General features: G+C 38.2%; 53 non-coding genes and 9 pseudogenes across 53 annotated transcripts; all 62 read right to left on the bottom strand.

Annotated features, from left to right (window-relative positions):
* Window positions 1-32,266: 32,266 nt before the first annotated feature.
* On the bottom strand, window positions 32,267-32,340 carry LOC115802943 (small nucleolar RNA SNORD113/SNORD114 family). Its single transcript, XR_004023531.1, has one exon. It is a non-coding gene; the product is annotated as a small nucleolar RNA SNORD113/SNORD114 family (small nucleolar RNA).
* A 1,081-nt stretch (window positions 32,341-33,421) lies between these two features.
* On the bottom strand, window positions 33,422-33,567 carry LOC115802952 (small nucleolar RNA SNORA79). The gene has a single exon (XR_004023540.1). It is a non-coding gene; the product is annotated as a small nucleolar RNA SNORA79 (small nucleolar RNA).
* Window positions 33,568-35,531: 1,964 nt separating this feature from the next.
* On the bottom strand, window positions 35,532-35,606 carry LOC115802993 (small nucleolar RNA SNORD113/SNORD114 family). Its single transcript, XR_004023576.1, has one exon. It is a non-coding gene; the product is annotated as a small nucleolar RNA SNORD113/SNORD114 family (small nucleolar RNA).
* Window positions 35,607-36,132: 526 nt separating this feature from the next.
* Window positions 36,133-36,204, bottom strand: LOC115802965 (small nucleolar RNA SNORD113/SNORD114 family). Its single transcript, XR_004023551.1, has one exon. It is a non-coding gene; the product is annotated as a small nucleolar RNA SNORD113/SNORD114 family (small nucleolar RNA).
* Window positions 36,205-37,122: 918 nt separating this feature from the next.
* Window positions 37,123-37,195, bottom strand: LOC115802936 (small nucleolar RNA SNORD113/SNORD114 family). The gene has a single exon (XR_004023524.1). It is a non-coding gene; the product is annotated as a small nucleolar RNA SNORD113/SNORD114 family (small nucleolar RNA).
* Window positions 37,196-38,089: 894 nt separating this feature from the next.
* On the bottom strand, window positions 38,090-38,161 carry LOC115802927 (small nucleolar RNA SNORD113/SNORD114 family). The gene has a single exon (XR_004023516.1). It is a non-coding gene; the product is annotated as a small nucleolar RNA SNORD113/SNORD114 family (small nucleolar RNA).
* Window positions 38,162-38,928: 767 nt separating this feature from the next.
* LOC115802985 (small nucleolar RNA SNORD113/SNORD114 family) lies at window positions 38,929-38,997 on the bottom strand. Its single transcript, XR_004023570.1, has one exon. It is a non-coding gene; the product is annotated as a small nucleolar RNA SNORD113/SNORD114 family (small nucleolar RNA).
* Window positions 38,998-40,022: 1,025 nt separating this feature from the next.
* LOC115803000 (small nucleolar RNA SNORD113/SNORD114 family) lies at window positions 40,023-40,098 on the bottom strand (annotated as a pseudogene).
* Window positions 40,099-42,369: 2,271 nt separating this feature from the next.
* Window positions 42,370-42,442, bottom strand: LOC115802983 (small nucleolar RNA SNORD113/SNORD114 family). Its single transcript, XR_004023568.1, has one exon. It is a non-coding gene; the product is annotated as a small nucleolar RNA SNORD113/SNORD114 family (small nucleolar RNA).
* A 4,771-nt stretch (window positions 42,443-47,213) lies between these two features.
* Window positions 47,214-47,286, bottom strand: LOC115802938 (small nucleolar RNA SNORD113/SNORD114 family). Its single transcript, XR_004023526.1, has one exon. It is a non-coding gene; the product is annotated as a small nucleolar RNA SNORD113/SNORD114 family (small nucleolar RNA).
* Window positions 47,287-47,780: 494 nt separating this feature from the next.
* On the bottom strand, window positions 47,781-47,857 carry LOC115802991 (small nucleolar RNA SNORD113/SNORD114 family; annotated as a pseudogene).
* Window positions 47,858-48,702: 845 nt separating this feature from the next.
* LOC115802928 (small nucleolar RNA SNORD113/SNORD114 family) lies at window positions 48,703-48,774 on the bottom strand. The gene has a single exon (XR_004023517.2). It is a non-coding gene; the product is annotated as a small nucleolar RNA SNORD113/SNORD114 family (small nucleolar RNA).
* A 914-nt stretch (window positions 48,775-49,688) lies between these two features.
* On the bottom strand, window positions 49,689-49,760 carry LOC115802485 (small nucleolar RNA SNORD113/SNORD114 family). The gene has a single exon (XR_004022953.1). It is a non-coding gene; the product is annotated as a small nucleolar RNA SNORD113/SNORD114 family (small nucleolar RNA).
* A 225-nt stretch (window positions 49,761-49,985) lies between these two features.
* Window positions 49,986-50,057, bottom strand: LOC115802483 (small nucleolar RNA SNORD113/SNORD114 family). The gene has a single exon (XR_004022952.1). It is a non-coding gene; the product is annotated as a small nucleolar RNA SNORD113/SNORD114 family (small nucleolar RNA).
* Window positions 50,058-51,592: 1,535 nt separating this feature from the next.
* On the bottom strand, window positions 51,593-51,668 carry LOC115802484 (small nucleolar RNA SNORD113/SNORD114 family; annotated as a pseudogene).
* Window positions 51,669-52,553: 885 nt separating this feature from the next.
* On the bottom strand, window positions 52,554-52,652 carry LOC115802486 (small nucleolar RNA SNORD113/SNORD114 family; annotated as a pseudogene).
* Window positions 52,653-53,526: 874 nt separating this feature from the next.
* Window positions 53,527-53,598, bottom strand: LOC149750363 (small nucleolar RNA SNORD113/SNORD114 family). The gene has a single exon (XR_016392447.1). It is a non-coding gene; the product is annotated as a small nucleolar RNA SNORD113/SNORD114 family (small nucleolar RNA).
* Window positions 53,599-54,725: 1,127 nt separating this feature from the next.
* LOC115802977 (small nucleolar RNA SNORD113/SNORD114 family) lies at window positions 54,726-54,797 on the bottom strand. Its single transcript, XR_004023563.1, has one exon. It is a non-coding gene; the product is annotated as a small nucleolar RNA SNORD113/SNORD114 family (small nucleolar RNA).
* A 2,466-nt stretch (window positions 54,798-57,263) lies between these two features.
* On the bottom strand, window positions 57,264-57,338 carry LOC115802998 (small nucleolar RNA SNORD113/SNORD114 family). Its single transcript, XR_004023581.1, has one exon. It is a non-coding gene; the product is annotated as a small nucleolar RNA SNORD113/SNORD114 family (small nucleolar RNA).
* Window positions 57,339-58,178: 840 nt separating this feature from the next.
* On the bottom strand, window positions 58,179-58,250 carry LOC115802982 (small nucleolar RNA SNORD113/SNORD114 family). The gene has a single exon (XR_004023567.1). It is a non-coding gene; the product is annotated as a small nucleolar RNA SNORD113/SNORD114 family (small nucleolar RNA).
* Window positions 58,251-59,152: 902 nt separating this feature from the next.
* LOC115802919 (small nucleolar RNA SNORD113/SNORD114 family) lies at window positions 59,153-59,226 on the bottom strand. The gene has a single exon (XR_004023510.1). It is a non-coding gene; the product is annotated as a small nucleolar RNA SNORD113/SNORD114 family (small nucleolar RNA).
* Window positions 59,227-60,302: 1,076 nt separating this feature from the next.
* On the bottom strand, window positions 60,303-60,366 carry LOC115802920 (small nucleolar RNA SNORD113/SNORD114 family; annotated as a pseudogene).
* Window positions 60,367-61,903: 1,537 nt separating this feature from the next.
* Window positions 61,904-61,978, bottom strand: LOC115802972 (small nucleolar RNA SNORD113/SNORD114 family). The gene has a single exon (XR_004023558.1). It is a non-coding gene; the product is annotated as a small nucleolar RNA SNORD113/SNORD114 family (small nucleolar RNA).
* A 906-nt stretch (window positions 61,979-62,884) lies between these two features.
* On the bottom strand, window positions 62,885-62,961 carry LOC115802989 (small nucleolar RNA SNORD113/SNORD114 family; annotated as a pseudogene).
* Window positions 62,962-63,844: 883 nt separating this feature from the next.
* LOC115802926 (small nucleolar RNA SNORD113/SNORD114 family) lies at window positions 63,845-63,916 on the bottom strand. Its single transcript, XR_004023515.1, has one exon. It is a non-coding gene; the product is annotated as a small nucleolar RNA SNORD113/SNORD114 family (small nucleolar RNA).
* A 907-nt stretch (window positions 63,917-64,823) lies between these two features.
* Window positions 64,824-64,895, bottom strand: LOC115802978 (small nucleolar RNA SNORD113/SNORD114 family). Its single transcript, XR_004023564.1, has one exon. It is a non-coding gene; the product is annotated as a small nucleolar RNA SNORD113/SNORD114 family (small nucleolar RNA).
* Window positions 64,896-65,601: 706 nt separating this feature from the next.
* Window positions 65,602-65,673, bottom strand: LOC115802944 (small nucleolar RNA SNORD113/SNORD114 family). Its single transcript, XR_004023532.1, has one exon. It is a non-coding gene; the product is annotated as a small nucleolar RNA SNORD113/SNORD114 family (small nucleolar RNA).
* Window positions 65,674-70,078: 4,405 nt separating this feature from the next.
* On the bottom strand, window positions 70,079-70,150 carry LOC115802931 (small nucleolar RNA SNORD113/SNORD114 family). The gene has a single exon (XR_004023520.1). It is a non-coding gene; the product is annotated as a small nucleolar RNA SNORD113/SNORD114 family (small nucleolar RNA).
* A 1,358-nt stretch (window positions 70,151-71,508) lies between these two features.
* LOC115802937 (small nucleolar RNA SNORD113/SNORD114 family) lies at window positions 71,509-71,583 on the bottom strand. Its single transcript, XR_004023525.1, has one exon. It is a non-coding gene; the product is annotated as a small nucleolar RNA SNORD113/SNORD114 family (small nucleolar RNA).
* Window positions 71,584-73,069: 1,486 nt separating this feature from the next.
* LOC115802976 (small nucleolar RNA SNORD113/SNORD114 family) lies at window positions 73,070-73,141 on the bottom strand. Its single transcript, XR_004023562.1, has one exon. It is a non-coding gene; the product is annotated as a small nucleolar RNA SNORD113/SNORD114 family (small nucleolar RNA).
* A 2,887-nt stretch (window positions 73,142-76,028) lies between these two features.
* Window positions 76,029-76,103, bottom strand: LOC115802971 (small nucleolar RNA SNORD113/SNORD114 family). The gene has a single exon (XR_004023557.1). It is a non-coding gene; the product is annotated as a small nucleolar RNA SNORD113/SNORD114 family (small nucleolar RNA).
* An 873-nt stretch (window positions 76,104-76,976) lies between these two features.
* On the bottom strand, window positions 76,977-77,048 carry LOC115802975 (small nucleolar RNA SNORD113/SNORD114 family). Its single transcript, XR_004023561.1, has one exon. It is a non-coding gene; the product is annotated as a small nucleolar RNA SNORD113/SNORD114 family (small nucleolar RNA).
* A 1,579-nt stretch (window positions 77,049-78,627) lies between these two features.
* LOC115802999 (small nucleolar RNA SNORD113/SNORD114 family) lies at window positions 78,628-78,702 on the bottom strand. The gene has a single exon (XR_004023582.1). It is a non-coding gene; the product is annotated as a small nucleolar RNA SNORD113/SNORD114 family (small nucleolar RNA).
* Window positions 78,703-81,164: 2,462 nt separating this feature from the next.
* Window positions 81,165-81,238, bottom strand: LOC115802929 (small nucleolar RNA SNORD113/SNORD114 family). The gene has a single exon (XR_004023518.1). It is a non-coding gene; the product is annotated as a small nucleolar RNA SNORD113/SNORD114 family (small nucleolar RNA).
* Window positions 81,239-82,092: 854 nt separating this feature from the next.
* On the bottom strand, window positions 82,093-82,164 carry LOC115802932 (small nucleolar RNA SNORD113/SNORD114 family). Its single transcript, XR_004023521.1, has one exon. It is a non-coding gene; the product is annotated as a small nucleolar RNA SNORD113/SNORD114 family (small nucleolar RNA).
* A 1,135-nt stretch (window positions 82,165-83,299) lies between these two features.
* LOC115802994 (small nucleolar RNA SNORD113/SNORD114 family) lies at window positions 83,300-83,374 on the bottom strand. Its single transcript, XR_004023577.1, has one exon. It is a non-coding gene; the product is annotated as a small nucleolar RNA SNORD113/SNORD114 family (small nucleolar RNA).
* Window positions 83,375-84,269: 895 nt separating this feature from the next.
* LOC115802974 (small nucleolar RNA SNORD113/SNORD114 family) lies at window positions 84,270-84,340 on the bottom strand. Its single transcript, XR_004023560.1, has one exon. It is a non-coding gene; the product is annotated as a small nucleolar RNA SNORD113/SNORD114 family (small nucleolar RNA).
* Window positions 84,341-85,246: 906 nt separating this feature from the next.
* On the bottom strand, window positions 85,247-85,320 carry LOC115802939 (small nucleolar RNA SNORD113/SNORD114 family). Its single transcript, XR_004023527.1, has one exon. It is a non-coding gene; the product is annotated as a small nucleolar RNA SNORD113/SNORD114 family (small nucleolar RNA).
* Window positions 85,321-86,682: 1,362 nt separating this feature from the next.
* Window positions 86,683-86,755, bottom strand: LOC115802923 (small nucleolar RNA SNORD113/SNORD114 family). The gene has a single exon (XR_004023512.1). It is a non-coding gene; the product is annotated as a small nucleolar RNA SNORD113/SNORD114 family (small nucleolar RNA).
* A 688-nt stretch (window positions 86,756-87,443) lies between these two features.
* LOC115802942 (small nucleolar RNA SNORD113/SNORD114 family) lies at window positions 87,444-87,517 on the bottom strand. The gene has a single exon (XR_004023530.1). It is a non-coding gene; the product is annotated as a small nucleolar RNA SNORD113/SNORD114 family (small nucleolar RNA).
* A 704-nt stretch (window positions 87,518-88,221) lies between these two features.
* On the bottom strand, window positions 88,222-88,295 carry LOC115802996 (small nucleolar RNA SNORD113/SNORD114 family). The gene has a single exon (XR_004023579.1). It is a non-coding gene; the product is annotated as a small nucleolar RNA SNORD113/SNORD114 family (small nucleolar RNA).
* An 11,925-nt stretch (window positions 88,296-100,220) lies between these two features.
* On the bottom strand, window positions 100,221-100,292 carry LOC149750362 (small nucleolar RNA SNORD113/SNORD114 family). The gene has a single exon (XR_016392448.1). It is a non-coding gene; the product is annotated as a small nucleolar RNA SNORD113/SNORD114 family (small nucleolar RNA).
* Window positions 100,293-101,346: 1,054 nt separating this feature from the next.
* On the bottom strand, window positions 101,347-101,421 carry LOC115802990 (small nucleolar RNA SNORD113/SNORD114 family). The gene has a single exon (XR_004023574.1). It is a non-coding gene; the product is annotated as a small nucleolar RNA SNORD113/SNORD114 family (small nucleolar RNA).
* Window positions 101,422-102,602: 1,181 nt separating this feature from the next.
* Window positions 102,603-102,677, bottom strand: LOC115802986 (small nucleolar RNA SNORD113/SNORD114 family). The gene has a single exon (XR_004023571.1). It is a non-coding gene; the product is annotated as a small nucleolar RNA SNORD113/SNORD114 family (small nucleolar RNA).
* Window positions 102,678-103,544: 867 nt separating this feature from the next.
* Window positions 103,545-103,620, bottom strand: LOC115802979 (small nucleolar RNA SNORD113/SNORD114 family; annotated as a pseudogene).
* A 910-nt stretch (window positions 103,621-104,530) lies between these two features.
* On the bottom strand, window positions 104,531-104,605 carry LOC115802969 (small nucleolar RNA SNORD113/SNORD114 family). The gene has a single exon (XR_004023555.1). It is a non-coding gene; the product is annotated as a small nucleolar RNA SNORD113/SNORD114 family (small nucleolar RNA).
* Window positions 104,606-105,043: 438 nt separating this feature from the next.
* Window positions 105,044-105,118, bottom strand: LOC115802970 (small nucleolar RNA SNORD113/SNORD114 family). Its single transcript, XR_004023556.1, has one exon. It is a non-coding gene; the product is annotated as a small nucleolar RNA SNORD113/SNORD114 family (small nucleolar RNA).
* A 734-nt stretch (window positions 105,119-105,852) lies between these two features.
* LOC115802921 (small nucleolar RNA SNORD113/SNORD114 family) lies at window positions 105,853-105,928 on the bottom strand (annotated as a pseudogene).
* An 875-nt stretch (window positions 105,929-106,803) lies between these two features.
* LOC115802981 (small nucleolar RNA SNORD113/SNORD114 family) lies at window positions 106,804-106,876 on the bottom strand. Its single transcript, XR_004023566.1, has one exon. It is a non-coding gene; the product is annotated as a small nucleolar RNA SNORD113/SNORD114 family (small nucleolar RNA).
* Window positions 106,877-108,452: 1,576 nt separating this feature from the next.
* Window positions 108,453-108,527, bottom strand: LOC115802987 (small nucleolar RNA SNORD113/SNORD114 family). Its single transcript, XR_004023572.1, has one exon. It is a non-coding gene; the product is annotated as a small nucleolar RNA SNORD113/SNORD114 family (small nucleolar RNA).
* An 884-nt stretch (window positions 108,528-109,411) lies between these two features.
* On the bottom strand, window positions 109,412-109,486 carry LOC115802968 (small nucleolar RNA SNORD113/SNORD114 family). The gene has a single exon (XR_004023554.2). It is a non-coding gene; the product is annotated as a small nucleolar RNA SNORD113/SNORD114 family (small nucleolar RNA).
* Window positions 109,487-110,402: 916 nt separating this feature from the next.
* On the bottom strand, window positions 110,403-110,475 carry LOC115802988 (small nucleolar RNA SNORD113/SNORD114 family). Its single transcript, XR_004023573.1, has one exon. It is a non-coding gene; the product is annotated as a small nucleolar RNA SNORD113/SNORD114 family (small nucleolar RNA).
* A 652-nt stretch (window positions 110,476-111,127) lies between these two features.
* On the bottom strand, window positions 111,128-111,202 carry LOC115802966 (small nucleolar RNA SNORD113/SNORD114 family). The gene has a single exon (XR_004023552.1). It is a non-coding gene; the product is annotated as a small nucleolar RNA SNORD113/SNORD114 family (small nucleolar RNA).
* A 913-nt stretch (window positions 111,203-112,115) lies between these two features.
* On the bottom strand, window positions 112,116-112,187 carry LOC115802992 (small nucleolar RNA SNORD113/SNORD114 family). The gene has a single exon (XR_004023575.1). It is a non-coding gene; the product is annotated as a small nucleolar RNA SNORD113/SNORD114 family (small nucleolar RNA).
* A 688-nt stretch (window positions 112,188-112,875) lies between these two features.
* On the bottom strand, window positions 112,876-112,950 carry LOC115802967 (small nucleolar RNA SNORD113/SNORD114 family). Its single transcript, XR_004023553.1, has one exon. It is a non-coding gene; the product is annotated as a small nucleolar RNA SNORD113/SNORD114 family (small nucleolar RNA).
* A 1,380-nt stretch (window positions 112,951-114,330) lies between these two features.
* LOC115802980 (small nucleolar RNA SNORD113/SNORD114 family) lies at window positions 114,331-114,401 on the bottom strand. Its single transcript, XR_004023565.1, has one exon. It is a non-coding gene; the product is annotated as a small nucleolar RNA SNORD113/SNORD114 family (small nucleolar RNA).
* Window positions 114,402-116,244: 1,843 nt separating this feature from the next.
* LOC115802925 (small nucleolar RNA SNORD113/SNORD114 family) lies at window positions 116,245-116,317 on the bottom strand. The gene has a single exon (XR_004023514.1). It is a non-coding gene; the product is annotated as a small nucleolar RNA SNORD113/SNORD114 family (small nucleolar RNA).
* Window positions 116,318-118,047: 1,730 nt separating this feature from the next.
* LOC115802997 (small nucleolar RNA SNORD113/SNORD114 family) lies at window positions 118,048-118,121 on the bottom strand. Its single transcript, XR_004023580.1, has one exon. It is a non-coding gene; the product is annotated as a small nucleolar RNA SNORD113/SNORD114 family (small nucleolar RNA).
* Window positions 118,122-120,321: 2,200 nt separating this feature from the next.
* Window positions 120,322-120,396, bottom strand: LOC115802922 (small nucleolar RNA SNORD113/SNORD114 family). The gene has a single exon (XR_004023511.1). It is a non-coding gene; the product is annotated as a small nucleolar RNA SNORD113/SNORD114 family (small nucleolar RNA).
* Window positions 120,397-122,429: 2,033 nt separating this feature from the next.
* LOC115802940 (small nucleolar RNA SNORD113/SNORD114 family) lies at window positions 122,430-122,504 on the bottom strand. Its single transcript, XR_004023528.1, has one exon. It is a non-coding gene; the product is annotated as a small nucleolar RNA SNORD113/SNORD114 family (small nucleolar RNA).
* Window positions 122,505-123,801: 1,297 nt separating this feature from the next.
* Window positions 123,802-123,879, bottom strand: LOC115802934 (small nucleolar RNA SNORD113/SNORD114 family; annotated as a pseudogene).
* Window positions 123,880-125,878: 1,999 nt separating this feature from the next.
* Window positions 125,879-125,953, bottom strand: LOC115802933 (small nucleolar RNA SNORD113/SNORD114 family). Its single transcript, XR_004023522.1, has one exon. It is a non-coding gene; the product is annotated as a small nucleolar RNA SNORD113/SNORD114 family (small nucleolar RNA).
* Window positions 125,954-141,481: the final 15,528 nt, after the last annotated feature.

The raw sequence follows: 141,481 nt of genomic DNA, 5'->3' as shown, positions 1-141,481 counted from the left end.
GATCTTTAAATAGTTGTAGGAGCTTCAAGGCTCACATTATCATCACATCACAAGGCTGAAGGGAACATAGATGGTCTACTCTGGCAGCTCTCACAGGGAAGGGAAAGATAGTTCCTTTCCCAGAAGCCTCAGCAAACATCTTGCATCTCATTGACTCAGTGGAGTTAAGGGCCCATTTTTGAACCAATCACAGCATCAAAGGGGGAGGGATAAAGTGACTCACTAAGCCCTGGGCTGGTGTGTGTGTGTGTGTGTGTGTGTGTGTGTGTGTGTGTGTGTGTGTGTAGGGTGGTGGGGGAGGTTCAACCCAAGCCGAGCCACGTAGCAGACATGAGAGAAATCAGGGGACATTGGGGAAGGGAAAAGCCGCAGGGTAGCAAAAATCTTGACCACAGTCCACTACTAGCGCCCACATGCCTTGCCTGAAGTTGGCACCAGAACCAAGAAGTCTTTGAGGCAGAATTGGATACTGAAAAAGAAGTGCACCGCGAATGTTTCGTCACATATAAAGCGAAAAAGACACGGGCAACTTCTCCTTAAGTACCACAGGTCAGAATCGTCCAGCAGCTCTGCTTCGCGGTAGTGTCACTTCGGCGGACTTCCTGAGAGCAAGCGGGTCCTGCTAGCCCACCAGGCAACATGTCTTCATGAGACGGGTGCCAGAAGAGATGTTTCATGATCGTCAAAACACAGACGATGGCTCACGGACAACACTGCCTCAAAGTAAAGGGAATGACCCTGACTATTACCGTTGCTGACCGCCTCAGCTTGCGGAAGTGTTCCCACGGCAGACAGGACACTGGAGGTTAATGAGCTACGGACGAACAATGGAATGCACGTTTTTGGTGGCCCATGTGGACGACTGATCAACTGGCTCCACACCCTCTCCATAACCTCCTCGGGGGTGGCGTGTACCTCCCACCCCTTGCCTTTGGGCTTAGCCATGTGACTTGCTTTGGCCAATGAGACACGGACAGAGATGTGCCAGTTCCAAGTTTCAGCCTTAAGCAGCCTCTGGGTTTCCACTTACTTTCTGGTGCCCCTGCCATCACTGTGAGACCAATGCGCTGGCCAGCCCAAGAGAAGGGTGACAGATGTCGAGTCCCACCTTCATCCCCCAGAGTAGGCCTCATCTCCGGAAGTCGACCTAAGGATAGAAAGGATATCTAGGATTAGTGGACCAGGAGACACACATGCTAAGCTGAACGTATGTTCTCGAGTGAAACATCCATAGCCATACCCATTGATGGTGACTCCAAAACCCCTTCTCTGAAGTTGGTGTCACGTCCAGAATGCATCTTGAGCAGGATGTGACACTGAGGAGCAACCGGTCCATTTGGGTCCTCCTAAGTCAAGCAAAGCTGGACAACCGACACAGAGATGGGTGATGACAACAAAGCCTCCTTCCCCAAGTCATGATCATGGACTTGAACTCCGCCCAAGGAGAGGCTGGATTCTAGGCGATAACGACCCAGAAGGTCACATCAAAACCTCTCTGTGAGGACAGTCCCCCATCCACGCACTCACCAGTAGTGGTACAGACACCAATGGCCCTGCCTGGAATTGGGCTTCGCATCCAGGAAATCCTTCAGGGTGGAATCTACTACTGAAAAGAGATGAGCTGTGTGATATTCATCTTATACATGACAAGCTCACCAGGCAGCCTCTCTTCAGACCCCATAGAAGAGAGTTGACATCACAACCACAGACGCTCCCAACATTAGTACTATTGCACATAGACACACACACACACACACACACACACACACACACCATCCTGAGGACTGGAGCCCTGAAGCAGGTACTATACACATCCTGCATTCAACCTGTGCTGTGCGGTGGGCCTCCCCTGGTGCGGGCACTGACACCAAGGCCTCCTCCCTGACGTTTTCTGTGCAGGTTAACCGTCCTCCTGAGAAGGATTTGACTGAGAAGAGATTATTCATTGACAACTGCTTCTATTTATTTTTAAAAGGCGGGGGTGGGGGTTGGGGGGGGCCAAGAGGCAGCCCTTCTCTCAATACGGCAGATTCACACTGGCTCCAAGTTCTCCTACATCTTTTCCAAAGTCGCCATGTGCACCAAGATGTCATCCCACGGACGGACTGGGTGCTGATGGGTAGTCAAACGGGTGACCTACATCGTAAATGAAGTGCACGTCACCGGTCTACCATCCTTTCAGCTACCCTGGAGACCGGCTGGTGTGTCCAGAAAGCCATCCGAGCAGGACCTCACCCTGAAGAGCTACCACCCACCACCATGAGGCATCGAACAGGAGCAAAGCACAAGGAACAACCTCCCTCCACCACAGAAACACGGGCCCTTCTCCAAACTGGCTTCCCTTCCAGGAGCTGTCCTTGGAGGGCTGGGTCCTGCAGGCCACCCTCCACCCCACTCTGCAACACACAACCCACAATCCACCTTCCTCGTGCCTACTCAGAGCGCAGCCACGTCCCTTCCCTGAAGGCTGCATCAGGAGCAGGAAGTGCCTCCAGGGTGGGATTTGATACTAAAAAAGAGGTTTCCCGTGTATGTTTCATCATAAATAAAGAGAAGACAACACGGACAACCTCTCCTTCGAGTATCAAGGATTAGCACTGATCAAAGAAAACGAGAACAGAAACAAAAACAAAATTGCTGAATCTTCAGCGACGTTGGTGTCACCTCTGGGAAGTTTTCCCAAGTCTACATGGCCCTGGGTAGACCAGATGTCACGTGTCATATGCAAGTGGAGAGTCTGAATGGAGAGTCCTGGGTTGGTTTCTGGAGGTCAGCCAGGAAAACCTTTAAGACCTGATACTGAAAAGAGGTCACTTGTGAAATATTTTCCACCAGTACAGAGAACATTTATTTACACCACTCTCCAGGAATTGGAGCCTTCCTGATGGGGGAGCCATAGTCTCTTTCTGGAAGTCCATCAGGCCTCAGCAGGAAGTGCCCCAGCAATGGTCTGCATCCCAAGGTCAATGCGTCAGGAGAGAATTCACAAATAAATCCCGCATTTTGTGGTCAAGAGGCAGGTGATGTGGTCTGCAGTGGAGTGACACCCAGGCCCCTGCGTGGAATTGGCTATGGGTCCAAGTAATCTTCCAGGTGAGCTGTGGTTGGTTCTAAAAACAGATGCATGGTATCAGGTTAGTCGTAAGTCAAGTGAGCGCCAAGGTAGGGTAGGGACAGCTGGGAACAGGGCCAGGCCTCCATCCTCCAGATGAAACACTACTTAACACCTGCTGCTGCCTTCCACTTGGTTCAGTAGAATTAAGGGAGAAAAACAATTTTCATTTCTGGAAGTCAGTTCACCAAATGTTTGTGACAAATCTGGACTGGTTTTTCTGTTTGGCTGCAAAATGCCTTTGACCATAATTTTTTCACTGTAGGGGGAACACTGATCTCTTCAGACTCTTTATCATTTCCGTGGGGATGTAGGCCCACCCTAACAGGCATGGAGAGACAGGAGTCAAAAATCAAGGAAAAGAAAAGTCCAGGTTTTCTCTTACAAAGTTGTGCAATTGTGCCCTCCCTTGTCTCTGAAGCTGGCCTCTAGAACAGAGGACAGAGAGGGTCATGGGCCATGCAGCCTCCCTCCACCCCGACAGTCTGCCTTTGACCCCTGCCTAGCCACCAGAGTGCCCAGCCTGCAAGAATGTAGCAGCCACCTGCCCTGGATCCATCAGAGGTGATGGCACCTCACCACTGCCCCATTTCCTCATCTTTCTCTCTCTTTTCCCTCAGGGCTCTTTCCGGGTGGAAGGAATGAGGTTTGGGCATCATCTAAGAGGAAAGATTGGTTGTGCTGCATGTGAAAGATCACGGCTGCCACCGCAACTGTTGTGACCCTCATCAAACTAAGTGGGGTTGAAGTAGAAAGACCTGGGCCTTTTCAAGAACCCGGTGCCCCTTCCCCAAATGCCACGACAAAGCCCAGAACTGAGTCACGGCCTATTGCCATCAAAACAAATGCACTGCCAACAACCTACCTCTGTGCCCCCGCTTTAGAGCCGGCCAAGAACCACTTCCTTTCCCAGAGGTTGGCGTCGCCTCCATGAAGTCCTCCTGAAAAGGATGGGGTAAGAAGCATCAGTGTCAGACACACCATGCAGATCAAGGGAAGCAGACGTCTCAGCTCACTCACCCTGGACTGGAGCTGACAACTTCTGTCTCATTCAGGAAGTCTTCCAAGCTGGTATTTGATATTGAAGAGTGGTCGGTGGGAACGATCTGTCATAAAAGATCGAGTACGCCAAAGGAAACCTCTCCTTAGTACCGCAGAGAAGAACCACCTACAGACAGCTTCTTCCCTAACAGCAGCATCGCCTCCTAAGGATGAATTAGATACAATGGTAAGTGAACCAGGTGTGTCCCTGGTAAAGCACATGGCCTGTGGCCAGCTCTCTGCTTATTTCTCCTGACCCAGGGTTGATGATAAAGCCCTTTCCCCTAAACTGGCATAAATCAAGCATTCCTCCAGATTTAAAATAAGCCCACTCCAGAATTCCTGTTGGAAATAAACAGGTCCTACCACCGACCAATTCTAGAGACCCCCGAGGCTTCATCTTGATCTCAGAACTGGCTTTTCTCCCCAAAGGTGTCATTATGTCTAGGACATCTTTTCAGAATAAACCAGAGGCTGAGGGGCAGTGGTCCAGGCCACCTACGTTGTCCAGGGCATGCTCTCTGTGCCACAGGCATTCACCAACATGGGTTGGGCTAAGTCCAAGATAAATGCAGCCACAGATAACCTACCTGCATGTTCCAGGCATGGAGCTATCTTGGGGACCACAGTCTTCCTCCAGGTGGGCACCCCCTTGGGAAGTACTCCTGAGAATGGATAAGATATTGATGGTTAGTGGAAAAGATGATTAAAGTCAGAAACATGGGACAGGCTTTGTGGGCAACCATTAATTCGTGTCCACAGCGCCCCTTCCTGGAAGCTGAGATCTGTGCCAGAAGGCCTCTAAGGTGGGATCTGATACTGGAAAAAAGGTTAACCAGGTGTGTTTCATCCTCATCAAAGAAACAGAGACCTAGAAAACCTGTCCTCAGGTACCACCAATTACGCCGATACAATCGCCACTGGTTCTTCCCCAGACTTGACAGCCAGTCCTGGAAGCCCTGTTAATACGGATCGGACACGGGTGGTTAGTAGAACAGGCGACATGAGTCATAAATAGAAGGCACAGATTCTGTGGTCAACCACTTATTTCTGTCCACTGGGCGGAAGCTGACAGTAACATCTTTCCCTGAAGCTGAGGTCTGGACCAGAAGGACTTCAAGATGGGATCTGATACTGGAAAAGAGGTTAACCAGGTGTGTTTCATCCTCATTAAAGAAACAGAAACCCAGAAAACCTCTCTTCAGGTACCACGGATGAACACTGACCAGGACACCAGTGATCCTTCCCCAGGCTTGACATTCAATCCTGGACGTCCTGTTAGTATGGAATCGGATACCACAGTGGTTGAAGTGCTGGCATAAGCCACTGGATGAATGCATGCTGTCCGTGACCCACCCATCCGAGTACCCCAGTGGAGCAGACCCCGACGGCATCCTCAACATCCTGACATTGGCATCGTGGCCAGAGGGTGTTGAGGCTATAGAGACGCTGCTCATAAAAGCTGTCCCATTTTTGGCTCACCCCCCCACAGGGCAAACTTTTCTCAGTTATCATAGAGACACGGATGCCCCAAGCCAAGGCGGGCTCCTCCAAAGGTCCTTCCAAGGACTCCCTGGATATGGAGGTGTGGTGGCCCAAGTGACCTGGGTCATAAAGAAAGTGCACACACCCTGGCCAGTGGGTCACTTGAGTACTTTGGGGTGGTGCAGACAGCGTGCCCCTCCCCCTGAATTTGGATGGCCTCACACCTTGGAAGCCCTCCAAAGAAAGATCCTACTGAAAACAAGTCCAAGTTTGCAGTATCTGGCACGTGGGTAGCGAACGCCTTGAGGATGCTCTCTCTTCCAAATCTAGTGGAGCCCAGCTGGCCCTGCTTTATTGTCTCCTTCCCCAGAGTTGGCACTTCTTCCGGAAGTTCTCCAAGGGGGGATTAGATACTGAGGGTTAGTGGACCAGGTCACAAACGGCACAAATAAAGCGTGTGCTCTCTGGTCAACCATCTCATGTACCCAGGCACGTGTTGAGGCCACTCTGCTCGTCCACAAGTTAGCCCTGCCCTTGAAGCCGCCAAGCCAGCGTGGTCTGCTGGGAATAAGGCTGCCACCCGTGAGTTATCATCACACACAAGACAAACGCATCACAAACAAACCCTGCCGAGCTGCACGGAGCGCAGACCTAGTGTCCCCACCCCACCGTTGATGTTAGCTCCAGGAAAGCTTGCAAGGCGGGATTAGATACTGCAAAGAGGTCGACCGTGTAATGTGCGCCATAAATAAAGCGAACGCGCCACGGACCACCTCTCTCCAAGTACCAAGCAGCGGCAGTACTGACACCAGGGCAGTGGCTCTTCCTCAAAGCTGAGATCACCTCCTGGGAGTCTTCCAAGGCGAGATGTGATATTGAGAAGAAGTAGACCATGTGTCCTACGTCATAAATAAAGCGTACACACCATGGTCAACCGCGTCTTCAAATACCAGGAAGTGACGCCAACCCCGCCTCTCTTCCCTTCCTCTGGGATCACCTCCAGGGAGCCCTTGCAATCTGCATCATGAGGCGTCAGCCATCAGCAAGGGTGGCAACGACCACAAACCCATGCCCACCGCTGCTACCACCTCCAGGATGCCCTGTAAGGCTGGGATTGAGTGCTGAGTGTTGGCTGGGGGGATAAAGCACGTGATCTGCGCTGGATGGCGCCTACCACGCAGGCCCTGCTCCCCAGTCGGCATGGCCTCCAGGAAGTCCCCTCAGGCTGGCTGATGCTGAGAATTAGTGGATCATGGGACATACGCCATAAACATCACGTACGTTTTATGGTCGACCATCTCTCCACATACAGGGGAATGGAGCTGAAGCCAGACCAGTGCATCTCCCACGAAGTTGGCTTTGCCTCTGGGAAGCCCTCTGCGACTGAATTTGATATTGAGAAGACGTGGACCACATTACATACGACATAGAGACAGCGCATGTTCTATGGTCAACCATCTTTTCAGGTACCGTGGGAAGGGCTGATGTCGGACCCGGAATCTCTTTCCTCTCGTTAGCATCACCTTCCGGAAGCCCTCTGAGGCTAGATGCAGTATTGAGGAGAGGCCACCATGCAATGTTTGCTAGAGGCATGGTGGACGTGGCACAGAGAAACCCCTCAAGGACCCAGAGTGGAGATGACGCCAGGATGAGCACTATGCCTGATACTCAGCATTGCCTACAGGAAGCCCCCAAGGTGCAGTGGCTGTTATGAAAAGGTGGACCGAGTCACATGCGTTGTAAGTAAGACATATGAAGCGTGGTCAACTTCTAGTAGGTATCTCAAAGCGGTCCTGGTGCCAGAACCAGTACCTTGTCTCCAGAGGTTGACATGACCTCCCTGGAGACCTATGAGGCTGAATATCTGATACTGAAATGAAGCAGACCACATTACATACGCTGTTGATCAAACACATGCAGTGCGGTTGAACCCTTTCCAGGTACCGTGAGGTCGGCGCTGACGCCAGAACCAGGGCTCGGACTCTACTGTCAGACTGGCAGCATCTTCCACAAGCTCTCCAAGGCTGGGTTGGAGGGAGGGGAGGAAGCGGACCCACGGACCATACATCGTCTGTGAGCATATGTGGCCCATCAGATCTTCGTGGAGGAGCAATGTTGAGTCCAGAGCCAGGGCGTCTTCCCCGAGAAGACTAAACTTGATATGGAAAAAAGATAGACTGTACACGCACCGTCAGTGAAAAATACGGGTCAGTGTGTCTTCAAGTACCTGGTGTGGCATCGTCTCGCGGGCACCCATATCCACCTCTACACGGGCACTCGGTCCTGGAGCCATCTGAGGATAGCTTTGAGGCTGACGAGAGGCAGAACGTGGAACAACAGCCCTCCTTCGTGAACATTCGCGGTGCCAACCACCACTTCTTCAAGTACTATGGGGGGGGGGATGCACCAAGGTGGAAACAGGACACCTTCCTAGAGGTTATCATTGTCCTAGGGAAGCCCTTAGAGGCTGCATTTGACACTGAGGAGAAGGCTGTCGCAAGCATTAACAGATCAAGTACACATCTAACAGGCTACCATTCCACCAAGTACCATGGAGCAGGGAGGATGCTGGGATCAGTGTCGCTTCTCTAACTTCAGGCTCTCTTCAGGATGGTTTGGATGGCTGGGCTGGATACCAAGAAGCGGTTTACCGTCCCACATACATATTCAAAATGTATGTGGGACGGTAAACCATTTCTTCAAGTACCGCACGATGGCAGTGATGGCTGGAAGAAGGCTCGCGTCTGCAAAGTTGCCTCTGGGGACCTCTTCAAGGCTGTATTTGATGCTGAGAAGAAGCAGGTCATGGTGTCATACTAAACAAGAGTCGCGAAGTCAACCATGTCATTGAATGCCAGAGAGCAGCACTGATCCCAGAAAGAGAATCAAGATCTCCTCCCCAGAGATGGCGAGATTTCCCGAGGCAGAACTTGATATAAGGAGAGTGAGAGTATGCCATTTCGCACCATGCAGAAAAGAACATGCCATACAGAAAACCATCTCTTCGAGTGTCATGGAGAGGCCTGATGCTGGGTCCAGGGGCGCCTCCCTGAAGACGACGTCATTTCTGGGAGCCTCGAGGATGGATTTGATACTGAGGGTTAGTGGACCGTGTTACATACGTCACAGATAAAGCGTACGCTATACGGTCTACTATCTCTCCAAGTACCACACAGGGATGCCGAGGACAGAGGCTGAGGACACGTCCAGAAGGCCTTCCAGAGCTGGAGGGAATCAGAGGGCAGGTCGAGTACAACACATGCATCATGCGACAAGCACACACAGGCTAGGAGTCTTGTCTCCACTGTCAGGAGTTGACGCAGACGCTTGAACTGGTGGCTTATCCCCAAAGCTGGCAACTCCTCCAGGAAGCCCTCCAAGGCTGAAAGTCCCACTGAGCAGAAGTGGACGATGTTCTGGATTTCATCATTCCAGAAATACCAATCAACGTGCCTACTAGATGCCAGGCACCATGTTGGATCTGAGGGAACGGGTAGGTGGGCGTGGTGGGAGGGTGGGCATGGCATGTGACTAACAGGACGGTGTGGGGGATGGTGGAGAGCAAAATGAGAAATAGAAGATGGCGTGTGCACCACCAAAGAGAACACCTGTCTAGTTATCCTGAGCAGGCCAAGCAAATAGCCTCGGGGCACGTGAAGCCCAGGTCACGAGCGCTCGTTTTGAGCGTTAAAAAAAATAACTGTTGCCACAAGGAAACACTGACGGCCGTCTCTGCCTCAATTCCAGGGGCATTTCCAGGAGGTCCTCTCAGGCCAGATGGGATCTGAGCAGTAACCACCGTGCCATCTTCATAAACCAGGTGGATGTAGTTTTGGTCAATGGATTCCCTAAAGTCAGAACCTCCTTCTCATCCCCAGTCTTGGCACTGCCTCCAGAAAACCTCTGACACTGAATTTAATATTGATCAGAGGTGGGCCTTCGTACAAACATAGGAACTTCAACACAGGGGAATATCTCTTCAATACCACACAGTGTGATGGAGGCTGGGCTGGTGGGTCTCCCTGAAGGTGGTGTCGGTTCCATGAAGCCCTCCAAAGCTGGCCAGGCTACTGGGAAGTGGTGGGCCACGTCACACAAATCTTTCCTCGTGCATATGCCACACGGCAAGCCATCTCTTCAAGGACCATGGCTGAGGCTGGAACCGGTGTCTCTCCCCAAAGCTGCATCACCTCCAGAAAAGCCCCCAGGGGCTGCATTTAATAGGCCTTGTTGTAAGACTCAGACATCAAACACGGGCCCCAGGGGTTACCGTGGAGCAGGGCCGCAGCTAAACCCAGTGTCCTCTTCCCTCACGTTGGCAGCACCTCCGGGGTGCCTCCGAGGATGGATTGGATTCTGAGAGTTGGTGGACCATGTTACATAGGTCAAAAATCATAAAGCCTACGTTCCATAGTCTACCATCTCTGCAGGAACCATGGAGTGGTGCTGCCCCCAGAACCAGGGCTTGTCCCTGAAGTTGGTGTCGCTTCCAGGCTTCCAGAAAACTTTCTGAGGCCTGATTTGGCACTGGGAAGCAGGCACGTGATGAACATAAACTGCTCCCCTCAAGTCTGGGGTAGCATTTCTGATAGGGAACACGTGCTTCTACCCTGAAGCAGCATCTCCCCTAGGAAGGCCATGCCAACTTGGAAAGACCGAGAAGCAAACCATGCAATGTTGATCGTGCTTTGGCCATTACACGGTCAACTGTTTCTTAGTCACAGTGAAGGGCAGTGGTTTGCCCTGCATGGCAGAATGGGAAATTCTAAGAGCAGAGCTCATATGTGAAAGGGGGGCCTTGACTTCTGGGTAACAACCTGCCTGAGCTCACCCAAGCTCTGAAAGTCCTCGCCACATGCCACATGCCCTTGTAGACTCAAGCCACAGAGCTGAGTGGGCAGTGGGTGCTTCCAGATCCTGCTCAACACCTCCACTTCCTCCCAGAGGTCTTCCTTGGGTCTCTCCATCCCCTCTCATAGCCCAGCTGTCAATACCATCACCCCGCATGAATGGGAGGCACGGCCATGAGGTCAGTTAGTCTCCAAGGAAAGGGCAAGGGCAGGCTCCCGGGCAGCATGGTGGGGGGGCATGGCTATCCTCCGACATCTCGAAACCCACTGCATGGCACTCCCCTGCTCACAATCCATATGTTGAACAACAAACTCCATAGAACAGCATTCAAGGCTTCAGCCTTTGTCTCCGTCCTCTTCCCTGATCCCTGAGCTCTGACACTACCTTCCAGCTCCAAGCTTTGCATCCCCGATCTTCCACAGCACCCTGATCACGTCTCTCCCCCAGCTCCATCACACCTTCCATGTGGTGACTCAGAGAAATAAGCTCATATTTATAAAAAAAAAAAAACAAACCCATGAGGTGCTAGAGCTGTGAATAAAAATGGTCTCTGTCCTCCTGGAGCTTCTAGCCCTGCAGGGGAGACTCACATGGAAATAATTATTGCAGAGCATTGATTTCAAAATTAAAAGGGGCCAAAATGTTGTGAAGGAGCAGGGAGCATATAAGAAGAAGATCTGATGAATCAGGAGGAGTTTCTCAGAAGAAGTTTAAAATAAAAGATGAAGGATGAGGAAACTAAGCTAGGAAGAGAGGGGACAAGAGTGGACAGTGCAGGGTTGAAGCAGAGGAATGGATGGAGCACGGACCATAGAGATGGCTCATGGACCAGATGGAGCATGGACCAGATGAATGGCTCATAGACCAGATAGGTGGCTCATGGACCAGACAGGTAGAGCGTGAGCCAGATGGAACACAGAATGGATGGAGCATGGACCAGACAGATGGCTCATGGACCAGATGGAGCATGGACCAGATAAACGGCTCACAGACCAGACAGGTGGCTCAGGGACCAGACAGGTAGAGCGTGAGCCAGATGGAACACAGAATGGATGGAGCATGGACCAGACAGATGGCTCATGGACCAGATGGAGCATGGACCAGATAAATGGCTCATGGACCAGACAGGTGGCTCAGGGACCAGACAGGTGGAGCATGGTCTGGATGGAGCATGGTAAGCAAAAGAGCATCTATGTGAATGGTACATGGAGAGCCAGAAATGTGCCAGAAATGATGCCGAGGAGCTAGGTGGGGACTAGATCATTCAGAGCCTTACAGCAAAGGTTAATGATTACAGATTTTATCCTTAAGCCGAGGGAAAGCTCTTATTAGTTGGTAAGGGACTTGAGTTTTACATTTTTACATCTCTTGCTGATATGAAGAGAAAGTGCTGGGGGAAAAAGTGGAGGCAGGGAGAAAGAGTATAGGGTCTAAAAGAAGAGAGTGGCACCCTGGACAGGGTAGGAGTCATGGAAATGCAGGAAAGTGGGCATGTTTGGAAATAGTTAGAAGGAAGGGCATAGCAGACTTGGTAAGGTCCCAGATGTGGGTGAGGAATGTGGAGCAGTAAGACAACGTGAAGAATCTGTGCAAGTGTTTGGAACGGACGTCAGGAGGGGTGGCACCTGCCTCTGAGCTGGGGAGCATCTGATGAAGAATAAGCGTTGGTGGGGCAACGGAAGTTTAGTTCTGAGTGCTCTGCGTTCGAAGCACTGGTGAGAAATCCTAGCGGAGATGCTGAGTCAGCAATCAGATGGAGGTCGCTGGTGATCCTAATGAAAGCACTTCCAGGGGAAAGATAAGGTGAGAAGTCAAACGAAAATGAGATACAGAGACTCCACCAAGAGGGTGGTAGCTGGATGGAGGAGGTGGACTCCTGGGATTTTTCAGACTCAAAGGACAGCAGTGTGGTAGGGGCCAATGGGAAGGCTGCAGGGTTGGGGAGGGCTGTGTGAGACTCCTGAGAAGCTGGAGGGACGGAGCCCAAGCTCGGAGGGATGGGTGCTGCTGGCCCAGCAGCAGGTCACTTCCTCCCTGGTCCTAGGGAAAGAGAAGCCAGTGGGCGAGGAAGATGGTGGGAAGCTGCGGGGGTTCATTTGGATGGCTTTTATTTTCCCTGTGTCTGTGATGGGAGAGGAACTCAACCCCGCCGCTCCTTGGTATGGGAGCTCCTCTGATGCAGGAAGGGGTCACCGACCTTGGTTTTGCATCTCCAGTGCCCAGCACCAGATATTCCACAGAGTAGTGGGCAAGGAAAGAACAGACAACTCTGAATAGCAGAGGTGAACCCTGAAAGTATCCTCGTCCTCCTGGATAAAGTGACATGCATCCCTACTAGCCTCCTGGATCTCTAGAGGCGTGGGTGAGCTCACTTTCCCCACCCAGCCTCCCGACCCCAGATGGCTGGTGGCTGGTGGCCCTTCTCACTTCCCCAGGCATTGCTCCTCTCCCTCACCTGTCCACTGGTTTGGTCGCTCTTTCAACGGCACATCGATACACCCGTGCACTCCTCTGTCTCACAAACTCACCCCTTCAGGCACACATTTACTTCTCTGCTACTCATCCTTGCATTGACTCACCCACACATCCTTGCAGACACTCAACCTTAAGCACACATGTGCTGGCATCAGTCCCGTGTGGAGCCCGAGGCTGCCTGAGGGGCAACCTCAGTGTTCCTGCCTCCCAGGAGCTCACAGGATGGGAGAAGACAGACACGATCCACACACCAATACGTGATGATGGAGGTATGCCACGTGCTAGGGTTTCAGGCTTCCATGATCTCTAGTCCAGAAACGGTACGGAGTTTCAGCTACCGCAGAGGGGGGCTAGAGCACAGAAAGCAGATGGGTGATTTGTTCCTCCCAAAGATTAGGAGACAGGGGTGGAAAAGCTACGTAGAGGAGACGGTGATAAATCCCACTCATATCTTAGCATTTGGAAGGGGATACCCAGGAGGAAGGGGAAGAAACAGATACCTCCTCAGCTTAATAATTACAGAGGGCAGAGTGAGGACAATACTATTTCACTGCTTTACCACACAGGAATTTAGATGTAGGCATGTTTTATTTTGTTTTGTTTTAACTGAGGCATAAGCACTAACAGACTTAGAAACTGGTTGTGTACTTCCTAAATCAGCAAAAAAAAAATTTTAAGAGAAATGTAGTCTATATAATATACTAAAAGATAGCAGGGAAGAAAGAAAGGGTGAAAAAAAGAAATCAAGCATTAAGTGCAGTTTTTTAAAGTCCAAACAAGACAATCCAGAAAAAAATGTAAATGAGTTAAACACCCTTAAAAGAGGGAGTTTTCAAGTCAAAAATTCTCAAAGCCAACTATATGTTGTCTATTTGAAGCACACTTTCAATCAATTAACTCAAAAAGACTCAAATCCAAGGGATGGGCCTCAATTTTCGTGCATTTGCCTCTCTGGGAGCCCACACAATCACGCGTCGACATCTGAAAAAACTACGGAATTTATACAGCAACTGATGGCCACCAATCAACTCCCTATCAACGGCATCCCCAGTTTTGCATACACAGCAATTTGTTTCTGCAATTCCTTAAACATCTCGTTGCAGAGGCTTTCAAAGGGTATTCTTAGGGGTACCTGGGGCCCCCTGTCACTGGCAGGATGGTGCCCACAGCTCAAGGTCTCCACCCAGCTCCAAAGAGGGCAGCTTTGATTTGATCTATTTTACTTACTGAGCTTCTGGGTAATATTTGGTCTGAATAAAAGGCTTGGCTGCATTTGAAAACCAGCGTTTAATTACATTTTGCTCTTATTGTTTTATAAAGATAAGTGGGAAACGGAAAAATAAAATCGCTGATACCGGTGGTAAGAACATAGATCTCATATATACTTAAGAAATGAAGACAAAGATGGAGACCGTTAGGTGAACCTAATGTGGCCAGTCCTCAGCCTCAATAATTGAATTTAAGGCAGTCAACTACGTGTTTGGAAAGAACGAAATTAAAGAACATCCGTGGAATGCTAGAAATTGCCTGGGAAGGTACAGAATGTTGTGCTCTCGAAGAGCAGAATTCTTTGGAACATGCAAGTCTCTGGTTCAACTTTCAAACAACACTTTGCCTTGAATACAGACTTCCAGAAACAATTATATGAGAAAGCAGGGTTACCTAACTCGGGAACACACATGAAAATAAAGCAGAGGTGCTTCTGAATTTCAAGTACCCAAGAGCAAAGTCATTAAGCAGGTTGAAGAAAACCACCTCTCAGAGACAGAAGGTACCATCCACAGCAACGACATTCACAAACATTTACATTAGGAATAAAATAGCATCCAAAAATGGGGAAACAGAAACAGTGTCCAGAGCCCTCTCAGTCATAAAGACATCAAATAGGCAAAAAGTAAGTGAGAAACATACCTCAAATCGAAAGGCAAGTAACATTGTACTTAGGAAATGAGAAATAAAGATGCTTACTTCATCAATATTAGTATACACTGTCCTAAAAGCTCTAACCAATACAATAAAACAAAAAATAGGTAAATGTTATAAACTATTAGAATGACGTTTAAATTATGGCTATTTACAATTATTTAATTCTTTACTAAGAAAATCCAAAAGAATCAACTAAAAAGCTAGTAAAACTAAATGTCTTTACATCAAAATCTGTATGCTATAAACAAGATGTACACCTTACTTTTAAAGGCCCATGAAACATTCACAAAATTAATTAAAGAAAGCACAAAGAAGACATCCATAAGTTCCCCAAAGTAGAATTTGTGTGTCCACATTCTCTAAACGCAATGAAGTATGACCACAATTGAATAAAGACGTATAAGCAACAATACACAACCCAAATAAAGTAGAAACTAATTTAAAAAGTAAGCTCTACTTTTGCATATTTAATTCAGATAATCATTTCTTCTAAGAACTAGAAGAAATGAAAAGCATAATTACAAGAAGAAATGAAAAGCATAATTATAAAAATTTTTAAATATCGAAAAGACTACATATTAAAACTTATGACAGGCAGTCAAAATTGCAACCAGAGGCAAATTCATACTACGAAACGGTTTCACTATTAAAGAAGAATAACATAAGGGACATATGAACAGATCCATAAAACAAGGGAAGCAGAAGGAAGGGATCAATAAAGATAAAAGCAGATATTGGTGAATTTGAACACACACAAAAACAGTTGAATTGATAAACTATTCCCAAGAACTGATTCTTTGAAAAACCTCTAAAATATACACTCCTCTACCTCACCTAATAAAAAAAGAGATAAAGTACACATATACAAAATTAAGAATGAAAAAGATGATATAATCACAGAAATAGATACAATTTTATTATAAAAATACTATGTATAATTCTATGCTTAGAAATATTTAAATCTCAGAAAAATAGATTATTTTCTAGGATTAGCTTTAAAAGAATCATGGAGCACTAGCTATGTGCCAGACTCAGTTCAAGATACTTTATCTCTTTAATTCTCATAGTGGCCCTCTTAGCTATAGGCTCTCATTAACCATTTAACAAGCGAGGAAACTAAGAATTAGGGAGAAGACATAGTTTTCCCGAGGTCACATGAAAAATGACAGAGCAAGAATTTGAACCCAAGTTGTCTGATTCCAGGGCCTGCACATGTAAACGCTGAGCTATATTAGGAAAAGAAACAAACATTCTAAAGATTTAGAAAATCTAAAGAATCCAATAAATACAGAAGAAATAGGAAAAGTTGCCAGAATTATCCCAGGAGAGTTATATGGCTGAGTTCTTTCAAGCTTTCATGAAATCGATCATTTAAATGATGTATATATGGTACAGAATACAGAAAAAGGTGGATGGTTCCCTAATTCATTTTACAAAGCCAGCATAACTTTGAAATCAAATGAACAAAAAATTAATTTGAGATACTAGCGGACCAAATCATGTAGTATATTAAAAGGCCAGTATACCACAACCAGGTAGAATTTGATCCAAAAATATTTCTAAGTTATGAAACATTATTAAAATTCATTGCATCAACAGGTCAATGGAGAAAAACAACACCAATATCTCTATAGATATCAAAAAAGTATTTCATAAAATTCTAATCCATTCCTGATTTTAATCGTACATGAAATAGAAATAAATACTTAATTAGCATTATAAAAACATACAGCCTTAAAAAAGTATCTGTTATCATACTTAACATGAACCAGAAATGAGACAAAGTTTTCTGTTATCAACAATTTAATGTTTTGGAAGATCTAGCCAATACTATAAGACAAGGAAGAGAAATAGAAGAGATAAAATTTTTAAAAATTTGCTGTAATTGTATAGATATGAATGACTCTTTGCCTAGAAATTCCAAAACATTCAACTAAAAACTTGTAGAACATACGAGAGAATTCAATGAGATAGCCAAAACAATACATACATAATCTCTTCCCTACATACCAGTAACAACCAGTCAGAAAATATAAGAAAACATTCACAGTAGAAGCAGTACTTAATTCCTTGAAATAAACTTAATGACAAATTGTGAATTTGTCAAATTTGACAAATTGTGAATATATATATTAAACTGTAGAATATGTAAAGCCACAGTATCAAAAAATAGCAATTCTCTTTAATTTACAATTTTATAAAATTCCACAGAATATCTATAAAGCATGTTTTTAACTTCACCATATTACTAAAATTCACCTGGAAGAATAAACAAATGAGACTAAACAAGAAAATCTTGAAAAATAAGAATGAAGGAAGACTATTGCTATCAAATAATAATACATATTACAACTATACAATATATTATAACAAAGCAATACTAGGGTAAGAATAGACAGATTAATGGCATACTAGAAAGCCACAATGAGAAACAAAAACTATAAAAGTATCTAGCATGTGGTAAACGTGGAAATGAAGGATATAGTTGTTTCTCACAATATTTAAAGGATTAAAGATTCAATATAAAGAAGAAATCATGAAAGAACTAGGAAAAAATAAAAGTGACTAATTATATGAGCTTCTAAGCAAGAAGAAACTATAAGAACAAATTAGTGATAGATTTTTAGAACATAAAATTTTTTTAAATAAAAAAGTTGAAAGCTCCATGAACGAAATGGAATGGCAAATGAAAAATGGTGTGGGGGGGAAATGTTGGTAATATAGAATGGAAAAAGAGTTACTCTTCTTATTTTGAAAGGTATTATAAAATAAAAATAAAAGATACACCAGTAGAGAAAAATGGGAAAATGACTTTCAGTTCAATATGGTGAATTACATATAGATATTCACCTGCCCTCTCCCTTGAAACTGTGCTAAATGAAAGTGAAGGGATTTTCATTTGGAGCATGGGTACACAGGGAAGAGGACAAGAAGATAGGGGAGTGGTAACTGATTCAGAGCTGGGAACACTAGACTGGCAGTGAGGAAAGCTGAAATAAAGGCCAGGGTATGCCATGGAACCCACTGAAGTCTCAGGACTTGGCAGGACCAGGTGCCTCCAGGAACACCTGGGCCTAAATAAGATGGATTGGCTAAAAGTCTGTTACAGAAGAAGACAGAGCCCCATATCTTCACCCATTAGGCAAAGCCTTCCCTAACTGTGAGAGAAGACTGAAAAGGTATTACATGCAGAAAGCAAAGCAGAGGTGACTGGAGCAGAGATGCACCAGTTGAGGGCAAGAGTCCTAAAGTTTAAAAAGGCGGCCAAGCTTTGCAAGTTGGATGCTAAGACCACCCAGTCTTCCTCCACAAATCTCCCAGAGCACTGGCAGCTAGTAATACTCTAGACCAGAAACTGAAAAACTTTCTTTGGAGCATCTGAGCAATCTAAAAGAAAAAAAACATAAAAATGCTGAAACCTGGGTTCCCCAATAAAAAAGACCAGTTAGTTCACTCTACAGTAAAGCCCATAGTTTACAAGGCCCAGCCACATACTGAGGGCTTCCAAATAGCTCAGTAGTGTATTTGGATGCGTGCATTACAGATGTGTATCTATATCATCTATATCTATCTATCTATCTATATGACCAGAGAGTTGAGAAAAGCACCTAACATGGAAGTTAGAGACTCACTTGGAAGGAGGAAGAGATAAAAAAAAAAAAAAAAAGCTTGGAGACTCTGTAAGAGAAAGAAAATTTCAGAAAACCTATTATTAATATTTTCAGAAATATCAAAGAAGCAATTACATCCATGAAACAAAATGCTATAAAATACTGTTTAGGGTATAATAAAAAAAAACTGCGAATATCAGAGATTGCAGAAGTGAAAATAGGTTAAAATAAGAAGACAGAGAAATCTCTCAGGAAGAGAACAAAGAGGTGAAGAGATGAAAATCAGAGGAAAAATACATGAGTAGCAGAGAACCAGTCAAAGAGATCCAACATACAAACAATATAAGTTCAAGAAAGAGAAAAATGATAGGAGGACATTGTCCAAGGAATCGTTTAAGAAAAATTTTCACAACTGAAGGACACATATTTTCAGATCAAAAGGGCCTGGAAAAATGGATGAACGTAGATCCCCATCAAGACGCACACACATGAAATTCAAAGCACAAGAAGACAATAAGAAAACACTGCAAGTTCCAGAAAGGGAGGAGGAAAAAAAGATCACATACAAGGGATGAGGAATCAAAAAGTTTTCAGACTTCTGGTCAACAGCACTAGAAGCCAGAAAGCAATTATATATGCTTTCCAAATCTGAAGGGGAAAAAAGTTACTAACTAGAATTCTATTCCCAGACAAGCCATCAACATCAGTGTGGACTAGACATTTTCCTTTTCAGATGTGAAAGGTCTCCAAAAATTTACCTCCCATGAACCCTTTCTCAGGAAACTGCTAGAGGATGCACTCTAGCTAAACAAGGGAGTAAACCAAAAGAGAGGATAACACGGGATTTACAAAATCAGGGATCCAACCAAGGAGAGATGGTCAAGGGAAGCCCCGGGTAGAGAATGAGGAGGAGATCCCAAGATAAGGGCAGGAAGCCCAAAGATGAACCAATCCAGAAGAGAACAGGCAAGGAGGCTCCAGGAAGAGATTTCTTCAAAAAGATAAAACACATTAAATACAAACAAAAAATACTGATGTGTTTGAATGTCTTGAGAGGCTGGGGATAAATTTGTGATAAGTTCATTAAAAACTAACCAACCAATCAAAGAGAGAAGGAAAAAAAGAAAGAAACAAACAAAAACCAAGACAATTATTACCTCCAGAGAAAACAAGTTGTAAGGAGAAGTAAATAAACATCGTGCTGTTGTTCCGCTATCAAGAATATTTACACTGTTAAAATAATGTAAACACTGAATATCGATCAAACCAAAAATGTGAGCTAAATATATTGAAAGGATGAGACAGAGAGGTCTTCCTGTGTGTGGTGAGGCCAAGGGCGTTTGTGAAAGAGAGTTAAATCTTCATCTTCTGTGGTTGAAAGCCAAGATAATGCTTAAGCTAAAAAACTTTTTCTGAGAACTAGAAAAACCAGAATGTTACTTAGAAAAATGGTTGTAAATGTCAAGAGACTCAGTTAAAAGAGTTAAAAGCTGTTGCTTCTGTGGAGCAGGCTATGGGATTGGAGTGGAGAAGGCTGATGCTTCTACAAAATTTTGTAAAACTATTTGATGCTTAAAATGACGTATGTGCATGATTTCAACAAAAATAAAACTCAATGAAAAATGCAAAGAACCTGAAATGACAACTCAGGTACAAAGCGCCAATAAAGATATGGGAGGAAATGCTCTTATGTTTAAAAACTTTGATAATTCCCAGAAAAACGGTCACTTCTTAAACTAATTCTGAGAATGTAAGTAAGTTGGTACAAAGGAGGGCAATTTGGCCATAAAATGCTCACACCTTTTGACATGGCCACTCCACTTTCAGAGTGCACTGCAGGAAACTGAAAGATGAAAAAAACAAAGTTGTTCAGCCCAACTTACACCATCCAACTTTTAAAAATCATGTAAATATCTGACAAGAGCAGGTCAATTTAAATCAATTATGATATAGTCATGTGCTAGGATACTAGGTTAAAAAATCACAAGACAGGAAATTACTTAATGGCATGAGAAAATGTTCAGGATGTATAGTTAGGTGAAAAATTAGGATGACTGTGATGAACCCAATTTACAATATAGAGACATATGTGTGTACACGCACACACACACACACGCATACACACACACTTTTGCAATTTATAGGTGAAACCAAAAGACCAGTGGCTGGTCACCAAAATGCCGGCAGTGGTCATCTCTGAGCAGCGAGACTCTTGTTCTTTTTAGTATTTTACAAGTTTTCACAATAAACGTATTTCTTTTTTCTAGAATTATTACATGCAATAAAGTTTAGTTATCAGCTTAGTAACTTTTACGGGAAAAACTCACATGGCTCCCCCGTCTTCATTCTCCACGACAGAAATGAGAATGCATAATTTATAAGAGACTCAGCGGGGGACAGGGGTGTGAAGGTAACCCTGAGTCCCAGGCTCAAGCGGCCAACAAGGACTCTGGCGTCTGGTCAGCTGCAAAGTGACCACTTGGGTGGGACCAGAGATGAGGGCCAGGTGTCTGGGGTCGGGACCCTGCTGACCTCCCTTCTATGCTCGGGGTAGCTTCTGAGTGGCTTCATCCTTCACCCAGAGAAGCAGCTGCCAGAAACAGCCCAGCCTCTACCTGCCACTGCCCAGGTGGGCAGTGCGTGCATCTGGGCCCCTCGGAGGCCTTCACACATGCTAGTATCGCCTCTAGCCTTTACCTTTTCTAGACCAAGCCTGGCCCTTAGTCACGGGCACACAAGTCTCTTAGAGTGTAACCAGGAAAAGCACAACTCACCCAGCGAAGCAAGGGCTCCACCCATTGGAAGTGTCCTCAGGAAGCCTTGTGCTCAAGCAACCACACCTCCACGGGCTCCGTGCGAACAACCTTCCAAGACAAGAGGGCCGAGTCACAAAACCACGTCCAACTGTGTGAGCACGTGTCTGACCCCCAGGGTCCATCCCTGGAGGGGTGGCTGGTTAATGGTGAGGCCAGCCCTGGGGACGTGGGGCCAGAGCAGAGGCAGCTCCCCGACTCAGGATGCTCCTAACCCAACGTGAGATGAACGGGGCAGATCTGGGTCGGGGTGGTAGGAGGTGTGAATGGGGGAAGGACGAGAAACTCAGGCTGGAGCAGGGCGGAGGGGAGGAAGGAGAGGATGACCTCGGTTTCGGCCAGTTGGGACGTCTGTCAAGATAAAGAACACAGGGGCCTGTGGGACTGGCCTAGCCGATCAGCGCCCTCGGACCTGCACCCGTCGAGTTAGCGCTGTTGTTAGTATCACTGTCATTGTCTACTGTATCCAGGGATACACGGAATTGGACTGATGACAGTCTTCATCCCATGACACCAATCATCACTGGTCCACGAATGGCTCTTTTAGTTTATTCTTTTTAACTTTTTAAGGATTTAATGCTCATTCATAAACCCACCAGAGCTCCAACCCAGAGCTAGGACACTAAGTTGCATCCCCCAGGGCTGGGTGGCCATTCCGTAGAGCCCCGGGGTCATGGGGCTCCCCTCCAGCCCTGCCATTGGAGGCTGACACCCCCCGATGCTGGATTTGGGAGCCACGCCCCAGCTATTTACTCCCTGCTCCGATCCGTTCCAGCCACGCCATTCCTGACCTGGGAACTAACTAAGCGAGCCCAGGCTCTCGACACTGTGAAAGAAACGGGCTGGTCTCAGACAAAGCCCCAGCTGGAGCTCTCCCTGAGGTCACAGAAGCCAGGGTCTGGGGGCAAGTGGGCACCAAGTGGGCTCTGGGGCAGGGGGCAGTTTGGGCGGGCCAAGGGTGGCCCTACACCTGCTCCCCTGATGGTTGGAGTCTCGCGTTCAGTGTATTTTGAAACATGCTGTTTGGGGCAACACTCAGGAGCAGAAGAGCATTTTCCAGAAGGTTCCCTGCAGGGCTTTTATGAAAGGTCGCCACGCTCGCTGGTGGAGTCGGCCTGGAACATTTGTTCAGTTCTTTCATCCTGATGGGCAAACCATAAATCCGTGCTGCCCTCAGGACCTGACCCCTTGCACGAAAGGGGACACTGCCTCCGATCCCACAGGTGAGGACAGCAGACACCCAGGCTCTGCCCCCAGAGCACCCCTCCGGCTTCACTCTCTCCTACCCTACGACCCAGGGAGGTGACCAGTGCCGGGACTGCTGCGGGACCCAGGGGGGCGGCCCTGGGCTCAGGCACAGAGCTGGGTTCATCACACTCGTCTGAGCCTCGCTTTCCTTCTTTGCGAGGGGGAGCCAATGATGTGCCCCCTGTGGCACTGGGGGCTTCGGTGAGGTGCAAATGCAGCAGCACCCTCTGACTCAGCCAGCTCCCGGGGAGGGGCGGGGGGCAGGGAGGATGTGCAGAGGTGGGCTGTGGGTCCCCGAAGGGCCTCTCCCTCCCTTGTGTCTCCAACATCTGCCCAGCATTTTCTAGCTCATAAAACCCTTCCCTCTGTGTGCCCTGTCGCAGCCCAGAGAAGGGCTATCATATGGGGAGCCTCATCTTCCAGCCATCCCCACCCTCACGTCCCCCAGTCTCCCTCCAAACCGGGCACCAAGCGCAGTCCCTGGGAAGGCGTGGCAGGGAGAAAGAGTTGGGAGGAGAGGCTGGGAGACGTGCAAAGTGAAGGACTCAGACCGGAGGGTCCCAGTGGCCCTCTCACGCCCTGTCTTCTGCGAAGGGAATGAGTCTCCTTTGGTGACCTCCCCACTCTTCAAGCAGGGCTCCTTCGAAGTGTGACGAGCGCCCGCCAGCTGGATAAACAGCCGAGCGAGGAATGTAGGCTCACGGCTTGCCGGGGTACTGAATATCTGGATATGCGACCTGCAGATCAGCAGGGTTGTTTTGTGGGGAGGGAAGGGGGGCCAGGCAGAGGGTCTATATAGAGAGGAGGGGCATGAACAGGAGGAGGCATGGGACCAGAGATGCAGGGGGAGGCCAGGGGCGGAGGCAGCTGGACACATGGCCTTTGAGAAGTCTGAACGTGGGCCGGGCTTCCCCGGAGAGCCCCCCAGGAGGGGCCATCAGAAAATGAAGCCAGGATCCCGGCAGCACCGGGGGCGGGCAGTGCAGCAGAGGTGAGTGGACAGCTGAGGCTGCAGCGGGGACACCTGTGCCCAGGCCCACCTTCCTCCCCGCTGGGCAGCTGCCAGCAGCTCGGGCCGATACCAGGAACATCTGCCACAGACAGGGTCCAGCCCCCACCAAGCTAGCGGGACTGTCATCGTATCATGTGGAAAAACCACGTGCTGGGAGAAGCCTCAGATCTCAGGGAAAAGAAAATAAAACTGGGGACTTCCCTGGTGGTCCAGTGGGTAAGACTCCGCACTCCCAATGCAGGCCCAGGCTCGATTCCGGGTCAGGGAACTAGATGCCGCATGCATGCTGCAACTAAGAGTCCACGTGCTGCAACTGAGAAGCCCACATGCCGCAACTAAGACCCAGCAAGCCAAAATAAATAAATAAAATAATAAATAAATAAATAAATATTGAAAAAAAAAAAAAGAAAACTGGCCCCAAATCACAAGTGAGGCTCAAAGGCCTGGAAGGACAGAAGACAGCAGGGTCAGGACCACAGTGAAATAGGGAGACATCTTTTCTCTCTCCCCAGCAGGCAAGACATCACCCTTCTTCCAGGTCTGCAGATGGGGAAACTGAGGCCAGGCTGGGTGGCCACTGGCTCCAGCTCGAGTCTCAGATGCTGGAAGGAGGAAACATCACCCTCTGTGAGGGTCCCTGGGGGATACTGAGGTGCCCTGCGAGCCTGGGAGGCCAGTGGAGGGAAGACGTGAGGACGAAAAGGCAAGTGGGAGATTCCTCATGTGAGTGAGCACCTCTGAGGCTCCAGAAGGGCAGGGACAGGAGAAGAACCCATGGCACAGCACACGCGCCATAGGGGCGGAGCTGCATGCAGGGGTCACGAGCTCTGGTCAGTGCACAGCTCTTAGCACTTTCGAGATGTCTGCAGAATAAATGAATGAAATTTACTTCCCTTTTACAGATGACGGGCATGGGACTTGGAGGGGCCTGGTGACTTCTCCAAGGGCACTCTCTGCTATCTTTCATGGCAGAGAGAAGAACAAAGAAGTCAGAAGACAACGAGAGGCAACAGAATCACCTGTCCTTAGGGGCCAGTCCAGGGCCAGTGTCCACTCACCGAGGACAGCAGGGACAGGGGCCACGGGGCGTGAACACTGAGAACTGATCTCCAGGGCTGTGTAACCCTGTGCCCCACTGCCACCGCTTCTGTGATCCTGGAGCCCGGCCTCAGGCTTTGCTCTGTGTGTCGGGTGCCCACTGAGGAAAAGCCCAGGGAGAGCGCAGGGTGTGGAATCAGGACTGTCTGGCTGAACTGCGGCCCCGAGGGGACCCAGGGCACATCTCCACCCCTCCCCCCAGGCCCCAGTGTCCTTGTCTCCACAGTGAGGAATGAGTGTCACCCATCTCCAAGTGAGATGTGGACACTTTGGGCTGTGAGAGCAGACACACTATAACGTCATTATTCTTTCACCCCAATGTCAGGCCCACTGAGCTGCAGTGCACAGCCCCTCCGGGGCCTGCTCCCAAAGGGAAGGGGAGCCTCTGGTTGCCGCGGTCCCCCAAGTGGGGCTGGATGGTCCCCGAGCCTGCCCCTGAGCATCTCTCTCCTCCAGGCCTGGGCCAAAGCCCTGGTCCCTGTAGCGCTCACACACTTGTCCCATTGATTTCAGGACCAGCTCAAACTCCCCTCTGGCTTCGGGAGGGTTTGAGGCCTCCGCCGAAAGTTTGAAAGAAGAGCTGATGAGGGTGACCCAGCCCGCTCAAGTTTCATCAGAGAAGCAAAACCAAACCGCGGAATTCTGTCTTGCAAACCTTCAGCCTATTCGGTGACGGCTGAAGGTTTGTTTTCAATCTTCCCTTCCCTTCTTTGGGAGGAGGCCCCAGCGACCCTCACAAACCAGACTCGGCTCTGGCCAGTGGCCACGGGGTTTCAAATTCTGAAACGGACCTTTTGCAAAATGTTCAGTTTCAAGTCCTGGTCCGATTGCCCACATCCTGTCCAAACTTCCTGGGGGAGCGAGATTTATTTAAGAAAGGAATAAAATCCCCATGTTCAGGCCATTGAGTGAAAACACGCTCCATCACAGGCAATTTCAAGGATTAAGGTTACATATCTCTTAATGAGTCACAGGCAGAAAGCAAAGTGGAGTTGGCTGGAGGAGGAGGGCCGGCCTCGGTCCTGAGGAGGTGCTAGGCCTCAGCGCCAAGGACCCCGGTTCTCTGCCAGGGATATAATCTGCCCCCCAGCACGGCCTCACAACCATTCTTTTGTGCATTCATTCATTCTTTCACTCAACCCGTATTCTTACTGATGGATGAGCTACTCTGCACAGGTTCTGTACTGGAGAGTGGGGAGTCCGAGGCACCCAAGACCGAGCACCCCCAGTCGGGAAGCTCAAGGTGTGGTTGGGAAGAAGATGCCTAACCAGATCATGACCAAGCAACAGGACCGGTTTCCGCATGGAAGTCAAGTTCATGGCCATGGAACAGTTGTGAGTGTGGGGGCACTCATCCCATCTGGAGGGGCAGGACAAGCCCTCCGGTGATTGAGCACCGTGGGGAGAGGGCTAAAGGGTGAGCTTGTGCAAAAGGCACAGGGGCACAGATGCACGCAAACTCGGGGGTGGGGGGATGGTCTGCTGGGTGATGTACGAGGTCAGGGAGCTTGTGGTGGGAGGCGTGATGGGAGGCCAAGTCATGAGGATCCTTGAGCATGAAGCCAAGGAGCCTAGGCTTCACCCTGGGGCTTTGGGAACTCATGAGAGAGCTCTAAGGAGCAGAGGACTCTTTCTCAGTCATTCTAGAAGGATGCACATGGAGGAGAGCAAATTGGAGGAGAAGCAAGAAGACCAGTCGGAGGCGGATGACAGCCCAAGGAGCCTGGACCAACATGGGGGTGATGGTGATGAGAACCATAGACTCATGGGCTCCCTGGAGAGATGCTGAAGGGGGTGGACTGGAGTTGGAAGCAGAGGGAGGGAGGCATCAGGGATGGCGACTGAAACAACGTATGCCCATTTGCCGGGGGTGCTGTAGAACATTCTAGTAATGTTAGCGATAGCCAGTGTCCCAGGCAGCCATTTTGAGAAACTCAAAGAAATATGGTAGAGGGAAGCAAAAAGGTCAACATATATTCCATTCTACCCTCGGTTTGTCATTTGGCAACACATCTAAGAGAAATACTTGAAAGTTGACAGGGCAGATCAAACCCTGACACTCAACAGAACTTTCCTTAACAAGCACGGTGCTTGAGTGAATGTTGTGTTGGGCTGGCTGGTCACAACTGCCCAGGAAATGACCGGGCAGCAGCTGCACGAACTCCAAAGTACACTTGTCTCTCTTTCCTCCAAGGACGTCCAAAGACTCTGCTGACCTGACTGACCCCAGGGAGCCAAAGCCATCAAGCAGCTCCCACCAAGTCTATAGCTTTGTCCTCCTTTCAGTGGCCCCCCAAAACACAGGAAAGAAGCAGATTCAGCTTCTTATGAGGGTCAAGGCCAGTCCAGCTGGCAGGTTAACAAAGCCCCGGGCGCCTGGGCTTCACAGCACTGGTCACATATGTAATCAGGTAATTTTGCCATATGCATAGTTGTTTAGAATCTATCTCCCACTCAAGACTTGACGCTCCACCAGGATAGAGATGGGATGTGTCTTATTTCTTGCTATTTATCACCCAGCCTCTGGCACCACAGAAAGGGCCCAATATTTTTTGAGTAAATGAAAGAATGAATGATTAATTCGCCAAGCATTTCCAGATGCCCAGACCTTCTGCTGGGTGAGCATGACTCAAAAAGAAGACCCCGACTTCAAGAATTTCAGAGCCCTTTGGGAGAGACTGGTGGCTCATAATTTAACAACGTAATATGGGCTCTGTCTGTGGTACTGATGAAGGATGAATGAGTGAGGAAGGGCAAATTTGGACACAGGGATGTGGGAAGTCAAAGGAGGGGCAAGGGACTGTGGGAATGTGAGAGGCAGGTGACATCTGTGTTAGGCAGTGAGGGAAGCACACCTCGTTTACCCAGGAACTCTGGGGAAATGTGAGAAACTGATTCCCATATGTGTACACACTTGACAACCGAATCTTAGCCTCTGGCCCAAAGGCATCAACGCTGACCATGCTGCTCACCCTCAGCATGCGGAGGGCCCACCTGCTACCCACACGGTCTGAACGCCTCTCCGGAGGGACTGGAGTTTGCCCAGATGGGAGAGAGTTGACCCAGAAGACTCAAAATTAGAGGCCCAGATGCCCACAGTTAAAAAGGGGGATTCTACCTGATTCAGGTGAATGGTTTGAGTGGACATCAAATCCTTGAGAAGGAGATGGCTATATTCCAAGCCAGATGACCAAGTACCATCACCAAGTTCAAAGGAAGGATGCAAGACCAGGAGTGGGAGACGGAATCCAGGGTCAGGAGCTGGTCAAGACAAGAGAGGAAGAGTAGTGGTCAGTATTAGGTAAATAGTGGATACTGAATATGTAATTGCTGGGGGGAGGGAGGGAGGAATAGAAGGAGGGAGGGAAGGAGGACGGGAGGGAGGGAGAATCTTGGGCAAATGCCCCACACAGTGCAAAATTGTTGCCAACTCACATTTCTTGTTGTCTGTCCCTCGTAGAGGGTATGATATGATGCCTTAAATGTGCATGGTCTGGGCTGGCCTGTCCCATCCAAACTGGTATTCTTCCAAAACTTAGTTGAACTCTCTATTCTTCTGGGACAGGGGAATTTGGGTACCACATCCATTTGGGAGCTTTTAAATGAATGCAGTTGACACCATCAATTACAGCTCCTTCAGGTAATTTCTGAGGCATCTCTTTCCTCTCTGGTACCATACTATTATGTATAGGATAGGTATTACGCCAGATAAGGGCCTTATAATAAGCTCCTGTTAGACAAGGTTAATTCTCACAACAATCCAGCCAGGTAGGTATCGTTATTCTCATCTAATAGGTGACACTGAGGCTGGAGGTCTGGAGTGCTTCCTGTCTAACCCAAAGTCCCACAGCTAGAAGCAGGATGAAAGACAAGGAGTGGCCCCCCCCACTGGAGGCATGAAAACAAGACTGGGTTATTTTCAATCTCCTGTCTTGGCAGAGGCCGGGGCAGCTTTCGGGAAGACCCAGGGCTTCCATTCCACCAGTCCAAGCCAATGTTGCCCAAGGACGGGCCAAGGTCCAGGGCAGTCAGAACTGCCAGGATCCTGTCTCACTGTCTGGCACTGGCCACAGGAAGCTAGACTCAAGGGAGAACTTGCACTTCGGTAGGAGGATGCCACAGACCATCTGACACACAGCACACCTCCCTGCAGAAGAGTTCCCGGGCCGTTCTGAGAAGGGCCGTCCCGGTTCCACAAAAGCACATGTATTTTTAGCTATTCATTCATTCATTCAGCAGTAATTTACTGGGCGCCTCCTAGGCTCAGGCTGGGCAGGCCCTGGGGAGACAGAGAAGAATTTGACCCAGTTCTTGGCTCATGGAGCAGGTCAGTTTAATGGTGACATGTAAACAAATGCCCACGACGGAGTGGGATGGGTGTTCCGTGCGGTATTTAGAATGTGCTCTGAGGCTGGGGTGTGGCTGACTTTGGACTGGTCAGGGAAGGAAGCCCAGTGGGACCTCATCTACTCATTGCCTCACACACGGGTCACTGACTCATTCATTTACTGATTCGTTCACTTATTCACTCGTTCATTCATAGAGCACTCAATTTATTCTTGGATGACATATTCATTGACTCGTTGAATCACTCAATTATTATTCTTTTATTCAATGACTCTAAGATATTCATTCCTCCATCCATTTTCCTGTCCATTCCCTCATTAATTTGTCTCAGGCCTTGACTTACTTATCTAGTCATTAGTTAAATTATTCAACTTTGTCCTCTTTTCATTGACTTCTTTATTCCCACACTCCTTTTTTGACTTATTCCTCAATTAATTCATTTGGTTCCTCATTGACTCACTGGCTCACTCATTCTGTCCCTACCAATTAACTTTCACTAATCCATTTATTGATAAACTCATTCTGGAATCCACTTATTAATTCACCCATCTGGTTGCGTACTCATCTTTCTCTTATTGAGTCATTGAACAACTGGTCTTTCATTCATTCCCTCCTTCACTTACTCATTCATCACTCACCATCCACCTCTTGACATCTGTACCTACACATCGACTCATCCACTCATGAATTCATCATACACTCAAGTACTCATTGATTTAGTTACTCTACGCATTATCAATGTGTTCACTCATCTGTGTACTCCACATTTTCACTCCTTTTTTTTCCATTCCTTGTTTTACTCAAAGACTCATTCAGGGGCTTCCCTGGTGGCGCAATGATTTTGAATCCACCTGCCAATGCAGGGGACACGGGTTCAAGCTCTAGTCCAGGAAGATCCCACATGCCGCGGGGCAACTAAGCCTATGTGCCACAACTACTGAGCCTGCGCTCTAGAGCCTGCGAGCCACAGCTACTGAAGCCCGTGCATCTAGAGCCTGTGCTCCGCAACAAGAGAAGCCACCACGGTGAGAAGCCCTCACACTGCAACAAAGAGTAGCCCCCACTCGCCACAACTAGAGAAAGCCGGCAGGCAGCAACAAAGACCCAACACAGCCAAAATTAAAATAAATAAAATTAAATAAATAAATTTATTTTTAAAAAGACTCATTCATTCACTTACTCGCTGCTTCATTCATTCATTATTTCATTCACCTTTTATTCAATGACTCATTCAACAAATGTATTACATGTGCTCTTTGTACAGTGCATAGGAGGAGTGTGAGTCCTAATGCCCTGGACCTTACAGCCCAGGGAGGTGGTCATTGGCACAGGCATCTTCTCTTTTATAAAGCATCTGGTACTTGAGACTGAGCTGAAGTCCTACCATCTGTGCTTCTGGAAAGCCCATCTACTTGCCCTATTTATATTGAATTATTATATTTATCAGTAGGTCTCCACCTAATCCCAAAGAGCTACTTGATTGCTGGAACTAGAACAGATTTAGATATGAATGCCATGACCAATACAGAGCCTGACACAGATTTGGATCAATACTTGTTGAGCTGAAATTAATACCTTAGTATCAGTCATTTTTGCACTCTCTCAGATACCAAGTGCCAGAAAATTTTAAAATATGGGGTACAGGGACCTCCTGCCATCACCCCCAATCAGGCCATTAGTGTTTGTTCCTGAGATAGGGTAAAAAAAAAAAAAATCCAGGTAAGCAGCATGCAAAAATATCCAAATTAGTTCAGTACAACATGAACTGCACACTACATACTATTAAAACAAACATTTTAAAAAGTGTTTTATTTTTATAAATGTCAGTGGTGCAGAACCGTAATAATCATAACCCTTGTTTCAAAACACATTTCCATCACTGGCCCTCTTCTAACTGACTTTTTCATAGATTGATTTGCTAAACAATAATAATAATGATGATAGGAACACCCAAGAACCCACTAAAATACAACAACAAAAACAACAAATATTTTAATATCTATGTCCCCCTTATAAACAGAGGTTAACAGATTAAGTCTTTTTGGTTAAATGGATATCAGAGAAGTAAAGTTGGGCCACTCATAATTCTTGTTTCATAAAATGTTATCACTGAAGTACTCTTGGTCATTTTCATTTTCTTTATATATGGATTTTCTCTTATTTATTAATTTAGTCAGGTACTCATTTTCAAAAGTAAAGTCAACAGCAAAGAATCCACTTCCAAACAAGAGGGTAAACTTTGACTATTATGTCTCCCTATATACTCCTTTAACAGAGTGGTACAATAGCTGACTTGAGTTAAACAAATCCTTGTTTCATGAATAATCACATCATTGGTCATGAGTGGCCATTGTGATTTTACTAGCATATTTATCTTTAATTTGCTCAATTATTTATTACCCAAGGAAAACACAACCAACCCAAGAACAAGATCTTTGACTAAGCCTAGAATTCATCTATGCTCTTCTTACTGCAAGAGGTAGCAGTCCAAATCTATTTTTTAACAGAAATCTTTTTTTTTTTTTTTTTGGTTTTGCAAAATGAATTAACCACGATCCTTGTCAGACAAAGTCTTATCACTGGTCCCTGCATAATCTTCTTTGATTTGTTCTATAGTTACATGAAGCCATCTATTCTTTTTAAAGAATATAGTCATCATCCATAAACAAAATGACCAAACCAAGAATAAAAACTTAATCTCTTACTTACCCTGATCTATACTCTCCTTGGCCACATAGGTAACAGTCAAGATCTTCATCATTAAATAATGACTAAAACAACCAAGGTGTGGACATTCTGGGGCACAAAGCAGATGGAAAAAAGAATAACAGGCACTGATCACTGGTTCCTATTTTGCACTCTTTCATTTAGTTAACCATTTGTTTAATCCTAATTTTGTTTCCTTCATGAATCAAACATCTAGTAACCCACTTCAGACTAAAAGCTGAATATTGATTATTAAATACCTCTTTCTAGCTGCTTCCTACACAAAATGGTAACAACTTTATGTATATGTTTTCTTATTGGGCCAACATATTTCAGAACTGAAGTAATTATATTCCTTATTTTATAACACATCCTAAAAATTGGTCCATGTTTTGACCTCTCTTTCTTTTCTTTTGAATGTATTTGTTTATTGATCCATTCATTTATTCACTAATAGTATAAAAGCAATATCTATGAACTAGATTCTCAAACTTTCCTGAGATCATTCCCAAAAAAGTCAAACACTAGTTCTCTTTTTGCCATGGACCTCAGTGGTTCAAAAAATGATTGATCATAATTTTTATTCAGATGCATTCCATTCACATCACTGGTCCAGGTGTGGCCATTCTGCATTTAATTTGAACAATTTTTAGATGTTACAATGAAAAACCATGAAACTGTTGTCCTACTCCACAACTAGAGTACTGACTTCCTAAATGAGTAACAGCCTAGATCTTTGTCAAGAGGGGGATATTTAAATAATCAATGGGACAAACATAAAATGGGACATTTCAGTTTTGAAATGAATGGGAAAAGTTAAGTTTTTTTCTTATACTTCATTTGTGTTAAATTGCATTAATCATAAACTTTGGCTCATAACACATTCGCATTGTAGGTCTATGCATGGCATTTCATTTTAATTACATTTATTCTTTTTTAATGATATAACGGAAACCCATGAGCTAACCACCCAAACCAAGAACTTTATTACTTACATGGCAAGATATGGTCCTCCCCCGGAGGGATTAGCAAAGATCTTCATGATTGGAGAATAATTTAATTAGTGATAGTTCATCCATCCTGTGGAATGTAAGATGCTGACAAATGAAAAGGCCTGGATTGGGGTTTTAATTTAGTGAACATGAGGTAACCATGACAACAATTAATTGTAAACAATGATTTATGCCACATTCTTATCTCTGCTTCATGAATGGACCTCCATTTTATTAATTAATGTATTCAGTTATTCATTTTAATAACACAATAAGCACCTGTAAATGAACCACCCAATATAAGAAGAACTATGAGTGCTGCAGACAAGAGACTCTAGGTCCCTTACCCACAGAGCTAAGAAGTCAGAACTTCATTTTTTTTTTTAATTGGGGTATAGCTCTTTTACAATGTTGTGTTAGTTTCTACCATACAGCGAAGTGAGGTAGAATTCCCTGTGCTACACAGCAGGTTCTCATGAGTTATCTGTTTTACACATATTAGTGTATATATGGCAATCCCAATCTCCCAATTCATCCCACAACCCCCTTACCCACCTTGGTGTTCATACGTTTGTAGAACTTCATTTTTTAAAAGGGGTCTGTTGTGCTGAATCAGATTCTTCACGAACCTTGGTTTACGACACAATCTTGTCATTGGTCCTTATGTGGCCTTCTTTGATTATATTCCATACCTTCTTTTTTTCAATTGTTCGATCTGCAAAAATCAGGAGTCACTATCGGACAGACAATCCATCCGCATGGTGCTCTGAGTGAAAACAGACCAGCTTGCTATATGATGGACTAAAATCCCACCACCCAAGATGTAAAGTAGTGAGAGGAACAGCCATCAAATGTATTCCATACTTTTAAATCATACACTGAATATTCTAAATAAGTTATCCTAACAAAGACAAGAACTTGACCATTACTCACATTGAACCATGAAGGTCTTGATAATTACAAAATGATTATCCACTCATGTCCATTCTGTGAAGCACAAAGCAAATAGCACAAAGAAGGGGGGGGGAAATGAATACGGATTCTTTTATAACTTTAAAAATGTTAAATAAAATATGACAGAATATCTTTTGGCCAAAAAGGCAAATATGCAAAATTCTCTCCACTGATTCGTGTTTTCCACTTGATTGACTTGCTATTTAGGTATTAATTCATTTCATTATTTATTTCTGTTTCTCTTAATTACATAAACTAGAACTCACCACTGACCTAGACCAAGAACATTGACTATGACTATTCTCTGTCTAAATGACCTTCATCCCAAACAGGTAACACCTCTGATTTGTTTGTTTATTAATGAACCTCAGTGTCCTAGGATGATATTTAAAAATATATAGTTCAACAGTTATACTGACTGGTTACATACTAATCCTTGATGTGTAATTCATTCTCATCTCTGGTCTTGTAAAATTTTGTGTACATGTATAGGCATTTATCCATTTTCTGTAATACAGCGAACACCCATGAGCAAACTACCCACCCAAGGATGAGAACTTTGTGTACCACGTATACAGGCCTATAGGCTTCTTACCCAGAGACTCCCCAGCCATGACGTTTAACCATGAGAAGGCATTCTGGGGAGTAGAAAGCAAATGTTAAAAAGAATGAAACAGCCTAGATCTTGACTTTGCTCTAATACGCTAATGGATGCAGGGTGAGCAGGTTGAGATTAACCTTAAAACTTTGGGCCATGTTACTTGCTACAACTGGCAAAAAGGTAACCCCTCTTTTAATTTAATTAATTCAATGATAAAGTTTACATAAAAAAGGGATACCTTTGAATCCAGTACCTGAATCAAGGACAGGAGCATCTGTGAGGCATCCGTCTCTATGCTCCACACATACATACAACCACCTGAATCTCTGAGCCTTACTTGTGCAGAATTAGATTCATCTCAGCCCTTGTTCCAAGGTAATTTCATACCAATGAACAATACTCAATCCTACTTTATTTATTTATTTATTCATAAATTAGTTCGGAAACTAGTCATTCTTTTTAAAGACATGGAACAACGTTTAAAACCTCCAAAACCCTGAACAGAAATGCTACTGTATATATCAATGTTCTTCTTACCCAAACTAGCAAGAGCCAGAATGTCTGCCCTAAGAGGGACATCAACTGAATGGAACTGGTTAAATCATAATTATTTCAAGACACGCTCATTACTGGCCCACACTTTGTCCCTTTGAGCTAGTGATTGTTATTAACTTATCCATTTATTCACTGTAAAGATAAAATTGCACACGCTCAATGCGATAGCATGAATAATAGTAATGCCTGCACAGTTTGCTGCCCACTAGCAAGCTGATAACAGACTGTAACTCTGCAATGGAATTCAGTGGGCACAGTAGCTCATGCTGCCTAACAAACTTTTATCACTGGCCTTCTTTAATTTAAATAGCACTTAATCTTTTATTTAATTTTATAAACATGTTTCCGAATTAGTAATAAAACAAACAACCCGTAGACCAAAGACATCCCAGAATGAGGACATTGACAATTCATGCATCTGTCTGTATGTGCTGCATTCTGAGAGATAAGGAACATGAATCCCAGCTCCTCAAAAACAGATTAGTGCTGATACCCGTTTCATCACATCTGCGATAGTTGGTTCAGGACTGGCCATGTTTTTATTCACTTATTCCTATTTTTTAAACCTCCATGCATTAATTCACTTATACTAATATAATCATTATCCTTGACCCACAAAAGCGCAAAGACAGGATAGCTGAATATTCGAAACAACTGTCTGTAAGATCATTTCCAGTACAGACATGGACTAGATTCTTCTTGTGGTGGACCTCAGATGTCCCGACACATATTACTCAACATCCTTGACTCAGACATCACCAGTTGTTAGCAAAGGTCCAAGCACGGAATCTTTTGCTTTCATTTATACTTTGCCTCTTGATTTTATTTATTAAGTTACGGCTTACAGATAAAGAAACATACATGAATCAGAAAAAACCCAAAATAAGAACCTTGATATCCCTAATGTAGATCTATAAAATCATTTCCTAGACACTAGATCTGTTTCTTGAATTGACCTCAGTGTTTCATACATGGATGCCTCAACATGTTTCCATGTCCATTATTGGACTATGGTTGCCCTTCTCTGATTATATTTCCTATTTCTTAATAATGCATTGACCACCATAAACCACCCAAACCAAGACAAGAACTTTGACTATTACTCACACTGGTCTCCATGTTCCTAAGACAACTGAGTTTGAGGCCACAGTAGAATGCTAAAATCAGTGCAGGAGTGACCATTCTGAGGAGTAGAAAAAAGAACAAAAAGTAAAGTTTGAGACCTTCTATGTATTGATTGTTTGCGTTCCACCTTTCATGGACTCAGTCATTTAATATTTATTAGTTTATGGTAATTCTTTCCAGTTGGACCTCAGAGTTCCAGACACGTATTCATCATGTACGACTCACACGCCACCAGTAGTCATCATCGATCCAGTATTGCCCCTCTTTTTCTTCGTTCATTTCTATGTGTTTATTGATCAGATCACTAATTCACTAATAATAATTTTAAATCACTATGATTCACAAAAACCCAAGAAGAGTTTTTACATACATAATCTGTACACAGAATAATTCTCACATCAATATATATTTCACTATATCCTCAGTTTTACAAACATTCAATAAACAATACAATGCATCATATCAATCTCATATTTATTGCTAGTCTAGAGTTGACCATCTTTGATTATTTTTCACACTTTTTAATAATATTTTGAATACTCTTAAACAAACCAACCAAACCAAGACAAGAACTCTGACTATTACTCACATGGTCTTCATGCTCCTAACGCAGATGTAACCAGAAAGCTCCTGACAATGGAAGATGCTTAAATCAGCTCAAGTGCATTCAGTCTGAAGAGTACAAAGCAGGACAAAGAAATCAAAAAAACTCAGACCTCATCTCCATTGATCCTTGATTTCTGCATTTCAGTTACTCATTGAGGTACTTATTAATTTTGCATAAATATACATTTTTCCTTAACAAAAAAGGACTAACCTTAAACTTGGAACTGATCCAGATCAAAAAACTGATTCTTACAAAACAGTGTCCAGATGATCCTAAACCAAAGAGGTAACATTCTTTAATCACTTATTTCTTAAGGAACAACGTTTTAATATTAACATGAAAATTTTATGAGCAATATTTTTTGTGTCACCACATATGCTCATGTTGAAAAATGCTTCACCCTCCTCTTCTTTATCTATTTATTTATATTTGCTTAATGGTTCTATCATTGATTCATTAGTAATAGCAATTCTAAATCTATGAATCTAAATAAGAACACGATATTTGTGTATTGCTGACATCTGTCTATAGGATCATCTCAGAGGGAATAGACTAGATCTCAGGTTGACCCCGAGTTCCACACACATACTATTCATCATCCATGACCCACATGCCCCAGACATCATTAACGGTCCACATTAGACCCTCGTTTTCTTCATTTGTTTTACATTGGTATCAATTAAATAATTCATTCATGGATTTTAACAAAAATCAAATTATTTAAGAAAACACACGAACAAGATCCTTAAATATTCCTGAAGTCTGTCTACAGGATCTTTTCCCATATACACTATATTTTTTCATTAAGTGACTTCAACATTGATCAGTCAACACGATGGTTCCTATGACATCTCTTATTATCTATTATGGATAATTTTTCATTATATTTCGTACTTTTTAATAATGCCAGGAATACTCAAACAAATTACTGAAACCAAAATAAGATCTCTGACTACTACTACTCATTTGTTCTCTTTCCTGACACAGAGGCAACATAATCTTGATCACGACAGAACCTAAGATCAGCTCAGGGCATCCATTCTGAAGAGTAGCAAGCAGACATAATGTAAAAAAAAGTTGAGATATTCTCTTCTCTCCATTTATCCACAATTTCCATCCTCCGTGTACATAGTCATTTAAGTGTTTATTAATTCACGGCAATTTTTATTTTTCTTTCAATACAATAAATATCAAACATGCAACTGACTCAGGGCAATAACTGGCTACTACTTATCACTGTCAATATCATGCTTATTTAGTTCAAGACATAATATATTTGGTCCATTTTATTATCTATTCCGGTATATATTAATATTCATTTTGCTGACTAAATATTTTATTAATTAACAAGGCTTCACCCCTCTTCATCTTTATTCATTTACACATTTGTTAATTTATTCTGCCATTGATTCTCTTATAATTATATTTTTTAAATTCATGAGCACAAAGACCAAGAAAAAGATCACTGTATAATCCTGAAATCTATCTATAGTCGCTTAAAATATGATGAATAGACAGAGTCCCTTTGTGTTGATCCTCAGACTTCTGGACACGTAGAATTCATCGTGTATGACTCATACACTAGTCATCACCATTAGACCATGATTGGCCAACTTTCTCTTTATGTCACCAATATTTGTTTACTAATTCACTAGTAAGGAAATACATGTAAATCACCAAAAAAAAGACAAGAATAACGTTCTTGAATATCTCATAACATCCACCTATAGACTCATTCATTTCAATCATCTCTTTCAATTAACTGAACTCAATGTTCCATTTATGGATTAATCAATGTAATGCTTCATATTAATCCGATAGTAAGCATCAGTATGGTTGGCTGTCTTTGATTATATTCAATACTTTCTAATAATACAGTGAATAGTTGTTTTAAAAAAAACACTCAAACCAAGTCAAGAACTTTGACTATTATGCTGTTCTCCACGCTCCTAATACAAAGATGCAACCATACAGCTTGTGACTTTGGAAGAACCTTTAAATAAGCTCGAGTGGGTCCATTCTGAGGAGCAAAAAGAGGAGTAGATGATAAAAAAAATAAGACAATCTATCCATTGATCTATAGACTACACCGTTCATTTACATAGTTGTTGAAGTATTTATTAAAATAGGTTAACATATTTCTCCTTAATAAATCAAATTGTCAAACTGGAAACTGACTCAACAATAACTGACTCTTACTTACAAGGTTCTGTTATCATCCTTTTGTCAAAGACAAAACACACTTGGCAAAATACACAAGGTACGTTTACCGTCCATTCCAAATTATAATATTATTTTTCCTCATACATTCCTGCCATTAGTTTAAAGGGTCAATTCAAACAGAGATAATGAACTAGATTTTTTTCAGGCTGGACCATGTTCCAGACACACATTCATCATATATGACTCATACGCCATCAGTGGTCATCACTGATCCAATATTGCCCCTCCTTTTTTTCATTAATTTCTATAGGTTTGTTGATTAAATCATTACCTCATTAATAATCATTTTTAAATGTTATGATTCACAAAAACCCAAGAATACTTTTTGTGTCCCGAATCTATATATGGAATTATTCTCACAACAGTATATCTCTCACTAATTATCCTCAGTTTTTCATACATACATTGATATGATAACTTTATCCCATATTTATCACTGAGATAGAGTTGCATTCTCTAAATCTATTTTGCACTTTTTTTTAAATTAATTAATTAATTTATTTATTTTTGGCTGTGTTGGGTCTTCATTTCTGTGCAAGGGCTTTCTCTAGTCGTGGCAAGCGGGGGCCACTCTTCATCGCGGTGCACGGGCCTCTCACTATCGCGACCTCTCTTGTTGCAGAGCACAGGCTCCAGACGCGCAGGCTCAGTAGTTGTGGCTCACGGGCCTAGTTGCTCCGCGGCCTGTGGGATCTTCCCAGACCAGGGCTCGAACCCGTGTCCCCAGCATTAGCAGGCAGATTCTCAACCACTGAGCCACCAAGGAAGCCCCTTATTTTGCACTTTTAAATGAATCACTTAAAAAAAAAACAACACTGAAACCAAGAGAGTAACCTCACTATTACTCACATTAATCTCTGTCTTCCTAGTATATACAGGCAACCGCAGCGCTCATGAGGGAGGAAGACGCTGAAAGCAGCTCGAGGGCATCTGTACTGAGAAGTACAACACGGAGCAGACAATTAAAAAAGTGAGACTTAATCACCTTTTCTGAATAGGTATCAACGTTTTCAATTTTATTAATATCTTTTGCCACGCAACATACATTCATAATTGGACAATGCTTCACCCTATTGTTTTTTAGTGTATGTATTTATATTTGTCTAATGATTCTATAGTAATTCCATAATAGTAACAAATCTAAGTTATGAAATGAATACAAGAATATGATCTTTGTATATGTCTCACATCTCTTTATAGAAACAATTTCAACAGAGGAACAGGTTAATTTTGTTCTGTGTTGGACCTCCGAGTTTCAGACACAAATTGTTTCCTCGTCCATGACTCCTATGCCATCAGACATCATCACTGGTCCATGATTTGGTCTGCTTCTCTTCATTTGTATGTTTGTACTGATTAAATTATGAATTCATTGATAAGAATGAAAATAATACATGGTTCACAAAAACTCTAGGACAAGATTCCTAACACTGGTTTACAGAATCATTTTCCACACAGACTATATCTTTTTCATTAATAGACCTCAATCCTGCACATGATTGATTAATCAACATAATGTTTCATATCCTATTTATCATTAGGAATTTTTTAATGAATTTAATACTTTTTAATAATATTGTAAATACCCTTAAACACATGACCCAATCCAAGGCAACAGTGTGGACCATTACTCACCTTGGTCTCTTTCCACACAAGGAAGCAGCAGACAATCTTGATGACAACAGGAGCTGAAGTCACCTCCAGCATCTGTTCTGAAGAGGACGAAGCAGACAAGATGATAAAAATGTTGAGACTTTCTCTCCACTGATTTAAAGTTTCCACAACTCATCTGCATAGTCATTTAGGCATTTATTAATTAATGTAAGATTTATTTATTTTGATCTTAAGAAATCAAAGTTGTAACTGAATCAGTAAATGACAATTATCACTATTATTCTCACTCAGACATATACACTTGATCATTTTATTTTCCATCCCAATTTACATCATCAGATTTCTTCATAATACTTTTTAACAATGAACAGTGTTTCCGCTCTTCGTATTTATTTACTTACCTATTTATTTACTTATCTTGCCATTGATTTCTTAATAATAATACTTTTAGGTATTTCTGTACACTAAGAACATGATCCTCATATATGCCTGGCATCTCCCTACAGGATCACTTCAAAAGAGGGGAGAGGGCTTCCCTGGTGGCGCAGTGGTTGAGAGTCCGCCTGCCGATGCAGGGGACACGGGTTCGTGCCCCGGTCCAGGAAGATCCCACATGCCACGGAGCGGCTGGGCCCGTGAGCCATGGCTGCTGAGCCTGCGCGTCCGGAGCCTGTGCTCCGAAACGGGAGAGGCCACGACAGTGAGAGGCCCGCGTACCGCAAAAAAAAAAAAAAAAAAGAAGAGGGGAGAATGTTAGATTTGTTTTGTGTTGGGCCTCAGAACTCCAGACCCGTAGTGTTCCTCATCAAAGACTCGTACCACAAGTCATCATTGTTTATGCAGACTTGGTCCTCATTGCCTTCATTCACGTCAACACTTTTTATTGATTAATTCATCAATTCACTAATAATAATAAAATAAATGCTTCACGGTCACAAAAACTTAAAACAAACAAGGTCCTTGGCTCTTTCATTTATCTATAGAATTACTTCCCACAGAAACTGTCATTAATTGACCTCAAAGTTTCCTATATAGATTCATTAATATGAATCCTATATAAATTTATCAATGCTTCATATTAACCCTACTTTTACTGTTTAGCCATGGTCGACAATCATCAATTATATTTCACATTTTTTTTAAAGATTTTTTGATGTGGACCATTTTAAAAGTCCTTATTGAATTTGTTACAATATTGGTTCTGTTTCATGTTTTGGTTTTTTGGCCCCGCGGCATGTGGGATCTCAGCTCCCTGACCAGGGATCGAACCCACACCCCCTGCAACAGAAGGTGAGGTCTTAACCACTGGACCACCAGGGAAGTCCCTCACAGGTTTTAAGAATGCAGGGAAAATCTTATAAAAAACAAAACCACAAAACCGAGAAAATAATTTTGACTATTACTCACTTTGCTCTCCAAGCTCTTAACACATAGATGCAACCACAGGATTCGTGACATCGGTGGAACACTTAAGTCAGCCCATTGCAACGATTCTAAGGAGTACAAGACAAAGTACAAGATAAAAAAAGAGTAACAGATATTTTCATTAGTCCTTGAATTCCACATTTCATTTAGTCAGTCATTTAGGTAGGTAGTGAATTGGGATAATTTGTATTTTATTTTCTCCTAAGTAAACGAACAATATCGATCTTGACAATGACAGAGAACATGAAAATTTGACTTATCAATAACTATATCATCCTTAGTCAAAGAATAACCCCCTTGTACCATATGTTTCCTAACATACATTTGTTTTTTAATATATGTTGATAGTATTTCTTGCATAGCCACATATTTCTATAACTGGAGAAAGTTCCACCACCTTCATCTTTATTTATCTATTTACTATTTGATTGATCCCATTATAAAAATAAAAAGAAAATGAATGAACATAAAACAAGATTCTTGTATGCTCCTGACATGTGTCTATAGGATCACCTGAAATAGGGGCAATGGGCCAGAATCCATTTGCATTGGACCTCAGAGTTCCAGACACGTATTCATCATACACGACTCATAACGCACCGAACAGTCATCATGGATCCAATGTTGTACCTATTTTCTTCATTCATTTCTACAGTGTTTATTGACTAATTCATTAATTCACTAATAATAATTTTAAAACCCAATTATTCGCAAAAAGCCAGAAAAGCCCTGAAATCCCTATTCTGTATATGTAATAGAATTATTTACACATCAGTATATCTTTGTTTATATCCTTTGTTTTTATGTTACATATTAATTCAGTATTTATCACTGGGCTGCAGTTGGCCATTCTTATTATATATGGTACTATTCGATAACACACTAAATACCCTGAAAGGAATCACTGAAATCCATACAAGACTTTGACTATTACTCACATTGGTGTCTGTTCTCCTAACCCAGAGATGCAATCACAGAGGTCACCATCACGGTACACTGCTTAAATCAGCTCAAGTGTTTCCATTCTGCAAAGTACAAAGCAGTCGATGATAAAAAAAACGTTTAAGTATAATCCCCATTGATCCTTGATATCCATATTTCATTTACTCATGCATTTAGGTATTTATAAATTATTCACAGTGGAGATATTTGTTTGTTTGTTTTGTTTTTTAAATTTACGGCTTTATTGAGCTAAGATGGACAAATAAAAATTGTTCATGTCTAAGTTGTACAAAATGATGTTTAAAGCTATTCAACATTATTTAACACACATACAGATTGTGAAATGATCACTAAAATCAAGTTAATGAACACATCCATCACCTCACGTAGTTGACTTTCTGTGTGATGACAACACTTAAGACTTACTCTATTTGCAAATTCCAAGAACACAATAGAGTATTAACCATAGCCACGAAGGTGTGCATTACATCCCTAGATATTATTCATTGTGTAATGGAAATGTGTACCCTTTGACTAACATCTCCCATTTCTCCCACCTCCCGGTGGTCCCTGGCTACTCAGCACTTTTTTTTTTACATCTTTATTGGAGTATAATTGCTTTACAATGGTGTGTTAGTTTCTGCTTTATAACAAAATGAATCAGTTATACATATACATATCTCCTCCCTCTTGCGTCTCCCTCCCTCCCACCCTCCCTATCCCAACCCTCTAGGTGGTCACAAAGCACCGAGCTGATCTCCATGTGCTATGCGGCTGCTTCCCACTAGCTATCTATTTTACATTTGGTAGTGTATATATGTCCGTGCCACTCTCTCACTTTGTCACAGCTTACCTTTCCCCCTCCCCATATCCTCAAGTCCATTCTCTAGAAGGTCTGTGTCTTTATTCCCGTCTTACCCCTAGGTTCTTCATGACATTATTTTTTCTCAAATTCCATATATATGTGTTAGCATACGGTATTTGTTTTTCTCTTTCTGACTTACTTCACTCTGTATGACAGACTCTAGGTCCATCCACCTCATTACAAATAGCTCAATTTTGTTTGTTTTGATGGCTGAGTAATATTCCATTGTATATATGTGCCACATCTTATTTATCCATTCATCCGATGACGGACACTTAGGTTGTTTCCATCTCCTGGCTATTGTAACTAGAGCTGCAATGAACATTTTGGTACATGACTCTTTTTGAATTATGGTTTTCTGAGGGCATATGCCCAGTAGTGGGATTGCTGGGTCATATGGTAGTTATATTTTTAGTTTTTTAAGGAACCTCCATACTGTTCTCCATAGTGGCTGAACCAATTCACATTCCCAACAGCAGTGCAAGAGTGTCCCCTTTTCTCCACACCGTCTCCAGCATTTATTGTTTCTACATTTTTTGATGATGGCCATTCTGACTGGTGTAAGATGATATCTTATTGTAGTTTTGATTTGCATTTCTCTAATGATTAATGACGTTGAGCATTCTTTCATGTGTTTGTTGGCAGTCTGTATATCTTCTTTGGAGAAATGTCTATTTAGGTATTTTGCCCATTTTTGGATTGGGTTGTTGGTTTTTTTGTTATTGAGCTGCTTGTAAATTTTGGAGATTAATCCTTTGTCAGTTGCTTCATTTGCAAATATTTTCTCCCATTCTGAGGGTTGTCTTTTGGTCTTGTTTATCGTTTCCTTTGCTGTGCAAAAGCTTTGAAGTTTCATTAGGTCCCATTTGTTTATTTTTGTTTTTATTTCCATTTCTCTAGGAGGTGGGTCAAAAAGGATCTTGCTGTGATTTATGTCATAGAGTATTCTATGTTTTCTTCTAAGAGTTTGATAGTTTCTGGCTTTACCTTTAGGTCTTTAATCCATTTTGAGCTTATTTTTGTGTACAGTGTTAGGGAGTGATCTAATCTCATACTTTTACATGTACCTGTCCACTTTTCCCAGCACCACTTATTGAAGAGGCTGTCCTTTCTCCACTGTACATTCCTGCCTCCCTTATCAAAGATAAGGTGACCATATGTGCGTGGGTTTATTTCACTTTCAGATGTTTCATCATTAGTGCATAGGAATGCCAGAGATTTCTGTGCATTAATTTTGTATCCTGCTACTTTACCAAATTCATTCATTAGCTCTAGTAGTTTTCTGGTAGCATCTTTAGGATTCTCTGTGTATAGTATCATGTCATCTGCAAACAGTGACAGCTTTACTTCTTCTTTTCCGATTTGGATTCCTTTTATTTCCTTTTCTTCTCTGACTGCTTTGGCTAAAACTTCCAAAACTATGTTGAATAAGAGTGGTGAGAGTGGGCAACCCTGTCTTGTTCCTGATCTTAGTGGAAATGCTTTCAGTTTTTCACCATTGAGGATGATGTTGGCTGTGGGTTTGTCATAGATGGTCTTCATTATGTTGAGGAAAGTTCCCTCTATGCCTACTTTCTGGAGGGTTTTTATCATAAATCGGTGTTGAATTTTGTCGAAAGCTTTCTCTGCATCTATTGAGATGATCATATGGTTTTTCTCCTTCAGTTTGTTAATATGGTGTATCATATTGATTGATTTGCATATATTGAAACATCCTTGCATTCCTGGAATAAACCCCACTTGATCATGGTGTATGTTCCTTTTAATGTGCTGTTGGATTCTGTTTGCTAGTATTTTCTTGAGGATTTTTGCATCTATGTTCATCAGTGATATTGGCCTGTAGTTTTCTTTCTTTGTGACATCCTTGTCTGGTTTTGGTATCAGGGTGATGGTGGCCTCGTACAATGGGTTTGGGAATGTTCCTCCCTCTGCTGTATTTTGTAAGAGTTTGAGAAGGATAGGTGTCAGCTCTTCTCTAAATGTTTGAAAGAATTAGCCTGTGAAGCCATCTGGTCCTGGGCTTTTGTTTGTTGGAAGATTTTTAATGGCAGTATCAATTTCAGTGCTTGTGATTGGTCTGTTCATATTTTCTATTTCTTCCTGATTCAGTCTTGGCAGGTTGTGCATTTCTAAGAATTTGTCCATTTCTTCCAGGTTGTCCATTTTATTGGCATAGAGTTGCTTGTAGTAATCTCTCATGATCTTTTGTATTTCTGCAGTGTCAGTTGTTACTTCTCCTTTTTCATTTCTAATTCTATTGATTTGAGTCTTCTCCCTTTTTTTCTTGATGAGTCTGGCTAATGGTTTATCAATTTTGTTTATCTTCTCAAAGAACCAGCTCTTAGTTTTATTGATCTTTGCTATCATTTCCTTCATTTCTTTTTCATTTATTTCTGATCTGATCATTATGATTTCTTTCCTTCTGCTAACTTTGGGGTTTTTTTGTTCTTCTTCCTCTAATTGCTTTAGGTGCAAGGTTAGGTTGTTTATTCGAGATGTTTCCTGTTTCTTAAGGTAGGATTGTATTGCTATAAACTTCCCTCTTAGAACTGCTTTTGCTGCATCCCACAGGTTTTGGGTCATCGTGTCTCCATTGTCATTTGTTTCTAGGTATTTTTTGATTTCTTCAGTGATCACTTCGTTATTAAGTAGTGTATTGTTTAGCTTCCATGTGTTTGTATTTTTTACAGATCTTTTCCTGTAATTGATATCCAGTCTCATAGCATTGTGGTCGGAAATGATACTTGATACAATTTCAATTTTCTTAAATTTACCAATGCTTGATCTGTGACCCAAGATATGATCTATCCTGGAGAATGTTCCATGAGCACTTGAGAAAAATGTGTATTCTGTTGTTTTTGGATGGAATGTCCTATAAATATCAATTAAGTCCATCTTGTTTAATGTATCATTTAAAGCTTGTGTTTCCTTATTTATTTTCATTTTGGATGATCTGTCCATTGGTGAAAGTGGGGTGTTAAAGCCCCCTACTATGAATGTGTTACTGTTGATTTGCCCTTTTATGGCTGTTAGTATTTGCCTTATGTATTGAGGTGCTCCTATGTTGGGTGCATAAATATTTACAATTGTTATATCTTCTTCTTGGATTGATCCCTTGATCATTGTGTAGTGTCCTTCTTTGTCTCTTGTAATAATCTTTATTTTAAAGTCTGTTTTGTCTGATATGAGAACTGCTACTCCAACTTTCTTTTGGTTTCCATTTGCATGGAATACACAGTGGAGATATTTTTATCTTATCAAAATGAACAACAGCAAACTTGAGACAAACCCACAACAATATAATTGACTCTTAATTATCTGTATTGATATGATCCTTAGTCAAAGCGATGCTCTTGACCCATTTATTCCTGAGTTCCAGTGTTTTCAATTTTATTAATAGTATTTCTTGTCTCACCACATGTTTCTACTTAGACAAAGTTCACCCTTTTTTCTTTACCTGTTATTTATATTTATTTAATGGTTCTATAATTAATCCATTAATAATAATAAATCTAAATCTATGAACCAAATACATATACTGGGTATATCTTAACATGAAATACAAGAAATACACTAGGTATTTTGTTGGACCTCAGTATCTAGACATATATTACTCATTATCCAGTGTCATCTGCTACCATTCATCATCACTGGCCCATGAAAGCCCTCTCTCTTTTCATTCTCATAAACATCTGTTTATTGATAAATTCATTGCTAAATACACAGAAATAAAAAATAAACTAAAATATTGTCAATATCTATCTCTAAAATCTTTTCCAGAGACTAACTCTGTTTCAAAAACTGACCTCAAGGATACATTTATAGATTAATCAACATAACATTTCATGTCACTCTGATACTAACATGGCATTTTTCCTTCTTTGATTATATTTCATATTTTGAATAATACATGAATAACCTTAAACAAACCACTGAAACTAAAACATTGACTATTACTCACATGGTCTTCATACTCCTACAGCACAGATGAAACCAGAGAGCTCGTGACCACGCAAGATGCTTCAATCAGCTCCAGTGCGTCCGTTCTGAGGAATATAAAGCAGAGGAGATGATAATAAAATGGGATGCTCTTCCTGACATCTGTCTATAGGATGCCTTCTCGAGTTGAGAATGGACTAGCTTAATTCAATATTGGACCTCAGAGTTCGAGACATGTATTCATCGTATATGACTCATATTGATGATGACCAGAAATCATCATCGATCCAATATTGGTCCTATTTTTCTACATACATTTCTATATCTTTATTGCTTAAATCAAAAATCCACTAATAATTTCAGCAGTACAATTCAAAAAATAAAACAAGAAGAGCCTTGGTGTACACAGAAGTATTGTTACTGTAACATATCTTCCTCGATAATACATTGTTTTCCATATATACATTAATCAATAGAATGGTTCATATATTCATACTCAGCACTGAGATGTGGCTGCCTTCTTTACTTATATTCTACATTTCTTAATAATACCGTAAATTACTTTAATAAAAAAACAGAGAACGTCAACTGTTACTCAGAGCTCCTGTGCATGGACGATGCTAAATCATCTCTGCTGCCTTCATTCTGAGGAGTACACAGCACAGAAGATGATAAAAATATTGAGACCTAATAACCACTGATCCTTGTTTTCTGCATTTCGTTTACTCAGTATTTAGGTATTTATTACTTTTTCTTTCTGTCTATATTTTTTATCTTGTTAAAAGAGAAAGCTTAATCTATAGTCTTAGGCAGAACAATTAAACTGTCTTTACTGATGCATCTATCTAAGCTTGGTCAAAGAGATGACCTTCAGCCATTTATTTAATGGGCAGCAGTGTTTTCAGTGTTTACTAACACTGTCTTTTGCTAAACCAAATACGTTCATATTTGGACAGTGCTTCACCCTACTTTTCCTTATGTTTATTTGTATTTGTTTAATGGTTCTATCAGAGATCCATTAATAATAACAAATCTAAGTCTGTGAAATCCATACAAAGATATGATCTATTTATATTCCTGTCATCTCTCTATAGAGACAATTTCACCAGAAGGAAGAGACTACTTATGGTCTGGGCTGGACCTCAGAGTTTCAGACATGTTTTCATCGTTCAGGACTCTTCCCGTCACGATCGTCATCATTGGTCCATCACTGAGTCTCTTTTCTTCCATCATTTCCATATTTGTATTGATTAAATCATTAATTAATTGGTAATAATAAAAATAATATATGGTTCACTAAATATTCCAAGAATAAGACTCTTCAATACCCCTAACCTCAGTTTACAGAATCATTTCCCACTAAGGGCCCATCTCTTCCAATTTTCAACCTCAAACCTATCCATTATCAATTATTCAAAAGAATATTTCTTATATTTATCATTGAACTATGAGTAAGTTTTTGATTAATGTAATACTTTTTAATAACACCATGAGTACCCTCAAACGCACCACCAGTCCAAGACAACAACCTTGCCCATTGCTCACCTTAGTTTCCTTCCTGACACAGGGGCGGTGTGACAAGTGAGCACAGCAGAAGCTGAAATAGCAGGAACATCCATCCTGAAGAATAACAAGCAGACACGGTGATAAAAATACTGAGATACGCTCTCCATTGATCCAAATATCACACTATTCATTTGCACAGTAATTGAGGCATTGACTAAATTATGGTAATAGTTGTTTCTTTTTCCCTTAATAAATCAAATGTCAAAGTTGTAACTGACTCAGTCAGTAACCAATACCTGTCACTTTCTATATCGCCCAAAGAGGTAACACCCTTACACCACATCTTTCTCAATGGTTATCAGTCTTTTCAATATTTATTAATGTATTACTATATGATAGTAACTTTTGCCTAACCACATATTTTTATAATTGAAAAAGGCTTCACTTTCATCATTTTTTTATTCTACACATTTGTATATTGACTATTTCATTGATTCAATTATAAAAATAGAAAAAATGCACGGTAATAATAACCGAAACAAAGACCTTTGTATATTCCTAACCACTGCCTATAAGGTCACTTCAAACAGGACAATGGACTAGATTCCATTTGCATCAGACCTCAGAGCTCCAGACACGTATTCATCGTACACAACCCATATGCCACAGATAGTCATCTTCAGACCAACACTGTCCATCTTTTTCAACACGCATTTCTATTTCTTTATTGTGTAAATCACAAATTCACTAATAATTTTAATCAGTACGATTTAAAAAAAACAAAGAGAGCCTTGATGTATAAAGAATTATTCTTACTTTAACACATTAATACAAGAATATGATCTATTTATATTCCTGAAACCTCTCAACAGAAAAAGTTTCATCAGAGGAAATATACTACTTATGTCTGCATTGGACCTCAGAGTTCCAGACATGTTTTCATCGTTTAGGACTCTTCCCGAAACGATCATCATCATTGGTCCATGATTGAATCTCTTTTCTTTGCTCAATTCTGTTCATTGACTAATTCAGTAATGCACTCATAATAACTAAAAAAACCCTATTATTCACAAAATCTTAGAAGAGTCATGATATCCCTATTGTGTATATAGATCATTCTCACATCAACGTATCCCTTTTTTTTAATTAGATGCTGTTTTTCACTGATGCAGTAATCAATTAATGTGTCATAAAATTCAATAGTTATCACTGGGCTACACTTGGCCTTCTGTTATTCTATATGGAACATTCAAACAATACAATGAATACACACACAAACAAAAACAAACAAACAAACAGAAATCAACAAAATTGTGACAAGAAATTTGACTATTACTCACATTGGTCTCTGTGCTTCTAACCCAGAGATGCAATCATAAGGTGCATCCCCACAGAATAATGCTTCATCAGCGCGAATGTGTCCATTTTGAACAATATGAAGTACAGCCAATGAGAAAAATAAAGGAAAGAAAATTTATCGTCATTGACTCTTGCATTCTACGTCTCATTTACCCAGACCTTTAGGAATGCATAGCTTTTTCTAATGTAGACATTGTTTTCTCCTGAAAGAAAGAAAAACCTCATACTTGACACTGACTCAGAAAAACAAAATCGACTTCCCATACTTCAAGTCTATCTGAATCTTAGCCACAGAGGTCACATCTTTCATCCACTGATTTCATAATGAGCACCAGTGTTGGGAATTTCTCTTACTATTTCTTTCCTCACCATTTATGTTCACAATTAGACAATAATATATCTGTTCTTCTTCATCTATTATCTATATCTTTAAAGGTACTCTCACTGATGTATTAATAGTTTTAAAACTCAGTCTTAGAACTTGAACTTTAAACATTCATAACGTCTGTCCATAGGATGAAATAAACAAAGAACTAGAGTATGAAATGTCTTGGGCCTCAAGGTTCCAGACCTTTTTCATTTGTCATCCATGACTCATCTGCTAATCATCACTGGTTCATTTGAGACCTAGTTTTAGGTCATTCATTTATATATTTGCATCAATTAAATCCTTATTCATTGATAATAATAAAATAAATACATGATTAACAAAAAACAAAGAACAAGACACTCGAATACCCCTGACTTGTCTCTAATTAATACCAAAATAGATTATACCTTTCATTAATAAATATCAATGTTAGATATCATCAATAAATCAACATAAGGTTTCATATCATATTTATCATTGGGCCACAGTTAACCTTTTGATGATACCTATCACGTTTGAGAATACAATGAAAACAGTTGAACCAATTCCCCAAACCAAGACAGGACCCCACCCGGGTCTCTGTCCCACAGCAACCTGAAAAGGAGAACCTTGATCAAAATGGAGGCTGAAATCACCTTGAGCTTCTATTCTGAAAAGTACCAGAGGTGGTGATGACCGAGATTGAGACTTTCACACCATGGATAGGCAGATTTCTTGATTGATGCTTTCATTGAATCAATTAGCATAACCAATGAAAACGCATGAAGAGAAAGGCCACATTTCTTGTGTATTGGACCTCAGAGCTCCAGACACGTAACTATTCGTCATCGATGACTCATACGCTGGCATTTATCGTCATCGATACAGAAAAGATGACTTTCTCTTCATTCTATATGGTTCACTGATTCATACGTTAATTCACTAATGCCAATTTTGACACTCTTGGGTTTGCCAAAACCCGGCGAGGCCTCAATATCGTTCACCTGTCTCTGTAACCATTCTCACATCATCATATCTCTCTCATATTTATCATCGGGTTTTTGCTTCACAAAAGTTCCTTGTTTATCAGTGGGATAAAGATGCCCTCCTTTAATTTTCTTTCACTCATTTTGTTAGCACAGTCATTACTTTTAGAGAATCCACCCACCCCCAGACTAGGAACTAGATGATGCTCACATGGGTGTTCTGGCTCTTACAACCAAGATGCCATCCTAGGCTGGCACCTGAGGAAGAATCCTCATTTCTGGTCCAGTGCGTCCACTCTGAGGAGTATAAAACAAAGCAGAAGATAAAAATGGTGGAGACAATCCACTCGTCCCTGCTTCCGCATTCACATTGCTATGTAAGCTATCCCTAACGTAGCGGATATGTGAAATCTTATGAAGATGAACCATTTTGATCTTGACACTGCACTACATGATGAAGATTGTCCATCACTTCTCTCGGCAGCCCCATCCTTACCCTAAGTGATAACAGTCAGGTACCATTCATTTTTAATTGAAATTCAGGGTGTCCGTGGTACATTAATAGTATTTCTTGGCTCAGCACATATTTCAGTAATTGGAAGTTGTTTTGCTCCATTCATCTTTATTTTTAATTATATATTTATTTACAGATTCTCGCATTTTCCAATTACAATAATAGAATGACTATCCATGAACACAAAGATCACAAATAAGCCCCTCCTTTATTCTTGACATCTGTTTACAGGATGCCTTCTCGAGTTGAGAATGGACTCAATTAATTTAATATTGGACCTCAGAGTTCCTCAGAGCTCCAGAGTTCCAGAATATACTGGTATATTCACCATATACCACTCATAATGATGACCGGAAATCATCGCTGATCCAATATTGTTCCTATTTTCCTACATATATTTCTATTTTTTATTGATTAAATAAAAAATTCACCAATACTTTTGGCAGTACAACTCAAAAAAAAGAAACAAGAAAAGCCTTGATGTATATAGAATAATTTGTGCTTAAAAATATATCTCTTTAATACATTGTTTTCCATATGTGCATTAATCAATATAATAGTTTGTATATCAATACTCAACAATGAGATGTAGCTGCCTTCTTTACTTATATTCCACACTTCTTAATAATACGGTAAATTACTTTGGTAAAAAAACAGAGAATTTCAACTGTTACTCACATTAATCTCCATCCTCCTATTATACAGAGGCAACCAGAGCTCCTGTGCATGGACGATGCTAAATCATCTCTGCTGCCTTCATTCTGAGGAGTACAGAACACGGAAGATGATAAAAATATTGAGACCTAATCGCCACTGATCCTTGTTTTCTGCATTTCATTTACTCAGTAGTTAGGTATTATTAGTTTTTCTTTCTCTCTTATCTCGTTAAAAGAAAAAACACTCAATCTTTAGTCTGAGGCAGAACAATTAAACTGTCTTTGCTGATGCATCTCTATCTAACTTTGGTCCAAGAGGTGACCTTCACCCAATTATTTAATGGGCAGCAGTGTTTTCAATGTTTGTTAACAGTATCTTTTGCCAAACAAAACACATTCACATTTGGACAACGCTTCACCTTATTTTTCCTTATGTTTATTTATATTTGCTTAAAGGTTCTAACACAGATCCATTAATAATAACAAATCTAAGTCTGTGAAATCCATACAAAGATATGATCTATTTATATTCCTGTCATCTCTCTATAGAAACAGTTTCACCAGAAGGAAGAGACTACCAGGGTCTGGGTTGGACCTCAGAGTTTCAGACATGTTTTCATCGTTCAGGACTCTTCCCGTCACGATCATCATCATTGGTCCATCACTGAGTCTCTTTTCTTCCATCATTTCCATATTTGTATTGATTAAATCATTAATTAATTGGTAATAATAAAAATAATATATGGTTCACTAAATATTCCAAGAATAAGACTCTTCAATACCCCTAACCTCAGTTTACAGAATCATTTCCCACTAAGGGCCCATCTCTTCCAATTTTCAACCTCAAACCTATCCATTATCAATTATTCAAAAGAATATTTCTTATATTTATCATTGAACTATGAGTAAGTTTTTGATTAATGTAATACTTTTTAATAACACCATGAGTACCCACAAACGCACCACCAGTCCAAGACAACAACCTTGCCCATTGCTCACCTTAGTTTCCTTCCTGACACAGGGGCGGTGTGACAAGTGAGCACAGCAGAAGCTGAAATAGCAGGAACATCCATCCTGAAGAATAACAAGCAGACACGGTGACAAAAATACTGAGATACGCTCTCCATTGATCCAAATATCACACTATTCATTTGCACAGTAATTGAGGCATTGACTAAATTATGGTAATAGTTGTTTCTTTTTCCCTTAATAAATCAAATGTCAAAGTTGTAACTGACTCAGTCAGTAACCAATACCTGTCACTTTCTAGATCGCCCCTAGCCAAAGAGGTGATATACCACTTCTTTCCCCATGGTTATCAGTCTTTTCAATAAATTTTTTTAAAAAGAATTATGGGGGTTTTTTTGGATGTGGACCATTTTTAAAGTCTTTACTGAATTTGTTCCAATATCGCTTCTGTTTTATGTTTTGTTTTTTTGGGCCACGAGGCATGTGGGATCTTAGCTCCCCGACCAGGGATCGAAACCGCACCCACTGCATTGGAAGACGAATTCTTAACCACTGGACCGCCAGGGAAGCCCCTCAAAAAATATTAATGTATTAATATACGATAGTAATTTTTGCCTAACCACATATTTTTATAATTGGAAAAGGCTTCACATTCATTTTTTAAATTTTACACATCTGTATATTCACTATTTCATTGATTCAGTTATAAAAATAGAAAAAATGCCTGGTCATAATAACCAAAACAAACATCTTTGTGTATTCCTAACCACTGCCTATAAGGTCACTGCAAACAGGAAAATGGACTAGAATCCATTTGCATCGGACCTCAGAGCTCCAGACACGTATTCATCGTACACGACTCATACGCCACCGGTAGTCATCATCGATCCCATATTGTCCCTTTTTTTCTAAATATATTTCTATTTCTTTATTGTGTAAATCACAAATTCACTAATAATTTTATCAGTACAATTAGAAAAACAAGAAGAGCTTTGATGTATATAGAATATTCTTACTTTAATACATCTCTCATTAACACTCTCAGTTTTCCGTATATTCATTAATCAATATAATGATTCTTTTACCAATACTCAACACTGAGATGCAGCCGCCTTCTTTGCTTATAGTCCACATTTCTTAATCATACATTGAATTACTTTAATAAAAAAACAAACTGAGAAAAGAACTTCGACTATTACTCACGTTAATCTCCATCCTCCTACTGTTCAGAGGCAAGCACAGAGCTCATGCCCATGAAGGATGCTAAATCATCTCTACTGCCTTCATTCTGAGGAGTACAGAACACAGGAGATGGTAAAAATATTCAGACCTAATTGCCATTGATCCTTATTTTCCAAATTTCATTTACTCAGTATTTAGGTAGTTATTATTTTTTCTTTCAATACTTTCTATTTTGTTAAAAGAGAAAGCTCAGTCTTTAGTCTGAGGCAGAACAAGTAAACTGACTCTTACATATGCATTTCTATCCAAACTGGGTCAAATAGGTGGCCCTCAGCCATTTATTTAATGGGCATCAGTGTTTTCAATGTTTGTTAACAGTAACTTTTGTCACAAAGTTCCAGTTTGGACAATGTTTCACCCTCCTTTTCCTTATAGGTTTATTTATACTTGCTTAATGGTTCCATCACAGATCCATTAATAACAACAAATCTAAGTCTATGAAATCAATATAAGAATATGATTTCTTTATATTCCTGACATCTCTCTATAGAAATAATTTCAAACAGGGAATAGACTACTTTTGATCTGGGTTGGACCTCAGTTTCAACCATGTTTTCGTCGTTCAGGACTCTCCCCATCACAATCATCATCGTTGGCCCATGATTGAGTCTCTTTTATGTTCATTTCTATTTGCTTATTGACTAATTCAGTAAGTCACTCATAATAATTTTAAAACCCTATTATTCACAAATCCCAAGAAGAGTCATGATATTTCTATCTATAAATAGATCATTCTCACAGCAATGTACCTCTTTTTAAATTTTATGCTGTTACTCATCTATGCATTAATCAATTAATGTTTCATAAACTTCTGTATCACTGAGCTGCATTGTCCCTCTGTTATCCTATATGGAACTTTCAAATAGTACACTGTATACACACACAGAGGGAAAAAAAATCACTGAAACCAAGACAAGAAATTTGACTATTACTCACATTGGTCTCTGTGCTTCTAACATAGAGATGCAATCATTAAGGTGCATCACCATGGAATAACGCTCCATCAGCGTGAATGTGTCCATTTTGAACAATATGAAGTACAGCCAATGAGAAAAAAAAACAAATTTATTGCCATTGACTCTTGCATTCTACATTTCATTTACCCAGTCATTTAGGAATTTATAGCTTTTTTATAATGCAGACATTGTTTCTTCTTAACAGAAAGAACAACTTCAAACTTGAGATTGACTCAGAACAATAAAATCAACTCTGAATAGTTCAAGTCTATTTGATACTTGGCCAGAGAGGTGATACCCTTGAGCCATCCATTTCATAATGGACATCAATGTTGGCAATTTTTATTAATATTTCTTGCCTCATTATATATATTCCTAATTAGACAATAATTTACTGTTCTTCTTCATCTATTATCTACATATTTTTAATAGTGCTCTCATTGCTGTATTACTAATTTTTAAACTCGGTCTAAGCACTTGAACTTCTTAACATCTGTGCATAGGATGAAATAAACAAAGAAAAAGAGTATGGACTGTGTTGGGCCTCAGCGTTCCAGACCCTTATTTTTCATCATCCATGGTCATGTGTTAATCATCATTGATTCATTTGGGCCCGTGTTTAGTTCATTTATTTATATATTTGTATCAATTAAATGATGACTTCACTTATAATAATAAAATAAATATTTGAGTAACAAAAACCAAAGAACTAGCCATTGGATATCCCTGACTTGTCTCTAATACCAACATAGATTATATCATTCATTAATAAATATGAATGTTATATATTATCAATTAATCAACATAAGGTCTTATATGATATTTATCATTGGGCCATAGTTAACTTTTTGATTATATTTACTACTTTCAAAGAACACAATGAAAACACTTAAACCAACTCCCCAAACCAAGACAGGAACCCTGGCTATAGCTCACCTGGGTCTCTGTCCCATAGCAACCTGAAAAGGAGAACCTTGATCAACATGGAGGCTGAACTCACCTTGAGCTTCTATTCTGAAAAGTACCAAACAGAGAAGGTGATGACCGAGATTGAGACTTTCTCTCCATGGACCAGCAGATTTGTTTACTGATGCTTTCATTGGCTCAATTAGCATAACCAGTGAAAACGCATGAAGAGATAGACCACATTTCTTGTGTATTGGACCTGAGAGGTCCAGACACGTATTATTCGTCATCGATGACTCATGCGCTGGCATTTATCATCATCGATCCAGAAAAGATGACTTTCCCTTCATTCATTCTATATCATTTATTGGTTAATTCATTAATTCACTAATTACAACTTTAAAACAATATGATTCACAAAACACCAAGAAGTCCTTGTTATTCCTGATATGTATCTTGAGTCATTCTCAAATCAATGTATCTTTGTTATTAATTATACAACTTTTCATAAATGCTTTAATCATTGTGATTCTATTAATCACATATTTGTTACAAGGACACATTGGACTTTCTGGAATATTTTTAATTATTTTTGTTAACACAATGAAGACCCTTAACAAAACATTCAAACCAAGGAAAGAATTTGCTTATTACTCACATAGATCTCTGGGATCCTAAAACACAGATCCTATCCTAAGGCTGTCAATCAAGGAAAGGTCCTTAAATCAGGTCCACTGTGTTGCTTCTGAGGAGAAGAGGGAAGAACAGATGACAAAAATGGTTGAGGCATTCTCTCCACTGATCATTGATTGCTTTTATCTTCCATTTAATCAATCCTTAGGCAATCATTAATTTGGTGTGAATATTCATTTCTCTTAAGAAAATGAACAAGTTTGACCCTTGACCAGATTATGAACATTATGTAAGACTTTTATTCCCTTAGAAAACAGTTAACAGTCATATACCATTCACATATTTATATAATGGCCAATGCTTCACGCATTCATCTTTACTGATTTATATAATTATTTATAGATTCTCTCATTTATCCAATTACAATAATAGATGAAAATGCATGCACATAAGGAACAAATCAAGATCTCGGTATATTCCTGACATCTGTCTATAGAATACCTTCAAATAATGAAAACGGACTAGATTAATTTTATTGGGCCTCAGAGTTCCAGACACACACTCATCGTATATGACTCACACACTGCCAGTAGTCATCATTAATCCAGTACTGTATCTCTTTTTATTCATTCCTTTCCACACTATTTATTGGTCAATTCATAATTCAGTAATTATAATTTTTAAAATGGTTATTCATCGGAACCACCAAAGAGCTTAGAAATATCTAATATATATTTAGAATCATTCTCGTGTCAACATCTTTCATTAATTACTCTCATTTTTCATTTTATGAATGAATCAATATAGTACTTCATATTAATCCCATATTTCACACTGGGCTATTTGGATTTCATTGATTATATTTCACAACTTGCAATAATACAGTCAATAGCCTTAAATAAAATATTGAAACTAAGCCCAAAATTTGTCTATTACTCACATGGTCTCCACAGTCCTAACACGTGAATGCAACCAGAGCTCTCAGGACCACAGAAGAATCCTTCCACCAGCTTAAGTGCTCCCATTCTAAGGAGTACAGAGCAGAAAAGATGATAAAAATTTTCAGACCTTATCTCCATTGATCCTTGTTATCCACATTTCATTTACTCATTTAAGCATTCATGAATTTTTCATAGTGTAGTATTTTTTTCTCTTAACAAAAGAAAACCTTAAACTTGAGACTGACCCAGAACAATAATGTTGACTCTTACTTATCAGTGTCTGTATGATCCTTTCAGCAAAAGGGCAAGACACTTTTTCATTTATTGCTTAAAGGGCATGAATGTTTTCTATTTTATTAATAATATTTCTTGCCTGACCACATATGATCCTGGTGGACAATGCTTCACCTTCTTCTTTTCATCTTTTTTTTACATTTTTTCAGGGCTCAATTACTGATTTATTATTATTAATACATCTAACCCCCAAAATGGAATATGATGTTTGTATTTTCCTAACATCGACCCATGGGGTCATTTATAACAGAACATTGGCTAGATTTTGCATTGTGTGGAATCAGGGTTACAGACACATGGCATTCACCATATATGACTCCTATGCCTCCAGTCATCATCAGTGGTCCAGGAGGGGCTCTTTTCTCCAGTATCATCTACATCTGTTTATTGATTAATTCACTATTATTTAAATGACTTCCCATGCTCCCAATGCAGGGGGCCCGGGTTTGATCCCTGGTCAGGGAACTAGATACTGCATGCCACAACTAAGAGCTCACATGCTGCAACTAAAGACCCTGCATGCTGCAACTAAAGATCCTGAATGCTGCAACTAAGACCTGGCATAGCCAAATAAATAAATAAATATTTTAAAATAAATAAATAAACATAAGTCACACAAATAAATCATGAGTAAGACCCTTAAATATCCCTAACATCTATCTAAACCATCATCTCCCCTGACACTCAACTCTCTCATTAACTGAACTCAGTGTTTCATACATGGATTAATGATCATATTCCTTGACTTTGGCAAGTTTGGACTTCTACTATATTTTTTAACAATACAGTAAGTGTCTTTTTAAAAATACGGCTCAAATCCAAGACACGAACACTGACTACTACTCACATTGTTCTCCATCCTCCTAACACAGATGCAACCATAGGGCTCCTGACCATGCAAGATGCTTAAATCAGCTCAAGGGCATCCATTCTGAGGAGCACAGGGCAGAGCACATGATAAAAAACTGAGAACTAATCTCCACTGATCCTCGTTTCTGCATTTCATTTTTCAGTGGTTTAGACAATCGTTGATTTGGAGTATATTTATTTCAATTTCTCTTAAGAAAATGAACCTAAAACTTGACGCTGACCAAGAAAATGAGCAGTGATTATTACTACAATTGTCCATCTTTCTCTTAGTCAAAGATTTTTCATGTACCATTTATTCCTCTTTGGACTTCACTGTTTTCAAATTTACTAATATTGTTTCTTCTATCACCACATATGTTTATAATTGGACAATATTTCACTGCCTTCATCTTTATTTATTTATATGCTTATTTATTGCTTATTTGATTAACCCAATTATAAAATATAAAGAAAATGCACACACATAAAGACCAAAAACAAGTCCCTTGTATATATATCAGACAAGTGTCTCTAGAATCAACTCAAATAGGACAATGGACTAGATTCCATTTGCATCGGACATCAGACTGCCAGTCATCGTACACGACTCATACGCCACCAGTAGTCATCATCAATCCAATATTGTTCCTCTTTTTCTTCACTCATTTCTAGGTGGTTTATTGACTAATTCAGAAAATCAATCATAATAATTTAAAACAGTTTATTCACAAAACCCAAGAAGAGTCATGATATCCTTATTCTGTAAATAATTCATTCTCACAGCAGAGTATCTTTCTTAAAAATAATGATGCCATTTTTCATCTAAGCAGTATTCAATATATGTCACTGAGCTACAGGTGGCCTTCTTTTATTCTGTATGGAACTTTCAAATAAAACAGTGAATAAATGCACAGGAAAAAAAAATCACTGAAACTGAGACAAGAAATTTGACTATTACTCACATTGGTTCCTGTGAATCTAACACAGCGATGCAGTCATAAGGTGCATGACCATGGAATCACGGTTAATCAGCTCGAACGTGTCCATTTTCAGAAGTACAATGCACAGCCGATGTTTAAAAAAAAAGGAAAATGTATTGCGATTGATTCTTGCTTTCTAGATTTATAGTACACAAATCATGAGGAATTTATAACATTTCATAATTTAGAGAACCTTTCTATGAACAAAAAGAACCTCAAACTCTGAGAATGACACAGATCAATAAAACTGACAATCAATTCACATCTGTATGATGCTTGGTCAAAGAGGTGACACCATTGATCCGTTCATTTCCTAACGGGCATCAGTGCTGGCAATTTTCATTACTATTTCTTGGCTGACAATATATTTTCATAGGTACATAATAATTTACCTTTTCTTCTTAAGCTATTATTTATATATCTTTATTGGTTCTATTATTTATCCATTAATAATACTAAATCAAAATCTATTAACCCAAACTAAGAGCATGACTTTATATATTTCAAACATGTGTCCATAGGACGAAATCAATGTAGAAAATAGAATGTGTACACTTCTTGGCCCTCAGGCTTCCAGATACTTATGGTTCCTTGCCCATTAATGCCTCATCCTCTACCCAACTTCATCGTTGGTCCCCTTGGGTCCAATTTTAGTTCATTCATTGGTACACCTCTATCAATTAAATCATCACATTATTAATACTAATGAAAGAAAAACATGAATACCCAAAACCCAAGAACCAGACCAGCGAATATCCCTAACTTCTCTCCAAACATTATCACCATACATGAGATCTCCTTGGTTAATGAATTTCCAGGTTCTAGATTATCACTTCATCAGCATAAGCTCTCATGGTTATTTACCAACAGGCCATCATCAACCCTTTGATATATATCGATTATGTTTGAAAATACAATGAAAACACTTAAACCAATTCCCCAAACCAAGAGAGGAACACTGGCCATTACTCACCTGGGTCTCTGTCCCATAGCAACCCGAAAAGGAAAGCCTTGATCACAATGGAGGCTGAAATCACCTTGAGCTACTATTCTGAAAAGTACCAAACAGAGAAAGTGATGACCGAGATTGAGACTTTCTCTCCTTTGATCCGCAGATTTCTTGATTGATGCTTTCAGTGGCTTAATTAGCATAACCAATGAACATGCATGAAAAGAAAGACCACATTTCTTGTGTATTGGACCTCAGAGTTCGAGACACGTATTATTCATCATCGATGACTCATACGCCGGCATTTATCATCACTGATCCAGAAAAGATGAATGTCTCTTCATTCTATATTGTTAATTGATTAGTTCATTGATTCACTAATTATAATCTATAACTCTATGTGTCACAAAACCCAACAAGGCCTTGATACCACTAACATGCCTCTAGAAAGATACTCACATAATTATATCACTTTCATATTTATGATCAGTTTTTCAAATCTGCATGAATCAATATAATGCTTCATATTAATCTCTTTATTATCAATAGGATTAAAATGGCCTTCTTTAATTATACTTCAAATATTTTATTAATACAGTAAATATGTTAGACAAACCACCCAACCCAAGACTACAAATTTGATTTTGCTCACACTGGTCTCTTGGCTCCTAAAACAAAGATGCCATCCTAGGCTGGTGCTCAAGGAAGAACCTTTCTTTCAGGTCCAGTGTGTCCACTCTGAGGAGTATAAAGCAAAGCAGAAGATTAAAATGGTGGAGACACTCTCCACTCAGCCCTGCTTCCACATTCACACAAATATTTAGGCAATCATTAATTTAGTGTATGTATTAAGTCTGTTGAAAACGAACCACTTCAATCTTGCCACTGAGCCAGAATATGAAGGTTGTCTACAAATTATCCTGTCTACCTCATTCTTACCCTAAGTGGTAATGGTCATGTACCATTCATTACTAATTGAACTTCAGGGTTTCCAGGATATACTAATAACATTTCTTGTCTCACCACATACTTTGGTAATTGGAAAGTGTTTTACTCCATTCATCGTTAGTTTTAATTATATATTTATTTATAGATTCTCATATTATCCAATTATAATAAGAGAATGAAATGCATGAACACAAAGACGAAAAACAAGCCCCTCATTTATTCCTAACATTTGTCTATAGGACACCTTCTCAAGCTGAGAATGGACAAGCTTAATTTAATATTGGACCTCAGAGTTCCAGACATGTATTCATCATATACAAGTCATATTGATGATGACCAGAAATCATCATCGATCCAGTACTGTTCTTCTTTCTACATACATTTCTATTTCTTTATTGATTAAATTAAAAACTCACTAATAATTTTAGCAGTACAATTCAAAAAACCCAAGAAGACCCCTGATGTACATAGAATTATTCTCAGTGTAATACATCTCATACTAACAGTCTCAGTTTTCCATATATGCATTAATCAATATGATGGTTTGTATATCCATACTCAATACTGAGATACAGCTGCCTTCTTTATTTATATTCCACATTCCAAACAATACAGCGAATTACTTTAATAAAAAAGCAAACTGAAAAAAGAACTTCAACTATTACTCACATTAATCTTCACCCTCCTATTATACAGAAGCAACCACAGAGCTCATGTTCATGGAAGATGCTAAATGATGCATGCATTCTGGGGAGCACAGAACATGAAAGATAATAAAAATATTGAGACCTAATCACCAGTGATCCTTGTTTTCTACATTTCATTTAGTCAGTATTTAGATATTTATTAGTTTTTCTTATTCTCTCTATTTTTTGTCTTGTTAAAAGAGAAAACACGACCATTTGGCTAAAGCAGAACAATTAAACTGATGCCTACTTATGCATTTCTATCTAATCTTGGTCAAATAAGAGACCCTCACCCATTTATCTAATGGGCATCAGTGTTTTCAATGTTTATTAACCATATCTTTTGCGTCACGAAATATGTTCAATTTGGACCATGCTTCACCCTATTCTTTCCTTACATGTTAATTAATATTTGCTTAATGGTTCCATCACAGATCCATTAATACTAACAAATCTAAATCCATGAAATCAATACAAGAATATGATCTTTAAATATTCCTGACCTCTTTCCACAAAAGCAATTTCAAAGAGGGAGAGACTACTTATGTTCTGGGTTGGACCTCAGAGTTTCAGACATGTTTTCATCGTTCAGGACTCTTCCCGAAACGATCATCATCATTGGTCCACGACTGAGTCTCTTCTCTTCATTCATTTGTATATTTAATAATTGATTAAATCATTAATTAGTGGATAATAACCCCAAGAATAAGACCCTTCAATATCCCTAATTCTCAGTTTAAGAATCATTTCCCATTAAGGGTCCACCTCTTGCATTATTCAACCTCAATCCTGCCCACTATCAATTATTCAAAATAATATTTCTTCTCAGATTTATCCTTGAACTATGAGTAATTTTTGATTAATTTAATACTTTTTAATAACCCCATGAGTACCCTCAAACACATTACCTAATCCAAGAACACCAACCTTGCCTGTTATTTACCTTAGTTACTTTCTGACACAGAAGCAGCAGGACAGCTGAGCACAGCAGAAGCTGAAGTAGGGGGAACATCTGTCCTGAAGAGTAACAAGCAGACAAGGTGATAAAAATATTCAGATTTATCCATCTATTTATTTATTCTCCATTTATCCAATATTCCGCTATTCATTTGCACAGTAATTTAGTCATTTACTAAATTATGGTAATTATTTATTTGTTTTTTCCTTAATGAATCAAATGTCAAAGTGCTTACTGACTCAGTCAGTAACTAATACCTATCATTTTCTGTATCACTCTTAACCAAAGAGATAACATCTTTATATAACTTTTTACCTAAAAACGTCTTTTCAATATATATTAATGTATTTGTATATAATAGTAATTTTTGACTAACCACATATTTTTATTATTGAAAAGCCTTCATATTCATCATTGTTTAATTTACAAATCTGTACATTGACTACTTCATTGATCCAATCATAAAAATTTTTTAAATGCATGGTCATAATAACCAAAACAAATATCTTTGTATATTCCTAACCTCTGCCTATAGGATCACTTCAAACAAGACAATGGAATAGATTCCATTTGCATTGGGCCTCAGAGTTCCAGACACGTATTCATCATACACGACTCTTACGCCACGGGTAGTCATCATTGATCCAATATTGACCCTCTTTTCTACATACATTTTTATTTCTTTATTGTATAAATCACAAATTCACTGATAATTTTAGCATCACGATAATAAAAAACAAGAGCACTGATGTATATGGAATTATTCTTAGTTTAACATATGTCTCATATTAATGCTCAGTTTTCCATATATGCATTAATCAATATAATGGCTTGTAATAACATACTCAACACTGAAATGCAGCTACCTTCTTTACTCATATTCCACATTTCTTAACGATACAGTGAATTTCTTTAATAAAAAAAAAACTGAAAAAAGAACTTCAACTATTACTCACATTAATCTCCATCCTCCTATTATACAGAGGCAACCACAGACCTGGTGGCCATGGGTGATTCTAAACCATCGCTAGTGCATTCATTCTGAGTACAAAACACAGAAGATGTGTTTATAGAACTCTGGTCAAGGAGGTGACCCTCACCCATTTATTTAATGGGATTCAGAATTTTCAGTTTTTATTCACAATATCTTTTGCTTCAACAAAGGTGTTCATATGAGAAAAATACTTCACCCTATTTTTCCCTATACATCTATATTTGCTTAATGAGTCCATCACAGATCAATTACAAATAACAACTATAACTCTATAAAATCAACAAGAATATGATCTTTTGGTATTCCTGACATCTCCCTATACAATTTTAATGAAGGAAATAGACTACTTATGCTCTGTGTTGGACCTCAGAGTTTCAGACATGTTTTCATCACTAAGGACTATTCCCGGAACGATCATCATACTTCGTCCATGAATATGTCTCTGTTCTTTGTTCATTTCTATTTGTTTATTGACTGATCAAGTAATCCATTCACAAACATTTTTAAACTCTATTATCTGCAAAACCCAAAAAGAGCATGATATCCCTACTGTGTAAATAGTTCAATTTCATATCAATGAAACTCTTTTTTGAATTAGATGCTGTTTTCATTTATTTATTAATCATTTAATGTTTCATCAAATTCTCTATTTCTTATTGAGCTTGGCCATCTACTATTCTGTATGGAAATTTTGAACTTTACCCTTAATACACACAGACACACACACACACACAAACACAGAAATCAACAAAACCATGAGAAAAAATATGATTAAATATTTCTTAATAGATCTATATTGCAGTATAATTGCTTCACAATACTGTCATCTTTAGTTTCTGTTGCACAACAAAGCAAATCAGCCATATGTCCCCATATCCCCTCCCTCTTGAGCCTCCCTCCCATCCTCCCTACCCCACCCCTCTAGGTCATCGCAAAGCACCGACCTGATCTCCCTGTGCTATGCTGTTGTTTCCCACCAGCCAAATATTTTACATTCGGTAGTGTATATATGTCAATTCTACTCTCACTTCGCCCCACCTTCGCCCTCCCACCCCATGTCCAAAAGTCTATCTTCTATGTCTACCTCTTTATTCCTGCTCTGCATCTAGGTTCATCAGTACCTTTTTTCTTTTAGGTTCCATACATATGCGTTAGCATATGGTGTTTGTTTTTCTTTCTGACTTACTTCACTCTGTATGACAGACTCTAGGTCCATCCACCTCACTACAAAACTCAATTTCCTTTCTTTTTATGGCTGAGAAATATTCCATTGTTTACATGTGCCACATCTTCTTTATCCATTCATCTGTCAATGGGCATTTAGTTTGGTTCCATATCCTGGCTTTTGTAAACAGTGCTGCAATGAACATTGTGGTGTATGTCTCATTTTGAATTATGTTTTTCTCAGGGTATTTGTCCAGTAGTGGGATTGCTGGGTTGTATGGTAGTTCTATTTTTAGTTTTTTAAGGAAACTCCATACTGTTTTCCATAGTGGTTGTATCAATTTACATTCCCACCAACAGTGCAGGAGGGTTCCCTTTTCACCACACCCTTACCAGCATTTACTGTTTCTAGATTTTTTGATAATGGCCATTCTGACCAGCATGAGGTGATACCTCATTGTAGTTTTGATTTGCATCTCTCTAATAATTAGTGACGTTGAGGATCTTTTAATGTGCCTGTTGGCCATCTGTATGTCTTCCTCGGTGAAATATCTATTTAAGTCTTTGGCCCATTTTTTAACTGGATTGTTTTGGGTTTTTTTGATATTGAGTTCCATGACCTGTTGTATATTTTGGAGATTAATCCTTTGTCTGTTGTTTCATTTGCAAATATTTTCTCCCATTCTGAGGGTTGTCTTTTGTCTTGTTTATGGTTTCCTTTTCTGTGCAAAAGCTTTTAAGTTTCATTAAGTCCCATTGTTTAGTTTTGTTTTTATTTCTGTTACTCTAAGAGGTGAGTGAAAAAGATCTTGCTGTGCTTTATGTCAAAGAGTGTTTTTCCTATGTTTTCCTCTAAGAGTTTTATAGTGTCTGGTCTTACGTTTAAGTCTTTAATCCATTTGGAGTTAAGTTTTGTGTATGGTGTTCGGTAGTGTTCTAATTTCACTCTTTTACATGTAGCTGTCCAGTTTTCCAGCACCACTTACTGAAGAGGCTGTCTTTTCTCCATTGTATGTTCTTGCCTCCTTTGTTGTAAATTAGGTGCCCATATGTGTGTGGGTTTATCTCTGGGCATTCTATCCTATACCATTGATCTATATTTCTGTTTTTCTGCCAGTGCCATACTGTCCTGATTACTATAGCTTTGTGGTATAGTTTGAAGTCAGGGAGCCTCATTCCTCCAACTCCATTTTTCTTTCTCAAGATTGCTTTGGTTATTCAGGGTCTTTTGTGTTTCCATAGAAATTGTAAAATTTTTTGTTCTAATTCTGTGAAGGATGTCATTGGTAGTTTGATAGGGACTGCATTGAATCTGTAGACTGCTTTGGGTAGTATAGTCATTTTCACAATATTGATTCTTCCAACCAATTGATCGGAAGATCAACTGATCGCCTCCTTAGGAAGATTTATTCCTAGATATATTATTCTTTTTCTTGCAATGGTAAATGGGAGTGTTTTCTTAATTTTTCTTTCTGATTTTTTGTTGGTGGTGTATAGGAATGCCAGAGATTTCTGTGCATTAATTTTGTATCCTGCAACCTTACCAAATTCATTGATTAGTTCTAGTAGTTTTCTGGTGGCATCTTTAGGATTTTCTGTGTATAGTATCATGTCATCAGCAAACAGTTACAGTTTTCCTTCTTCTTTTCCAATTTGTATTACTTTTATTTCTTTTTCTTCTCTGACTGCTGTGGTTAGGACTTCCAGAACTATGTTGAATAAGAGAGGTGAGAGTGGACATCCTTGTCTTGTTCCTGATCTTAGTGGAAATGCTTTCAGTTTTTCACCATTGAGTATGATGCTTGCTGTGGGTTTGTCATATATGGCCTTTATTATGTTGAGACAGGTTCCCTCTATGCCCATTTTCTGGAGAGTTTTTATCATAAATGGGTGTTGACTTTTGTCAAAAGCTTTTCTGCATCTACTGAGATGATCATATGGGTTTTATTCCTTATTTTGTTAATGTGGTGTATCACATTGATTGATTTGCACATATTGAAGCATCCTTGCATCCCTGGAATAAACCCCACTTGATCATGGTGTATGATCCTTTTAATATGTTGTTGGGTTCTGTTTGATAGTATTTTGTTGAGGATTTTTGCATCTATGTTCATCAGTGATATTGGTCTATAATTTTCTTTTTTTGTGATATCTTTTTCTGGTTTTGGTATCAGGGTGATGGTGGCTTCGTAGATTGAATTTGGGAGTGTTTGTGCCTCTAAAATTTTCTGGAAGAGTTTGAGAAGGATGGGTGTTAGCTCTTCTCTAAATGTTTGATAGAATTCGCCTGTGAAGCCATCTGGTCCTGGGCTTTTGTTTGCTGGAAGATTTTTAATTACAGTTTCAATTTCACTACTTGTGATAGGTCTGTTTATAGTTTCTAATTCTTTCTGGCTCAGTCTTGGAAAATTGTACTTTTCCAAGAATTTCCATTTCTTCATGGTTGTCCATTTTATTGGCATATAGTTGTTTGTAGTAGTCTGTTATAATCCTTTGTATTTCTGCACTGTCTGTTGTGATTTCTCCTTTTTCATTTCTAATTTTATTGATTTGCGTCCTCTACCTTTTTTTCTTGATGAGTCTGGCTAAGGGTTTATCAATTTTGTTTATCTTCTCAAAGAACCAGCTTTTAGTTTTATTGATCGTTGCTATTGTTTTCTTCATTTCTATTCCATTTATTCCTGCTCTGATCTTTATGATTTCTTTCCTTCTACTGACTTTGGATTTTCTTTGTTCTTCTTTCTCTAGTTGTTTTAAATGTAGAGTTAGGCTGTTTATTTGAAATGTTTCTTGAGGTGAGAGTGTATTGCTCTAAATTTCCCTCTTAGAACTGCTTTTGCTGCATCCCATAGGTTTTGGGTCGTTGTGTTTTTATTGTCATTTGTTTCTATGTATTCTTTTATTTCTTCTTTGAGTTCTTCAGTGATCTTTTGGTTATTAAGTAGCACACTGTTTAGCCTCCATGTATTTGTGTTTTTTACAGTTTTTTTCCTGTAATGGATTTCCAGTCTTATAGCTTTGTGGTCAGAAAAGATGCTTGATATGATTTCAATTTTCCTAAATTTTCCAAGCCTTCATTTGTGACCCAAGATGTGATCTATCCTGGAGAATGTTCCATGTGCACTTGAGAAGAAAGTGTAATCTGTCACTTTTGGGTGGAATGTTCTATAAATATCAATTAGATCTATCTGGTCTGTTGTGTCATTTTAAAGCTTGTGTTTCCTTATTTATTTTCTGTTTGGATGATCTGTCCATTGGTGTAAGTGGGGTGCTAAAGTCCTCTACTATTATTGTGTTACTGTCAATTTCCCTTTCATGGTTGTTAGCAGTTGCCTTATGCATTGAGGTGCTCCTATGTTGGGTGCATAAATATTTATAATTGTTATATCTTCTTCTTGGATTGATCCTTTGATCATTATGTAGTGTCCCTCCATATCTCTTGTAAGAGTCTTTATTTTAAAGTCTATTTTATCTGATACAAGTATTGCTACTCCAGCTTTCTTTTGATTTCCATTTGCATGAAATATCTTTTTTCCATCCCTTCACTTTCAGTCTGTATGTGTCACTAGGTCTAAAGTGGGTCTCTTGTAGACAGCACTGGTCTCCTGGCTCCTATAAAAAGATGCCACCCAGGGCAGATGCCCAAAGAAAAATCCTTAGATTAGCTTTGAATAGGACATCAAAGTTACAGACACAAATTCAACTTTCATGACCCATAAGCCACCAGGAGTAATCAGCCATACAATGTAACTTCTGTGACCTCAAGTATTTGGGCATTGTTTATTGAATAATTCAATACATCACAAAATAATTGAAAGTGCTATTAAACACAAAACCTAAGGAGAATCATGATATCCCTATTCTGTAAATAGTTCATTCTCACAGCAATGAATCTCTTCTGTGAATTATGATGCTGCTTTTGTATTTTTTTTTCAGCTCTGTAGTAATCAACTAATGCTTGAAAAATGCAACATTTAAAACTGAGGTGCACTGGCTTTATTTTATCCTATATGGATCTTTCTAAAAATAAACTGAGTGTACACTCAGAGGAAGGAAAAAGACTGAAAGAAAGGCACGAAATTAGATTATTGATTACATGGGTTCCTGCAGTTATATGATGCATCGCCATGGAATCGATCTATTATGGCCCTTCCTTCTCTTTGCTTATTACTACATTGTTTACTGATTGAAGAAATAAATCTCTCATAAATATTGGAAAACCTATTAATCACAAAACCTAAGGGCAGTCATGATATCCCTCTTATCAAAAGAGTTCATTCTCACAGCAGTGCGTCTCTCCTGTAAACCATGATGCTGGGTTTGTGTTGATTTGTTTTGTATTGTTTTGATTTGTTTGTTTTTTCCATCCGGGCAGTAATCAATTAATGTTTCATAAAATGTAACATTTATCACTGAGCTGCATTGGCCTTACTTTTCCTGTATGTATCTCTCCAATAATACACTCAATGCACACACAGAGGGACAAAAAAACATAACGGAAACCATGACATGAAATTTATTACCCACGTGGGTTCCTGCAATCATAAGGTGCATCACCATGGAATACTGACGGCTTGCTCAGCTTGAACATGTCCATTTTAATCAGTAGAAAGCACAGTCGATGAAACAAAAAAGAGAAAGAAAAAGGAAACTGTATGGACATTGATGCTTTCTGTCCAAATTTAGAGTTCTCAATATTCACGAATTGATCACTCTTTCCTAATGCAGAGATTTTTCTTCTTCTACAATCAAAAATACCCGCAAACTTGAGAGTGCTCCAGAACAATAAAATTGAATCTTAATTATTCACATCTAAATGATGCTTGGAAACAGTTGACCTCCTAGGTCCATTTGTTATTAACGGTCCTAACTGATGGAAATATTTAGGATTGCTTCTTGCTGAACCCCATGTGTCCACAGTAGACAATAATGGACCTTTTCTTCTTAATCTACTATTTATACATTTTGAAGTGTTCTATCACTGATCGATTAATAGTATGAAATATAAATTGAGTGACGCAAAGTAGGAGCATGACTTTATATATTCCGAACATCTGTCCAAGGGAAGAAATCAGTGTAGAAAACGAAGTATGTAGCCTTTCTTGGACCTCAGGATTCCAGATACTTATAGTTCCTTGGCCATGCCTCATCCTCTACCAAACATCATCGTTGGTCCCCTTGGGTCCAATTTTAGTTCATTCATTGATACATCACTATCAATTAAATCATTACATCATTGATATTAATGAAAGAAAGATACGAAAAAACAAAACCCAAGAACAGTATACCCATGAACATCCCTAATTTCTCTCCAATCACTATAACCATACATGAGATCTCTTTCCTTAATGCATTGCCAGTATCTAGATGATCACTTCATCAGCATAAGCGCTCATGTCTTGTTTTTAAATGGGCCATATCATCAACCCTTTAATATGTATCGATGACTTCTGAGAATACAATGAAAACACTTAAATCAATTCCCCAAACCAAGACAGAAACCTTGGCCATAACTCACCTGGGTCTCTGTCCTATAGCAACCTGAGAAGGAGAACATTGATCACAGTGGAGGCTGAAATCACCTTGTGCTTCTATTCTGAAAAGTACCAAACAGAGAAGGTGTCGACTGAGATTGAGACTTTCTCTCCATGGATAGGCAGATTTGTTGACTGATTCTTTCTTTGGCTCAATTAGCAAAACCAATGAAAAAGCATGAAGAGAAAGATCACATTTCTTTTGTATTGGACCTCAGAGTTCCAGACACTTATTATTCATAATCAGAAAAGATGACTTTCTCTTCATTCTATATGTTTCACTGATGCATGCGTTAATTCACTAATGCCAGTTATGACCCTCTAGGGTTCGCAAAACTCAGTGAGGCCTTGATATCGCTCACCTGTCTCTAGAACCATTCTCACATCATCATATCTCTCTCATATTTATTATCTGGTTTTTGCTTCACAAGAGTTCCTGTTTATCAATGGGATAAAGATGCCCTCCTTTAATTTCCTTTCATCCATTTGGTTAGCATAGTCATTACTTTTAGCGAAAGCGCCCACCCCCAGACTAGGAACTAGATGATGCTCACACAGGTCTCCTGGCTCCTACGACCATGATGCCATCCTAGGCTGGCCCTCGAGGACGAATCCTCGTTTCTGGTCCAGTGCATCCACTCTGAGGAGTATAAAGCGAAGCAGATTATAAAAATGGTGGAGACACTCTCCACTCATCCTTGCTTCCACATTCACATCATTACTTAGGCTATCCCTAACATAGCAGGTATGTGAGATCTGTTGAAAAGGAACAACTTCAATCTTGCCTCTGTGCCAGAATATGAAGGCTGTCTACCACTTCCCCTGGTCCCCTTCTCCTTACCCTAAGTGGTAACAGTCATGTCCCATGGCTTTAAAATTGAAATCCAGGCTTTCCTTGACATATTAATGGTATATCTTGTTTCCACCCATATATCCATGAATAGAAATTGTTTTCCGTCATTTTTCTTTATTTTAACTCATATATTTATGAAGAGGGCCTCAGTTTTTCATTTGCACGAACAAAATGAAAAGGCATGAACACAAAGACTGCAAAGGAGCCCCTCATTCATTCCTGACCTCAGCCCCTAGGGTCACTTCCAATAGGACAATGGACTAGATTCCATTTGCATCGGACCTCAGAGCTCCAGACACGTATTCATCGTACACGACTCGTACGCCACCAGTAGTCATCATCAATCCAATAGTGTCCCTCCTTCTCTTCATGTATTTCTACATTGTGTACTGATTAAGGCAATAAATCTCTCATAAATACTGAAAAGCCTATTAACCACAAAACCCAAGGGCAGTCATGATTTCCCTCCTCTCTCCATAGTTCATTCTCACAGCAGTGTGTCTCTCCTATAAATCATGATGCTGATTTTGTGTTGTTTTGTTTTGTTTTGTTTTGTTTTGTTTTTTTCATTGGGGCAGTAATCAATTAATGTTTCATAAAATGTAACACGTATCACCGAACTGCACTGGCCTTTTGTTTTCCTATATGAATATCTCGAATAATACCTTGAATGCACACCCAGGCAGACAAAAATAAACGGAAACCATGACAAGAAATTTGCTTATTACTCACACGGGTTCCTGCAATTATAAGGTGCCTCACCATGGAATACTGATGGCTTGATCAGCTCAAATGTGTCCATTTTAATCAATAAAAGCACAGTCGATGAAACAAAAGAGAGAGTAAGGAAACTTATGAACATTGATGCTTTCTTTCCACATTTAATGTTCTCAGTCATGAGGAATTGACCACTCTTTCATAATGAAGAGATGTTTTTTTCTACAGAAAATAATACCCTCAAGCTTGAGAGTGGCCAAGAACAATAAAATTGACTCAATTATTCACATCTACATGACTCTTGGCCAAACAGTTGACCTCTTAGGTCCAATTGTAATTAAGGGGCGTAAGGGGTGGAAATCTTTAGGATTACTTCTTGCCAGCCCACATGTGTCCACATTTGGCAATAACTGACCATCTCTTCTTAATCTACTATTTACATATTTTGAATGGTTCTATCATTGATCGATTAATAGTATTAAATATAAATTTAGTAAACCAAACTAAGAGCATGACTTTATATATTCTGAACATCTGTCCATAGGAAGAAATCAAAACAGAGTACGTATCCTTGGCCCTCAGGCTTCCAGATACATATGGTTCCTTGCCTATGCCTCATACTCTACCCACCTTGTTTGTTGGTCCCCTTGGGTTCAATTTTAGTTCATTCACTGACATATCTCTATCAATTAAATCATTATACCATTGGTATTAATGAAAGAAAGACACGAATATCCAAAACCCAAGAACAAGACCTGCGAATATCCATGCGTTCTATCCAATCACTATCACCATACATGTGATCACTTTCCTTAATGAATTTCCAGGATCTAGATGATCACTTCATCAGCATAAGCTCTCATGGCTTATTTTTCAACAGGCATCATCAACCCTTTGATATATATCAATGACTTTTGAGAATGTAATGAAAACACTTAAACCAATTCCCCAAACCAAGACAGGAGCCCTGGCCATAACTCACCTGGGTCTCTGTCCCACAGCAAACTGAAAAGGAGGACCTTGATCACAATGGAGGCTGAAATCACCTTGAGCTTCTATTCTGAAGAGTACCAAACAGAGAAGGCGATCACCGAGATTCAGACTTTCTCTCCACGGATCCGAAGATTTGTTGACTGATGCCTTCACAGGCTCAATTAGCATAACCAAAGAAAACACATAAGAAAGACCACATTTCTTTTGAGCCAGCTGCACTGGCTTTCTGTTTTCCTATAGGGATCTTTCCAATAATACACTGAATGCAACACAGAGGGACAAAAAAATAATGGAAACCATGACATGAAATTTGATTATTACTCACATGGGTTCTGGCAATGATAAGATGCCATCACCGTGAAATACTGATAGCTTGCTCAACTCGAATGTGTCCACTTTAATCAGTAGAAAGAACAGTCGATGACAGAAAAGAGAGAGAGAGGAAAGAAACTTTATGGACCTTGATGCTTTCGTTGCAGATTTAATGTTCTCAGTCATGGAGAATTCATCACTCTTTCGTAATGCAGAGATTTTTCTTTTTCTACACACCAAAAATACCCTCAAACTTCACAGAGACCCAGAACAATAAAACTGACTCTTAATTATTCACATCTAAATGATGCTTGGCCAAAAAGTTGACCTCATAGGTCCATTTGTTATCAATGGGCATCAGTGGTGGTAATCTTCAGGATTACTTATTGCTGGAACACGTGCCCAATGTAGGCAATGATTGATCTTTTCTTCTTAATATACTATTTACATATTTTGAACCATTCTATCACTGATCTATTAATAGTATGAAATCAGAATTGTGTAACCCAAACAAAGGGCATGACTTTATATATGCCGGACATCTGTCTATTGGAAGAAACCAATGGAGAAAACAGAGTATGAATCCTTCTTGGCCATCAGGCTTCCAGATACTTATGGTTCCCTACCCAGGCCTCATCCTATACCCAACTTGATCGTTGGTCCCCTTGGGTCCAATTTTATTTCATTCATTGACATATATCAATTAAATCATTACATCAGTGATACTAATGAACAAAAGACATGAATACCCAAAACCCAAGAACAAGACCCGCGAATATCCCTAACTTCTCTCCAATCACTATCACCATACATGAGATCACTTTCCTTAATGAACTTCCAGGATCTAGATAATCACTTCTTCAGCATAAGCTCTCATGGCTTCGTCAGGCCTTCGTCAACCCTTTTATGTATATTGATGACTTTTACAAATACAATAAAAACAGTTAAACCAATTCCCCAAACCAAGACAGGAAACCTGGCCATAGCTCACCTGGGTGTCTGTCCCATAGCAACCTGAAAAGGAGAACCTTGATCACAATGGAGGCTGAAATCTCCTTGAGCTTCTATTCTGAAAAGTACCAAACAGAGAAGGTGATGACGAGATGGAGACTTTCTCTCCATGGATCTGCCTATTTGTTGATTGATGCTTTCATTGGCTCAATTCACATAACCAATGAAAACCAACGAGGAGAAAGACCACATTTCTTGTGTGTTGGACCTCAAAGTTCCAGACACATATTATTCATCACCGATGACTCATATGCTAGCATTTATCATCATCGATCCAGAAAAGATGACTTTCTCTTCATTCAATATGTTTCACTGATTCATGCGTTACTTCACTAATGCCAATTTTGACACTCTAGGCTTTGCAGAACCCAGCAAGGCCTCAATGTCGCTCACCTGTCTCTAGAACCATTCTCACATCATCATATCTCTCTCATATTTATTATCGGCTTTCTGCTTCACAGCAGTTCCTTGTTCATCAGTGGGATAAAGATGCCCTCCTTCAATTTTCTTTCACCCATTTTGTTAGCATACTCATTACTTTTAGTGAAAACACCCACCCCCAGACTAGGAACTAGATGATGCTCACACGGGCTCCTATGACCAAGATGCCATCCCTAGGCTGGCACTCGAGGACAAAGCCTCTTTTTTGGTCCAGTGCATCCACTCTGAGGAGTATAAAGCAAAGCAGAAGATAAAAATGGTGGAGACACTCACCACTCATCCCGGCTTCCACATTCCCACTGTTACTTAGGCAATCTCTAATACAGCGGATATGTGAAATCTGTTGAAAAGAAACCAGTTCAATCTTGCCGGTGTGCCATATTATGAAGTTTTTCTACCCATTATCCTGGCCTGCTCCTTACCCTAGTGGTAAAAGTCATGTGCCATGGCTTTCTAATTGAAATTCAGGCTTTCCTTGATATATTAATTGTATATCTCGTCTCCACCCATATTTCTGTGATTGGAAATTGTTTTCCATCATTCATCTTTAGTTTTATTCATATATTTATGAAGAGAGCCTCAGTTTTTCAATTGTACAAACAGAATGAAAAGGCATAAACAGAAAGACTGCAAAGAAGACCCTCATTCATTCCTGACTTCAGCCTCTAGGGTCACTACCAACAGGACAATGGACTAGATTCCATTTGCATCGGACCTCAGAGCTCCAGACACGTATTCATCGTACACGACTCATACGCCACCAGTAGTCATCATCAATCCAATAGTGTCCCTCCTTCTCTTCACGTATTTCTACACCGTGTACTGATTGAGGCAATAAATCTCTCATAGGTATTGAAGACCCTATTAATCACGAAACCTAAGGGCAGTCATGATATCCCTCTTCTCTCCATAATTTATTCTCACAGCAGTGTGTCTCACCTGTAAATCACAATGCTGATTTTGTGTTGTGGTTTGTTTTGTTTTGCCTTGTTTTTTTCATTGGGGCAGTAAGCAATTAATATTTCATAAAATGTAACATTTATCACTGAGCTGACTGGCCTTCTGTTTTCCTATAGGGATCTCTCTAGTAATATACTGAATGCATACACAGAGGGACAAAATAATAACAGAAACCATGACATGAAATTTGATTATTACTCACATGGGTTCCTGCAATTATAAGGTGCCTCACCATGGAATACTGATAGCTTGATCAGCTCGAACATGCCCACTTTAATCAATAGAAAGCACAGTCAATGAAACAAAAGAGAGAGAGAAAGGAAACTTTATGGACTTTGATGCATTCTTTCCAGATTTAATGTTCTCAGTCATGAGGAATTGGTCACTCTTTCATAACGCAGAGATTTTTCTTTTTCTACTAACAAAAATACCGTCAAACTTGAGAGCACCCCAGAACAATAAAATTGACTCTTAATTATTCACATCCACATGAAGCTTGGCCAAACAGCTGACCTCCTAGATCCATTTGTTATTAACGGTCATCACCAGTGGAAATATTTAGGATTGCTTCTTGCCAGACCACATGTGTCCACAGTACGAATTAACTGACTTTTTCTTCTTAATCTACTATTTACATATTTTGAAGGGTTCTATCACTTATCGATTAATAATATGAAATCTAAATTGAGTAACCCAAACTAAGAGCCTGATGTTATATATTCTGAACATCTGTCCATAGGAAGAAATCAATGTAGAAAACAGAGTATGTATCCTTCTTGGCCCTCAAATTCCAGATACTTATAGTTCCTTGCCCATGCTCTATCCTCTACCCAACTTCATCTTTGGTCCCCTTGGGTCCAATTTTACTTCATTCATTGACATATCTCTATCAAATAAATCATTATACCATTGATACTAATGAAAGAAAGACACAAATACCCCAAACCCAAGAACAAGACCTGCAAATATCCCTAACTTCTGTCCAAACACTATCACCATACATGAGATCTCTTTCCTTAACGCATTTCCAGGATCTAGATGATCACTTCATCAGCATAAGCTCTCATGGCTTATTTTTCAACGGGCCATCAACCCTTTGATATATACCCTTTGAGAACACAATGAAAACACTTAAACAAATTTCCCAAACCAAGACAGGAACGCTGGCCATGACTCACCTGGGTCTCTGTCCCATAGCAACCTGAAAAGGAGAAGCTTGATCAAAATGGAGGCTTAAATCGCCTGAGCTTCTATTCTGAAAAGTACCAAACAGAGAAGGTAATGACCGAGATTGAGACTTTCTCTCCAGGGACCAGCAGATTTGTTTACTGATGCTTTCATTGGCTCAATTAGCATAACCAGTGAAAACGCATGAAGAGATAGACCACATTTCTTGTGTATTGGACCTGAGAGGTCCAGACACGTATTATTCGTCATCGATGACTCATGCGCTGGCATTTATCATCATCGATCCAGAAAAGATGACTTTCTCTTCATTCTGTATGTTTCACTGATGCATGCGTTACTTCACTAATGCAAATTTTGACACTCTAGGGTTTGCAAAACCCAGCGAGACCTCGATATCGTTCACCTGTCTCTATAACCATTCTCACATCATCATATCTCTCATATTTATTATTGGGTTTTTGCTTCACAACAGTTCCTTTTTTATCAATGGGATAAAGATGTCCTCCTTTAATTTTCTTTCACCCATTTTTTTTAGCTTAGTCATTACTTTTTGAGAAACCACCCACCTCCAGACTAGGAACTAGATGATGCTCACATGGGTGTCCAGGCTCCTATGACAAAGATGCCATCCTGGGCTGGCACTCAAGGAAGAATCCTCATTTCTGGTCCAGTGCATCCACTCTGAGGAGTATAAAACAAAGCAGAAGATAAAAATGGTGGAGACACTCTCCACTTATCCCTGCTTCCGCATTCACATCATTATTTAGGCAATCACTAATGTTGAGGATATGTGAAATCTGTTGAAAAGGAATCTTCGATCTTGCCGCTGTGCCAGAATATGAAGGTTGTCAACCACTTCTCCTGACCCTCCTCCTTACCCTAAGTGGTAACAGTCATGTCCTTTGCTTTTTAATTGAAATTCCAGCTTTGCTTGACATATTACTGGTATATCTTTTTTTTTAAACATCTTTATTGGAGTATAATTGCTTTACAATGGTGTGTTAGTTTCTGCTATATAGCAAAGTGAATCAGCTATACATATACATTTGTCTCCATATCTCTTCCCTCTTGCGTCTCCCTCCCTCCCACCCTCCCTATCCCACCCCTCTAGGCGGTCACAAAGCACTGAGCTGATCTCCCTGTGCTACGCAGCTGCTTCCCACTAGCTCTCTATTGTCTCCACCCATATTTCCCGTAATTGGAAATTGGTTTTTTTTTCGCTCACCTAATATTTTAAATTTTTTATTTGGGTATAATTCAGCATAGTTTTGGAAGCCCTAACCACTGGTATCAGAGAAGAAAAGAATTAAAAGTGATCCAAATTGGAAAAGGAAATTTAAAACTGTCACTATTTGCCAATGATATTATATTATACATATAAAATCATATATACGATACCGGAAAACTAGTAGAGCTCTTCAATGAACTTGGAAAAGTTGCAGGATTCACAATTAATACACAGAAATCTCTTGCATTACTATACTCTAACAACGGAAGTTCATAAATAGGGATTACGGAAACAATCACATTTACCGTTGCATCAAAAAGAATAAAATAGCTAGGAATAAATCTTCGTAAGGAAGCCAAAGACCTGTAATTAGAAAACTATAAGATGCTGATGAAAGAAATAAAAGATGACACAAACAGACGATGAGCTATACCATATTCTTGGATGAAAGAATCAATATTCTGAAAACGGCTACATATCCAAAGATACCTACAGATTCAATGCAATCCTTATCAAATTACCAATTTTTTTTTCAGAATTAGAACAAGAAACTTTACAATTTGTATGGAAATACAAAAGACCATGAATAGCCAAAGCAATCTGGAGAAAGAAAAACAGATCTGGAGAAATCAGGCTCCCTGACTTCAGACTCTTCTAGAAAGCTATAGTCATCAAACAGTATGGTACTGGCACAGAAAGAGAAATATAGCTCAGTGGTACAGGATAGAAAGTCCAGAGATAAACCCATGCATTTATGGTCACCTAATCTATGACAAAAGTGGCAAGTATACATATACAATGGAGAAAAGACAGTCTCTTCAATAAGTGGTGCTGGGAAAACTGGACAGCTACATGTTGAAGAATGAAATTAGAACACACCCTAGCACCATACACAAAAATAAACTCAAAATGGATTAAAGACCTAAATGTAAGGCCAGATAGTGTAAAGCTTTTAGAGGAAAACATAGGGAGAACCCTCTGTGACACAAATTGCAGCAAGATCTTTTTTGATACATCTCCTAAACTAATGAACATAAAAACAGTAATAAACAAATGGGACCTAATTAAACTTAAAGGCTTTTGCACAACAAAGGAAACCATTAACAAAACGAAAAGAAAACCCTCAGAATGGGAGAAAATATTTGCAAACCAAGCAACTAACAAGGGATTAGTCTCCAAAATATACAAACAGCTCACGCAGCTCTGATTCATTTTGTTGTGCAGTGGAAGCTAACACAACATTGTAAAGCAACCATGCTCCAATACACGTTAATTTAAAAAATAATAAATAAATAACAACAACCCAATCAAAAAATGGGCGATCTAAATAGACATTTCTCCCAAGAAGGTATACAGATCATTCACCTTTATTTTTAATTACATATGTATTTATAGATTCTCCCATTTTCCTATTTTAATAATAGAATGAAAAATATGAACACAAGACCAAAGTAAGCTCCTCATTTATTCCTGCCTATAGGATGCCTTCTTGAGTTGAGAATGGAATAGATTAATGTAATATCGGACCTCAAAATTCCAGACAAGTATTCACTTTATATCACTCATACTGATGAACAGAAATCATCATCGATCCAACATTGGTCCTTTTTCTACGTACACATCTTTTTTTTGATTAAATAAAAAATTCACTAATTATTTTTAGCAGTACAATTCAAGAAAAAATACGAAAAGCCTTCATCTATATAGAATAATTATTACTTAAATATATATCTCTCTTTAATACATTGTTTTCTATATATGTATTAAACCATAGAGTGGATTTTATATCCATACTCAACACTGAGATGCAGTCTCCTTCTTTACTTATATTCCTCATTTCTTATTAAATACATTGAATTACTTTAATAAAACCATAGAGGAAAGAACTTCTACTATGACTCACAATAATCTCCATCTCCTATTTCGCAGAGGCAAACCCATAGCTCATATCCATGGACGATTCTAAATCACGTCTAGTGACTTCACTCTGAGGTGTATGCAACGCAGAAGATGATAAAAATATTCAGACCTAATCACCACTATCTTTGTTTTCGGCATTTCTGTTACTCAGTATTTATGTTTTTATTACTTTTTCTCTCTAAATTTTTTACCTTGTTAAAAGAAAATCTCAGTCTTTTGTCTGAAGCAGAACAATTAAACTGACTCTTGCTTATGCATGTCTTTCTATCTAACCTTGGCCAAACACGTGACCCTCACCCATTTATTTAATGGGCATCAGTGTTTTCAATATTTATTAACAGTATCTTTTGTCTCGCTTCACCCTGTTTTTCCTTATGTTCATCTATATTTGCTAAATGGTTCATTATAGATCTATTAATAATAACAAATCTGTCTATGAAATCCACACAAAAATGTGACCTATTTATATTCCTGTCATCTCTCTATAGAAACAGTTTCACCAGAAGGAAGAGACTACTTACGGTCTGGGTTGGACCTCAGAGTTTCAGACATGTTTTCATCATTCAGGGCTCTTCCCGTCACAATCATCATCACTGTTCCATCACTGAGTCTCTTTTCTTCCATCATTTCTATATGGAAGAATAATAAAATCATATATGGTTCACTAAATATTCCAAGAATAACACCCTTCAATACCCCTAACCTCAGTTTACAGAATCATTTCCCATTAAGGGTCCATCTCTTCCAATTTTCGACCTCAATCCTGCCCATTATCAATTATTCAAAAGAATATTTCTTATATTTATCATTGAATTATGAGTTTTTGATTAATTTAATACTTTTTACTCTTTTCTTTGTTCATTTCTATTTGTTTATTGACTATTTCAGTAAGTCACTCATAATAATTTTAAAATTATTAGTCACAAAACCCAAGAAGAGTCGTGATATTACTAACTGTAAATAGATCATTCTCACAGCAACGTACCTCTTTTTAAATTATATGCTATTATACATCTATGCATTAATCAATTAGTGTATAATGAAGGTCTATATTTATCACTGAGCTACACTGGCCTTCTGTTACTCTATATGGAAGTTTCAAGTAATACACTGAATACACAGGGGAAAAAAAATCACTGAAACTAAGACGAGAAATTTGACTATTACTCACATTGGTCTCTGTGCTTCTAACACAGAGATGCAATCATAAGGTGCATCCCCACAGAATAACACTTCGTCAGCACAAATGTGTCCATTTTGAACAATATGAAGCACAGCCAATGAGAAAAAAAGAAAATTTATCTCCATTGACTCTTGCATTCTACATTTCTTTTACCCAGTCATTTAGGAATTTATAACTTTTTCTTAATGTAGAAATTGTTTTCTCTTAACAGAAAGAACAAGCTCATACTTAAGACTGACTCAGAACAATAAAATTGACTCCTAATTGTTCAAGTCTATCTGGTATCTGGAAAAAGTGATGACACCCTTGCTCCATCTATTTCATAATGGTCATTAGTGCTGGAAATTTTTATTAATATTTCTTGTCTCATCATAGATGTTCATAATGAGAACATAATTTATCCTTTCTTTGTAATCTATTATTTATGTAATTTTAATAGTGCTCTCATTGATCTAGTAATAATTTTAAAACTTAATCGAAGAACTTGAAAATTATACATTCCTAACATCTGTCCATAGGATCAAATAAACATGAAAATAGAGTATGTATTGTCTTGGACCTCAGGGTTCCAGATACTTATTATTCATCGTCTGTGCCTCAACCTCTACCAATCCTCATCACTGGTTCATTTAAGCCCAATTTTAGTCCATTCATTTATATATTTGTATCAATTAAATCATTACTTCATTGATAGTAATAAAATAAATATATGATTAACAAAAGACAAAGAACAAGACACTCGAATATCCCTAACTTCTCTCTAATCATTACCAAAATAGATTACAACTCTTTCATTAATGAATATCAATGTTATACAATATCAATTTTTTAAAATAAATTTATTTATTTATTTATTTTTGGCTGCGTTGGGTCTTTGTTGCTGCGCTCAGGCTTTCTCTAGTTGTGACAAATAGGGGCTACTCTTCGTTGTGGTGTGCGGGCTTCTCATTGTGGTGGCTTCTCTCGTTGCGGAGCACAGGCTCTAGGTACACAGGCTCAGTACTTGTGGCTCGTGGGCTCTTGAGCACAGCTCAGTAGTTGTGGCACACGGGCTTAGTTGCTCTGCAGCATGTAGCATCTTCCCGGACAAGGGCTGGAACCCGTATCCCCTGCATTGGCAGGCAGATTCTAACCACTGCACCACCAGGGAAGTCCCTACAATATCAATTAATCAGTATAAGGTTTCAGGTCATATTTATCAATGGGCCATTATTAACCTGTTGATTGAATTTATTACTTTTTAGAATACAATGAAAACACTTAAGTAAATTACCCAAACCAAGAGAGGAACATTGGTCATTACTCACCTGGGTCTCTGTCCTATACCAACCTGAAAATGATAACCTTGATCACAATAGAGGCTGAAATCGCTCTGAGCTTCTATTCTGAAAAGTACTAAACAGAAGGTGATAAAGATTGAGACTTTCTCTCCATTTGTCCACGTTTGTTTACTGATTCTTTCATTGCTTCAATTATAATAAAGAGTGAAAATGCATGAAGAGAAGAAAGACATTTCTTTCGCATCGGACCTCAGAGTTCCAGAACGTATTCATTGTACACGACTCATACGCCACCAGTAGTCATCATCGATCCAATACCATACCTCTTTTTACTCATTCATTTATATATTACTTATTGCTCAATTCATAATTCGGTAATCATAATTTTAAAAATGGTTATTCATCGGAACCACCAAAGAGCTTAGAAATCTCTAATATATATTTAGAATCATTCTTGTGTCAACATCTTTCATTAATTACTCTCATTTTTCATTTTATGAATGAATCAATATAATACTTCATATTAATCCCATATTTCACTCTGGGCTATTTGGATTTCATTGATTATATTTCACAACTTGCAATAATACAGTCAATAGCCTTAAATAAAATATTGAAACTAAGGCCAAAATTTGTCTATTACTCACATGGTCTCCACAGTCCTAACACGTGAATGCAACCAGAGCTCTCAGGACCACAGAAGAATCCTTCCACCAGCTTGAGTGCTCCCATTCTAAGAGGTACAGAGCAGAAAAGATGATAAAAAATTTCAGACCTTATCTCCATTGATCCTTGTTATCCACATTTCATTTACTCATTTAGGCATTCATTAATTTGTCATAACATAGTATTTTTTCTCTTAAGAAAAGAAAACCTTAAACTTGAGACTGACCCAGATCAACAATGTTGACTCTTACTTATCAGTGTCTGTATGATCCTTTCAGCAAAAGGGCAAAACATTCGTTTATTGCTTAAAGGGCATGAATGTTTTCTATTTTATTAATAATATTTCTTGCCTGACCACATATGTTCCTAGTGAACAATGCTTTGCCTTCTTCTTTTTATGTGTTTTTTTACATTTTTTAATGGCTAGATTGCTGATTTATTATTAATAATACATCTAAATCTATTAACCCAGAATAGGAATATAATGTTTGTATATTCCTAACATCGACCCATGGGGTCATTTATAACAGAAGATAGGCTAGATTTTGCGTTGTGTGGAATCAGGGTTACAGACACATGGTATTCACCATATATGACTCCTATGCCTCAAGTCGTGGCCAACGGTCCAGGAGAGGCAGTTTTCTCTACTGTCCTCTACATTTGTTTATTAATTAATTCCCTATTATTTAAATAAACATAAATCAGGGACTTCCCTGGTGGCCCAGTGGTTGAGAGACCACCTGCCGATGCAGGGGACACGGGCTCAATCCCTGGTCCGGGGAGATCCCACATGACGCAGAGCAACAAAGCCCATGCACCACAACTACTGAGCCTGCACTCTAGAGCCCGCGAGTCACAACTACTGAGCCAGCACACCCTAGAGCCCTCATGCCGCAACTACTGAGCCCATGTGCTACAACTACTGAAGCCTGTGCGCTCTAGGGCCCGCTTGCCACAGCTACTGAAGCCGCATGTCTAGAGCCCGTTCTCCGCAACAAGAGAAGCCACTGCAACGAGAAGCCTGCGCACCACAATGAAGAGTAGCTCCCACTCGCCGCAACCAGAGAAAGCCCGTGCACAGCAACAAAGACCCAACAAAGCCAAATAAATAAATAATCACACAAAAAATTATGTGTAAGAGTCTTGAATATCCCTAACATTTATCTATACAATCATTTCCCCTGACACCCAACTCTTTCATTAACTGAACTCAGTGTTTCATATATGGATTAATCATATTGTTTTGTGTCAATGGTATTTGACATTAGCATGCTTGGACTTTTTTATTATATTTAATTTTTAAAATAATATCTTTTAAAGTAATAATTAAAAGAAAATACGGCTCAATCCAAGACAAGAACACTGACTACTACTCACATTGTTTCTCCATCCTCCTAACACAGATGCAACCATAGGGCTCCTGTCCATGGAAGATGCTTAAATCAGCTCAAGGGCATCCATTCTGAGAAGTACAGGTCAGAGCAGATAATAAAATATTGAGAACTAATCTCCATTGATCCTTGCTTCTGCATTTCATTTTTAGTGACTTAGACAATCGTTAATTTGGAGTATGTTTATTTCATTTTCTCTTAAAAAAGTGAACTTAAAACTTGTCCCTGACACAGAAAATGAGCAATGACTTACAGTAAGTAATCTCACTGATAACAGTAAATAATCTTACTCTTGTCTGTATTATTCTTAGCCAAAGATTTAACAGTTATGCACCATTCGCTTCTCTTTGGACTTCACTGTTTTCAAATTTATTAACAGTATTTCTCGCATGACCACATATTTTTATAATTGGATAAGGATTCATCCATTCAGCTTTATTTATTTACATATTTGGTTTTTGATTATTTCATTTCTCCAATTATAACAGTAAAGTGAAAATGCATGAATGAACACAAAGAATAAACAAGATCCTTGTATATTCCTGACTTTTATCTATAGGATCTTTACAAACAGAGTTAATGCATTAGATTTCTTTTTGCTGCACCTCAGAGTTTCAGACACATATTATTTATCATCCTTGATTCAAATCATCAGTCATCATCATTGGTCCAGGATTGGCTCAATTTCTCTTTGTTCATTTCTAAATTGTTTATTAATTCATTAATTCACACTAATCATACAGTAACTACTCTTAAGCAAACCACCCAAACCAACACGAGAACTTTGACTTACAGTGGTCTCCGTGCTTCTAATGTATAGATGCAACCAAAGAGCTTGTGATCATGTAAGATGGTTAAATCCCTCAAGGGTGTTCACTCTGAGGAGTATAGAGCAGAACAGTTTATAAAAAAAAAAAAAGTTAGGACCTTCTCTACATTGGTCCTTCCTTTCCACATCACTTACTCCAATTTTTTAGGTATTCATTAATTTTTCATTATATATACACATTTTTTCTATTAACAAAGAGAACAACCTCAACCTTGCAACTGATCCAGAATAATGAAACTGACTGTTAATTATCTATGTCTACATGATCCTAAGCCAAAGAAGCAACACCCTTGGTCCATTTATTTCTCAAAGGGCTTCGCTGTTTTCCATATTTATTAATAATATATCTTGCCTCACTACATATGTTCATGATTGAATAATGCTGCATTTTCACTTTTACCTTTCTCTAATGGTTCTATCTATGATCCATTAAATCTATGAATCTAACATAAGAACACGACCTTTGTGTATTTCTGACAGTTGTCTATATGATCATTTCCAAAAGAAGGATCAAACACATTACGTTGTGTATTGGGTCTCAGCATTTCAGACACTTATTTTCATCACCCACTACTCATATGTCACCAGCAGTCATCGATGTCATGTTATTCCATATCAGGCTGTCATTTTCTTCATCGGTGTTTGCACTGATTAAACTATTAATAATTATTAATTCTTTGATAATAATAAAATAAGTATATAATTCACACACAAAAAAACCAAGAGCAAGATCCTACAGTCTGTCTATACAATCATTTCCCACATGGATCATATCTCTTCTGTTATTCAATCTCAGTGTTACACATCATTGATTAATCAACATGTTTCATACATATTTATCATTGACAATAGTTAACTTTTTGATTTAAGAATTTTTAATAATACCATGAACACCCTTAAGTGAAGACCCAAACCAAGACAAGATCTCTGACCGTTACCTACCTTTGTCTCTTTCCTGACAAAGGCAGTACGGTAACCTTGATCATGGTGGAAGTTGAAATCAGCTCCAGTATCTGTTCTGAAGCGTACCAAGCAGAGAAGGTAATAAAAAGATTGAGACATTCACGCCATTAATCCATACTTCCTACCATTCACATACATAGTAATTTAGGTATTTATTAATTTATAGTAATATTTATTTAGTTTTCTCTTAATCAATCAAACATCAACCTTACTCTGCTATTGATACTTTTATAACAATATTTTTTAAGTCTATGGCCACAAGTTCAAGAAAAAGATCCTTGCATATATGTGGCAAATGTCTAATGGAACATGTCAAACAGGGTGAACGTACGAGATTCTTTTTAAGTTGGACCTCAGAGCTCCCGACACGTAATATTCACTGTATATGACTCATATGCGCCAGTCATCATCACTGGTCCCTAATTTACCCTTATTCTTCATCTTCTGTTTAACTCAATCATTCACAAATAATAACAAAATAAATTCATGTAAATCACAAAAACCTAAGAAGTCTCTTGAAAATTCCTAAGATCTGTCTATAGAATTATTTCCCACAGAGACTAGATCTCTTTCTCTATTTGACCTCGATGTTTAATATATCAATTAATCAACATCATGCTTCATGTCAACACCAGCTTCACTGTCAGGCTATGGTTGGTCTTCTGTCATTACATTTCACAGATATTTTTTTTTCTGGCTGCGCAACACGTGGGATCTTAGTTCCCCAATGAGGGATTGAACCCTCGCCCCCTGCAGTGAAAGCATGGAGTCTTAACCGCTGGACCACCAGGGAAGTCCCCGATAGTGAATGCCATTAGTCGCCTTGACAAGAAATTTAATTATTACTTACGACGGTCCGCACATGTAGATGCAAACATAAATTTTTTGACCACAGGGATCATGGCAGAACCTTGAACAGCATTCAGTACCCACCCTGAGGAGCATAAAGCACAGCAGATGAGAAAAAGATTGAAGCATTATTCCCATTGATCATTGCTGTCCACATTTCATGTTCTTAGGCATTTAAATATTTACTAATTGATGTTAGTAATTCTTTGTCTCATCTCCTAAAAAAAGAGAACAACATTGAACTGACTACTGATTCAGAACAGTAACATTGACTATATATTATCCCTGGCTATGTGATCATTAGCCAAAGAGGTAATACCCTTTATCCAATTATTTCTTTTATTTTTTCAATACAGCTCAAGTAAATTTATTACATAAAACAAAAATATGACAAGGCCAAGTAAAATGAAGTCTCAGTGTTTGGTATAAGTGAAAAAATTATTCATGAAAATTCAAGATAGGTCAATTGCTACTAAAATACTTGCCAGAGAGAGGAGCTTCAAGATGGCGGAAGAGTAAGACGTGGAGATCACCTTCCTCCCCACAAATACATCAGAAATGCATCTGCACGTGGAACAACTGCTACAGAACACCTACTGAACGCTGGCAGAAGACCTCAGACCTCCAAAAAGGCAAGAAACTCCCCCACATACCTGGGTAGGGCAAAAGAGAAAACAAAAAACAGAGACAAAAGAATAGGGACGGGACCTGCACCTCGGGGAGGGAGCCATGAAGGAGGAAAGTTTTCCACACACTAGAAGCCCCTTCTCAGGCGGAGACAGCGGGTGGCGGAGGGGGAGCTTCGGGGCCACGGAGGAGAGCGCAGCAACAGGGATGCGGGGGGCAAAGCGGAGAGATTCCCGCACAGAGGATCGGGGCCGACCGGCACTCACCAGCCCGAGAGGCTTGTCTGCTCACCCGCCGGGGCGGGCGGGGCTGGGAGCTGAGGCTCGGGCTTCGGTCGGAGCGCCGGGAGAGGACTGGGGTTGGCGGCGTGAACACAGCCTGCAGGGGGCTAGTGCGCCACGGCTAGCCGGGAGGGAGTCCGGGAAAAGTCTGGACCTGCCGAAGAGGCAAGAGACTTTTTCTTCCCTCTTTGTCTCCTGGTGCGCGAGGAGAGGGGATTAAGAGCGCTGATTAAAGGAGCTCCAGGGACGGGCGCGAGCCGCGGCTAAAAGCGCGAACCCCAGAGACGGGCAGGAGACGCTAAGGCTGCTGTTGCCGCCACCAAGGGGCCTGTGTGTGAGCACAGGTCACTCTCCACACCCCAGTTCCCAGGAGCCTGTGCAGCCCGCCACTGCCAGGGTCCCGGGAACCAGGGAAAACTTCCCCGGGAGAACGCACGGCGCGCCTCAGGCTGGTGCATCGTCACGCCGGCCTCTGCCGCCGCAGCCCCGCCCCGCACTCCGTGCCCCTCCCTCCCTCCGGCCTGAGTGAGCCAGAGACCCCGAATCAGCGGCTCCGTTAACCCCGTCCTGTCTGAGCGAAGAACAGACGCCCTCAGGTGACCTACACGCAGAGGCAGGGCCAAATCCAAAGCTGAGCCCCAGGAGCTGTGTGAACAAAGAAGAGAAAGGGAAATCTCTCCCAGCAGCCTCAGGAGCAGCGGATTAAAGCTCCACAGTCAACCTGATGTACCTGCATCTGTGGAATACCTGAATACACAACAAATCATCCCAAACTGAGGAGGTGGACTTTGGGAGCAACGATATATATATATATATATTTCCTTTTTCCCCTTTTTCTCTTTACGTGAGTGTCTATGTGTGTGCTTCTGTGTGAGATTTTGTCCGTATAGCTTTGCTTTTACCATTTGTCCTAGGGTTCTGTCTGTTCGTTTCTTTTTTTTTTTTTAGTATAGTTTTTAGCACTTGTTATAATTGGTGGATTTGTTTTTTGGTTTGGTTGCTCTTTTCTTTCTTTTTTTATTACTTTAAAAAACTTTTTTAATAATTTTTTATTTTTTAAAAACTTTTACTTTCTTTTATCTTCCTCTTTCTTTTTTTTTCTCCCTTTTATTCTGAGTCATGTGGATGACAGGCTCTTGGTGCTCCAGCCAGGCATCAGGGCTGTGCCTCTGAGGTGGGAGAGCCAAGTTCAGGACATTGGTCCACAAAGGACCTTCCAGCTCCACGTATTATCAAACAGCAAAAATCTCCCAGAGATCTCCATCTCAATGCTAAGACCCAGCTCCACTCAAAAGACCAGCAAGCTACAATGCTGGTCACCCTATGCCAAACAACTAGCAAGACAGGAACACAACCCCACCCATTAGCAGAGCGGCTGCCTAAAATCATAATAAGGCCACAGACACCCCAAAACACACCACCAGACGTGGACCTGCCCACCAGAAAGACAAGATCCAGCCTCATCCACCAGAACACAGGCACTACTCCCCTCCACCAGGAAGCCTACACAACCCACTGAACCAACCTTAGCCACTGGGGACAGACACCAAAAACAACAGGAACTACGAACCTGCAGCCTGTGAAAAGAAGACCCCAAACACAGTAAGTTAAGCAAAATGAGAAGACAGAGAAATGCACAGCAGATGAAGGATCAAGGTAAAAACCCACCAGACCTAACAAATGAAGAGGAAATAGGCAGTCTACCTGAAAAAGAATTCGGAATAATGATAGTAAAGATGATCCAAATCTTGGAAATAGAATGGAGAAAACACAAGAAACGTTTAACAAGGACCTAGAAGAGCTAAAGAGCAGAGAAACAGTGAGGAACAACACAATAAATGAAATTTAAAATACTCTAGAAGGGATCAATAGCAGAATAACTGAGGCAGAAGAACAGATAAGTGACCTGGAAGATAAAATAGTGAAAATAACTACCGCAGTGCAGAAAAAAGAAAAAATAATGAAAAGAATTGAGGAAAGTCTCAGAGACCTCTGGACAACAATAAACGCACCAACATTTGAATTATAGGGGTCCCAGAAGAAGAAGAGAAGAAGAAAGGGACTGAGAAAATATTTGAAGAGATTATAGTTGAAAACTTCCCTAATATGGGAAAGGAAATAATTAATCAAGTCCAGGAAGCACAGAGAGTCCCATACAGGATAAATCCAAGGAGAAACACGCCAAGACACATATTAATCAAACTATCAAAAATTAAATGCAAAGAAAAAATATTAAAAGCAGCAAGGGAAAAACAACAAATAACACACAAGGGAATCCCCATAAGGTTAAAAGCTGATCTTTCAGCAGAAATTCTGCAAGCCAGAAGGGAGTGGCAGGACATATTTAAAGTGATGAAGGGGAAAAACCTACAACCAAGATTACTCTACCCAGCAAGGATCTCATTCAGATTTGATGGAGAAATTAAAACCTTTACAGACAAGCAAAAGCTGAGAGAGTTCAGCACAACCAAACCAGCTTTACAACAAATGCTAAAGGAACTTCTCTAGGCAGGAAACACAAGAGAAGGAAAAAACCTACAATAACAAAACCAAAACAATTAAGAAAATGGTAATAGGAATATACATATCGATAATTACCTTAAATGTAAATGGATTAAATGCTCCAACCAAAAGACATAGACTGGCTGAATCCATACAAAAACAAGACCCGTATAGATGCTGTCTACAAGAGACCCACTTCAGACCTAGGGACACATACAGACTGAAAGTGAGAGGATGGAAAAAGATATTCCATTCAAATGGAAATCAAAAGAAAGCTGGAGTAGCAATTCTCATATCAGACAAAATAGACTTTAAAATAAAGACTATTACAAGAGACAAAGAAGGACACTACATAATGATCAAGGAATTGATCCAAAAAGAAGATATAACAATTGTAAATATTTATGCACCCAATATAGCAGCACCTCAATACATAAGGCACATACTAACACCCATAAAAGGGGAAATCGACAGTAACACAATCATAGCAGGGGACTTTAACACCCCACTTTCACCAATGGACAGATCATCCAAAATGAAAATAAATAAGGAAACACAAGCATTAAATTATACATTAAACAAGATGGACTTAACTGATGTTTATAGGACATTCCATCCAGAAACAACAGAATACACTTTCTTCTCAAGTGCTCACAGAACATTCTCCAGGATAGATCATATGTTGGGTCACAAATCAAGCCTCAGTAAATTTAAGAAAATTGAAATTGTATCAAGTACCATTTCCGACCACAGCACTATGAGACTAGATATCAATTACAGGGAAAAAAATCTCTAAATAGTACAAACATATGGAGGTTAAACAATACACTACTTAATAACCAAGAGATCACTGAAGAAATCAAAGAGGAAATCAAAAAATACCTAGAAACAAATGACAATGAAAACACGATGACCCAAAACCTACTGGATGCAGCAAAAGCAGTTCTAAAGAAGGAAGTTTATAGCAATAAAATCCTATGTAAAGAAACAAGAAACATCTCAAATAAACAACCTAACCTTACACCTAAAACAATTAGAGAAAGAAAAACAAAAAAACCCCCAAACTTAGCAGAAGGAAAGAAATCATAAAAACCAGATCAGTAATAAATGAAAAATAAATGAAGGAAATGATAGCAAATATCAATAAAACTAAAAGCTGGTTCTTTGAGAAGATAAACAAAATTGATAAACCATTAGCCAGACTCATCAAGAAAAAAAGGGAGAAGACTCAAATCAATAGAATTAGAAATGAAAAAGGAGAAGTAACAACTGACACCGCAGAAATATAAGCATCATGAGAGATTACTACAAGCAACTCTATGCCAATAAAATGGACAACCTGGAAGAAATGGACAAATTCTTAGAAATGCACAACCTTCCAAGACTGAATCGGGAAGAAATGGAAAATATGAACAGACCAAGCACAAGCACTGAAATTGATACTGCCATTAAAAATCTTCCAACAAACAAAAGCCCAGGACCAGATGTCTTCACAGGCGAATTCTATCAAACATTTAGAGAAGAGCTGACACCTATCCTTCTCAAACTCCTCCAAAGAATAGCAGAGGGAGGAACACTTGCAAACTCATTCTATGAGGCCACCATCACCCTGATACCAAAACCAGACAAAGATGTCACAAAGAAAGAAAACTACAGGCCAATATCACTGATGAACATAGATGGAAGTATCCTCAGCAAAATACTAGCAAACAAATCCAACAGCACATTAAAAGGATCATACACCATGATCAAGTGGGGTTTATCCCAGGAATGCAAGGATTCTTCAATATATGCAAATCAATCAATGTGATACACCATATTAACAAACTGAAGAATAAAATCCATATGATCATCTCAATTGATGCAGAGAAATCTTTCAACAAAATTCAACACACGTTTATAATAAAAACCCTCCAGAAATTAGGCACAGAGGGAACTTACCTCACCATAATAAAGGCCATATATGACAAACCCACAGCCAACATCGTCCTCAATGGTGAAAAACTGAAACCATTTGCACTAGGATGAGGAACAAGACAAGGTTGCCCACTCTCACCACGATTATGCAACATAGTTTTGGAAGTTTTAGCCACAGCAATCAGAGAAGAAAAGGAAATAAAAGGAATCCAAATTGGAAAAGAAGAAGTAAAGCTGTCACTGTTTGCAGATGACATGATACTATACCTAGAGAATCCTAAAGATGCTACCAGAAAACTACTAGAGCTAATCAATGAATTTGGTAAAGTTGCAGGATACAAAATTAATGCACAGAAATCTCTTGCATTCCTATACACTAATGATGAAAAATCTGAAAGTGAAATTAAGAAAACACTCCCATTTACCATTGCAACAAAAAGAATAAAATACCTAGGAATAAGCCTACCTAAGGAGACAAAAGACCTGTATGCAGAAAATTATAAGACAGTGATGAAAGAAGTTAAATATGATACAAAGAGATGGAGAGATATACCATGTTCTTGGATTGGAAGAATCAACATTGTGAAAATGACTCTACTACCCAAAGCAATCTACAGATTCAATGCAATCCCTATCAAACTACCACTGGCATTTTTCACAGAACTAGAACAAAAAATCTCACAATTTGTATGGAAACACAAAAGACCCCGAATAGCCAAAGCAATCTTGAGAAAGAAAAACGGAGCTGGAGTACTCAGGCTTCCTGACTTCAGACTATACTACAAAGCTACAGTAATCAAGACAGTATGGTACTGGCACAAAAACAGAAATACAGATCAATGGAACAGGATAGAAAGCCCAGAGATAAACCCACGCACACATGGTCACCTTATCTTTGATAAAGGAGGCAAGAATATACAATGGAGAAAAGACAGCTTCTTCAATAAGTGGTGCTGGGAAAACTGGACAACTGCAGGTAAAAGAATGAAATTGGAACATTCCCTAACACCATACACAAAAATTAACTCAAAATGGATTAAAGACCTAAATGTAAGGCTAGAAACTATCAAACTCTTAGAGCGAAACATAGGCAGAACATTCTATGACATAAATCACAGCAAGATCCTTTTTGACCCATCTCCTAGAGGAATGGAAATAAAAACAAAAATAAACAAATGGGACCTCATGAAACTGAAAAGCTTTTGCACAGCAAAGGAAACCATAAACAAGACCAAAAGACAACCCTCAGAATGGGAGAAAATATTTGCAAATGAAGCAACTGACAAAGGATTAATCTCCAAAATTTACAAGCAGCTCATTCAGCTCAATATCAAAAAAACAAATAACCCAATCCAAAACTGGGCAGAAGACCTAAATAGACATTTCTCCAAAGAAGATATACAGATTGCCAACAAACACATGAAAGAATGCTCAACATCATTAATCATTAGAGCAATACAAATCAAAACTACAATGAGATATCATCTCACACCAGTCAGAACGGCCATCATCAAAAATTCTACAAACAATAAATGCTGGAGAGGGTGTGGAGAAAAGGGAACACTCTTGCACTGTTGGTGGGAATGTAAATTGATACAGCCACTATGGAGAACAGTATGGAGGTTCCTTAAAAAACTAAAAATAGAACTACCATACGACCCAGCAATCGCACTACTGGGCATATACCCTGAGAAAACCATAATTCAAAAAGAGTCATGTACCACAATGTTCATTGGAGCTCTATTTACAATAGCCAGGACATGGAAGCAACCTAAGTGTCCATCAACAGATGAATGGATAAAGAAGATGCGGCACATATATACAATGGAATATTACTCAGCCATCAAAAGAAACGAAATTGAGTTATTTGTAGTGAGGTGGATGGACCTAGAGTCTGTCATACAGAGTGAAGTCAGTCAGAAAGAGAAAAACAAATACCATACGCTAACACATATATATGGAATCTAAAAAACAAACAACAAAATGGTCATGAAGAACCTAGGGACAAGACGGGAATAAAGGCGCAGACCTTCTAGAGAATGGACTTGAGGATACGGAGTTGGGGGGGAATGGTAAGCTGTGACAAAGTGAGAGAGAGGCATGGACATATATACACTACCAAATGTAAAATAGATAGCTAGTGGGAAGCAGCCGCATAGCACAGGGAGATCAGCTCGGTCCTTTGTGACCACCTAGAGGGTGGGAGGGAGGGAGATGCAAGAGGGAAGAGTTATGGGGATATATGTATAACTGATTCACTTTGTTATAAAGCAGAAACTAACACGCCATTGTAAAGCAATTATACTCCAATAAAGATGTAAATAAATAAATATATAAAATTAAATAAAATACTTTCCAGAATTTAATAACTAACTTTTATATAGTGTTGATCCAACTATATCTTAATGGATACTCATATTTACAAATTAAATCAATAGTATTTCTTGTCTCATATAACTGGACAGTACTTCACCCTTTCATCTTTATTTACGTAATTGTATAGATTTTATTATTGATCTCTTGTAACAATAATACCATCAAAATTCATGAACCACAAAAGTCCAAGAACAGACTTCAGTGCATTCCTAGTCTATCTTGAGGATCACTTCCAACAGAGACCATAGACTAGATCTCTTTCTGTACAGTACCTCAGAGCCAGATACATATCATCCATCACCCGTGATTCATACCCCACCAGCGGTCCCTTATCAGTCCAGGATTTGCCCTCTTTCTCCTCGTTCATTTGCACACTCATTGATTTTTAATTTTTAATTGCCTAATAATAATAAAATAAATTTACGTGAAGCACAAAAACTCAAGAACAAGAGTTTCAAGTATCCCTAACACCTGTACATAGAATAATTTCCCTCAGCAACTATATCTTTCATTAATCAATCTTAGTTTGCACCTATTCATTAAGGACGTATGTGACATATGAAACCCATAGTGGGCCATGGCTAACTTCTTAGATTATACTCAATACACGTTTTTAACAAAACAGTGAATATTCTTAAACAAGCCCCCCACACCAAGATAAGGGCTTTGACTATTACTCACATTGGTCTCTTTGCTCCTAATACAGAATTCACAGCCAGGGCAAAAGGCTTACATCAGTTCAGTTCATTCATTCTGAGTATAAGCAATGCAGATAATAAAATATTGAGACATTCTTCCCATTAATACATGGTTTTCTCATTTCATTTTCTTAATATTTAAGTATTATTTATAGTGTGATATACTTCTTTTTATCTAAAGTAAACAAACTACTCAAACTCATGACTGACTCAAAGCCAGAAGACAGACTAATACATATAATTATCCATATCATCCTTACCCCAAAGTGTAACCTGCTTGATCCATTTATCACTTAATGAACTCTCATGGTTCTAAGTTATATTAATAGTAATTCATACCTCACGACATATTTTCATAATTTGATATGCTTCACCCTTTTCATCTTTATACACTGACATATCTGTTTATTCTTTCATTTATTCACTTAATAAAATCAAAATCCATGAAGCACCAAAGACTGAGAATGCGATCCTTGAATATTACTGAAATCTATCCATGGGCTCATTCCCACAAATGTAAACACTTAATATTTTTTTGTAATGGACCTCAGTAGTTCGTAGATGTTTTCATCATAAAATATAGTTCAGAATCGGTCCATGGTTGGCCTTTTCTTCATATAATTTGTATACTGTTTCTATATATAGCGTGAACCCACCATCAGCACTACAATACTGACTAGTACTTACGTATCCTATGTGCTCCGTCCTCATAATGAAAATAGCTTACATCGTTATCAATTAAGGAATGTGTAGGGAAAACCTAAAACAAATTTAAAGAGCTATAAAATGAAGGACATGGACTCAACCTGTTTTTAAAATCATCCTAAGTGATCAAATTAATCATAAACTTTGGTTCCCCATCCTTAGTACAAGCCTAACCTTGTTTGATTTTGTTCCTGTATGTAGCCGCGTACTCATTTTAAATATACATTCCTAAACATACTGGCAGCCTACAGATCTTGGTCTTTTCAGAATGCTTAAATCAGTTCAGGGGCACCCATTTTGTAGAGTACAAAGATGATGTTAAAAGAACGAGACATTTTCTCCATTGGACCATGCTTTCCTCCTTTCGTTTACTTAGACTTTTAGATGTTTATTAATTAATGTATTTGTTATTTCTTTAAAAATGAGCAACCTGGAACTCATCACTGACACACAGCAACAGCACTAACTATTATGACATGTATTTGACTTTATCGGTGATTCTGGAAACGTTGTTTCCTGGTAGGCAGTATTAGCAGAACTTGGGAACGTGTTAGGAATGCAGCTTAGCGGATCCGACACTAATTTTACTGAATCCGAAATGCTGAGAGTAGGGTCAGCAATCTGTAGTTTAACAAGCCCTTCGGGTGATTCTGATTCTCACTCAAGAACACTGCTCTATATTAACCTATCCCAGAGAGGTAAAACCCTTGATCTACTGGTTTCTTAATGCGCTGCTGTGCTTCAGAATTATATGAACAAAAATTTCTCTCACAACATTTCTTCTTGATTAACCCAGCTTTACTCTCTTTATCTATCTACCTATCACCTATCTATCCGTCTTTTGATTCTTTAATTTATTCCCTTAGAATAATGTAGTAAAAGTCCCCATGATCCATTTAAACCCCGGAATTAGTTGCTTGAAAATTACTGAAATCTAGCTATACACTTATTCCCACAGATATCTCAAATCTCCTTTTGAAATGAACTTCAGTGAGGCAGAAACGAATTAATCACAAGACACATTCAGACTGCATTCCATTCACATCATGGATCCGTGCTTGACTCGTTTTCATTTAACTTCTGCATTCTTTAAAGATGGAAGAAAGAACCACCATGGGCCCACCAACCACTCCACATCCAAACACCGTAAATATCTGACATTTTCCTGTGGGTTGCTTCACTCAATTCACAGCTTAGATCTTTTCCACAGAGGAATGTTTATAAACTGTGGTGCAAACCTAATATGGAATAAGTAGCTGTGAAAGTGAATGTAAAACCCTCAGACTTTTAAAAAATTGTACTGAATTCGATGACTTCATAAAACTTGCCACATTGCATATCTTCAGCATATATCCATATTTGGTCTCCTTTGAATTTATTTGTCGGTAGCTATTTATTAATAGCTTTAATTTTCATTCATCCATTCTTTAATGCATGAAAGAATCTGACAAACTATTCGTGTCGTAAAGAAAATGCAAAACATTTAACTTCCCAGAAACCAAGAGACAAATGCCTATTGTGTATATCTGTCTAATCCCCCTTATTCAAACTGGCCAGAGCTAAGATTCGTTTTTCTCAAGAGGGACACAACAGGAGTAAAACGGATGAATCATGCTTCATCACATATTCATCACTGGCCAGGTGCTTTGTCCCCTCTGATCTTATTCAGGTATTAACTTATTTATTAATTTATAATACTAAGATCAGTATCCTTGTATACAAACTCAATTCAATAACACTCTTTAATAGTAACTGCATCCAGCCCCTCATTATCATTAAGCATCAAGGGACTATATACTTTTTATTCCCAACTTTATTTAGGAGGAATTGACAAACGTAGTTTGCATATATTTAAAATGTACAACATGAAGATTTGATTTACATATACAATGTGGAATGATTACCAATGGAACACTGAAGCCAAGGGCTTGATCATGACTTGTCATATGACACATTTTTGTCACTCGTTCGTGTTAAGCCCTCTTTAATGTAGTAAGGGGGTTCAATTATATAAACTTTTTTTCCCATTTCTTAATTAAAAAAAAAAAATGCCTGCAACCCAAAGATAACCCAGAACATAAACATCAACAATTACACACATCTTTCTCTGGGTCTCATGATATAAAAGCCTCTACATATTTTTAATAGACTTCGGTTCCTTAGAAATAGATTGGTAATTATTATCACATACTCTATAGTTATTCCAGATTTGGCCCTATTTTTCCTTCATTTATTCATACATTTGTTTAGATATCATTGTATTGATTAACTTTTAATAAGCAATCAATATTTATGAAACTCAAAAGCCTAAAAATAAGATCCTTGGATATCCTTAACAAGTCTTTATAGGCTCATTTATATCAGAAGAATGGACTAGATTTCTTTTTGCTTTGGACTTCGGCGTTCTAGGTAAGCATTGCTCATCCTTGACTCACATGCCACCAGTCCTCAATATTACTTCAGACTCCATCCTCTTTTTTTCATTCAATTATAATTTTGTTTAGAGATAAATCGTTAATTCATAATGAGAAACATATACTCATAAATTTTTAAAGTAGTTTTAATAGCCCTAACATCTGTATGTAGAATCATTTTTTACAGAGTGAAAAGTCCAGATCTCTTTTGTTAATCGGCCTTGTGTTGAATGTATGGATTAGTCATCATATTTGCTTCATTTTCACGTCTAACTTTACTTATTGTTAGTCCAAGGTCAGCATGGACTAATCCCTAACATCTGTCTGTAGAATTATTTCCCTCGGCAAACCATCTCTTCCATTAATTGACCTCAACGTTTTGACTTGGATGAATAAACATAATGCTTCATATTAATTGCATTTGGGGGCCATGGTTGGCATTCACTGATTATATTTCACATTTTTAAATAATACAATGAATACCCTTAAACAAACAACCCAAACCGAGGCAATAACTTTGACTATTACTCACATTGGTCACCATGCTCTAAACCATAGAACTTGTGATCATGGAAGAATCATTAGCCAGCTTGAGGGGGTCCATTCTGAGTAGTACAGAGCAGACGAGATGATTTTAAAAGGCTGAGACCTAATCAACATTGGTCCTTGTATTTCACCTTTCATTTAGTGAGTTATTTAGGAAATCAGCAACTTGGGAAAATGTTTACTTAATGTCTCCTAAGTAAACAAACAATAACGATCTTGCCACTGACACAGAATATGGACATTGCCTATTAACGACTTCACACTGCCTATAAAATTCTTAGCCAGAGGTAACACCTTGTAGGATTTGTTTCCTAATAAATAGAAGTATTTTCAAAATATGTTAATAGTATTTCTTGTCTTGCTACATATTTTTATAATTGGACAGTGCTTAATGACCTCCATCTTTATTTATGTATGTATTTATCGATTATTTCATTGATCTGACTATAAAAATAGAGAATGCATGAACGTAAACCAAAAGTGAGATTCTTGTATATTCATGGCATCTGTCTATAGGATCACTTCACACAGGGCAATGGACTAGTTTCCATTTGCATCGGACCTCAGAGTTCCAGACACAGATTCATCATACACGACATACATGACTACACCAATAGTCATCATCGATCCAGTATTGTCCCTCCTTTTCTTCAATCGTTTGTACATTGTCCATTGATTAATTCATTAATTCACTAATAATAATTTTTAAACCCTATCATTCACAGAAGCCCAAGAAGAGCCTTGATAGCCCTAAACTGTATACAGGATAATTCTCACATCAACATATCTCTCTCATTTATTATTCTGATTTTCCCATATGCATTAATCAATATAATCAACCCCATATTTATATAATCAATTCCACATTTGTCACTGGGCTATAGTTAGCCTTATGCAATTATACGTCACATTAATACTTCATAATGATACAGTGAATATGCTTTTTTTAAAAACACTAAAATAAGACAAGAACTTTGACTGTTACTCACATTGGTCTGTATGCTCCTGACACACGGGTGCAACCGTAGACCTGGTACCCATGGAAGATGCTTAAATCAGCTCAGGTGTGTCCATTCTGAGGCCTACAGAGCAGAGCAGATGAGAAAGATAATTGAGACCTTACTTCCATTGATCCCTGCTTTCCACCGTCCAGTTACTCCGTCATTTAGGTATTTATATATTTTTCATGATATAGATTTTTTTTCTCTTAACAAAGGAAACTCTCTCAAACTTGAAACTGATCCAGTAAATAAAACTGACTCTTATTCATCAGCCTACGTGATTCTTAGCCACAGAGGGTAACATCCTTGATTCGTTTATTTCTTAGGAGGCAGCAGTGTCTTCTTCCATTCTTATGAGTAATATTTCTAGCCTCACCACATATGTTCATAGTTGGACAATGCTTAACATTCTTCTTTATCTATTTACTTCTATTTTATTCCACCGTCAATCCATTAGTAATAATAAATCTAAATCTATGAACTCAAAATAAGAACACAGTATTTGTATATTTCTGACATCTGTCTACTGCAGGGGTCTCCAACCCCCAGACTGTGGACCGGTGCTGGTCCAAGGCCTGTTAGGAACCGGGCTGCACAGCAGGAAGTGAGCAGCGGGCGAGCGAGCGAAGCTTCGTCTGCCGCTCCCCATCGCTGCTCTCCATCGCTCGCATTGCCGCGTGAACCATCTCCCTCCGTGCCATCCGTGGAAAAATCGTCTTCCACGAAACCGGTCCCTGGCGCCAAAAATGTTGGGGATCGCTGGTCTACTGGATCATTTCCAAAAGAGAGATTCAACTAATTATGTTTTGTGTTGGACCCCGGAGTTCCAGGCACGTAGTATTCATCGTTTATAACTCATATGCCACCAGTTGTCATCACCGGTAGATGTTTCTCTTTTTCCTCATTCATTTCTGCATCTGTATTAAATAAATCAAATTAATTCACTGATAATAATATAATGAATACATGATTCCAAAACCCAAGAGCAAGATATTTGCATATCCCAAGCATAGTATATAGAGCCATATCCCATGTAGACTTTATCTCTTTGATCAGTGAATTTCAATGTTGATTAAATAACATAATATTTCATATGATTTTTAAATTTGGACATAGTTCATTTTAATTATATTTATTATTTTTTTAAATAATACTGTGAAACCTTTAAACAAATAACCCAAACCAAGACAAGAACTTTGACCTTTGACCGTTACTCACCTTTGTCTCTTTCCTGACACGGGAGCAACATGACGATCTTAATCAGCTTGGAAGGTCCATTCTGAATAGTACCAAGCAGAGAAGAAAATAAAAAGATGGAGACATTGTCTCCATTGATTCATTGTCTCCGCCATCCAGATACATAGTCATTTAGGTATTTATTGATTAATGGTAATATTTATTTATTTTCCTCTTAACAAATTCAGCATTAAAGTTGTAACTCACTCAGATCAAAAACGGTACATATCACTGTCTATACCATCCTTGGTCAAAGATGTAATACACTTGATCCATTTAATATTGATTTCAATTTATATTAGTATTATTTTCTTTACTATACACTTTAAAGATGAACAATACTTCAGCCTCTTCATTTTTACTTTCACATTTGTTTATTTATTCTGCCATTTATTCTTTTAGAATAAGGTTTTGTAAAATTCACAGACACAAACATCAAGAACAATATCTTTGTATATTCCTGACATCTGTCTATAGAATCACTTTAAACAGGAGGAATGGGCTGGATTTCTTTGTGCTGGACCTCAGAGTTTCAGACACACAAGTACTCATCGTATACAACTCATACGTCACTAGCCGTCATCATTGGTCCACGATTGGACTCTTTCTTCATTCTGATCTATATTTACTGATCAAGTCATCAATAATAATAAAATAAATATCTGTGAATCACAAATACTCAAGGACTACTAGATCCTTAATATCCTTAATATCTATCTATAGAATCATTTGCCTCATTGAATATTCTTCTTTCATCAATCACCTTCATTGAGGCAAATACCTATTAAGCAACGTAACGTCTCATGTCAATTCTATATTTATCCATAGACCATGACTAGCCTTCTTTGAACACATTTATTTATTATCACAGCGAATAAACGAACACCCAAACCAAGAGAAGAATTTGACAATTACTTACATGGACCACACGTACTTATACACAGGACAACCAGCAGAGTTCCTGATCATGGTCAATGCTTAACCAATTCAGGTGCATCCATTCTGAGGAATACAAAGCAGAGAAGATGATAAGAAGATCGACAGACACTCCACTGATACGTACATTTCAACTTTCACGTGGTCACTTACTTAGAAAACAGTACATTGGGGTCATGTTTATTAATTTATTCTTAACAAACAAAACAGCATCAAGCTTGACACAGACCAATAATAAGAGCTTTGATGGTTATTTACTGTCTGTATCATTCTCAACCAAAGAGGTCAGACATTTGAGCCACTTACATTTCCTAATGCACCTCAGTATTTTCAATCAATGTTAATAGTTTTTATTGACTCACCACATATATTAAGAGTGAATATGCTTCAGCCTCTTCATTAACTTATTTAGACTTGTACATTGATTATTTCTTTGGGCTAATTTTTATAGTATCAATAAAATCAAAGACTCATAAACACAAACCAAAAAATGTGTTCTTTTATTTTCCTAATACTTGTCGGTAATAGCATGCCAAATAGAGGTGACAAATTATACTTCTTTCTTTACTGGACCTCAGAGTTTCAGACACGTAGTATTCATCATCCATGACTCATACGATATCAGTCATCATCACTGGTCCATATATGGGCCTCTATTTCTTCATTCTCATTGGCATAGTTCATTGATTAATTCATTAAGTGACTGATATTATACTTCACACTTTTACAATATAGTGAATACTTGAGAAAAAAAAACTCTCGAAGACATGAATTTAATTACTGCATTACTCACATTGGTCTATAGAGCACAGGACCGTGCAAGATGCTTAAACCCACCAGCATGCGTCCATCCTGAGGAGTACAGGGCAGAGCAGAAAAAAAAAATTTGAGACGTTCTCTGAATTGGTCCTGGTTTTCTTCATTTTATTTACTCAGACATGAAAGTATTTATTATTTTCCATAATTTATACACATATATAAGCATAAATATAAATATAATATGATCCTTAGAAAAACGATCCTAACATCTTTCCATAAGATCACTTCAAACAGAGGCAACAGATTATATTTCCTTTTTGATTGGACCTCAGAGTTTCAGACACAAAGTAGTCATCGTCCATGGCTCATACTCCACCAACGGTCATCACTGGTCCACGCCTGAGCCTCTGTTTCTTCATTCTCGTGGACATTTTCTATGACTGGTGTTTTGGATTATATTTCACACTTTTAACAGTGCAGTGAATACCCTTAAAAAAAAACTTCTTAAACACAAGAACTTAACCTTTACTCACATTCATCTCTAGGCTCTTAACACACAGAGGAAACCATAGAAAATGCTTGAATCAGCTTGAGTGTGTCGATTCTGGGGAGTACAAGATGAGGCGGGTGATTAAAAATCTAGACCTTTCAAAAGAAGATCCACATCAGTCTTTGTTTACATCATTTCATTCTTTCATTTACAAAGGTATTTATTAATTTTTCCGAATATATGTACATATGACATATATACATATGAAACAAGATTGACATCCTCTACTGAGACAGACCCAGGCCTATAATACTAGGTATTACTTATCAAGGTCAGTGTCTGTATGATCCTTAGGAAGAGAGGTAACACCGCTGGTCCATTTATTTCTTAACATGCAACAGTTTCCTCAGTTTATATTAATAGTATTTCTTGCCTCTCGTGTATATTCATAGGTGGGCAAAGCATCATCCTCGTTTTTATTTATTTGTATTTTGTTTATTGGCTCTATCATTGATCGATTTATATTAATAATATATAAATCCATGAATCCAAAATTACAAGAACAGTATCCTTGTAAACTCTTAACATCGATCCACAGGATCATTTGTGAGAGAGGAAACAGATTAGATTTTGTTTTGTGTTGGACCTCAGACTTCCAGACATGTGGCATTCATCGTATTAAGACTCCTAGGTCATCAGACATCATCACTGATCTGGGGTTGGGCCCCTTTTTCCTCATTCTCCTCTACAGTTGTTTATACATTAATTCATCAACCTACTAATAAAAATTAAGTAAATATATGTGAATTACAAAAATGCAAGGACAAGAGCCTTCAGTAGCCCTGTCATTTATCTTTAGAATCGTTGCCTAATTGAATATACCTCTTCCATTAATCATCATTGTTGTAAAAACATTAATCAACATAATGTTTCAATTTAATCGCTGGACCATAGTTGGTCTTTTTTCTTATATTTAATACATTTTTAATTATTACAGGGATACCCTGAACAAATCACCCAAACCAGGACAAGAACTTTGATTATTACTCACACTGGACTTAATGCTCCTACACAGAGATGCTCCCATGAGCTCCTGCGTTCAGGGTCCTCTTTCTGAGAAGTACAAAGCAAAACAGATATAACAAGATCAAGACATTATCTCCATTGTTCTGCGCACTCCACCTTACATTTAGTCAATCATTTAGTAATATGTTAATCTGGGATAATGCTTAACAAATTTCCTCTTTAAAAAATGAATAAGATCAGACTCGCTATGGACTCAGAATAAGAACGTCTCTATTAGCACGAGCCAAAGAGGTAAGGCACTCGAACCACTTATTTTTCGTAATGGCATTCAGTATTCTCAGCACATTTTAACAGTTTCCATTGCCTTACCCCATATCTCAAGAGTGCATATGCTTCATGCTCAGCGTCCTCGCTGTTTTATATTTGTACACTGATTCTTTAATTGATCCATTTACAATAAAAGAATCAAAATTCACAAAAATAGTCTAAGAAAATAGTCCCTTTAGATTCCTAAAATCAGTCTATAGGATTTCAAGCAGAGGTAACAGACTATATTTCTTTCTGATTGGACCTCAGATTCCAGAATGAAGTAGTCATCATCCATGACTCATACTCCACCAGCGGTCATCATCGATCCACATGTCAGCCTCTTTTTGCTCATCCTCCTGTACATTAGCTCATTAATTAATTTCTTATCCACTGATATTAATCTTTAAAACCCCATGATTCACATAAAAACAAAGAATAAGAACCTTGGGGCTTCCCTGGTGGCGCAGTGGTTGAGAATCTACCTGCCAATGCAGGGGACACGGGTTCTAGCCCTGGTCTGGGAAGATCCCACAGGCCGCGGAGCAAGTGGGCCTGTGAGCCACAATTACTGAGCCTGCGCGTCTGGAGCCTGTGCTCCGCAACAACAGAGGCCACGATAGCGAAAGGCCCGTGCACCGCGATGAAGAGTGGCCCCCGCTTGCCACAACTAGAGAAAGCCCTCGCGCAGAAACGAAGACCCAACACAGCCATAAATAAATAAATAAGATAAATTTAAGAATAAGAACCTTGACTATTTTACTTCTGTCCATAGAATCATTTATCACACTGATATCGCTCTTTCATTAATTACTCTTACAATACCATAAATTGATTAATAAATACTATTGGGAATAATCCCATATTTATCACTGGCCATGGATGGCCAATAAGTACACTTTTTTAAAAAACGTTTCGAATGAAGACATGAACGTTATTACTCACATTGGTCTCTACACACCAAAGACGTGGAGACAACCAGAGAACGTGACCACGAGAGAATTTTCCAATCAGCTCGACTGGTCCATTCTGAGGAATATAAAGCAGAGTAGATGACGTTTTAAAAATGAGACTGGGCTTCCCTGGTGGCGCAGTGGTTAAGAATCCTCCTGCCGATGCAGGGGACACGGGTTTGAGCCCTAGTCCGGAAAGACCCCACGTGCCACGGAGCAACTAAGCCCATGTGCCACAACTACTGAGCCTGCGCTCTAGAGCCCACAAGCCGCAACTACTGAACCCATGTACCACAACTACTAAAGCCCGTGCACCTAGAGCCCGTGCTCCACAACAAGAGAAGCCACCGCATATGAGAAGCCTGCGCACCACAACGAAGAGTAGCCCCCACTCGCCGCAACTAGAGAAAGCTGGCGCGCAGCAACGAAGACCCGACGCAGCAAAAAATAAATAAATAAAATAAATTTATGAAAATGAGACCTTGTCTGAATGGGTTTTTCCTTTTCACAATATATTCGTTCAATCCTTTAGGTAGTTATTAATTTTTCATAATTTAGATTTTACCTCTTAACAAAAGGAACAACCTTAAATTTGAGACTGACCTAGAAAATAAAATTGACTCTAATTATGAATCTATATGATCCTCAGCCACTCTTGATACATTTATTTCTAAAGAGGCATCAATATTTTCAATTTTTATTAATAGTAATTCTTGCCTCACCACAAATGCTCACAGTTGAACAATGCTTCACTCTCTTTTTATCTGTTTATTTATTATTTCTTTAATGGTCCCTCATTTATTGATACTTCTTCAACAGTAATATCATTCATCCATTCATTAACAATAATAAATTTAATCAATGAATCCAGGGTAAGAACATGATCTCTGTATATTTCTAATATCTGCCTACAAGATCATTTCCAACACAGGTATTTGACGAATTATGTTTTGTGTTGGACCTCAAAGTTCCAGACATGTATTATTCATCATCCACAACACATACACCGCCAGCTGTCTTCATTGGTTCAGGTTCGGCTGTCTTTTTCCTCATTCATTTAGCAAGTAAATCATTAATTTATTAATAACAATAAAATAAACACATAATCCACAAAATCCAAGAATAGGATCCTTGAATATTCCCAACATCTGTCTATAGAACTATTTCACACATGGACTGATTCTCTTTATTAACCAACCTCAGTGGTGCACAATACTGATGACTCAACATAATGTTTCATTTCATATTTATCATTGGGCCATAGTTAACTTTTTTATTATGTTTAATACTTTTAATAATTCAATGAATACCTTTAAACAAATGACCCAATCTAAGGTGACAAACTTGACCATTACTCACCTTTGTCTCTTTCTAATACAGAGGCAATAGGACAATCTTGATCACAGCAGAAGCTGAAATCAGCTGGGGCATCAATTCTGAATAGTACCAAGCAGAGCAGGTGATAAAATGTTTGATATTCTCTCCATTGATCCCTACTTTCCACCATTCATATACGTAGTCATTTAGGTATTTATTAATTTATGGTAATATTTATTTGTTTTTTCCTTAATGAAACAAACATCAAGCTTGCAATAGACTCAGATCAATAATTGACTATTACGTATCCCTGTCTATATCATCCTTACTCAAAAATGCATAATATACTTGATCTGTTAATTATCCATTCTAACTTATATTAATATTATTTCTCTTTACTATGTATCTAAGTAATGAACAGTACTTAACGCTCTTCATCTTTAGTCACTTATATGCTTGTTTATTCGGCCAGTAACAATTTATAATAATATTTTTAAAAACTCGTGAACCACAAAGAATAAAACAAGGTCCCTATATATTCCTGACATCTGTCTATAGGAACACTTCCAACGGAGGAAATGGACTAGACTTCTTTTGCTGGACCTCAGAGTTTCAGACACACAGTATTCATCATATACGACTCATATGCTATCAGTCATCATCAACGGTCCAAGCTTAGACTCTTTTTCTTTATTCTCATCGACATTTGTTTACTGATCACTTTATTAATTCATTAATAATAATAAAATAAATATCTGTGAGTCAAAAAACTCAAGGACAAGATCTTAAATACTAACCTGTGCCTACAGAATCTTTTGCCTCATGGAACGTACTTATTTCGATAATCATCCTCATTGTGGCAAAGATCGATTAATCAACACAAAGTTTCATGTCAATTCCATGGTAATCATTAAGCCATGTTTGGCCATCTTTGAATATATTTAATAATTTTTAGTATTACACTGAGTATCCTATACAAACCACCTAAACCATGAGAGGAATCTGTTGTTCACATTGGTCTTCATGCTCTTACACACAGGAGCATCCATGGAGGTCCTGATCATGGCCAAATACGTAAATAGGTTCCAGTGTATCCATTCTGAGGCGTAAAAAGCAGGAGAGATAATAACAACATTGAGATACTCATTATTGATCCACACGTTCCACCTTCACCTAGTCAGTCATTTAGGAATATAATAAATTCAGGTCATATTTCTCATTTTTCTCTTAGAAAAAAGAACAGTGTCAAACCTGGTACTACCATAGAATAAGAACTTTGTTATTTATTTTCTGTATCATTCTTAGCCAAAGAGGTAAGACATTTGCACCATTTACATTTCCAAATGAACTTCAGTATTTTCAGTCAATATTAATAGCTTTTATTGCCTTACCACATATATTAAGAGTGAATATGCTTCAACCTCTTCATCTTAGCTTATTTATACTTACACTTATTTCTTTGGGCTATTTTTTTAAAGTAAAATCAAAATTCATGAACACAAAACAAGAAAATTGCTCTTTTATTTTCCTAATATTTGTCTATGGTGTAATACCAAATAGAGGCAACAGATTATATTTCTTTTTTTTACTGAACCTGAGTTTCAGACACGTAGTATTCATCACCCATGACTCATATGATATCAGTCGTCATCATTGGTCCATACGTGGGCCTCTATTTCTTCATTCTCATCTGCGTAAGTTCATTGATTAACTCATTATTACTAATATTAATTCTATTCCACACTTCTAACAATACAGTGACTATCTGAGGAAAAAAAGAAGTTCTCAAAGACGTGAATTTGCTTACTGCATTACTCACATTGGTCTATAGAGCACGTGACCATGAAAGATGCTTAAATCCACCAGCGTGCGTCCATCCTGAGGAGTACAGAGCAGAGCAGATGATAGAAAAAAATTGAGACCTTCTCTAAATTGGTCCTTGTTTTCCTCATCTCATTTACTCAGTCACAAAGGTATTTATTATTTTCCATGATTTATACACATATATAAGCATAAATATGAATATAATGACATGATCCTTAGAAAAAGAGCTAACACCCTTGGTCCATCCATTTATTAACATGCGTCAGTTTCTTCAATTTATATTAATAGTACTTCTTGCCTCACCACATATACTCAGGGTTGATAAGCCTTCATTCTTGTTTTTATTTAGTGATACTTTGTTTATTGGTTCTATCATTGATCTATTTATATTAATAACATAGGAATTCATGGATCCAAAATTAGAAGAACAATACCCTTGTTTATAGGGGTGATTTGCAAGGGAGGAAACAGACTAGATTTTGTTTTGTGTTGGACCTCAGACTTCCAGACACGTGGTATTCATCGTATATGACTCCTACGCCACCAGATGTCATCGTTGGTCCAGTTTTGCGACTCTTTTTCTTCCTCCCATCTACTTCTGTTTAGTGATTAATTTATCAATTTACTGATGGTAATTAAATAAATATCTATGAGTCACAAAAGCTCAAGGACAAGAGGCTTCAGTATCTTTATAATTTTCTTTAGAACCACTGTCTAATTGAGTACACTTCTTTCATTAATCACCCTCATTATTCTAATGATAGATTAATCAACAGAATGATTCATACATTTCCAATTTAACGACTGGACCATGGTTAGTATTTTTTCTCATAGTGAATATTTTTTTAATATTTCAAAGAATACCCTAAACAAACTACCCACAGTAAGATGAGACCACTGACTATTACTCACGTTGGTTTCCATGTACAGGCAAATTCAGAGACTGTTGACCAAGACATATGTTTAAATCAGCTAAAGCGTGTCCATTCTAAAGCACAGAATGCAGAGTAGATGATAACATGATTGAGATGTTTCCTCTACTGATCTTTGTATCTACATTTAATTTTCAGTGATTATGTTACATATGAATTGGGTAATATATAACTTTTTCCTAAGAAAACAAACCACATTGAACTTTCTACTAACCCAGAGTAAATACTGGCCATTATTTATATTATCTATAACATCCTTAGCTAGAGGAAACACCCTTGAACCATTTATTTCTTAACTGACTTAGTGTTTCCATATTTATTGATATTATCTCTAGCCTTAAATTTCTTCATAATTGGACGATGCTTCACCCTCTTCATCTTATCTATTTACATCTGTACATTGATTCTTTATTGATTCATTTATTATAATAGAATCAAAATCCATAAACACAATGACCCCTGAGCATGAGCTTTATAAAATAAATCCTAAATCTGTCTATAGGATCATTTCCAACAGAGGCAATAAACTAGATTTCTTTTTTATGTTGGGCCTCAGAGTTCCAGACACATATGCATCGTCCACGATGCATATGCCACCAGTGGTCATCACTGCTCCAGGCTTGGCCTCTTTTCTTCCCCACTCTCATCTACCTCTGTTTAGTAATTGATTCAACAAATTCTCTAATAGGAATAAAATGGGTACCTATGAAGCACAAAAAACCTAGAACATAGGCCTTGAATAGTTTAACTTCTGTCTATAGAATCGTTTACTACACTGATATGCCTCTTTCATTAATCACCCTCAAAGTTTCATATAGGAATTAATCAATATAATGCCGCATTATTAATCAATGGACCATGTCTGGCACTCTTTGCTTATATTTCATACTTTTCAAATAGAATGTTTACCCATAAAAACTCACATTTGTTTCTATGTGTCAAACACAGAGACAACCAGACATCTTGTGACCTTAGATGAATCCTTAAATCAGCTCCAATGTATCCATGCTGAGAAGTACAAAGCACAGAAGGTGATTTTAAAAAATTGAGACCTTATCTGCATTGACTTTGCTCTCCACATTTCCGCTATTCAGCCTCTTAGGGATTGATTAACTTTCATAATTTACAGGGCTTCACTTATTCATATTTATTTGTTTATATTGACTGATTCTTTCATTTATCTGTTTATACTAATAAAATCAAAGTTCTTGAACACAAAAACCAAGAACGCAATCCTTGTATATTACTAACATCTGTGAGTATGGCAATTTCCAACAGAGGAAATAGACGAGATCTCCTATTGTGATGGACCTCAGAGTTCTTGACACATAGTATTCATCATCCCTGACTCATACACTACCAGTGGTCATCATTGGTCCAGGCTCAGCCCACTTTTTCTTCATTCACTTCTACATTTCTTTACCGATTAACTTATCGATAAAGCAACAATTGTAAAATAAATATCTATGAGTCAAAAAAACCTTGAAAATAAAACCTTCAAGAATCTCTACAAACATATGGACACCAAGGGGGGAAAGCGCAGGGGGGGTGGGGGGATGAATTGGGAGATTGGGATTGACATGTATACACTAATATGTATAAAATAGACAACTAATAAGAACCTGCTGTATAAAAAATTAATTAATTAAATAAAACTCAAAGAAAAAAGAATCTCTAACATGTCTCTATAGAATCATTTGCCTCCTTGAATTTACATTTCGCTAATCACCTACGTGGTTGCAAATATTGATTCATCAATATAATGTTTCATGTCAGTTCCGTATTTATTAGGGGGCCATGCTTGGCCTTTTTTATTATATTTAACTATTTTTTAATATTACAGTTAACGTCCTAAACAAACCACCAAAAACAAGACAAGAACTTTGGCTGTTTCTTACACTTCGAGCTCACGATCATGCAAGACGTTTAAGGTGGCTTGGCGCACCCACTCTAGGAAGTACAAAGCAGAGAAGATTAAAAAAAAAACTGAGATACTATCTTCATTAATCCTTGTATTTCACCTTTGATTACATCAGTAATTTAGGTATTCATTAATTGGGGGTAATATTTATTGATATTTCCCTCAAAAAAACATCAAACTTGCCACTGAGCCAGAATAGGAATAATAATTATTACTTGTACTTTCTATAGAACCATTAGCCAAAGAACTATCATAAAACCATGTCCTTCTTAATTGAATCAGTGTTTTTAACATATATTAACAGATTCTCTTACTTCATGACATATTATCATAATTGGACAATGCTTCACCCTCTTTATTTATTTGTACACAGTTGACCCTTGAACAACACGGGTTTGAACTGCATGGGTCCATTTGTACATGGATTTTTTTCAATAAATATAGTACCTGTATTTTCATTTTAGGGATCTTTCAATTAACTAAGTGTGGGAAAAATTTGTGTTTGATTAGAGATCACAACATGTGGTATCAAAAGAACCAGGGTTTGAGTCCTGATTCTACCCAAACTATTTAAGATTCCTGGCCTTGGGTGAGTCATTTATCAATTCCTTTGCTTCTGAAGCAGAGATAACCTTACAAGGACTTTCGACTGCATGGGGTTACACCACGTTGTTCAAGGGTCAACTGTACTTACTGATTGATTCTTTCATTGATCCACCTGTAATAACAGAATCAAATTCCATAACAAAAACTAAGAACAAGATCCTTGAATATTACTAACATATGTCCACAGGATAATTTCTAACGGACGTATGGTATAGACTAGATTTCTTACTGGGTTGGACCTCAGAGTTCCAGACAAGTACTCATCATCCATGACTCACACCCCACCAGCATCACCATTGGTCCAGGATTGGCCCTCATTACTTTCAATCATGTCTGCATGTTTTTATTGATTAAGTCATCAATTCACTAATAATAATAAAATAAACGCCTGGAGGTCATAAAAACTTGAAACAAGATCCTTGAATATCTCTAACATTTCTCTATAGAATTACTTCCCACTGACAATATATATATATTTCATTAATTGGCCACAATGTTTTCTATATAGACTAATTAATACAATACTTTATATTGACCCCATTTTACTGTTTGAATGTGACAAAACCATGTCTTTATAGAGGGAGGTTTAAATCAACTGTGACTCAAATTAAAATTGATAATACATTGTACATTAATTAATTAATTGAATAATTAACTGTGAAAGTAAATAAAATGGTCTTTTTTCTCCTTAATTGACCACAGATGTACTGAATTGGCCCACACATGATCTCCATTCATTTAATTTGTACATGTAGCCATTTATTCCCTTCCAATAACAGAGTTAACACCCATGACAAACCACCAAACCAGAAGCAATTACTTTGACTGCTACTTACGTAAGTTTCTATAGTCCTTAATTGAATCATTGTGCATCCAGTCTGTAGAGTACAAAGCAAATAAGAAAATAGACAGATTAGATTAGGTAGATAGATAGATAGATAGATAGATAGGAAAGGCTAGATTCAGATTTTTCTAGTTGACTTCAAGTCAACAAATGATGAGGAATAAACCTTAAGTGCTTGTTGTATATTAAAACTCTCCATGGTATATTGCTTGATTGATTGAATCAAGTATTAAATGTAACGAATATAATGAACACCTCTGAAAGCAACACCAGACAAAAGAATAAGAACTATGTGTGTCCCCTACCCGGTCAGGTAAGAGCTACAACAACTTTCTAAATGAACCTTTCTTGGAGAGAATCGGTTAATCTGAGTCTTAGATTCGAGCACCTTCTCAGCAATTGTCCATGCTTGTCCCATCTTTATATATGTATGAATGTATATAGCTATACATGGAGTCATTTTATCTTCCATTTTTTTAAAGTAATTGCACCAACAAGCCAGGAAGAGAAATCCTTTCTAAGTATATTGACCGTTTCAAACATTAAGAGCCTAGGTCTACATTTTTTATCCAGAGAGCAACTGTTAGAACTGGATTAATCACCCTCCTTGTTTCAAAACACATGGTCCTCACTGGGCCATGCGCTACCTTCTTTCAAGGAACTGAGTAAAATATTAACTTATTCCTTGATACATTTATAATAACATTAATACTTGTGACTCCACAGAAACAGAACAATATTAATGCCTGTGCCTATGCTCATTAGGCACAGAAAAAAGATCAGATCATTTTTTCTTGTTCTTTTTTTAATTAAAAAGTAGAAGATCATTGAATTAATCATAACTTGTCATGTGACATTCTCAACATAGGTCCAAGTATAAGCCCACTCTCAATTATGTAGTTATTTAATCAATAATTAAGTAAATGTTTTGCCCTTCTCTTAATAAAACAAAAACCAACAACCCAACCCAGGAAAACAGCATGAGCTCTTACACCCATTTATCGAAACGCTCTTTACTCAAAAGGGTCAGCTTTAATCAATTTATTTTACTGGAACTCAGTGCTTCAGAAATGTATTAATAATGATTTTTACATCACATATATTACATGACATTCTCCCATATTTGGACCAGGGATAAACTATTTTTTCCTTATTCATGTATACTTTCTTGATTTATTCATGCACTGATTTACTGAAAATACAATGCTCAGAAACCCAAGCACAAGAACAAACTCTTGAATATTTTTAACTCTTTGAACAAGTTCATTTCCTGTACAGATAAAGAGGAATGAATCTTTTTGTAATGGACCTCAGAGTTATAGGGTTTAATCAAAGTCCTTGACTTCAGACACCCCAGGGTACTCATCATCGATCCAGGCTAAGCAATCTCTTTCTTCATTTATACCTTTGCTCATTGATCCATTCATTGAGCCACCAACAGTAATAACATCAATGTCCATGAATTTAAAAAAAGCCAAGAACAAGACCCTTGAATATGACCAACATCTGTGTATAGGCTCTTTTCCCATAAACTAGATCTTTCTCAATAGATGAGATCTCTTTTTGTAGTGGCCCTCATTGAGGTATGTATGGATCAATTATCATCCTTGCTTTCTATGCTTCCCCTTCCAGCTCTCTTGCATCTTCCTAATCTAAATAATTCAACAAACACTAATGAAAAATTCACTCTGACAAGATCTTTTGACTATTATTATTTTAGTTTAGTCATTAGAATCCTTACCCACAAATGTAACAGTCAAGATCTTCCTCAAAACAGACTGACTAAAGCAGCCATGGTCTTCATCCTGTGGAGTCAAATGCCAATGTTCAAAAGAATGAACAGTCCAGAATTAGATTGATTTAAAAGGACATTAGTTGCGTGGTACTAGGTTAATCATTAAGTTGATTCAAGTGTCATTTTCATCACTGACCTGAGAACAGCACTCCTTTTTATTACTTGATTTAACTATTACTTATAAATAATATAATGAACACTGTTGAATTCATCACTCAGAAATAAGAACTATGACTATTGCTCATATCTGTCTATAGACCCCTACCCACATAGGTAAGAGCCTAGATAATCTTTTTTTAATGGTCTCAATTTGTGTAGAAATGGTTGAATTTAAAATCTGTGATTTATGGCATAGTCTCACCAAGGTCTATGCTTGACCCTACTCATATATTAATTCAATTGTTCATTGTTTTATTTATTCATTTATGGAATTATTCATGGAATACTTGATCATATATTCAAATATACAAACACACGCACACACGAAGTGATAAACCCATGAACAACCCAGAGTAGAAATGATCTTCATGTACATGTCTATATGTTCATACCTAAACTAGGAAGAGAGGATTAGTAGTATACATAAAGATTAGTCGTTATTCTTGCTTCTTACTGAGCCATGTTTGCCTCCTTTTAGACTATTGACTGTGATTAGGACTTCATCTACTTACATGTAAGAATACATCAATATCTAGGAATTAACTAACATTAGATAGGAAACTTGAATAATATTTATTGTCTCCATATGTCTATTTCACTACACAGAGGTTTAAAAACTAGATGCTTTTATTATTTTTAATAAAACTCAGTGAACAGAGTTGGATTAATAATAACTCTTCTCATAAGGCACATTCTGAAGATGAGCTTTGCTCATTCTTTTTTCAATTAAATAATTATTTAATAAGCATTTATTTATGTAATTTTTCCCTTCTTTAAGTAAAAACAACCAACCAGCAAACAACCACCTACATCAAACAATAATTCTGAATCTTACATACATCTGTATACATATTCCTTCCAAAAGAAGGCAAACAGCCTTTATGTATATATTTCACTGGAATTTAGTGCTACAGAAACATATAACAATAATCCATGTTTCATTACATACTCTCATAACTGGTCCAGGCCCAGCTTCTTTTACATTTACCCATCTTTACATTTCTTCATTTATTCACGCATTGATTTACTTATGAAAATCAATCTATACCCAGAAGGTGTGGACACCTGTCATCAAGACACCTGAATATTCTGAACTTCTGCTCTACACTCATTTCCATAAAGGAAAAAAAAAGAGAAGGCCACTTTTAAATGATGGACCTCAGAGTTACAGATGGCTTTAATCAAAAGTTTTGATTCAGACACCCTCCAATCTCATCATTGGTCCAGGCTCGGCACTCTTTTTCTTTGTTATTTATACCTTCATTTTCCCATGAGTCACAGACTCCCAAGAACAGGATCCTTGATATAACTATGATAATTGTCTCTAGACTGATTTCTGGCAGAGCTTTCAGACTAGATCTAAGGGTAGCCTTGCTTCATCTCAGTACCATCACAAAAAATGACCCATGATTGGGCCATGTTCATTTAATTCACCCAATTTTAAACATGCTGTAGTGAACTTCCAAAAACCACAATGGTACCCTACATCTAGAACACACACAGTAAGTCCCACCTTCTAAGAGCTTCCTCTAAACAATTAATAGGCTGGATCTCTAACAATATGGAAATGCTTAAACCAACTGCAGTGCAGAAATAATACGAAATAGCAAATCGTTCTGAAAATTAATTAAATGCCTTTCATTTCTTTTTAAAATGAATCTCAGAGGTGCTGAAATGTGTTCCTTCTACTCCTAGGCCCATAACACATTCTTCACTATTGGTCCATACTTGGTGTTCTTGGATTTGGTTTTTATGTATACAGCCTTTTGCTCTCTTGAACTACCTCAGTGACCACACATGAACAAACCATACAAGCAAAACACAGAAACTTTGATTGTCACTTACATTGCTCCTTACCTACAGAAGTAACAGCTAAGACCTTCATCATTGGACAACGACTGAATCCAACGTGGAGTGTTCATTCAGAAGGAAAAGGCAGATTTTTAAAAGAATGAAAAGTGTAAACTTAGATTTTTAAAATAGAAGTTAGTTCTGCATTACTAGATTAACCAGAAACATTGGTTTGTGTCACATTTTCATCAATCCATCCAACAGTGGTATCCTTTTCATCTATTGACTTAATTTTTAGTGTGAAATAAAATAATGAAGACTTCTTAAATGTTTTTATGAAGGTGTTTTAATCTATCGCCCAATAAAAGGACTATAGCTATTATTAATATTTGTCTATACCCCTACATAATCGCAAAAAGGCCACATAATTTTTTTAATGGGGAAAACTTTTGCAAAATGTGATAAATTTAAATTCTTATTTCAAAACACAATCTGACCCCTTGGTGCCATATACTTTAACTATGTACTTATTGATTCATTTATTCACTCATTTATTTAATAATTCCAAGCATAATTTAATTATCTAGACTTTTTTTTTTTGAAAGGAAATACGAACTGATAGAGCCATCTGCTATTCAAAACTAAATACTATTACATGCAACTTTCTCTATCAGCAATGACCAAAATGGTAGCCACTGGCCACTTATAGCTTGAAATGTGCCTAGTGTTACTAAGGAACTAAATTTTTATTTTTGGCTGTTTGAACTTAAATGTTAACAGCAAGATGTGTTTAGAGAGTGGGGTCTATGTGATCCTTCCTTAAAGATGGAGGGGCTCAGATCTTTTTTATTTAAGTGGATTTCTAGGCAATAAAACAGGATTAATCATGCTCCTTCACATATTACATATGCTCCTAACGGGCCCACAGTTTGTACTCTTTTAAATAATAGATTGAGATATGAAATTATGCTTTTACTCACTTATAATAATAGCACCAATATTGGTGAAGCCTAAGAACACTTGACAAAGGTGCTGAGAGACACTAAATCTATCCATTTGATGATTACTCACAAAAACAACATGCATTTACTTTTATAAAAATAAAAATCAATGAACACAAGAGGATTCATAATGAGTATATTCTCATGCTTAGACCTTTTGTATGTTTCAATAACTATTTAATCATTTGTATTTTATTTTTTCATTATTGATTATATTAAACTACTACTTATTAAATATGTTATATTAATATGTTTATCATGATTTGTTATATTACTATTGAATATATTTATTATTGTACAGTTATGTAAATATTCTTAAAGTAAGACATACAACCAGAAACTCACCACCAACCAAGAACGACACTGATGTTCACATATATCTATGCTCCCAAAGGAGGAGTAGCCTTGGTCTATTTTATTGAACTCAAATTTTCAGAAATGTATTAACAATCATTTTTGGTTCATAAGCTCCTTTCATAATTGAACAAGATGTAGCCCTCCTCTTTATTTATACTTTATTTATTCATACATTTATTTACTTACAATAATACAATCCATATTCATAAACAACAAAAGGTCAAGAACACAATCCTTGAATATTTCTGACTTCGTAAGCACATTTTCCAAAGATGCAACGGACCTCAGAGTTACAGACTGGGTTTAATCAAAATGTTATTCAGATGCCCCACGCATACTCATCATTGATCCAGACTTGGTATTCTGTGCCTTTGTTTGATATATTGTTCTTGACTTATTCATTGATTCATTAATAATAATACAGTCAATGTCCATTAATTAGGAAAATAAAACCAAGATCCTTGAAGATATGAATATGTCTGTGAACATTCACTTCCTACAGAGCTAGAGAAGTAGCTCTCTTTGTGCAATGCAGCCCAGCATTGAAAATAGGAGCGAATCCATTTCCTTGCATCATATCAGTTCCATATTAGCCATTCGTCCATGCTTGGACCTCTTTCACTTAACATCCATATTTTAAAGATGAACAATGAACTTCCATTTTATACCACAACTAAGAAAAATGCAAAATTTTCCATTTTTGTATATTCTCCTCCTCAGTGGGTTCATGGTCTATAACAATACCAATGGAGAAGTTTATATCCACTGTGGTAAAAAAATTAAATGGAATATTAAAATTTTCTGAAAATGAGTGAAATGCCTTTCATCTTATTGTCCTAATAAATTCAGTCATGCTGAAATACTGAAATGGAGTAATCATAATTCTGAATTCCTAACACACTTTAATCATTGGTCATCCACCTTGAATTGTTTGTGTATGTAGCCATTTATTCCTTCAAAACATCTCAGTGGATACCCATGACCAAGGCCCCCAAGTAGAACATGAACTTTATTACTTACATAGATCTCTTCTCTCTTTATCCAAAGAGGTAAAGCTCAAGATCTTTGCCATGGGCTAATAATCAAATATGGTAGAGTTGTTCATTCTGAGCAGTAAAAAGCAAATTTTAAAAAGAATCAATCTACAATTACCCATTTTTAAACATCAATAATCAGGTAACAATAATCCTTGGTTTGCATTCTATTCTCAACATTTGGAAAGAGAGAGCTCTACTTTATATTTATTAACTTGTGCAATTTTTAATTTTAAATAATACAATGAACACCACTGGATCTAGCAGTAAACAGAAGAAAAATAACTATAATTATTAAGAATATGTCTCTCTACTTACTACCCACGAAGAGCCAAGATCATCTTTTTTATTGAACTTTATTTGTGTGGCATTGGATACATGGGAGATTCAACTCATGGCACAATCTCACCAATGGTCCAAGCTTTACCCTGCTTAATATATTTATTAATTCACTCACTAATTCCTTTATTTAATTACTCATGGAATAATAAGACCATCCCTTTATTTTTCTAAAAGAATTCCAAAAAGCTTAAACAATCATCAAAACAGAACTGAAACACTATTATTTACAAATGTCTATGTACACCATTGGAAAGGCCTATGACTCTATCTTCCTGTGGACATCAGTTGTGTAAAACATGATGAATCGCAATCTTTACATCCAATTGCATGCTTTCCATTGAGGTAATATTGACTGACTTTTTTGAAAAATTGACTGAGATACAAATGTATACATTTGTTCACTTATAATTAAACTTCAATATCTGTGACCCACCCACACTGGATAAGTACCTTGAATAATATTTACATTTGTCCTAATGTCATTACCCAAAAGAATAGCAAACTGGTTCCTTTAATTTAAGTTTGTTTGTATGCAACATAAAATTGCATAAAAAGATTGAATTAATCACAAATGTGGCTGAATAAAAGTCTCATCATCATTCAATGCTTTCCCTCCCAATTACACAGTTTATTCAATCAACTATTTATGTAAATGTATTTCTCTTTCCTAATAAAATGATTGATTGGCAACTCGCCTCCACACAAAACAAAAACATTGAGTTTTGTGTGCAAATGATCATATGCTCCTTACAAAAATGATAAGAGCCTTGACTATTAATTTACTGGGACTAAAAATCTCAAAATTGTTTTCGTAATTATCAAAGTTTCATTGCATGCCTTAAAAAGTAGTACACATATATCTCTCTTATTCCTCATTCACTGATATATTTCTTTATTCATAGGCTAAATTTATTCTAATAATGCTATTCATACCCCAAACCAAAAAGCCTGAGAATAAGGTGTTGTGCGCTCATTTCCCACAAAGAGAATAATGAGATGTCTCTTCGTTACGGACCTCAGAGTTGCAGATGGGCTTAATCAAAATTCTTGTTTCACAAACCCCATGAGATTCATCACTGGTACTTGCTAGAAAATTTTTTTCATTTATTAATTTTCTGATGCACAAATAATACAATCACAAAATTCCAAAAACAAGATCCTTGAATTTTAGGCTCTCACCCTATAGAGCTAATAAACGACATTTCTTCTGTAATGGAACTCAAACCTGCACATGTGGATGGATCAACATCCCGGCTTTGTATCAAACCCACATTCAGCATTGCTTCCTGCGTGGCCCTCTTTTATTTAATTCATCTGTATGTCAAAGATGGTTCCATGAAAAATAATGAAACCACCATCTGAATCACCTCTGGGCTGCCCACAAAGAGTTATCAGCCCCTCTACCCATATGCAAATGGTGAAATCAACCATGGTAGAAAATAGAAAATAATATTAAATAGCTAGGAGAATAAATTAAATAACTTCTGTCTGCTTTTAAAATGACCTCAGTTGTGCTGATTTAGATTAAACATAATTTGGGGTTTGTAACACATTCCCATCATTGGTCCATACTTGAAGTGTTTTATATATTTCATGTATGTAGTACATAATTATTACTTTGGAATTCTTCAGCTAACACTCATGAATAAACTATTCAAACAAAGAATGTGAACCAAGGGACTTACTTATATTAGACTTTATGCTCCTTGCTTGCGATAACAATTCTTTATTAAATGATTAAATCAGCTGTCCTGTGTTCACTCTGGGGAGGAAAAAAGCAGATTCAGACTAGATTTCAATTTTTTAATTATTGTTAGCCAGGCAGAACTAGATAACAATAAACTTTGGCTCAAAAACGTAATTTTTTTACTAATCCAGTATTGAATTCTTAGTTATGAATAATATAATAAACATTATTAACTCCACCACTTAGCCCAAGATTAAGATCTGTAATGATTACAGATATCCACGAATAGAAACATCTGTTAAGTACGTGGTTATTTAATAGATTTTTGACTGATGCAAACGCTTTTCCTTTTCCTAATTAAAAAATAGCAAACTACCAAAACTCAAAACATTGCCTCCTGACCAGATACTCGTATGCTCCGTGTGAAAGAGGACTGCAGACTAAACCTGTTCATTCTACTTCAGAACTGTATCGATATTAATCCTTAATTTATTGCACTCTACTGATTGCTCCATGAGCAGATCTCTTCGTTTTTCAGATGCACATTTCTTTCTTTATTCATGCACTGATTCACTTGCAATAATACAATCCATATCCATGAACCACAAAAGCCCAGGAACAAGTTTATTGCCTTTTCCTAACTTCTACTACTAGTTAATGTCTACAGAGAATATTTACTGGGTCTCTTTCTATAGTGGACCTCAAAGTTACACAGAGCGCTTAATCAAAGTTATTGACTCAGATACCTCCACCAACACCCATCATCGACCCAGGCATGTCCTTCTATTTCTTCATCCACTTATGCCTTCTTGAACTGATTCACTCGTTCATGAATTCACGAATAATTAGACAATCAATTACCTTCGGTGACGCAAAACTAAGAACAAAAGCCTTAAATACAACCAAGTTCTGTTCGTTGCCCCTGTTCGTGTAGAGTGAATAGACTCAGTCACTGTTCACTGTGAGGCTCTGTTTTACATGTAGGGGTTAATCAACATGCTTGCTTCATATCAATCCCTTACTTAAGATTAGTGCCCACCTGCTACTCTTTCACTTGATTCGTCCTTACATTAAAGCTAATGTAATCAACAACCACAGACCTATCATCTTAGCCCACAACTGACAAAAATGACATCTGCCATCTTCCAAAGTACTCCAGCCTCAAAGAGTCAACAACTGAGATCTTAATCAATGAAGAAATGGATTCAGCAAGTGCGGCAAGAATATTAAGTAGGAAGTTAAACTGCTCTGAAAATATGTGAAATGCCCTCCATCACTTTAGTAACGGTCCTTAGTTGGGCCGAGTCAAATTAATCATAAATGTTAGTTTATGACACATTCCAGTCATGGGCTGGTAATTGGCACTCCTTAATTTCATGTACTATTTAACTATTTATTTTATTGAAATAATTTAGTGGGATCCCATTAATAACCCCCATTGGAGCTTGGAACACCAACATTGATGTTTCCTTATTTCGGTCTTTAAGCTCCTTAGTCTCAGAAGGAAGGGTCTTCACCTTTAGAGAATGATTAAATCAGATGTGTGGTGTTCATTCTATAAAGAAAAATAAGAGCCTATTATCAAAAACTATAGAGTTAGCTTTTTTCAAATTGCTATAACACATTCTCATCATTTTCCTGAGAATGGGACTCTTTTATTTACTTACTTAAATTTTACTATTAAATTATATGAATACCACCGAATTCATTGTTCAACACAAAATTAAAACTACAATTACAGATATCTGACTTTACTTGCTACTTACATAGGAAGAGCCAAGATCATCTTATTGGACTTCTGCAGAATTGGACATATTTAATATGTTTCATGGTACAATCTCACCGATCCTCCACTATATGGACTTATGGATTCATTCACCTACTGATTTATTTTATTTTTCAGGGAATAATATTATCATGTCTTTAGTTTTCTAAAGAAGACTCAAAATGGTTAGACACTAACCCAGAATCAAATTACTGGAACTTGGAAAAGTTCAGGTGTACCTTTCAAAGAAGAGAAGAGCTTAGAATTTTTCCTAGAATATCTGACTCAGAAAACAAGATGAGTCAGTATCCTGATATCAAAACATGTGTTCTGAATTGGTCTGTGGTTTGCTGACTTCCTAAAAAATAGATTAAGATATAAAATTATACCTTCTTTCTCTTATACAAACGTATCAGTATCTGTGATCTTATCCACTAGACAAGAACACTGAACAAAATTTATGTCTATCTATGGTCATTGCCATTGAGAATAACAGACTTGCTTCTTTTTTTATTGTTTTAACAAAACTCAATGAAAACAAGGATTGGATTAATTAGAAGTGTTGTCTTACAAAACATTCTCATCAGTGGTCTCTGGCTCTCAATTATGTGGTTATTTAAACAAGTATTTATACAAGTAGATGCATTTGCATTTCCTTAATACCACAACCAGTCAGCAACCCACCACCACCACAGAACAAAAACTGTTATATACAAATGACCATACATATACCACTTTCCAGAGCAGTAACAGTCTCTACTATTAATGTATAGTAAAGAGTCAGAGTCTCAGCTGGATTTTAATAACAATCCATGTTTCGTTACATTCCTTAATAATAGGTACATGACTTATTATATTTTTAAATTCATTGATACATTTCACTTATTTATGGCTCAACTTTATAATAAAAATACAATCCATCCCCAAGAACCACAAAAGTACAAACACAAGGTACCATGTGCTCATTTCCCACAGAGGCAATAATTTAACCATGTGCCTCTTTGCAACGGACCTCAGAATTGCATATGGGTTTAATCAAAACTCCTGTTTCAGATACCCCATGGAACTCATCATCGATCCAGACACGTTGTTCTTTCTGTATTTACTTATTAATTGATCCATGAATAACAATACAATCATAAAATTCCAGGAACAAAATCTCCTTTTATAATGGACCTCAGAGAACATGTGTGATCAATCAACATCCATGCTTCATACCAAATCCACATTCACCATTGGTCCATCCGGGTGTTACTTTTATCTAGTTTGCCCATGTTTTAATGATGGTTCAATGAAAAGTGATGAAAGCACCATCTTTAATCACTTCTCAAACACAGAGTCTTCCATGGGCTTGTGGGTTGCCACACAGTTACCAGCCAGTGCTATACCAATATGGAAGTGTTTAAGTCATTTGTGGAGGAACATAAAATGTAATATTAAGTAGTTCTAAAAATGAATGAAACGACTACTGAATTAGACTGCTGAATTAGACTAAACATAATTTTTGATTCATAACATATTTCCATCATTGGTCCATATTTGGGATTTTTATTTCCTTTATACACATTGATTCTTTTGAAATACCACTAAATATTTGTGAACAAAGCATCCTACCCAAGGATAGGAACTTCAATTCTTACTAATTTTTCTCTAGGTTCTTAACTCACAGAGCTAACTGCCAAGATTTTGCTTCTTAGAAAATGAATAAGTGTGCTGTCCTGTGGTCATTCTGTGGAGGAAGAAGGAGAATTAAACTAGAATTTAAGCGTATTTTAGTTACTTGGAGCTAAGTAGTTATAAACTTTGGTCCTTTTTAATTAATCCAGTATTCGACTTTTACTTTTAGATACTTTTAGTTATAGCCACTGTTGAATTCACACATAAGAATAAGAAAGATATTTATCAAAAATATCTTTATAGGGGGCTCCCCTGGTGGTGCAGTTGTTGAGAGTCCGCCTGCCGATGTAGGGGACATGGGTTCGTGCCCCGGTCCGGAAAGATCCCACATGCCGCGGAGCGGCTGGGCCCGTGAGCCATGGACGCTGGGCCTGCGCATCCGGAGCCTGTGCTCCACAACGGGAGAGGCCACAACAGTGAGAGGCCCGTGTACCGCAAAAAAAAAAAAAAAAAAAAATATATATATATATATATATATATATCTTTATAGTTTAACAGTTTTAACAGAATAAAAGATAATTTTAATGGATGCTACTTTTGCAGAATTAGGTACATTTAAATCTTTATTTGGGTACCTTTAAATGCAATAAGGGGTTAATATCTAACATATACAAACAGCTCATACAACTCAACATAAAAAAAAAAATTAAAAATGAGCAGAAGAACTGAATAAGCATTCTTCCAAAGAGGAAAAGCAGGCGGCCAACAGGCACATGAGAAGATACTCAACATCGCTAATCATCAGGGAAATGCAAATCAAAATCACAGTGAGATATCACCTCACACCTGTCAGAATGGCCATCATGAAACATAACACAAATAACAAATGTTGGCTAGGATGTGGAGAAAAGGAAACCCTCATATACTGTTGGTAGGAATGCAAAACATGGAAAACAGTATGGAGGTTTCTCAGAAACCTAAAAATAGAACTATCATATAATCCAGCAATTCCACTCCTGGGTATATATTCAGAAAAAAACCCACTAATTTGAAAAGATACATGCACCCCAATGTTCACAGCAGCATTATTTACAATTGCCAAGATATGGAAGAAACCTAAGTGTCCATGAACAGATGAATGGATAAAGAAGATGTGGTGTGTGTGTGTGTGTGTGTGTGTGTGTGTAATGGAATACTACTCAGCCATAAAAAAGAATGAAATAATGCCATTTGCAGCAACATGGATGGACCTAGAGATTATCATATCGATATTAAGTGAAGTCAAACAGAGAAAGTTTGAATCTAACAAATACAACAAACTAGTGAATATAACGAAAAAGAAGCAGACTAGCAGATACAGAGAACAAACTAGTGGTTATCAGTGCAGAGAGAAAACAGGGAGGGGAAATATAGGGGTAAGGAATTATGAGGTACAAACTATTAGGTATAAAATAATCTACAAGGATGTGTTGTATAACATGGGGAATATAGTCAATAGTTTATAATAACTATAAATGGAGTATATAACCTTTAAAAATTGTGAATCACTATATTGTACCCCTGTAATTTATATATTATATATCAACTACACTTCAGTTTAAAAAAAACAGAAAAGGAAAGAACCCATAATCTCATTTTTAAAAATTCTTATTCACATTCTCAGTGATGACTCTGCTTGATTCAATTTTATATGTTCATTTATTTATTTACTTAACTACTCATGGAATGATTAAATTATATGCTTATTATATGAAGAAAGTCAAAATGGTAAACCAGCCAGTAATCCAGAACAGAAATATTATTATATGCAATGAATTATATGCCCCTTATCAACAATGGGAGTAGGCTAGGAATTTTTTCTTTCTATAAACATCAGTAGCAAAAACCCAAACTAATAATTATCATTGTCTCATAAAACATGGTCTTCCAATGATCTGTGCTTTCTCTTATTTTAAACAATTAAGATAGGATTTTATTTATGCATTCAGTTATAACAATACATCAATATCTATGAATGCAAAGACACTAGGAATAAATCCTGAATGATACAAACATCTGTCTATCCACTTGTTAGTCACAGACATAACTGACTAGATCATGTTTGGGCTGTTAATAAAATTTAGAGAACACAATCTGTTCAATCCTAATGTTTTTTATATGACCTGTCATCAACATATGTCCATAACTGCTTCTCATTCAATGAGCTTCTCGTTCATTTATGTTAACGTCTCCTGTTTCAAAAACACCAAAAAAACAAAAAAATGGATGCAGCAAAAACAGTACTTGGAGGGCAATTTATAGCATTGAATGCATACATTAGAAAAGAAGACCTAAGTGTTTGCTGGCAGATGAGTGGATAAAGAAATTGTGGTATATATATACAGTGTAATATTTTTCAACCTTAAAGGAGGACATCCTGTCTTTTGCAACAACATGGATGAACATGGAGGACATTATGCTAAGTGAAATAAGCCAGATACAGAAAGAAAAATGCTGAATGATCTGACACATGGAATCTAAAAAAGGTGAATTCATAGAATCAGAGACTAGACTAGTGGTTACCAGAAGCAGGGAGGTGGAGGAAATACAAAGATGTTGGTCTAAGGTACAAATCTGCTATTATGTAAGGTAGGTAAGTTCCAGAAATCTAACGTACAGCATGGTGACCATAGTTAATAAATATATTGTATACTGGAAATTTGTTAAGAGAGTAGTTTCAGATGCTCTTATCACAAAAACAAAAAAGCAAAATATAAAAGTGTGTGAGATGAATATGTTAATTGGCTTGTCTGTGGTAATTATTTCTCTCTATATATATGTACATCAAAACATCATGTTGTACATCTTAAATATATACAATTTTTATTTAAAGAAAAAAATAAATATGTAAAATCAGTAATCTAAGTTTCTGCCCTAGAAAACTAGGAAAAGAACAAACTAAATCCAGAGTAAGCAGAAAAAAAGACATAATAAAAATTAAAGCAGAATCAATGAAATTGAAAACAGAGAATCAACAGAGAAAAATCAATGAAACGAAAAGCTATTTATTTTAAAAGATCAATAAAAACAGTAAGCTACTAGCCAGGCTAAGAATAAAAATGAGAGGACACAAATTACTATTATAGAAAGTCTAAGGAGAAAGCACTACAGATCCCTGGGACATCAGAAGAATAGTCACAGAATGCTGTGAAATCTATGCCCACAAATTTGATAACCTAGATGAAATAGCCTAGTTCCTAAAAAGACACAATTTGCTAAAACCCAAACAAGAAGAAATAGACAATATAAATAGCCCTACATCCATTAAAGAAATAGATCCATGATTAATAACCTTCCAAAACAGACAGTACCACACCCAGGTGGGTTCTCTGGTGAATTTTACCAAATATTTAAGGAAAAAATTATAACAGTTCTCTTAAAGCCTTTTTTATGTATTTATTTATTTAACATCTTTATTGGAGTATAATTGCTTTACAATGCTGTGTTAGTTTCTGCTGTATAACAAAGTGAATCAGTTATACATATACATATCTTTTCCCTCTTGCATTTCCCTCTTGCATTTCCCTCCCTCCTACCCTCCCTATCCCACCCCTCTAGGTGGTCACAAACCACCTAGCTGATCTCCCTGTGCTATGTGGCTGCTTCCCACTAGCTATCTATTTTACGTTTGGTAGTGTATATATGTCCATGCCACTCTCTCACTTTGTCCCAGCTTACCCTTCCCCCTCCCCATAACCTCAAGTCCATGATCTACTAGGTCTGTGTCTTTATTCCCGTCTTACCCCTAGGGTCTTCATGACCGTTCTTTTTCTTTTTTTCTTAGATTCCATATATATGTGTTAGCATACGGTATTTGTTTCTCTCTTTCTGACTTACTTCACTCTGTATGACAGACTCTAGGTCCATCCACCTCACTACAAATAACTCAATTTTGTTTCTTTTGATGGCTGAGTAATATTCCATTGTATATATGTGCTACATCTTCCTTATCCATTCTTCTGTTGATGGACACTTAGGTTGCTTCCATGTCCTGGCTATTGTAAATAGAGCTACAGTGAACATTTTGGTACATGACTCTTTTTGAATTATGGTTTTCTCAGGGTATATGCCCAGTAGTGGGATTGCTGGGTCATATGGTAGTTCTATTTTTAGTTTTTTAAGGAACCTCCATACTGTTCTCCACAGTGGCTGTATCAATTTACATTCCCACCAACAGTGCAAGAGGGTTCCCCTTTCTCCACACCCTCTCCAGCATTTATTGTTTGTAGATTTTTTGATGATGGCCATTCTGACCAGTGTGAGATGATATCTTGTTGTAGTTTTGATTTGCATTTCTCTAATGATTAATGATGTTAAGCATTCTTTCATGTGTTTGTTGGCAATCTGTATATCTTCTTTGGAGAAATGTCTATTTAGGTCTTCTGCCCAGTTTTGGATAGGGTTGTTTGTTTTTTTGATATTGAGCTGAATGAGCTGCTTGTAAATTTTGGAGATTAATCCTTTGTCAGTTGCTTCATTTGCAAATATTTTCTCCCATTCTGAGGGTTGTCTTTTCATCTTGTTTATGGTTTCATTTGCTGTGCAAAAACTTTTCAGTTTCATTAGGTCCCATTTGTTTATTTTTGTTTTTATTTCCATTTCTCTAGGAGGTGGGTCAAAAAGTATCTTGCTGTGATTTATGTCATAGAGTGTTCTGCCTATGTTTTCCTCTAAGAGTTTGATGGTGTCTGGCCTTACATTTAGGTCTTTAATCCATTTTGAGTTTATTTTTGTGTATGGTGTTAGGGAGTGTTCTAATTTCATACTTTTACATGTAGTTGTCCAGTTTTCCCAGCACCACTTATTGAAGAGGTTGTCTTTTCTCCACTGTATATTCTTGCATCCATTGTCATAGATTAGTTGACCATGTGTGCGTGGGTTTATCTCTGGGCTTCCTATCCTGTACCATTGATCTATATTTCTGTTTCTGTGCCAGTACCATACTACCTTTTTTTGTGTGTGTGTGGTATGTGGGCCTCTCACTGCTGTGGCCTCTCCCATTGCGGAGCACAGGCTCTGGATGCGCAGGCTCAGCGGCCATGGCTCATGGGTCCAGCTGCTCCGTGGCATGTGGGATCTTCCTGGACTGGGGCACGAACCCGTGTCCCTTGCATTCGCAGGCGGACTCTCAACCACTGCGCCACCAGGGAAGCCCATACTATCTTGATTACTGTAGCTTTGTAGTATAGTCTGAAGTCAGGGAGCCTGATTCCTCCAGCCCCGTTTTTCTTTCTCAAGATTGCTTTGGCTATTGGGGGTCTTTTGTGTTTCCATACAAATTGTGAAATTTTTTGTTCTAGTTCTGTGAAAAATGCCAGTGGTAGTTTGATAGGGATAGTACTGAATCTGTAGATTGTTAAAGCCTTTTTAAGAAGATACAAGCTGAGAAGACACTTCATAACCCATTCTATGAAGCCAGCATTACCCTAATAAAAATTACAAAAAAACTACAGAACAATATCTCTCATGAACATAGGTGCAAAAATCCTCAACAAAATATTAGCAAATTGAATCCAACAATGTATAAAAAGAAATACAATATCAACTGGAATTTATCCCACTATGCAAGGCTTGTTCAGTATTCAAAAGTCAATTAGTGTAATCTATCACATCAAAAGGCTAAAGGAGAATACTCACATGATCATATCAATAGATGCAGAAAAAGCATCTGATAAAATACAACAGCAATTCATGAGAAAAAAAAACTCTCAGTAAACTAGGAATACAGAGGAATTTCCTCAACATGAGAAAGAATATTTACAAAAAAACCTATAGATAATATCATACCTAATGATGTAAAATTTGAAGCTTTCCCACCAATATCAGTATCAATGCAAGGATGTTCCCTCTCAACACTTCTTTTCAACATTGTACTGGAAGTTATAGCTAACATAACAAGAGAATAAAAGGAAATAAAAAGTATACTATTAGTGAAAAAAGAAATAAAACTGTCTTTATTAACAGATGAAATGGTCATCTATATAGAAAATACAAAAGAACTAACCAAAAAACTCCTGGAACTCATAAGCAAATATAGCAAGGCTGCAAGATACAAGGTAAATAAATAAAAGTCAATCACTTTCCTATATAATAGCAATGAACATGGGAATTTGAAATTAAAAACATAATATTATTTACATTGGCACCCAAAAAATGAAATACTTAGGTATAAAACTGAAAAAATATGTATAAATACTATATGAGGAAAACTATAAAACTCAGATGAAAATAATCAAAGAAGAACTAAATAAATGGAAACATATTCCATGTTCATTGATAGGAAGAGTCAATATTGTCTAAATGTCACTTCTTTCCAACTTGATCTATAGATTCAAGGCAATTCCAATCAAAATCCCAGCAAGTTGTTTTGTGGATATAGACACAGTGATCCTAAAGTTTATATGGATAGGCAAAAAAAAAAAAAACCCAGAATAGCCAACGCAATATTGAGAAACAAAGTTGGAGGTATGGCAGTATCTGACTTCAAGACTTACTATAAAGCTAGAATAATCAAGACTGTGGTATTGGTAAAAGAATTGACAAACTGATCCATGGAACAGAATAGAGCCCAGAAATAAGGCCCACATAAATATGGGCAACTGATTTTTGACAAAGGAGCACTTTTCAATTGTGGTGCTGGAACAACAGGACATCCACATTTAAAAAAAGAAAGAAAGAAATCTAGACAGAGACCTTACACTCTTCCCCAAAATTAACTCAAAATGGATCACAGACCTAAATGAAAAATGTAAAACAATAAAACCCCTAGAAGATAACCTAAGAGAAAATCTAGCTGACGTTGTGTTCAGTGATGACTTATTTTTTAACATCTTTATTGGAGTACAATTGCTTTACAATGGTGTGTTAGTTTCTGCTTTATAACAAAGTGAATCAGTTATACATATACATATGTTCCCATATCTCTTCCCTCTGTGTCTCCCTCCCTCCCACTCTCCCTATCCCACCCCTGTAGGTGGTCACAAAGCACCGAGCTGATCTCCCTGTGCTATGCGGCTGCTTCCCACTAGCTATCTATTTTACATTTGGTAGTGTATATATGTCCATGCCTCTCTCTCACTTTGTCCCAGCTTACCCTTCCCCCTCCCCATAACCTCAAGTCCATGCTCTAGTAGGTCTGTGTCTTTATTCCCGTCTTACCCCTAGGTTCTTCATGACTGTTTTTTTTCTTAGATTCCATATATATGTGTTAGCATATGGTATTTGTTTTTCTCTTTCTGACTTACTTTACTCTGTATGACAGACTCTAGGTCCATCCACCTCACTACAAATAACTCAATTTTGTTTCTTTTGATGGCTGAGCAATATTCCATTGTATATATGTGCCACATCTTATTTATCCATTCATCCGATGATGGACACTTAGGTTGTTTCCATCTAAGGGCTATTGTAAATAGAGCTGCAATGAACATTGTGGTACATGACTCTTTTTGAATTATGGTTTTCTCAGGGTATATGCCCAGTAGTGGGATTGCTGGGTCGTATGGTAGTTCTATTTTTAGTTTTTTAAGGAACCTCCATACTGTTCTCCATAATGGCTGTATCAATTTACATTCTCACCAACAGTGCAAGAGGGTTCCCTTTTCTCCACATCCTCTCCAGCATTCATTGTTTCTAGATTTTTTGATGATGGCCATTCTGACCGGTGTGAGATGATATCTCACTGTAGTTTTGATTTGCATTGCTCTAATGATTAATGATGTTGAGCATTCTTTCATGTGTTTGTTGGCAATCTGTATACCTTCTTTGGAGAAATGTCTGTTTAGGTCTTCTGCCCATTATGGGATTGGGTTGTTTGTTTTTTTGTTATTGAGCTGCATGAGCTGCTTGTAAAGTTTGGAGATTAATCCTTTGTCAGTTGCTTCATTTGCAAATATTTTCTCCCATTCTGAGGGTTGTCTTTTGGTTTTGTTTATGGTTTCCTTTGCTGTGCAAAAGCTTATAAGTTTCATTAGGTCCCATTTGTTTATTTTTGTTTTTATTTCCATTTTGCTAGGAGGTGGGTTAACTGATGACTTTTTAAATACAACACCAAAGACATATGTGAAACAATTGATAAGTTGGACTTCATTAAAATGAAAAGTTTCGGCTCTGCAAAGAAAGTTTCAAAAGAACAAAATACAAGCCACAGATTGGGGGAAAAATTATTTGCAAGACATGTCTGATAAATGACTATTATCCAAAACACACAAAGAATCCTTAAAGTCAACAATAAGAAAACAAACAACTTGGGACTTCCCTGGTGGTGCAGTGCTTACGAATCTGCCTGCCAATGCAGGAGATACGGGTTCGAGCCCTGGCCCAGGAAGATCTCACATGCCACAGAGCGACTAAGCCCATGTGCCACAACTACTAAGCCTGCGCTCTAGAGCCCACAGGCCACAACTACTGAGCCTGTGTGCCACAACTACTGAAACCCACACACCTAGAGCCCATGCTCTGCAACAAGAGAAGCCACCACAATGAGAAGCCCATGCACTGCAACGAAGAGTAGCCCCTGCTTGCTGCAAGTAGAGAAAGCCCATGCGCAGCAACAAAGACCAACACAGCCAGAAATAAATAAATAAAATTAAGGGGAAAAAAAGAAAGTAAAGAACTTCATTAAAAAATGAGTCAAAGAAGCCACTTAGATAGCCTCATCCACGAGAGGGCAGAGAGCAGAAGCAAGAAGAACTACAATCCTGCAGCCTGTGGAACAAAATCCACATTCACAGGAGGATAGACAAGATGAAAAGGCAGAGGACTATGTACCAGATGAAGGAACAAGATAAAACCCCAGAAAAGCAACTAAATGAATGGAGATAGGCAACCTTCCAGAAAAAGAATTCAGAATAATGATAGTGAAGATGATCCAGGACCTCGGAAAAAGAATGGAGGCAAAGATCAAGAAGTTGCAAGAAATGTTCAACAAAGACCTAGAAGAATTAAAGAACAAACAAACAGAGATGAACAATACAATAACTGAAATGAAAAGTACACTAGAAGGAATCAATAGCAGAATAACTGAGGCAGAAGAACGGATAAGTGACCTGGAAGACAGAATGGTGGAATTCACTGCTATGGAACAGAATAAAGAAAAAAGAATGAAAAGAAATGAAGACAGCCTAAGAGACCTCCGGGAAAACATTAAACACAACAACATTCGCATTATAGGGGTGCCAGAAGGAGAAGAGAGAGAGAAAGGACCAGAGAAAATAGTTGAAGAGATTATAGTCAAAAACTTCCCTAACATGGGAAAGGAAATAGCCACCCAAGTCCAGGAAACGCAGTGAGTCCCATACAGGATAAACCCAAGGAGAAACATGCCGAGACACATAGTAATCAAATTGGCAAAAATTAAAGACAAAGAAAAATTATTGAAAGCAGCAAGGGAAAAACGACAAACATACAGGGGAACTCCCATAAGGTTAACAGCTGATTTCTCAGCAGAAACTCTACAAGCCAGAAGGGAGAGGCATGATATACATAAAGTGATGAAAGGGAAGAATCTACAACCAAGATTACTCTACCTGGCAAGGATCTCATTCAGATTCAATGGAGAAATCAAAAGCTTTACAGACAAGTAAAAGCTAAGAGAATTCAGCACCACCAAACCAGCTCTACAACAAATGCTAAAGGAACTTCTCTAAGTGGGAAACACAAGAGAAGAAAAGGACCTACTAAAACAAACCACAACAATTAAGAAAATGGTCACAGGAACATACATATCGATAATTACCTTAAACATGAATGGATTAAATGCTCCAACCAAAAGACATAGACTGGCTGAATCGATACAAAAACAAGACCCATATATATGCTGTCTACAAGAGACCCACTTCAGACCTAGGGACACATACAGACTGAAAGTGAAGGGATGAAAAAAGATATTCCATGCAAATGGAAATCAAAAGAAAGCTGGAGTAGCAATACTCATATCAGACAAAATAGACTTTAAAATAGAGAATGTTACAAGAGACAAGGAAGGACACTACATAATGATCAAGGGATCAATCCAAGAAGAAGATATAACAATTATAAATATATATGCACCCAACATAGGAGCACTTCAATACATAAGGCAACTGCTAACAGCTATAAAAGAGGAAATCGACAGTAACACAATAATAGTGGGAGACTTGTACACTTCACTTACACCAATGGACCGATATTCAAAATGAAAATAAATAAGGAAACAGAAGCTTTAAATGACACAATAGACCAGATAGATTTAATTGATATTTATAGGACATTCCATCCAAAAACAGCAGATAACACTTTCTTCTCAAGTGTGCATGAAACATTCTCCAGGATAGTTCACATCTTGGGTCACAAATCAAGCCTCAGTAAATTTTAAAAAATTGAAATCATATCAAGCATCTTTTCTGATCACAACGCTATGAGATTAAAGGGAATTACAGGGAAAAAACCTAAAAAACACAAACACATGGAGGCTAAACAATACATTACTAAATAACCAAGAGATCACTGAAGAAATCAAAGAGGAAATCAAAAAATACCTAGAAACAAATGACAATGAAAACATGACGATCCAAAACCTATGGGATGCAGCAAAAGCTGTTCTAAGAGGGAAGTTTATAGCTATACAAGCCTACCTCAAGAAACAAGAAAAATCTCAAATAAACAATCTAACCTTACACCTAAAGAAACTAGAGAAAGAAGAACAAACTGAACCCAAACTTAGCAGAAGGAAAGAAATCATAAAGTTCAGAGCAGAAATAAATGAAATAGAAACAAAGAAAACAATAGCAAAGATCAATAAAACTAAAAGCTGGTTCTTTGAGAAGATAAACAAAATTGATAAACCATTAGCCAGACTCATCAAGAATAAGAGGGAGAGGACTCAAATCAATAAAATTAGAAATGAAAAAGGAAAAGTTACAACAGACACTGCAGAAATACAAAGCATCCTAAGAGACTACTACAATCAACTCTATGCCAAAAAAATGGACAACCTGGAAGAAATGGACAAATTCTTAGAAAGGTATAACCTTCAAAGACTGAACCAGGAAGAAATAGAAAATATGAACAGACCAATCACAAGTAATGAAATTGAAATTGTGATTAAAAATCTTCCAACAAATAAAAGTACAGGACCAGATGACTTCACAGGTGAATTCTATCAAACATTTAGAGAAGAGCTAACACCAATCCTTTTCAAACTCTTCCAAAAAATTGCAGAGGAAGGAACACTCTCAAACTCATTCTATGAGGCCATCATCACCCTGATACCAAAACCAGACAAAGATACTACAAAAGAAGAAAATTACAGGCCAATATCACTGATGAATATAGACGCAAATATCCTCAACAAAATACTAGCAAACAGAATCCAACAACACATTAAAAGGATCATACACCATGAACAAGGGAGATTTATCCCAGGGATGCAAGGATTCTTCAATATATGCAAATCAATCAATGTGATACACCATATTACAAATTGAAGATTAAAGACCATACGATCATCTCAATAGATGCAGAAAAAGCTTTTGACAAAATTCAACACCCATTTATGATTAAAAGTCTCCAGAAACTGGGCATAGAGGGAACCTACCTCAACATAATAAAGGCCATATATGACAAACCCACAGCAAACATCATTCTCAATGGCGAAAAATTGAAAGCCTTTTCTCTAAGATCAGGAACAAGACAAGGATGTCCACTCACCACTATTATTCAACATAGTTTTGGAAGTCCTAGCCATGGCAATCAGAGAAGAAAAAGAAATAAAAGGAATACATATTGAAAAGAAGAAGTAAAACTCTCACTGTTTGCAGATGACATGATACTATTCATAGAGAATCCAAAAATTGCCACCAGAAAACTACTAGAGCTAATCAATGAATTTGGTAAAGTTGCAGGATACAAAATTAATGCACAGAAATCTCTTGCATTCCTATACACTAATGATGAAAAATCTGAAAGAGAAATTAAGGAAACACTCTCATTTACCAATGCACCAAAAAGAATAAAATACCTAGGAATAAACCTACCTAGGGAGACAAAAGACCTGTATGCAGAAAACTATAAGACATTGATGAAAGAAATTAAAGATGATATCAACAGATGGAGAGATATAACATGTTCTTGGATTGGAAGAATCAATATTGTGAAAATGACTATACCACCCACAGCAATCTACAGATTCAATGCAATCCCTATCAAATTAACAATGGCATTTCTTATGGAACTAGAACAAAAAATCTTAAAATTTGTATGGAGACGTAAAAGAGGGAAAAAAACGGAGCGGGAGGAATCAGACTCCCTGACTTCAGACTATACTACAAAATGACACTAATCAAGACAATATGGTACTGGCACAAAAACAGAAACATAGATCAATGGAACAAGATAGAAAGCCCAGAGATAAACCCACGCACCTATGGTCAACTAATCTATGACAAAGGGGGCAAGTATATACAATGGAAAAAAGACAGTCTCTTCAATAAGTGGTGCTGGGAAAACTGGACAACTACATGTAAAAGAATGAAATTAGAACACTCCCTAACACCATACACAAAAATAAACTCAAAATGGATTCAAGGTCTAAATTTAAGACTGGACACTATAAAACTCTTAGAGAAAAACATAGGAAGAACACTCTTTGACATAAATCACAGCAAGATCTTTTTTGATCCACCTCCTAGAATAATGGAAATAAAAATAAAAATAAACAAATGGGACCTAATGAAACTTATAAGCTTTGGCACAGCAAAGGAAACCATAAACAAGACGAAAAGACAACCCTCAGAATGGGAGAAAATATTTGCAAATGAATCAACAGACAAAGGATTAATCTCCAAAATATATAAACAGCTCATGCAGCTCAATATTAAAGAAACAAACAACCCAATCCAAAAATAGGCTGAAGATCAAAATAGACATTTCTCCAAAGAAGACATACAGATGGCCAAGAAGCACATGAAAAGCTGCTCAACATCACTAATCATTAGAGAAATGTAAATCAAAACTACAATGAGGTATCACCTCACACCAGTTAGAATGGGCGTCATCAGAAAATCTACAAACAACAAACGCTGGAGAGGGTGTGAATAAAAGGGAACCCTCTTGCACTGTTGGTGGGAATGTAAACTGATACAGCCACTGTGTAGAACAGTATGGAGGTTCCTTAAAAAACTAAAAATAGAATTACTATATGATCCAGCAATCCCACTACTGGGCCTATAGCCAGAGAAAACCATAATTCAAAAAGACACATGTACCCCAATGTTCATTGCAGCACTATTTACAATAGCCAGGTCATGGAAGCAACCTAAATGCCCATCGACAGACAAATGGATAAAGAAGTTGTGGTACATATATACAATGGAATATTACTCAGCCATAAAAAGGAATGAAATTGGGTCATTTGTTGAGACGTGGATGGATCTAGAGACTGCCATACAGAGTGAAGTAAGTCAGAAAGAGAAAAACAAATATCGTATATTAATGCATGTATGTGGAACCTAGAAAAATGGTACAGATGAACCGGTTTGCAGGGCAGAAGTTGAGACACAGATGTAGAGAACAAATGTATGGACACCAAGGGGGGAAAGCCGTGGGGGGGGTGGGGATGGTGGTGTGATGAATTGGGCGATTGGGATTGACATGTATACACTGATGTGTATAAAACTGATGACTAATAAGAACCTGCTGTATAAAAAATCAATAAAATTCAAAACAAAAAAGAAACGAAATTGAGTTATTTGTAGTGAGGTGGATGGACTCAGAGTCTGTCATACAGAGTGAAGTACGTCAGAAAGAGAGAAACAAATACCGCATGCTAACACATATATATGGAATCTAAAAAAAAAAAAAATGATACTGCTGAACCTAGCTGCAGGGCAGGAATAAAGAGATAAGCATAGAGAATGGACTTGATGACATGGGTGGGAGGGTGAAGCTGGGGCGAAGTGAGAGTAGCATCGACTTATATACACTACTGAATGTAAACAGTTGGCTGGTGGGAAGCAGCGGCATAGCACAGGGAGATCAGCTCGGTGCTTTGGGATGACCTAGGGGGGTGGAACAGGGAGGACGGGAGGGAAGCTTACGAGGGAGGGGATATGGGGACGTGTATGCATTATGGCTGATTCACTTTGTTGTGCAACAGAAACTAACATGGTACTGTGAAGCAAGTATACTCCAATAAAGATCTATTTAAAAAAAAAAGTCAAAGACCTCAACAGATACCTCACCAAAGAAGATATACAGATGGCAAATAAGCATATGAAAAGATTCTCCACATCATATGTCATGAGGGAAATGCAAATTAAAACAATGAAATACCACTACACACCTATTAGAATAGATATTTGGCAGCTCCTTAGGAAACTAGACATCTTCTTACCATACGATCGAGAAATCACACTCCTTGGTATTTACCCAAAGGAGCTGAAAACTTATGTCCAGACAGAAACTTCCACATGGATATTTATAGCAGCTTTATTCATAATTGCCAAAACTTGGAAGCAGCCAAGCTATCCTTCAGTAGGTGAATGGATAAACTGTGTTATATCAAAATAATGGAAGATTATTCTTCGCTAAAAAGAAATGAGCTATCAAAGCCATAAAAAGGTGTGAAGGAACCTTAAACACATATTACTAAATTTAAAAAGCCAATAAGAAATGGCTATGTACTGTATAATTCCAACACTATTACATTCTGAAAAAGGCAAAACTAGGGGGACAGTAAATGGAGAGGTTGCCAGAGGTTAAGGGGAGAGAAGGATGAATGGAGCACAGAGGATTTTTAGGGCAGCAAAATATTCTGTATGATACTATAATGGTGGATACATGTCATTATACATTTGTCCAAAACCACTGAATTTACAACCAAGAGTGAACCCTGAGGTCAACTATGGACTTTGGGTGAAAATGATGTGTCAGTGAAGGTTCATCAATTATAATAAATGTACCCCTCTGGGGCAGG

This window comes from Delphinapterus leucas, chromosome 2 (genome assembly GCF_059928025.1).
Source record: "Delphinapterus leucas isolate spDelLeu-1000000601 "Yukka" chromosome 2, BTC_Dleu_Yukka2, whole genome shotgun sequence".
Classification (NCBI taxonomy): Eukaryota; Metazoa; Chordata; class Mammalia; order Artiodactyla; family Monodontidae; genus Delphinapterus; species Delphinapterus leucas.
Note: the sequence above shows the minus strand (reverse complement) of the source record. Positions and strands in the feature narration are given on the sequence as shown.